The sequence below is a fragment of the Panicum virgatum genome, chromosome 2K (genome assembly GCF_016808335.1).
Source record: "Panicum virgatum strain AP13 chromosome 2K, P.virgatum_v5, whole genome shotgun sequence".
In the NCBI taxonomy this organism is placed as follows: domain Eukaryota; kingdom Viridiplantae; phylum Streptophyta; class Magnoliopsida; order Poales; family Poaceae; genus Panicum; species Panicum virgatum.
The window spans coordinates 68,233,235-68,350,152 of record NC_053137.1 but is presented as its reverse complement, the minus strand read 5'-3'; the positions used below and the strand labels follow the sequence as shown (position 1 = coordinate 68,350,152).

General features: G+C 48.8%; 9 protein-coding genes, 1 non-coding gene and 1 pseudogene across 13 annotated transcripts in view; 3 read left to right on the top strand and 8 right to left on the bottom strand.

Moving 5' to 3' along the window:
- Nucleotides 1-45,277: 45,277 nt before the first annotated feature.
- On the bottom strand, nt 45,278-46,100 carry LOC120694925 (senescence associated gene 20-like; the record flags this gene model as incomplete). The annotated part of the gene is made up of 1 exon (XM_039978250.1): nt 45,278-46,100. A coding segment is annotated over one exon (573 nt), but the record flags the coding sequence as incomplete, so codon positions are not given.
- Nucleotides 46,101-50,609: 4,509 nt separating this feature from the next.
- On the bottom strand, nt 50,610-60,908 carry LOC120694924. 2 transcript variants are annotated; one of them, XM_039978248.1, is made up of 24 exons: nt 60,422-60,907; nt 60,210-60,281; nt 58,912-58,955; nt 58,711-58,822; nt 58,442-58,513; nt 57,996-58,058; nt 57,543-57,620; nt 57,359-57,451; nt 57,155-57,274; nt 56,688-56,771; nt 56,256-56,468; nt 56,118-56,165; nt 55,587-55,841; nt 53,582-53,679; nt 53,237-53,481; nt 52,839-52,907; nt 52,678-52,742; nt 52,260-52,429; nt 52,097-52,175; nt 51,745-52,000; nt 51,452-51,497; nt 51,220-51,328; nt 51,051-51,113; nt 50,610-50,947 (listed from the first exon to the last, which is right to left on the bottom strand). In XM_039978248.1, exons 1-24 carry the CDS (start codon nt 60,725-60,727, stop codon nt 50,867-50,869), a joined length of 2,841 nt encoding a protein of 946 aa, XP_039834182.1. In that variant the 5' UTR covers nt 60,728-60,907; the 3' UTR covers nt 50,610-50,866. The 2 variants fall into 2 exon arrangements, with proteins under 2 accessions (XP_039834182.1, XP_039834183.1); XM_039978249.1 differs by lacking the exon at nt 57,996-58,058 and having other exon boundaries at nt 60,422-60,908.
- A 519-nt stretch (nt 60,909-61,427) lies between these two features.
- Nucleotides 61,428-63,397, bottom strand: LOC120696271 (probable pectinesterase/pectinesterase inhibitor 21). The gene is made up of 3 exons (XM_039979390.1): nt 62,837-63,397; nt 62,117-62,761; nt 61,428-61,939 (listed from the first exon to the last, which is right to left on the bottom strand). The coding sequence occupies exons 1-3, from the start codon at nt 63,395-63,397 to the stop codon at nt 61,439-61,441; spliced, it is 1,707 nt and encodes a 568-aa protein (XP_039835324.1). The 3' UTR covers nt 61,428-61,438.
- Nucleotides 63,398-64,234: 837 nt separating this feature from the next.
- On the bottom strand, nt 64,235-67,458 carry LOC120694922 (probable protein phosphatase 2C 33). Its single transcript, XM_039978245.1, has 7 exons — nt 67,068-67,458; nt 66,801-66,972; nt 66,476-66,693; nt 66,237-66,344; nt 66,000-66,125; nt 65,661-65,893; nt 64,235-64,921 (listed from the first exon to the last, which is right to left on the bottom strand). Exons 1-7 carry the CDS (start codon nt 67,284-67,286, stop codon nt 64,699-64,701), a joined length of 1,299 nt encoding a protein of 432 aa, XP_039834179.1. The 5' UTR covers nt 67,287-67,458; the 3' UTR covers nt 64,235-64,698.
- A 1,051-nt stretch (nt 67,459-68,509) lies between these two features.
- LOC120694923 lies at nt 68,510-69,138 on the top strand. Its single transcript, XM_039978246.1, has one exon. It carries the CDS (start codon nt 68,608-68,610, stop codon nt 68,833-68,835), a length of 228 nt encoding a protein of 75 aa, XP_039834180.1. The 5' UTR covers nt 68,510-68,607; the 3' UTR covers nt 68,836-69,138.
- A 236-nt stretch (nt 69,139-69,374) lies between these two features.
- Nucleotides 69,375-69,447, bottom strand: TRNAA-AGC. Its single transcript has one exon. It is a non-coding gene; the product is annotated as a tRNA-Ala (tRNA).
- Nucleotides 69,448-69,632: 185 nt separating this feature from the next.
- LOC120694921 (BRCT domain-containing protein At4g02110-like) lies at nt 69,633-77,054 on the top strand. The gene is made up of 10 exons (XM_039978244.1): nt 69,633-69,897; nt 69,995-70,084; nt 70,196-70,300; nt 70,528-70,629; nt 71,041-71,125; nt 71,550-71,616; nt 71,717-71,761; nt 71,926-74,688; nt 75,861-76,077; nt 76,194-77,054. The coding sequence occupies exons 1-10, from the start codon at nt 69,790-69,792 to the stop codon at nt 76,737-76,739; spliced, it is 4,128 nt and encodes a 1,375-aa protein (XP_039834178.1). The 5' UTR covers nt 69,633-69,789; the 3' UTR covers nt 76,740-77,054.
- A 10,380-nt stretch (nt 77,055-87,434) lies between these two features.
- On the bottom strand, nt 87,435-89,032 carry LOC120695629 (annotated as a pseudogene).
- A 14,797-nt stretch (nt 89,033-103,829) lies between these two features.
- LOC120695628 (mucin-1-like) lies at nt 103,830-105,339 on the bottom strand. The gene is made up of 3 exons (XM_039978825.1): nt 104,895-105,339; nt 104,606-104,709; nt 103,830-104,138 (listed from the first exon to the last, which is right to left on the bottom strand). The coding sequence occupies exons 1-3, from the start codon at nt 105,337-105,339 to the stop codon at nt 103,830-103,832; spliced, it is 858 nt and encodes a 285-aa protein (XP_039834759.1).
- Nucleotides 105,340-112,052: 6,713 nt separating this feature from the next.
- Nucleotides 112,053-114,507, bottom strand: LOC120694919. 2 transcript variants are annotated; one of them, XM_039978243.1, is made up of 6 exons: nt 114,358-114,507; nt 114,169-114,229; nt 112,750-112,806; nt 112,604-112,651; nt 112,442-112,501; nt 112,053-112,363 (listed from the first exon to the last, which is right to left on the bottom strand). In XM_039978243.1, exons 2-6 carry the CDS (start codon nt 114,217-114,219, stop codon nt 112,310-112,312), a joined length of 270 nt encoding a protein of 89 aa, XP_039834177.1. In that variant the 5' UTR covers nt 114,220-114,229; nt 114,358-114,507; the 3' UTR covers nt 112,053-112,309. The 2 variants fall into 2 exon arrangements, with proteins under 2 accessions (XP_039834177.1, XP_039834176.1); XM_039978242.1 differs by having other exon boundaries at nt 114,341-114,499.
- A 1,129-nt stretch (nt 114,508-115,636) lies between these two features.
- The window catches only part of LOC120694918 (serine/threonine-protein kinase TIO-like), a 10,217-nt gene continuing 8,935 nt past the window's right edge, over nt 115,637-116,918 (top strand). The window contains exons 1-5 of one of the 2 annotated variants that reach the window (XM_039978241.1): nt 115,637-115,948; nt 116,061-116,135; nt 116,212-116,304; nt 116,407-116,481; nt 116,585-116,677. In XM_039978241.1, coding sequence (XP_039834175.1) covers nt 115,859-115,948; nt 116,061-116,135; nt 116,212-116,304; nt 116,407-116,481; nt 116,585-116,677 — 426 coding nt within the window. In that variant the 5' untranslated portion in view covers nt 115,637-115,858. The remainder of the gene's footprint in view (nt 115,949-116,060; nt 116,136-116,211; nt 116,305-116,406; nt 116,482-116,584; nt 116,678-116,918) is intronic. The other variant, XR_005683703.1, reaches the window with a different exon arrangement.

Below are 116,918 nucleotides of genomic sequence, written 5' to 3'. Positions count from 1 at the left end.
AAGGATCAAGAGGGACTATGGATTCACAATTTGGAATTAAAAAACATAGCTTTGCTTAGTAAGTGGCTATACCACCTGTTAACAATAGATGGTACATGGCAGCAGATCTTACGCAATAAATACCTAGGGCCTAAACCATTGGTACAGGTCCAATGGAAGAGCGGAGATTCACATGTCTCGGTGAGCTTGATGAAGGTAAAACGAGATTTTTTAAGATTCAGAACTTTCAAAATAAAGGATGGGTCTCAAGTAAGATTTTGGGAAGACACGTAGTTAGAAACTAGTTCTTTACGGGACCAATATCCACAACTTTATAATATAGTCAGGAAGAAGCATGATACAGTGGCTGACGTACTAAGTACACAGATCCCGAATCTCTCTTGGCGTAGAGATCTAATTGGCAATAAGTTGGTGATGTGGAATAATCTTATCTCACGTCTGTCAACTATAGATCTAAGCCAAGAAAGGGATGGCTTCAAATGGAACTTAAACCAGACATGTGTTTTTTTTGGGTAAAATCACATTATTTGGGATTAATCAATCAGAACATCCCTAACCAAAACAAGAGAATATGGAAATTAAAAGCTCCACTCAAGATAAAAATATTCCTGTGGTATCTTAGACGAGGTGTTATTCTTACAAAGGATAATCTTGCAAAACGGAATTGGTAGGGGAACCACCAGTGTTTTTCTGTCATGAAAATAAAAATGAAACAATACATCTGTTTTTTGACTGCCGATTCACGGGAATAGTATGGGCTTCGGTCAATGCGGCCTGGGACATACCAAAACTTTATAATATGCCTAGTATGTTTGGGAGCTGGCTCAATGGAATTCCTAAAGAATATAAGCCACTACTACTTCTGGGCACGACAGTCTTATGCTGGTCTGTTTGGCTATGCAGAAATATAGTGGTGTTTGATAACAAATTTTTTTCTTTTTTGTAGGTTATTTATTCAAATATGCACTGGCTCCGTACATGGGCTATCCTTCAGAAGTTTTCTTTGCAGGACAAGCTTGTAGCGGTATCTCATTTCTTGGCACAGGTGGCCAAGGATTGTTTTTATCCGGGCACATGGGTGGCGGTATAGTTTTAAGATTGACAGTCATTAGTGTGGAAGGATATTTTTCAAACTCTTTTAGGCTGTGCGCCGTTTAGGCAGAGGTCGGGAAAATTTTAAGACGATGTATCACCTTGATGTATTGTGTTTGAAATCAATAAATTTCCCTTTTAAAAAAAAATGGTTTCTGCTCTGTACCAATCCTCTGTCGGTCTTGGTGCGGAGATTTGTGTCTACTTGCTCTCTTTTGTTGCAACAGGGAATCAACTTCGTCTCCCTGCTATGCTTCTTGTTCCTGGGTTGCTGCTGTGCTTTGCGAGTTGCGACCATGGGATCTCCTTCTGTCTGGTGTCGCCAAGGTCGCCGGGATGGATTCTCTTCCTCTTCCTTCCGCGCTGTGAGGATGGTTGTGTTCTTTCAACGGAATCGAGGCGCCGCGGGTGGCCCATGGTGCTGGCTTTTGCAGCTCTTACCAAGGTCTTGGAGTCCTTCAGCGTGGTGGAAGGTGGATCTCACCGGACTTCTGCCTGTGGAAGCTGCCGGAGTTGGAGCTGATGATGGGAACTTCTCCCGGGGGTGCATGTGTCATTTTTCTTTGTACTAGGGGTTTTCTACAAAATCGCAGGGTTGTACTGTGTACCAGTGTAATACCCCCTTTTCGGAAAAAAAAGGTGATGTGTGTGTATGTGATGCGATGCGACGAGGAAGGTGCACGGGCAGCATGGGCTGGGCTTCTCTCTCTTTGTTGGCTATCTGAATACTACTAGCCCTGGACGTTACGGTAATTCATGTATTTCGGATCAGGTAATTCTGGTATTTAGAATTGCTACCCGAAATTTACCTGAAAAAAATACACAAAACTTCCAGGACCCGAAAATTCAGGTTCGGGTATCGGGTAATCTCGATTACTCGAATTTCCATCAGTTCACAGGGACAGCGCGCGACGTCTGGTCTGCTGTTGTTTGGGAGCGGACGGCAGCACAGCACATCGGTGGCTCAGATCGAGGCGCGGCAGGTGGGCTGTTCCGTCACTCCGTTGCTGGGCGACTGGGCGCGATTCGCGAGCCCCGAGCAACGAGCAGGGTAGCGAGCGGTGGCGGTAAGCGTGGCGGCGGGCAGGACTGCGGGCGGTGGTGGCGAGTGAGGCCACGGCGGGCGGGGCAATGGGCGGCGGCGGCGAGCGGGGCAGCGGGAGGTGGCGGCGCACGGGCAAGGCTGCGAGTGCACGGTGGTGGGTAGCCGGGACTCGATCGGAGGAGCGGTTGGGACCTGGGAGGTGAACAAATCAGGGGATGGCGTGACTAGGGTTTGTCACTGGGCTGCCTAGGCCTTGCTGAGTATTGGGCTTTTGATATATTTCGGGTAGTTTGGATAATTCGAGTACCGGGGTGTATACCTGAATTACTCAAAATTAATTCAGGTTTCTCAAAGGTGGACCGAAAATCAGTTCAGGTATTTCGGTTTTGGGTTCAGGAATTTATGCCCAGGGCTAAATACTACTCCCCGCTCCGCAAAGATTGTTCGTTTAGCCTTCAAATTTTATCGCACAAAAACTATTCGTTTAGCTTGTACTAAAGTTCATCTAATTAAAGCAATATCAAATACAAAAAAATAATTTCATTGAACCAATCAAATATTTAGGTAGTTATTACTTTTTCTTGGTTCCAATGCATTTGCATTTATTGAGAATATGGAGAACCAAATAAATAGGGTGATCTTTAATCACAACCGCTATAGCTGGTCATTTTCTATTGATTGTAGTATGGTATGTCGGAAATTTTCTAAACGAACAATTTTTGTGGGACGGAGGAAGTATATTACTATCTGATCCAGAGACTTCCAGATACACAGGCAAGCAGTCGGTTTCTAATTCGCGACACAAATTTAATAAGTCTAATTAATTTATAATTTGCTACAGTGATGCTAAAATAATCGTCCGCTAACCATAGATTAATATATCTTATTAGACTCGTCTCGCAAAATAGCCTAGGAGTTCTGCAATTAATTTTATAATTAGATGTTATTTAATACTTTTAAATAATAAGATGCTCTGATGTGACAGGCTAAAAAGTAATTATTTAATATATTAAAAAACATTATAAATAATGCGAAAAGCGTTCACTGCAACATGTGCAGATAATTCACTGTCCCAACTCCTAATGGAGAGTTTCATGTTGATGTTTCCAAGATAGCCATATAAGCAAGAAGACTATGAAACAATGTTTGAAACTATCTTCTCCAATGCATAATTTCATATTGTCGTTTCATGGGATCTATATTGCATTTAATTTCAAGACTCATACAGTGTTGGTATTGGAGTAGAGAGAGTTTCATCTAGATAAAACTGGTTTCTTCTCTCTCTTTTTTTTAAAAAAATCTATGCTATGTCATCATATAATTGTACATGATATGTTAATTAATGTGTATGAAACTCCCATTGGGAGTGGCTTATCAAAATATTCAGAAACATGTATCAATATCAATTCGGTGATACAAGTACACATAGAGGTAAAGTGGTCTTTTTCGCGTGGCTCTTAATACCGTTAGTACTCAAAACTGACTGAAGAGCCAAACGAAGAAACAAAGTTAAGATGTCATATAGGGAATTTCTAGAAAAAAAAGGCCAAGGAAGGAAGAGACAAGTTTATTAGGGTTATATCGGAAATTTTCTCTATTCTTTTATTCCTTATCCTTGAGACGGGCTAAGTGTGTGTCACGCTACCCAATATTCATTTCTTATGACTTACCTATATATATATATATATATATATATATATATATATATATATATATATGAAATGTGGTCTATAGCTTAAGCATATTGTCCCGATTATATACCAAGTAAAAGCATCTTTGCATATACCCTCCTTTGGAAAAAAATATAAATAACGATATCTGAATACTTTCCGAAGAAAATGCTACATCGATATATCCGTGCACTTGCGGATTCATCTGTAAACGTTAAGACATACCACAGGAGTTTCTTGAAACCGATGCTAGGGACACAAAATTTAGTGGGGACCCTAAAAAATGTCAACACATCACGGGGCAGCCAGGGCCTAGGGGCTTGTCAGACCCGGGGCAGCGGGACTGCTCACAGGTGTGAAATATTCTAGGGTAGGGAGTAGCACATGGATACGTCTTACCTCTATTGTAACTACTCGAATAGCATTAGGACTAGTTGATGTACAAGAAAACTAGCCGAACTCTTCGGACTAGGACTTTGATAGTACTCGACTAGGACTTTCCATATAACTCTGTCTCCCCAGATTATATAAGGGCGGACTAGGACCCCTCCAGAGGAGGACGATACGCATCGAACAACACCTAAGGCAATACAAACCACCACACAGGACGTAATGTATTACGCTCCGGTGGCCTGAACCTATCTAAATCTTTGTGTTCCTTGCACCATCGCGTTCTGATCTCGGCGAGTCCCTGCCTACAATCAATCTCCTCGGGGTATACCTCGGAGAGCTTGCTGGTAAAACACCGACAGGGTCGGTAGTGCAGACGACAGCAAGCCGTTGCAGCCGCGAGCGGCTAGCGGCGGTGGTGGCGTAGATCTAGCTATTCCATTTCTCTTCACCCTCTCTCTGCTCAATTCCACCGTCGGAGATGGGGGCATTCCTGTTGTTCCTGGTGCGCTCGATTCTATCATCGGAGATGGGGATAGTCGCCAGCGCGTTGCACTGCTACAAAAATCTTAATCGAGGTGGTCAAAATCCATTAACCGAGGCAGGCAATACCAACCGCCTCATAGCAAGGGTCACGGTAAATAACCTATTTTCTGTGGCAATTTCCTTCCCGCCTCAGTTAATTGAATAAAACAATAATAATAAAAAGAAAAACCCCGCGGACAGGCCTGCTGAGCCCATCCATGAGGGAGGCCACCAGCGCCGCGCCTCCGCTCACTCCGCCATCGTCCTACGCCGCCGCTAGATCTGTGCTGTCGAGCCTGTGCCGCCTTGGCCATGGCTGTCGCACCTCACTCCATGGCCATGGCCGGCTGGGTGGAGCAGGAAGGGGAAAAGAGGGCAAGGGCGGCGGGAGGGAGCCGGATCCGACCACCGTTGTCGAGCCCGTCCTGCCACGGCTGTCGAGTTTGTCCCCACCGCCATCGAGCTCGTTCCCTGCCGCGCCGTCGAGCCAGTCCTCCATCGTCATCGAGCCATTCATCCATCGCCGCCGAGCTCGTTCTCGCCGCATCGCCGACCTCGTTCCCCACCACAGCACGCAAGGAGGGGGGTGCCGTCGCCTGCCAGAGCTGGCGCAGGGGAGAAGAGGAGAGAGAGGGGCGAGAGAGAGAGAGAGAGAGAGAGTGGGGGAAGGGGCGGCGCGGGATGGGGAGTTAGGGAGGAAGAGAGTGGAGGGAGGGAGCGGCATGGGATGGGGAGTGAGGGTGGAAGAGAGTGGAGCGAGCAGGTTAGGGTTCTAATTTTATTATATAGTTGAGTACAGTAGTGGGCTGTGGGCTGGTGTAAGCATCTAGGCCCTCAAGGTATGTTTCGGTGATTAATGACAACCATTATTGTGACTAATGAGTTTGTGCAGCTTAATAGATCATTATCGCTCATTTGGTCATATGTCAAAAGAGGCCCCTCAATTTCATTATTCAAAAAGGCGATCTCGGTATTCAACTCAATTATATGGCAAGACTAAGGATCTTTCTAGTCCTAAGTGTCATAAGGTTGAGAAGGACACTTAAGTTAGTATAGGTTTTATAGTTTTGTAGTGATCGCACTATTAAGAGGGGTTAAGGCTAAGTAACTTGAGCATGGACATGGTCATATGAAAATGGATGCACACAATGGTCACTCAGGTTTCTAGAAGTTCAAATAAGTGGTTCTCAAACTATATCTCAAGAATATTTGGATTTCATTCAAGACTCAAATCAGAAAAGGCAAAATCAGAAAAAGTCTTTAACACCGGTTTAACCGACGACCTCTATTTTCTATACGTCGGTTAAACGAAGTCAGCAGAGTCTGGACAAGTCAATACACCGGTTAAACCGACGTGTTTGAATTTAACGTCGGTGCATTAGTCCAGAGTTGGTTTTTCCAGGGTATTTCAAGTTCTATACACCGGTTAAACCGACGATGTTTGAAATGGGACGTCGGTGCAATTGACTAGTGAGATGGTTTTTCCAAGGACTTAAGAAGTTGTACTCACCGGTTAAACCGACGATAGGTTTGAGTTAACGTCGGTGCAGTTGTCCAGAGACTTGGTTTTTTCAGTTGATCAGTGGACAACTACACTCACCGGTTAAACCGATGATACGTCGGTTAATCTGCCCAAGTTGTAACGGCTAGTTTTCAGAAGGGGCAGTTTACATTCATCGGTTAAACCGACGATGACTATTGGAGGTACGTCGGATTAACCGGCGCCACGCAGTTTTCTGGCAGCTTTTCTCCAACGGCTCTATTCGTGTGAGCTGCCTATATATACCCCTCCAATGGGTCATTTTGCCACTCTTGACACCAGGCAACATCCATACACTCATACTATAGTCAAGAGCCACCTTGAGCTTCATCATTCACATACTTGTTCATTCAATCAATCAAGAAGCAAGATTAAGGACTTGAGTAGAGAGAAGCTTGTGTGCATCCGCTCTTGGTGATCGGTTCTTGCTCAAGTGAAGGCCTTAGCTTGTTACTCTTGGTGATTGGCATCACCTAGGCGATCTTGGTGATCGAGGTGTTTCTCGCGGAGCTTGCCAAGGATTGTGGGAGCCCGGAGAAGAAGATTGTACGTGGCTTGAGCTCCACCACGCCGGGATGGTGAACGGAGACTCTTAGTGAGCGCCCAAGTCTCGGTGACATGGGAGGTGACAAGACTCTTAGTGAGTGTCACAACGTGGATTAGGGGTATGTGCCAACACATCGACACCACGGGAAAAAATCCGGTTGTCTCTTGCACTCTCTTTCATTTCAAGCACTTACTTTCATGCATTCTTTCATGTGCTTGACCTTAGAGATCATAGCTTAGCTCTACCTTGCTTAGTTTCATATCTTTGGTAGCTTGTGTAGTTTGCTTTATTTAGCCGGTTGGTGAATTGAGCCTTACTAGCATTGCATAGGTTAAGGTTGTTTTATCTATCTTAGAAATTTGAAAAAGGCCCAATTCACCCCCTCTTGGTCCATCGGTCCTTACAGCTGGGCCTTAATTTTTTGAGGCGGACTTCTTATACATGTCCGCCTCCATAAATGATTAACCGAGACATGTATTTTTAACCGCCTCGGTTAATCTATTTGCGAGGCGATTTTTTTAACCGACTCGGTTGACGCGGTTAAAAATTGTGCCCCCCCCTCCCAGACAATTTTATTGGTCGCGGTTAACATTTTTTTGTAGTAGTGTTGGACGCCTCGCTTGGGAGGTTCCCAAGCCATGGCGTGAGCCCCGGGAGTTGATGACAGGGCCAAATGAGAGATCGAGTATACTACTACACATCTTTACCAAGGCGGGCAAAAAGTATTATCCGAGGCGGTTTTTGCAACCACCTCAGAGTAAACATCACGATTAATCATGGCATTAACCGAGGCAGTTTTGCTACCCATCTCAGTTAATAAAAAAGGCCTATCGGACCCATCAAGGGTGAAACAGACCAGGTTCGCGAAAGGCGAACCCGACTCGCTGTATTATCGTGATAGTCCCTGGATCAGTAGCTATCACATACAGAACTCATTTCAATCGAATATCACAGACATATCTCGCTTTTACAATATCACATGGGTTTATTTATTACATAATCCAAAGGATTGTAATATGAATCTCAGAGTACAAGCCCCTTGAGCTAAAAGAAAACAAACAGAAAGCGGAAATGATATCTAGTCTTCTGGGCAACCCCATCTTCACGAATCATCTCCACAGGCAGCTCAGTGCGTAGCTCAGACCATCCTTCACATCGTCTTCTGTTATCGTCCTGTCAACTCCTTCACTCGGATCATGTATCTATCAGACTATCCCCAAGGACGGGATATGTTCACGTCACCATCCGTATGCAAGCTTTATGTGGATGCAATCGGTATAAGATAATACCAAGGATAGGCTAAGTTTTCCTATGCAAGCAAAATATGTATAAGTCATCCAAAACACCTTTTAACACGGGCAGCTCCGGCATCCCGGACTCCCGGTCTCCTATCTTCCTCCACCAAGTATCTCAACCCTATTTTGGTGCGGGAACTCCCTTTCCCCATACCTCAGTTGCTATCCGAGCAGGAAAAGTGGTACTAGAGGGAGGTAGAAAAGTATATGTGGTTCTAACTACATTTGTGGGGCCAGATCCAGAGTTGTACATGACCGAGCACGTGGCTATACATATAATTTTCAAAGTGCAGGGGTTGTACACATGTACCCACTCGTCACGAATCCAGCCAGGAGCGACCCGACCTTCTCCGAGGCACCAGTCAACGAAACTAACGGCTACGGCACCATCCTGCTCCCGGTTTGGGGCGCGTCCTCCCGCAGAAGGTCGCCCGGGGCTGTGAAACAATCTAGAATGGAATCTCCATGGATCCTGCGATCGGGGGCTCAGAGTCTCGCCCACTCCCCCTGACACTGAAACTCTATCCTCCTACAGGTATGATGCCGCGCATAGCTAGCTCGGACTGGTCCCCCCTCATAAAGAATAAGTGGTGTGCACATTTGACATAGTGGCGTGGACGCGGCCACGGCGCGACGGCGGCGATGGCAGGGCAAGGCCAAGGAAGGTGCGGTCCGGCAAGCAAACATGATAAGGCCAAGGCTTCACCTTGCGGCTGGCTCGATCACGGTCTAAGGTGTGCGCGTGCGAGGCGGACAAGGACAAAGTGCGCATGCGCGGGCACTCGGCTTTGCCGAGGCCGCGACACGGCCATATCGCTCGTGGTGTGCCGGCGAACCGGGCCGCGGCGGCGCCAGGCTGCAGCGAGCTTTCGAGGCGGTGAACGCGCACAACAGCAGCTCAGGGAGGCCAAGGAGCTCGGGAGTGGACAGTGGCCTACTAGCAGGGTCGATGAAGAAGGAGGCGAGGCCGTGTCAAGGCAAAGCAGAGGCGAGTCGGTGCAGGGCAGTGCAGAGCGGGGACGCCGATGTTGTCGATGGGGGCGCAGGCTCGGTGTCGGCATCCTCCGGCGGTGCGGCGCTCCGGCTCCTCCTCGGCGGGCGGTGGTCGCGTCCTCCTTCTTCCTTGGCCCGGCGGTGTCGGGTTCCAAAGGCGGTGGCGCTCCATGGGCCGCTGCTCCTTCCTCTCCCCTTCACTCTTCCTTCTTCTCCCTTCCTATTCCCCCTCCCTCTGTTCTTGGCGGCTGAGGCGGCAGAACGGGAAAAGAACCCGTGGCTAGGATTTGGGCGGTGGCCGCAACGGGTTGTATAGGCGTCCGCTAGGGTTCGGGCCCGGTGCAAGGTGATTCCAAGGCACGGATACCGAGGATTGCCGGCGGCCGCTTTGGTGACGCGCGCAGGGGCACGTGGCGCCCATCGCGCGGCTGCGGCTAGGGTTTTTGGGTGCGGCGCACGCGGGGGCGGTCAAAGCGGAGGGCGCGAGAGTGCGCCATGACGTCGGCGAGGTGCGGGCACGGCAGTTTCACTGTATTGTCGCGATGCGGAGGCGAGCGGCGAAAAGCAGAGTAGCGGCGTAGGCGGAGGAAGAAAGGGAATAGGACGGGCTGACAAGGAGGGCCCGCCGGTCAGCGGAAAGGAAAAGGGGCGCGGCAGCGGCTGGCTTGCTCGTCCGCTAAGGCGCGCGCACGTCATGGGCTAGCAACGCTGGGCCGTGCGCGTGTTCGCGGGCCGGAGTGCGCGTCTGCAGGCCGAGGCAGAAACTTTAGCAGGGCTGGCGGCGCGGTAACGGGCTGCGCGTGTGAGGGATCAGGCCGGGCTGACGCAGGCCATGCTGAAAAAGAAAGGGCCAGGTGGGTTTTGGGTTCAGGCTGTGCTGGGTCTTAGGTTCTGCTAGGTTTGGGGCTGGACCGGGTCAGGGCCGGTTCGGGTTTGGACTTATGGTAGGGTAGGTTAGCGGGTTTTGGTCTGGGCCAGGTTAGGGTTAGGATTAGTTAGAGGTTAGATTTAATTTGAGTGGCTTAACTCAAATTAAATCCCACACAAATGTTAGCATTTGAAATTAAATTGAGGGGCACACCTCAATTTAATTTCCACACAATTTTCACACAATAAAATAAATCCAAATCCAAATCGAATTCGATTTAAACAAGGTAGAGCCAAATAAATCGAAACGTCTCCAAATATTCTCACACTAACAATTAATATCCTTAATTAAGATCAAGGTTTTTATTTACTAGGAATTTTGGAGGGGTAGAAATCCTACTTAGGTGGAAAATTACAGCACTTCCACGAAATTTTTTTGAAATCCACATTTTTCGACTTTATAACATTCCGAAAAAATTCGGGATGTTACAAAGGGCCTGCCAAGCCAATCACCGCCGCGCCGGCCGCCGCCGCCGCGTGCAGCCTGCCCGCCGCCCGCCGCATTCACCCATGTCCGCGTCCGCCGCCTGCAGCCGCGTCCCACCGCCACCCGCAGCATCGACCGGCCGCCGCCGCCGGCCGCATCCCATAGCCGCCGCATAGGCCGTCACTACTCGCGGCCCGCAGCCGCACCCGCCGCCACCGCCACCCGTGGTCGTGTCCACCGCCCGCCGCAGCGCACATCTGTCGCCACCTCGCCCGCTCCGAGGATAGGTCAGGCTGGCATGCTCGGGGAGAGGGAGGTCGGGCCGGCGTGGTCAGGGAGGAGAGGGAGAGGAGTGGAGGGAGGACGCGGTGCTGAGGGTGAAAGAGAGAAGTGAGAGAGCCGAAACCCTAAGTCACCATATCTATATTCAGTGGGGGATACTGGGCCGAGATGAGCTGTCTGGGCTCCGAGATGGGCCAATATTATTCGAGGTGGGCCTTATAGCATGTCCGCCTCGATTAAAGTATTAAACGAGTCGTCCAAGGCGGACATTTTAAGGCGTCCGCCTCTGTTAATCGATTTTGCGAGACGCTCCCGTTAATAAAAAATGACCATCTCGGTCAATCGCAGAAATTAACCGAGGTGTGGTTAAAAATTGTGCCCACCTCCGGGGCCATTTTTAAAGGTTGTCGTTAATATTTTTTTAGGACGAGCTCCTACATCCATGAGTTTGGAGGGATGGATGAGAGATCAAATGTGACTTGGGGTTTGGATGAGGGATTGATTCGAGATGATTTTTTTTTGCGTCTAGACTCTCAAAAGAAGGTTAGGAATTTGAACGAGGTGTTGGTTGGAGTTGCGCTTAACCCACAGTGGGTGCGTTAGATTTCCCTCCTGTCAAAAAAAGCTACTGGCAACACAGTACATGATGGGGTAATATTCGCGATGCATCTTTATGTCATGTTGGACCCGTGAAAAGTACCTTTTATGTCAACATCATACTCGACCAATGCATGAGAAAAGATGATATACGGTAAAGAAAAACTAAATACAACTCATACGCCAGCTAAAGACAATACGCCGCATGGTCTACTGCGCAATGGGAAATTCCATCGCAGCTCCATAGTGTACCCTCCAATTTTCGTCGTTTGTTCTCTTGTTTATTTGGCTCGATCGGCTTCCCCAAGAAATTAAAGGATATACATCATCCAGAACGTTATTGTCCTGTCTACCACAGTACCACACAAGAAACAAACAAACAAAGCAAGAAAGAAACTTTTAAGCTGCCGATTCACTGCAGGCAGCATGGAAGAAAAATCCCAAGCACCTCTCAACTCTCATGCATTTCGCTGTTTCTTTTCTTCTCATGCGTTTGACCCTGAACTTGACATGGATCGAAGGATGGACAAATGTATAATATTCAAAATCTTTGACAAATAATAATAGTAGTAGCCGTCGTCGTCTCTTGCCACATGAGATATTTTCTTGTCCTTGTAGCTATGTAATGATGACACACGCACCTGTTTAGATAAAAAAAAATTTGGCCAAAAACCACTACTACAAAAATGATTTGTAGCAACGCCTCGTTTTTTTAGGGGCGGACCAAAAAGTCACACGTTCCTATAAATGGAGCGAGGGTACTATAGAAATGGTCCGCCCTAGAGATGGCATCTGTAGGGGCGGCTGACCCCCTCTGCCGCCCCTGAAAATGGGTGCTATTTTTAGGGGGGTCAGCCGCCCCTACAAATAATCATTTTTAGGGGCGGTTCACCCCCCATCCGCCTCTAAAAATGCCCTCATTTTCAGGGTAGGTGCCATTGCCTTCCCCTAAGGTTAGGGTTAGGCTTATGCTTAGGGTTAGAACGGTTACGGTTATGGTTACGGTTACGGTTAGGGTTAGAACCTACACGGTTAGGTTATAACCTGTAGGGTTAGGGTTAGGGTTAGGCTTAGGGTAAGAGAATAGGGTTAGAAATTTTTCCATTTGAATGAGAATGCGAGTAACTCCGCCATGGCCGGTCCCAAGCCCGGGTAAAGGAGGAGGGTTGTGTTAAGGCTTGGCGAGCCAACGTAAAAACCTTGCCACTCTTATATAATGGTCTTTGTTGGGTTTCAACTCTAGCCTACCCCAACTTGCTTGGGATTAAAAGGCTTTGTTGATGTTGATGTTGATGAATGACAATGCGAGTACATGAATTAGTGAATTTTTGTTACACTATGAATTTCGTTATTCATATTTACTCAATGTGAATACTGTTAGATGTTCCGTGGTGGCGGTCATGGTAGGGGTCGTGGCGGGTGGTCGTGTGCTTATGGACGATGTTGATGCTCAGCAGCCAGGCATACACTTCTATCAAGAGGTTGGCTTGCCATTGGGTGAACGAACGCGCAGATCAATTCTAACGTTGTAAGTTTCACTTGTTAGTTTCATATTCATATATTTTTGCTCACATACAATGCAGTTTCAAATAATTCTAAATTCTAATTTTTTTCACATCAATGCAGCTTATCAACCTTGTTAGATGGCTTCAAGATGTTGTCGAAGGTTTGGGTGGTACTACTTTTGTGGCTCGACAAGAGCTTGTTCGGGAACCAGATATCAAAAGGGTACATATTTCTTTTCAAATACCTGTTCGACATATAGAGTGGTCCTCGATGGTATCAGGACAGGATCCATCCTCGACGATACCCATGGTTTCAATCGCCGCAGTGGGTAGAGAGGCACCCATTTGGACAACTTATGAGAGGCTAGCGGTGGAGGCATGCCTGGAGCAGCTTAAGAATCATGGGTACTTTGTGCCCGACTTTTCATATTTTCGAGTTAAACAGCTACAGGCTAGAGAATCCAATGTTATTCTGACTACAGAGAGGCTTTGTCGTCTTAATCGACAAGACAGAGTATGAGATTTTCTTTTATGTCATTGTTAACTTGTGTAGTTTGCTTTGTTTAGCCGGTTGGTGAATTGAGCCTTACTAGCATTGCATAGGTTAAGGTTGTTTTATCTATCTTAGAAATTTGAAAAAGGCCCAATTCACCCCCCTCTTGGTCCATCGATCCTTACAATTGGTATCAAAGCCTCGTTGCTCATTTGGATCATTAGGCTTCACCGCCTAGAGCTATGGCCAAGATGGGAGGTTCGCCGCCTCACTTCGAGGGCAAGAACTTTGCCTATTGGAAAGTTCGTATGGCCGCATACCTTGATGCGATTGCCCCCGAAGTGTGGATGGCAACAAAGACCGGATTCACCGGAACTCCCACCCCGGAGCAATTAAAATGGAACGCTAAGGCTAGAAATGCAATTTTCGAAGCCATTAGTGAGGAAGTCTTTGCTAGAGTAAATGTCATGGACTTAGCAAGTGAGATATGGAAAGAGCTAATTGAAATTCATGAAGGCTCCACAAAAGTCCGTGAACAAAAATATCACTTGTTTAGAGCAAAATATGATTCCTTTAAGATGCTTGCTCATGAAAATTGCAATGATATGTATTCTCGCTTGAATGTCATTGTCAAGGACATTAACGCTCTTGAAGTTTCTAAAATCGACAGTGGCTCTATCAACCGCAAGATTCTCATGCTCCTTCCGAAGCCCAAGTACAACATTATCAATGCTATGCTTCAAAAAGAGAATCTTGATGCAATGGAAGTGGGAGAGCTTGTGGGCGAAATTCGCGCTCATGAAATGGGTATCCTTGGTATGTCCGAAGAGCCAACAACAAGCAAGTCAATTGCTCTCAAAACCAAGGCCAACAAATCCCGCAAGCTCAAGATGGTCAAGCAAGAATCTAGCTCAAGCAATGAAGAAGAAGATCATCATGAGAGCTCATCCGATAATGAAGAAGATGGGGAACTTGCTCTCATGATGAGAAAGTTCACACGCTTGAGCGACAAGATAAACAAGAAGGGTTACAATTTTGACCCCAAAAGAAGGATGTTCCGGTATAGGGAAGATGTCAAGTACAAAACATGCTACAATTGTGGGGAAAAAGGACACATCTCTCCCGATTGCCCCAAGCCGGACAAGAGAAAGAAGGACAACAAAGGCAAACATCGCCATGATTCAAGCGATGATGAAGAGGATGAGAAGAAAAACAAGAACAAGAAGCTTGGGAAGAAGAAGAGCCATGACAAAAAGACCAAGCTCTTCCCAAAGAAGAAAGGGCACACCAAGAGAAGCTTCTTGGTGGAAAAACAAGAGTGGGTAACCGATGTCTCATCAAGCGAAGATTCAAGTGATGAAGAAGACATCGTCACCATCGCCCTCACAAATGAAGAACCATCACTACCTCCACCTCTGTAGCGAAAATGGCCTCTCATGCCATATTTCAATATAATGTTTTGGCGATTGATGACACACACAACATTTGGACTAATGTGATTGTTAAGATGACTATTCTCAGGCTTTTAGGTTCAAGTGATGACAAAGAGAAGAGAGGCGTAGCAAGGCCCGAAGGACAAGAATCGAAGAGACTGTGAAGAAATTCAATACACCGGTTGAACCGACGTTAAGGAAAAGACACACGCCGGTGTAATTGTCCAGAAGCTGGAAACTGAAGATACACTCACCGGATTAACCGACGTTGAAGAAAATGCATACGTCGGTGCATTGCCAAACGAAGACCGATGAAAATACATACACCGGTTGAACCGATGATGCATCGGTCAATTGCATCGGTTCAGTTGTCCAGAGAGGTGGTTTTTGGAGGAACGTGAAGAAGTTACAATCACCAGTTAAACCGACGCTAATTTTACATACACCGGTTGATTGCATCGGTTAAACCGGCGATACACCGGTTAATTGCTAACGGCTAGTTTTTCAAGTAGCAGTTTACATACACCGGTTGAACCGATGATGGCTTTTGGGGTACGTCGGATTAACCGGCGTTAAGCACATTTCTGGCAGCTTTTCTCCAACGGCTATATTTGCTTGTGCTGCCTATATATACCCCCAAGGCCGGGTCATTTGAAAGTGCTGGAGTTCAAGGAAGTATACAAGAGCTAAAGATCATCTCCAACCACCATAGAGCTTCATTGTACATCATATAGGCTTAAGCACACTTGTGAGAGTGCTTAGTGCTTGTTTAGGCTTAGTTCTTGAGAGAACTAGCTTGAGAGAAAGCCTTGCTGTGGCAAGCACCTTGTGTACTCGTCGTGTGACCCTCCGACTTGGTGTGGAGTGGCAACGACACTTTGTGCGGGGAAGGAGGCCCCTACTTGGTGTTAAAACTCCAAGATAGTGAAGACGGTGCCGTGGTGACGCTTCGAGATAGACGGTGGCGGTGACCTCGTCTTTGTGACTTGGCGTCACTTAGCCTTTGCTTGTCGGGAGCCTTGGAGGCGTGGCAAGACGGTGATCAAGCGAAGAGACTCGGCATCATACTTGTTCTTTGTGAGCAAGTGGCCGTGGACGTAGGAAGGGACTTTGGTGTCCTAACCGAACCACGTTAAATCGTGTGTCTTGGTGTCTTCACGGGAGTTTGCATATCCTCTCCCTTACCACTTTACTTACCGCATTACGTTTCCGCATTTACTCTTTCTTGCTTACCGTTACTTTCCTAGTTAGTTTGATTAGGATTGGCTATAGGTTGCAAGTCTTTTGGGGTAAGTTGAGGGCAGCATAGATAAACCTTAGTCATAACTAGCATGTGTAGGACGTGTTAGGTTTATCTTATGCAATTAGATTGAGCCCTAGGATAGAAAAGCGATTAGCGACCCTATTCACCCCCTCCCCCTCTAGGGTCGGACACCCCGGTGATCCTTACAACCTCCAATGTGCCTCATGGCCAAAGGTAACTCTAACGTATGTGAGAGTGAAGATGATAGTGATGATGAGCTTGACCCTAATGAGTTTGCTAACCTCATTAATGAGTATACATCCGTCATCAAGAGAGAAAAGGGCAAAGTTAAAGTTCTTGAGAGCACTCATGTCAAGTTAGAGCTTGCCCACTCCGATTTGCTTGGCAAGTACAATGACTTGCTCGAAAAGCACAATGAGTCACTTGTACTTGCTAAGCAAGTTGAAGAGAGCCACAAAAAACTTAAACAAGAGCATAGAGAGTTGGCTCACAAGTATCAAGAACTTGAATTTGCCTATGAAGCAATTGACCCAAGTCTTGAGAACTTTGCTCATGAAACTATTGAGAAGGTCAATGCTTCTACTTCATGTGATGACCTACTCATTAATGCAAATGTCACTAATGCTTTGCCCAAGCTTGCACCTTCTAGGGAAAAGGAATTGATGGATCAAGTGGCAAGCCTCAAGAGTAGTGTGGAGAAGCTCTCAAGAGGAGAATACATCCACAAGGAGATTCTCTTCAATAATGCCTGTGACTATGGCAAGAGAGGTCTTGGTTCATTTCCGGAGCCAAACATAGCTACTACTCCTTCTCCGGAGATCAAGATTAGCTTCATCAAGGAAATTGGTTCATATTGCCAACATTGCCAAGTCACCGGGCACCACACTAGGGAGTGCACTTTACCATCACGTCCTCTTCCTAATTTACCCAAGAATTACTCATCAATGTTTCAAAATAACCATTTTCTCTTGAGTAAAGTGAAGGGCAAGGTGAAGGCGAAATTCATTGGCAAACTCACTAAGGAGTCAAAGAAGAAGCTCCCCAAGCAACTTTGGGTCCCAAAAGCTCTTTGTCACACATGTGCAAGGCCCAAAGCTTGTTTGGGTTCCTAAAACTCAAAAGTGAATTCTCATGTGTAGGTGAACTACAAAGCCGGTGGAAAACATTGGGTACTTGATAGCGGTTGCTCTCAACACATGACCGGCAATGATAGCATGTTCACCACTCTTGAAGACCCCGGAGATCATGAACATGTCACCTATGGTGATAATTCAAGGGGAAAAGTTTTAGGTTTGGGTAGAATAGCAAATTCTAAAAATTTATCTATTTCTAATGTTTTGTTTGTAGAAGCACTTAGTTTTAATCTTATTTCAATTGCTCAATTGTGTGATCTTGGACTAACGTGTGCCTTTGACAAGAATGGTGTTGTAGTAACTCATGAAAAAGACAAGTCAATGGTATTCACGGGGTTTAGGCATGGCAACATCTATTTAGTGGACTTCTCTTCAAAACAAACAAGCACCATGACATGCCTCTTCACCAAGTCTTCTCTTGGATGGCTTTGGCATAGAAGAATTGCTCATATTGGCATGAGCAACCTCAAGAAAGCCCACAAGAGAGTGATGATCACCGGCTTGAAGGATGTCACATTTGACAAGAACAAATTATGCAAAGCATGTAAAGCCGGGAAGCAAGTAGCAACACATCATCCCATCAAGACGATGTTGTCTATCTCCAAGCCGCTCGAGCTTCTACACATGGATCTCTTTGGTCCAACTACATACAAGAGCCTTGGTGGTAACCTCTATTGCCTAGTAATTGTTGATGATTTTTCACGTTACACTTGGGTTATGTTTCTAGGCGATAAGGGTGAAACTCCGGAAATCTTCAAGACATTTGCAAGAAGAGCTCAAAGGGAGTACAACTCCCCAATTGTGAAGATCCGGAGTGACAACGGCACCGAGTTCAAAAATATGAAGATTGAAGAATGGTGCGATGAAGAGGGCATCAAGCATGAGTTTTCCGCCACCTACACGCCTCAACAAAATGGAGTGGTGGAAAGAAAGAACAAGACACTCATCACCCTAGCAAGAGCAATGTTGGATGATTATGGCACGTCCGAGAAGTTTTGGGCGGAAGCAATCAACACGGCGTGTCATGCATCCAACCGAGTGTATCCTCACCGACTCCTCAAGAAAACTCCATATGAGCTCATCACCAGGAGGAAACCAAACATATCATACTTTCGAGTCTTTGGTTGCAAATGCTTCATCTATAAGAAGAAAAGGCTCGGTAAGTTTGAGAGTAGATGTGATGAAGGTTTCTTTCTTGGTTATGCATCAAACTCCAAAACATATAGAGTATTCAATCAAACTTCCGGGTTAGTTGAAGAAACATGTGATGTGGAGTTTGATGAATCTAATGGCTCCCAAGAGGAGGTTGTTGGCTATGAAAATATAGGTGATGAAGAGATTGATGAAGCCTTGAAGAATATGTCCATTGGGGATATCAAGCCGGAAGAGGTGCATGAAGGCAATGATCAAGGGGGAGGACCTTCCTCATCCACACCAAGCACCTCCACGGCACCCCAAGTGGATGAAGATCAAGAAAAAGATGATCCACTACCTCAAGAAGATGTGCCAACACCTACACCCCAAGTCCAAGAACAAGAAGAGCAAAGTGTTCCACCACAAGCACAAGTCACCCATGATCCACCCCAACAAGCATCCACGCAAGTACCGCTAGTGAAGCATGGTCGCATCTCCAAGGATCATCCAATTTGTCAAATCATTGGTAGTCCTTCAAAGGGAGTAAGAACTCGCTCTAAGCATGCTTCATTTTGCGAATATCACTCGTTTGTTTCTTGTATTGAACCCACTAGCATAGAGGAAGTGCTTGAGGACTCGGATTGGGTGATGGCCATGCAAGAAGAGTTGAACAACTTCACCCGTAATGAAGTTTGGGTCCTCGAAGCTCCTCCGAAATACAAGAACATCATTGGCACCAAGTGGGTCTTTCGAAACAAGCAAGATGAACATGGGGTGGTGATACGCAACAAAGCAAGACTTGTGGCAAAAGGGTTCTCTCAAGTCGAAGGTTTGGATTTTGGTGAAACCTTTGCTCCGGTCGCAAGACTTGAAGCTATCTGTATCCTTCTTGCCTACTCTTCACATCATAACATTAAGTTGTATCAAATGGATGTGAAAAGTGCATTCTTAAATGGCGTTATTAACGAACTTGTTTATGTTGAGCAACCTCCCGGGTTTGAAGATCCGAGGAATCCTAATCATGTTTATAGGTTGCACAAGGCACTCTATGGGCTCAAACAAGCTCCAAGGGCTTGGTATGAGAGGCTTCGTGACTTCCTAATCATGCAAGGCTTCAAGATCGGGAGGGTGGACACCACGTTGTTCACAAAAGACGTCAACGGGGATCTTTTCATTTGTCAAATTTATGTTGACGATATTATCTTTGGCTCAACTAATGATTTACTAAGCCATGAGTTTGCTACCATGATGTCTAGGGAATTCGAGATGTCCATGATTGGCGAATTGACCTGCTTCCTTGGTTTTCAAGTCAAACAAATGAAGGAAGGGACATTCATCTATCAAGAAAAGTATACTAAAGATATCTTGAAGAAGTTCAAGATGGATGAGTGCAAGCCAATCAAGACACCCATGGCAACTAATGGGCATCTCGACTTGGATGTGGACGGTAAACCGATTGATCAATCCCTCTATCGTTCTATGATAGGGTCTTTGCTTTACCTTACCGCATCTAGGCCCGATATAATGTTTAGTGTGTGCTTGTGTGCCCGCTTTCAAGCTAACCCAAAGGAATCACACCTTTCGGCTGTGAATAGGATCCTTCGGTATCTCAAGCACACTCCTAGCATAGGCTTGTGGTACCCCAAAGGCGCTAGCTTAGATCTCTTGGGATACTCGGATTCGGATTTTGCCAGAAGCCGTGTGGATCGCAAGAGTACCTCCGAGGGTTGCCACTTGCTTGGGCGTTCTCTAGTTTCTTGGTCGAGTAAGAAGCAAAATTCCGTGGCTTTGTCCACCGCGGAAGCGGAATATATAGCGGCCGGTGCATGTTGTGCCCAAATTCTATATATGAAGCAAACCCTTTTGGACTTTGGTGTGAAACTAGATAGGGTCCCACTCCTTTGTGACAATGAAAGTGCCGTAAAAATTGCCAAGAATCCGGTTCAACACTCTCGCACAAAGCACATTGATATTCGCCATCACTTCTTGCGTGATCACGAAGCCAAGGGGGACATTTCCCTTCAAGGTGTGAGATCCGAGGAGCAATTGGCGGATATTTTCACAAAACCTTTAGACGAGAGTACCTTTGTTAGGCTAAGGAATGAGCTTAATGTGTTAGACGCGGCAAACGTCATGTAAGTTGCCATGACATATAGAAAAATGCATACATATAGGACACTTGTCTAACCATGGTAAGATAGTGATGAGCAAGGGTTTAGCTAGAGGTGGTGGTCCACTTGTTTTCCTCTAGGCTTGTAGAAAGGCTCATCATGAAGAAGCTTCCCGTGGGTTCAAACTTGACAAGTAGATCTTAATTTCTTGTTATGCATTTCTTGTCATTTAGATGTGCACTTCATGTTTACTTTACTTTCGCATGTGGTTGTAGTTTGCATTATCATTGCATGCGTAAGGGTCACAAAGGAGATCACTTGATGAAAATGAGACTTGTTTCATATACAAGATCTTAATTCATGAAAAGTGAAAAGAGCAAAGTGTTAGGTGCGTTATTGCCTAGTGAGCAATGTCATGATGAGTTTGAAGCTTTCTATCTTCAATATTCCTATGACATGGCTCATACATTTTATTTGGCGCTTTGTCTCTCTTGCGGCTTTTCCTTGTGTTTGAAAAGAAAATGTTTTAAGCAAGTGTGCTATCCTATTTATTTTGAGGGGTAAAGTCGCCTATGCAAGTCCATTAACTTGAGTTTATTTGAATCTTATAAGCTTATTGGACTAAGCATAGAAGAGTGAGCTGAGTGAGGGGTTTTCGGCTTCACCGGTTAAACCGACGCTAAATGGATTAATACCCATCGGTTTAACCGGTGTTACTAAAGTTGGGTCTCAGCTCAGGCAGTTTCAGGCGTTTAACCGACGTATACAAAAGTCAGAGCATCGGATCAACCGGTGATCATAAACACATATCAAACCTGTCAATCAACCGGTGTTAGCAGCATTCAACCGATGAGTACAAATTGCATATCATCGGTTCAACCGGCGTTCAGTTTCAGATCTGCAGGAGTCTCGGGTGAACTGCACCGACGCAATCAACCGGCGCTCAAACCCTAGGCGTCGGATCGACCGGCGTTAAGGAAATCCGCGGGGTCCACCTGTCATATATCTCTATTGCCCCCGCGCCGCCGGCTTCGCCTTCTCTGTTTCGCCCGCTTCTCTCCCGTCTCGAGCCGCAGCCGCCTTCGCCGATCTCCCGCCGCCGCGCATCTACCCAGCAGCCACCGCTTCACACCGCGCCGCCGCCGTTCCACGCCACTGTTGCCTCGCGCCGCCGTTCCAAGCCGCCGACCGCGCGCCCTCGCGCTCGCCCAGCGCCGCCCGTGCGCACCTGCGCCGCTCTCGCGCGCCTCCGTGCTCCAGCGCCGCCCACACGTGCCTCCATCGCCAAGTGCCGCCGTGCTCCACGCCTCCACGCCATCCACGCCGCAGCCGCAGCCTCCACGCCTCCAAGCATCCACGCCGTTCACGCCGCAGCCACAGCAAGTGCTCGCCAAGTGCTCGATAGATTGTCTGAACAAGATGGGTCGCGAGAAGAGGAAGGGAAAGGAAGTTGTGGTCGAGAAGCCCGCTCGCAAGCGGACTCGTGCAGAGAAGGAGGCCGAGAAGGCCGAGATGGTGGCCAAGGCCGCCGAGGAGCAGGCGTCAGGCCGTGCTCGCCCGTTCGCGATCAGGGATCCGCCAGCCAGGGGCAAGGCCAGAGGCAGGGGTATGGGCAGAGTCAGAGGTGCCAGGGCCACCAGAGCCGCGATAGCAGCAGCAGCAGCGACAGATTCAGATGGTTCTGACTCAGAGGCAGCTGTAGGGTCGAGATGGCGGACTAGAGGGGGGGTGAATAGTCCTTTCTAAAATTAATTACGCCGGCTAACCGAAACTTATGCGGAATTGAAACTATTCGCTTAGCCAAGACTTCACCCCTCTAACTATGACTCTAAGGCACCTCCAAAAAGGATCCTACACAAAGAAAATGGAGTGCCAAGCTAGTAAGAGCTCTCCTAACAATTCTAATGCCAAGACACACAAGCTTAAGCACTAGTACTTCACAAACCGGGGGAGCTCCTAAACAAATCTAATGAGCAAAAGCACAAAGCCAAACCTAAGCTCACTAGATGCTCAAGGACAAGGATACACAATCCAAATCCAAGTGCTCAACTTGCTTAGCTACACAATCTAAGCAAGAGCAACTAATTAAGCTACACAAGCTAACTAGTTACACTAGGATCTCTACTTCTAGCTACACTAGCAAGAAGTTGATTAGCAAGCTACACAAGCTAACTAATCACTAGAGAGCAACTACACAAGCACAAGATATAGAAGAATGTAAATACAATGCTTGTGATTTGGAGAAAGCAAACCACCGAGAAGAGTAGACAAAGTTGACACGGTGATTTTTATCCCGAGGTTCACTTGGTTGCCACCAAGCTAATCCCCGTTGAGACAAGCTCCAAGGTTGCCGCCGATCCTCTTGCTAGTAGTGACTCGCAAGTCACACTCTCCCACGTGGAGTGCTCACACCGAGCTCTAGCACATGATCCGGCCGGACCACTTGTTGCTCTTCACGTCTCGCTCAACTAGAGTTGCTCTTCGCGGCTCCCGCGGGGTGAGCACAATACCCCTCACAAACTCTTCTCCGGAGCACCGCACAATCTTCTTGCGGGCTTCAACGGAGCCTCTTGCCACCAAGCCGTCTAGGAGGTGGCAACCTCCAAGAGTAACAAGCACACCGGCTTGCAACACGATCACCTAGTGCCACTCGATGCAATCTCTCAAAGCAATCGCACTAGAATCGCTCTCTCACTCGATCGGATGATTTCTATCAAGTTAGAGTGAGTAGAGGGCTCTCAAGCACTCTCACACATGGACACCAAGTCCCCAAGGTGCTAAGCCTACTCAAATGGCCGGCCACACCCTCTATTTATAGAGGGAGGCCCAAAACTAGCCGTTACACTCAAATCCCACGAAAACAGAGTTTTCGCGGACTGTCCGCCTCACAAAAACCGGACCGTCCGCCATTCAAAACCAACGGCTAGAACTGCAATTATTATGTGTCAGAGTCGACCGTTAGAGCCCTTCGCGGACTGTCCGCGCCCCTGGGGCGGACTGTCCGCGGTTCAAAACTTCGAGCCAACCGATTTGCAAACGTCTCTGACTAAATCTGGAAGTTACCGGCGGACTGTCCGCTCCCTAGGGGCGGACTGTCCGCGGTTCAAAAAGTTAGCACACACAGAACCCGCAGAGTCTCTGTCCCAGAAATTTCAGTAGGAGGCGGACCGTCCGCCGCCATGGACCGGACGGTCCGCAGGTCATTTTGGACCACCCACAGAGCCAAAAACGGTTCTGTTTGAGCTCAACCGAGATAACGGCGGACCGTCCGCCCCTCAAGGGCGGACCGTCCGCAGGTCTAGTGCGGACCGTCCGCAGGTCAATTTCCAGCAGAAATGAACCTCGGTAAAACGGCCATAACTCTTAGCTCCGATGTCCAAATTAGGTGATCTTGGACTCTATGGAAAGCTAATTCAGAGGGCTACACAACCCAACTGAATTCTTGATCCAAAACACAATGAATCAAAGCAGTATTCCACTCCAAGAGACAACCTAATTTCCGGAGAAAACCAAAAGACCTTTCTTGCTTCCCAAAAATGATCAACAACAACTCCAACTCTTTCTCCTTTGCAAATGTGCCAACACAACCACGTGAACAACACCATGTGCATGTGTGTTAGCATTTCACAATCATTTTCAAAGGATTTTCACTTGATCTCACCACGCCACTCGATCCTAGCTACATTGCAATGTTAGATCGCTCAAGTGGCACTAGATGACCGATATGCAAACAAGTTTGCCCCTCTTGATAGTACGGCCATCTATCCTAAATCCGGTCATGCACTTCTCTACACAACCTTTGACCGGTGAAATGAAATGCCCTACAAGTCATACCTTTGCCTTGCGCATTCCATTTCATCTTCCCAAATATTGATGCCACACAAGCACCAAACTCCATCAAGCCTTTTGATCATCTTCATGAGTCAACACTTGGCTTGATCTTCCTTGAATGATATGATCCATTCCATATCATTACATGACCTCTTTGGTCCATCGATCTTGACCTTGCTCGCTCTTCACCGTTGCCTTGGTCCATCGGCGCCAAATCTTGCCCAAGGTTCACCGCCTCGCGGTCCCTCGCTTCAAAGCCTTGACTTGCCCTTCTCCATTGCAACCGGTCCATCAAGCCAAGCCTGGTCTTGATCTTCTCCACTTTGGTCACATAACTCCATGTCATGTCTCATATGCAATGAGCTCCTCGATCACACTATATGAGCATAGCATCAACCTTTAGCCATTTCTCCTCCATGGCACACGTTGCTCATACTAGTTTCTTTGTGTGGACTAATCTCCTGTGTATCTCAACATAAACACTTATTAGTCCACCTAAGTTGTCACTCAATTACCAAAACCAAACTAGGGCCTTTCAATCTCCCCCTTTTTGGTAATTGATGACAACTCTACAAAGATATGGAAATTAAGGATATTCCAAGCTAGCACTTCACACATGTGTAAATAGCTAACTTGGTTTGGATTTTATGTTTCTTATCCATCAATAAGACCACTTGTGAAAGATTGGATAAGCACCATAAAAATCCGACTTGGTAGTGATAACTCCCCCTACATGTGTGCTCAAGAGATTTGGTTTTAAACTCACACACATGCATAAATAAGAAATTTGTGGGATTGTTATCACTACTAAGTGATGCTAAGGTATATAGGATAAACCTTTGAAGCGTGATACCAATTTGAGTTGCTTCCTTGAAGTTCATTCCTTAGCATCAATGAGTAACTAGACATTCATCAAAAACTCAAGATACCTCATGAGATCAACAATATTAGCAAGGCTCTTGATTCACTTGTAAAAAAAAATGTCTAGCTACAATCTATGCATGCTAGTTATCAAATCAACAATCAAGTTCTATGACTAGCATACATCACACACAAGCAATGCATATATAAATTTTAAGACTTATGCAAATGCAAGCAAGCACATGAATATGCACATATCAAATGCAAGCAACTAAGTTCATGAGCTTGCTCCCCCTACTTGTGTGCTCCTCTTGTCCAAGAATATTGATCCTCTTGATCCATGTCCATGATCGCACTCTCATCTCATCTCCCCCTTTGTCATCAAAGGATAATTCATATCTTTGTTCATTTCTCTCCCCCTTTGTCATCAATGACCATAAAAAAGGGCCGAAGCCACATGAAATTTGCCATGAAGATCAATGGCCACCACTTGAAGTTGTACCTCTTGTACTTGTAGGGTTACCACTTGGATACCCCTTGTAGGCAATCATATGAAGCACATGTGGTTTGATACAAAGAGTTGGACTTGGGTAGATGGTTGAGTCTTGAATCTTCATTTTTGATGGACACTTTTAATTTGATTAAAATTGACACCACTTGTAACAACAACATGTGAAAGCATGAAGACCACATTGAAATGCCACATGTAGGATACTAGTAGGATCCTTGACCTTGATACATTGTAGTGGGGCTACTCCCCCTATGTCAAAGTGTTTGTCAATTTACTTGAATCTTGAGCTCTTCTTGATGAGGATAGCTTTCTTAATTTGAGTTGATCACTTAAAGTTGAGGATCACTTGTGGAACCACCATTGTTGCACTAGATCTACTTGAATGAATACCACTTGTATGACCATGTATATCACTTGTAGAGATACAATGATATACCTTTTGTTGAATCTAGTATCACTTGTAAAATCATGATGGATCACTTTGTTGAATTTGACATTGATAATCAATTCTTGAACTAGATTGTTTCCATGAGCTTCTTTCTCTTTGACTTGATCTAGACTACTTGCCCAAATAATTCAACTCGGTTTGAACCAATGACAAGCTTCTTCACACCTCATTCTAAGGGTTATCTTGACAATGTTGAGTGAAACACTTGAAAGCTCATTTTCTAGATCAACTACTTGGGTTACTAGCTCATGAACATGTCATATGTTACCACTAGATCATATCAAACATAGAAGCAATAGTGGCATCATAAAACCTTTAAAATTATTTTATTTTTCATGAATGATCACTATATATGACTATATGCACTAATCATGTCCTTAACATAGTATGAATGCATATGTCAAGCAATCTCACCTTGCTATGTTGGAGTAGAGGATAGTCATTAGATTCCAATGTAGCTCTCCAAATAGCATCATGAAGTCCAATTATAATAGCTTGGTGAAGACAATGAATACCAATATGAAAACCATTCTTCACCCATATGAAATGAATACCACTTATCATGAAATGCACTATTTTGTTGTGGTTGGCTTGCTTCATCTCTTTGATCCTTGCTTTCATGAGAGAATACCATTTGAATATACTTGAACTATCATGAATCTCTCTTATGTTAGGTGTTGCTTGCTTTTCTTGATCAACCCATTTGATAGCTTCAACTAAGCATCTCCAATGACTCTAGATTACTACTTCCATGTCGTCCTTCCAAGCACCTTGCTTGTCCATCCCATTCTTGGGCGGCCCGGCCCCTTTCCAGGGAGAAGTGATCTTTCCAAGAACCATTCTTGACACTCACTTGAATGACTTTGATTGATTGATCAAACTATGGACTTGTCATGATGAAAAAATCTTCACATCTTTCTTTAAGTCCTTTTCTTTCTTCTTGAGCTTGGTCTTGATCTTTCAATTAAGTCCCAAAAGTGTGACCCAATACTTGTCATGCTTCTAGATTATTTCAAAACCAAACCTAGGTTCCTTAATCACTTGTAACAATGATTCCAACTTGAGGACCTTTCAATTTAAGTGACTCAAGATCAATCCAATATTTGTCACTTTTCTGGCAGATTTTGTACTTCTCAAAGAATACATCACATCTCTCAAAGTATAAGTTGAATTGCCACGAAATTTTGTGGAGATGTGTGACACTATGTCATATAGCAGCCATAAAAATTTGAGCTTCAATGCATTTCTAGATTGCTACCAGATTTCACATTTTCACTCATAGGTGTATGCTGAAAACTGCTGCACATTCATTGAAAAGATCCACTCCAAAACCGAAGTATCTCTCATCATATTCTCATGAAATTTGTACAGCAACTAGTACCATAAGTGTAGGGCATGCATACCAAATTTCAAGCCAATCCAAATAGATTTGATCATCCAACTATGGCTATCTTCTCAGCTTACTCAGATTTTCAATAAATGATAGATTTTGAGCAATTGAGGTATACTTTATCAAATTGAATCAAACTTGATGTCAACTTGTTTGAATACTCTCACAAGACATATATCCAATTATATCACATATTAAAAGTCATCTCATGATCATATCCATTCAAATTAACTCAAATTTTGATTACTAAGCATTTTAATCCATTCAAACATCTTATAGCAAGCGACACGAGCATATATATCCAATTCAAGCATCTCATATGCACCCGAATGAATGTGATCAACTAGGGATATACCTTTGTAGCTCTGATACCAAGAAATGAACAAAGATATGAATTATCCTTTGATGACAAAGGGGGAGATGAGATGAGAGTGCGATCATGGACATGGATCAAGAGGATCAATATTCTTGGACAAGAGGAGCACACAAGTAGGGGGAGCAAGCTCATGAACTTAGTTGCTTGCATTTGATATGTGCATATTCATGTGCTTGCTTGCATTTGCATAAGTCTTAAAATTTATATATGCATTGCTTGTGTGTGATGTATGCTAGTCATAGAACTTGATTGTTGATTTGATAACTAGCATGCATAGATTGTAGCTAGACATTTTTTTTTACAAGTGAATCAAGAGCCTTGCTAATATTGTTGATCTCATGAGGTATCTTGAGTTTTTGATGAATGTCTAGTTACTCATTGATGCTAAGGAATGAACTTCAAGGAAGCAACTCAAATTGGTATCACGCTTCAAAGGTTTATCCTATATACCTTAGCATCACTTAGTAGTGATAACAATCCCACAAATTTCTTATTTATGCATGTGTGTGAGTTTAAAACCAAATCTCTTGAGCACACATGTAGGGGGAGTTATCACTACCAAGTCGGATTTTTATGGTGCTTATCCAATCTTTCACAAGTGGTCTTATTGATGGATAAGAAACATAAAATCCAAACCAAGTTAGCTATTTACACATGTGTGAAGTGCTAGCTTGGAATATCCTTAATTTCCATATCTTTGTAGAGTTGTCATCAATTACCAAAAAGGGGGAGATTGAAAGGCCCTAGTTTGGTTTTGGTAATTGAGTGACAACTTAGGTGGACTAATAAGTGTTTATGTTGAGATACACAGGAGATTAGTCCACACAAAGAAACTAGTATGAGCAACGTGTGCCATGGAGGAGAAATGGCTAAAGGTTGATGCTATGCTCATATAGTGTGATCGAGGAGCTCATTGCATATGAGACATGACATGGAGTTATGTGACCAAAGTGGAGAAGATCAAGACCAGGCTTGGCTTGATGGACCGGTTGCAATGGAGAAGGGCAAGTCAAGGCTTTGAAGCGAGGGACCGCGAGGCGGTGAACCTTGGGCAAGATTTGGCGCCGATGGACCAAGGCAACGGTGAAGAGCGAGCAAGGTCAAGATCGATGGACCAAAGAGGTCATGTAATGATATGGAATGGATCATATCATTCAAGGAAGATCAAGCCAAGTGTTGACTCATATTGCATAGTAGAAGAAGAACAAGCATCTATATGTGAAGTACATGTCATAGACAATAAATCATCACATGAGGTGGATACATGCTTCTTTCCTACATCACAAGGGTTAGCAACATTTTGCAATTGATCTTTTAACCCATGTGATGAGCTCTCACTAGTTTTAATTCCTTTACTAGAAAATTTATTAGTGAGTAAAGCATGGTCTAGTACCAAATTCTCATGAGCAACACTAAGCTCCTCATGAGTCAATTTTAGCTCCTCATGTGAACAACTCATGACATAAAGTAGATGCTTTTGTTGTTCACATGTGTCTTTGAGAAAAGAGTTTTCTTTTTCAAATTTGATTGTTTTGGCTAACACTTCCTCAAATAATTTGGTCAAGCTAGCATATCTACTTAAGAGCTCATCATATGAATTAAGATCAATCACATTGCAATTTGATACCTTTGTGTCACCTTGTGACATGAAGCAATGTGGAGATGGAGATGAGCTTGACATAGCAATATCATCCGTACATGAGCCAACTTGATCATCAAGTATGCTTGGAGTAGAATCATAATTTGCAACACTTGAATCATCATCAATCATGTCAAGTGAACTTGTTGTAGATTGATTATCATCGTCATCACTTGACCATGAGGTGGAGCAATCTTCCACAACCACCATGTCATGGATGTGCTCATCATCCTCATGCACTTCCTCCTTGGTCTTATAATCTCATGATCATCGGAGGCCGCCCCATATTTTTCATTTAGATAACTCCAAATCTCATGGGCGGTTTCCTTGTCCATGATCTCACCAAGAATGCAATTATGCAAAGATCTAAACAAGATGTTAGTAGCTTGGATGTCTAGATCTAGGCATTTCTCTTGTGTTGGAGTTAGATTTCCTTCATCTAACACATGAGATAAACCTACATCTACCATCCACCACATTTGAGGGCAAATAAATTTAAAATTGCATATCATCCAATTTTTCCACCGTGCAAAGTGTGTGCCATCAAAAATATGTGGACACTCAACATCTAGCCCATAAGTCGCCATCCTCTCGGGTCGGTAAGGACCACAAATGAGAGACCTCGGCTCTGATACCACTTGTAGGGTCGAGATGGCGGACTAGAGGGGGGTGAATAGTCCTTTCTAAAATTAATTACGCCGGCTAACCGAAACTTATGCGGAATTGAAACTATTCGCTTAGCCAAGACTTCACCCCTCTAACTATGACTCTAAGGCACCTCCAAAAAGGATCCTACACAAAGCAAATGGAGTGCCAAGCTAGTAAGAGCTCTCCTAACAATTCTAATGCCAAGACACACAAGCTTAAGCACTAGTACTTCACAAACCGGGGGAGCTCCTAAACAAATCTAATGAGCAAAAGCACAAAGCCAAACCTAAGCTCACTAGATGCTCAAGGACAAGGATACACAATCCAAATCCAAGTGCTCAACTTGCTTAGCTACACAATCTAAGCAAGAGCAACTAATTAAGCTACACAAGCTAACTAGTTACACTAGGATCTCTACTTCTAGCTACACTAGCAAGAAGTTGATTAGCAAGCTACACAAGCTAACTAATCACTAGAGAGCAACTACACAAGCACAAGATATAGAAGAATGTAAATACAATGCTTGTGATTTGGAGAAAGCAAACCACCGAGAAGAGTAGACAAAGTTGACACGGTGATTTTTATCCCGAGGTTCACTTGGTTGCCACCAAGCTAATCCCCGTTGAGACAAGCTCCAAGGTTGCCGCCGATCCTCTTGCTAGTAGTGACTCGCAAGTCACACTCTCCCACGTGGAGTGCTCACACCGAGCTCTAGCACATGATCCGGCCGGACCACTTGTTGCTCTTCACGTCTCGCTCAACTAGAGTTGCTCTTCGCGGCTCCCGCGGGGTGAGCACAATACCCCTCACAAACTCTTCTCCGGAGCACCGCACAATCTTCTTGCGGGCTTCAACGGAGCCTCTTGCCACCAAGCCGTCTAGGAGGTGGCAACCTCCAAGAGTAACAAGCACACCGGCTTGCAACACGATCACCTAGTGCCACTCGATGCAATCTCTCAAAGCAATCGCACTAGAATCGCTCTCTCACTCGATCGGATGATTTCTATCAAGTTAGAGTGAGTAGAGGGCTCTCAAGCACTCTCACACATGGACACCAAGTCCCCAAGGTGCTAAGCCTACTCAAATGGCCGGCCACACCCTCTATTTATAGAGGGAGGCCCAAAACTAGCCGTTACACTCAAATCCCACGAAAACAGAGTTTTCGCGGACTGTCCGCCTCACAAAAACCGGACCGTCCGCCATTCAAAACCAACGGCTAGAACTGCAATTATTATGTGTCAGAGTCGACCGTTAGAGCCCTTCGCGGACTGTCCGCGCCCCTAGGGGCGGACTGTCCGCGGTTCAAAAAGTTAGCACACACAGAACCCGCAGAGTCTCTGTCCCAGAAATTTCAGTAGGAGGCGGACCGTCCGCCGCCATGGACCGGACGGTCCGCAGGTCATTTTGGACCACCCACAGAGCCAAAAACGGTTCTGTTTGAGCTCAACCGAGATAACGGCGGACCGTCCGCCCCTCAAGGGCGGACCGTCCGCAGGTCTAGTGCGGACCGTCCGCAGGTCAATTTCCAGCAGAAATGAACCTCGGTAAAACGGCCATAACTCTTAGCTCCGATGTCCAAATTAGGTGATCTTGGACTCTATGGAAAGCTAATTCAGAGGGCTACACAACCCAACTGAATTCTTGATCCAAAACACAATGAATCAAAGCAGTATTCCACTCCAAGAGACAACCTAATTTCCGGAGAAAACCAAAAGACCTTTCTTGCTTCCCAAAAATGATCAACAACAACTCCAACTCTTTCTCCTTTGCAAATGTGCCAACACAACCACGTGAACAACACCATGTGCATGTGTGTTAGCATTTCACAATCATTTTCAAAGGATTTTCACTTGATCTCACCACGCCACTCGATCCTAGCTACATTGCAATGTTAGATCGCTCAAGTGGCACTAGATGACCGATATGCAAACAAGTTTGCCCCTCTTGATAGTACGGCCATCTATCCTAAATCCGGTCATGCACTTCTCTACACAACCTTTGACCGGTGAAATGAAATGCCCTACAAGTCATACCTTTGCCTTGCGCATTCCATTTCATCTTCCCAAATATTGATGCCACACAAGCACCAAACTCCATCAAGCCTTTTGATCATCTTCATGAGTCAACACTTGGCTTGATCTTCCTTGAATGATATGATCCATTCCATATCATTACATGACCTCTTTGGTCCATCGATCTTGACCTTGCTCGCTCTTCACCGTTGCCTTGGTCCATCGGCGCCAAATCTTGCCCAAGGTTCACCGCCTCGCGGTCCCTCGCTTCAAAGCCTTGACTTGCCCTTCTCCATTGCAACCGGTCCATCAAGCCAAGCCTGGTCTTGATCTTCTCCACTTTGGTCACATAACTCCATGTCATGTCTCATATGCAATGAGCTCCTCGATCACACTATATGAGCATAGCATCAACCTTTAGCCATTTCTCCTCCATGGCACACGTTGCTCATACTAGTTTCTTTGTGTGGACTAATCTCCTGTGTATCTCAACATAAACACTTATTAGTCCACCTAAGTTGTCACTCAATTACCAAAACCAAACTAGGGCCTTTCAGCAGCACAGTCAGAGGGGCAGAGTTCTCCACAGCAGTCGTCTGAGGGAGGTTCCCCGCCAGCGACAGAGCGTCGCACTGGACCGAGGCCTCGGGGAGGACACCAGCCACAGGAGCCCCGCAGATCAGCAGCAGCAGCTCGCAGAGCCGAGGCCCTAGAGGCCGAGCGCGCAGTGTTCCGTATGGACACTGTTGTGCGTCTGGAGCCAGGTGTGATGCTCCAGAACTTGACCCGAGCCAATGTGGCCAAGGTCAAGAGGCTCAGGTGGAGTGTTGAGGAGGAGGTCTGGTTCCCAGTGACCCGAGACAGCAGAGTCGACAGGAGGTTCTAGACTTTGCTACAGGCCAGCTTCTACGAGACTTACCAGCGGAGGGTCCACCGGATCTTCCCGCACAGGGTACTTGACTGGGTCTCACTGAGGACAGCCGCAGGGGGAGCAGACGTGAGAGCACACTTCGCTCACTTCAGAGGACTGCCTAGGCTGCTAGAGATGGAGCAGAACCGTTATATCGAGGACTGGGTCAGAGTGTTCTACGCCACAGCATGGATAGCACCCGAGCGCAGAGCCGTACACTTCATGTTTGGAGGGCAGGACTTTGGTTTGTCGAGGGCGACCATTGCTGGTATACTTGGAGTTGACCTGGTCGACGTCTCGCTGCACGAGAGGGTTTACGGGGACTCAGATCCACCCCGCAGGGCGATGGTTGGCGGGATTGCTCCTTCTCACGAGGCGATCTCTCAGTGCTTCCGCCAGCCGTTCCCAGCCTCTTACGCCAGAGTGCCGAGCTTGCTGACTCCAGAGGCATACGCTGTTCACATGGCACTTCGGAGGACTCTGTTACCGAGGAGTGGCTACCCAGAGGGGTTCACAGGGTTGCAGCAACTCTTGCTCCTACACATCCTCACTCACGAGCCATTTGATATAGTTGATTTTATTCTGGCTGAGATCGAGGATGTGATCATTGATGGGATGGGTGTGGTGCGACAGTTTCCTTATGCGCACTGGATCAGTTACATATGCTCTATGATAGTGCCAGCAGAGTCACCCATCAGCGCCCCTTACCGTCACGACGAGGCTCCCAGGTTCCCTGTCTACCGACCCACAGCTCCACAGGACAGGAGGTGGGGCAGACACGCAGATAGAGCTGCGATGGCACGACTGTCACCGGAGGTTCAGGCACGAGTGGCAGAGGAGGATGAGGCACTCCTGGCAGCCGAGGCACAGCTTCCCGGGGGAGATGATGAGATTCACTGGTCTGAGCTTGAGTCAGACTCCTCCGAGGACGTAGAGTACTTTCCTCCAGCTGCCCCAGCCAGTCATGACCACGAGGCAGGAGGGTCCGGAGAGCCAGCTCCTCCGACTTCAGCAGCTGCTACAGTCTCTGAGTCCCAGGTGACTCAGCCGTCCGAGCTCACTGCACTACTACAGCAGCTCGTGACTCAGCAGAGGGAGGACCGACTTGCTCAGGAGGAGGCCAGGAGAGCCCATGAGGCTCAGATTGCAGCTATTCAGAGAGAGGCAGCCCGAGAGCATGCAGCGACAGAGGAGCGTTTTGTCGGCCTCATTGACAGAGTTTCACAGAGCACAGACGCTCAGTTCCAGCAGATGCAGCAGGGCATGATGGCGATGTTCGGGATGATCTCCCAGCTTTACTCTCACACCGGACTCGCCCCATAGCAGCAGCAGCCCGGACTTCAGGGTGTTGGAGCACCTCAGCTTGCAGTCACACCAGCTCCTCCTCCTCCAGTCCCTACTGCAGCTCCAGCTACTACAGCGACACCGGAGACCACGTTCTCGATGTCCGCACTCTTTAGGTCTGCCGGTCGTCCGCTCTTTTCACCACTGCCAGCGACCACACTCTTTCAGGACTCACCATCAGCGGTTCAGTCGGTCGCCCTCCCTACCTCACTTCAGGCAGCACCTTCAGGGGGAGGAGCAGTAGAGGAGTCCCTGCTTCCACAGTCGACGCAGCCGGCAGCCTCAGCGGTCACTTCTTCAGATGTTGATACTTCTTCTGCTGGCCCGGTTACGACTTCTACGGATCCTCTACCAGGCAGTGCCAGCACGAGAGCCTCCACAACAGTCACTCCCCCAGTGAGCTCAGACCCAGACCAGCAGCTTCCGTCTGTCACCGAGGGTGAGGGTTCTCCGTCCGACGACGACGACGACGACCCGGACCGCTTCCTCGCCGTACCACGACAGCACGACCCGTAGCTCGCCTTTTGGTGCTTTGATGCCAAAGGGGGAGAGGTGTTAGGGGGAGCCACAGAGTTAGGGGGAGGGTAGAGCTAGAGAGAGCTCGTAGTTATCAGGACTTTGATTCTTTGTATCACTTTTGGTGTAAGTTCATGGATATGTACATTTGTCGCTTGAGTATGCCGTGCTTTGAGACATGTCTATGGATTTCGTTTGAGCCGTTGAGCTCTTTGGTCCTTCTTTTCGAGTTTGCTTGTGTTTATCTTGCTTTATCTTTCTCGCTCTCTCGTTATTTTTGTTTGTGTTGTCATCAATCACCAAAAAGGGGGAGATTGTAAGCACCTAGGCCCTCAAGGTATGTTTCGGTGATTAATGACAACCATTATTGTGACTAATGAGTTTGTGCGGCTTAATAGATCATTATCGCTCATTTGGTCATATGTCAAAAGAGGCCCCTCAATTTCATTATTCAAAAAGGCGATCTCGGTATTCAACTCAATTATATGGCAAGACTAAGGATCTTTCTAGTCCTAAGTGTCATAAGGTTGAGAAGGACACTTAGGTTAGTATAGGTTTTATAGTTTTGTAGTGATCGCACTATTAAGAGGGGTTAAGGCTAAGTAACTTGAGCATGGACATGGTCATATGAAAATGGATGCACACAATGGTCACTCAGGTTTCTAGAAGTTCAAATAAGTGGTTCTCAAACTATATCTCAAGAATATTTGGATTTCATTCAAGACTCAAATCAGAAAAGGCAAAATCAGAAAAAGTCTTTAACACCGGTTTAACCGACGACCTCTATTTTCTATACGTCGGTTAAACGAAGTCAGCAGAGTCTGGACAAGTCAATACACCGGTTAAACCGACGTGTTTGAATTTAACGTCGGTGCATTAGTCCAGAGTTGGTTTTTCCAGGGTATTTCAAGTTCTATACACCGGTTAAACCGACGATGTTTGAAATGGGACGTCGGTGCAATTGACCAGTGAGATGGTTTTTCCAAGGACTTAAGAAGTTGTACTCACCGGTTAAACCGACGATAGGTTTGAGTTAACGTCGGTGCAGTTGTCCAGAGACTTGGTTTTTTCAGTTGATCAGTGGACAACTACACTCACCGGTTAAACCGATGATACGTCGGTTAATCTGCCCAAGTTGTAACGGCTAGTTTTCAGAAGGGGCAGTTTACATTCATCGGTTAAACCGACGATGACTATTGGAGGTACGTCGGATTAATCGGCACCACGCAGTTTTCTGGCAGCTTTTCTCCAACGGCTCTATTCGTGTGAGCTGCCTATATATACCCCTCCAATGGGTCATTTTGCCACTCTTGACACCAGGCAACATCCATACACTCATACTATAGTCAAGAGCCACCTTGAGCTTCATCATTCACATACTTGTTCATTCAATCAATCAAGAAGCAAGATTAAGGACTTGAGTAGAGAGAAGCTTGTGTGCATCCGCTCTTGGTGATCGGTTCTTGCTCAAGTGAAGGCCTTAGCTTGTTACTCTTGGTGATTGGCATCACCTAGGCGATCTTGGTGATCGAGGTGTTTCTCGCGGAGCTTGCCAAGGATTGTGGGAGCCCGGAGAAGAAGATTGTACGTGGCTTGAGCTCCACCACGCCGGGATGGTGAACGGAGACTCTTAGTGAGCGCCCAAGTCTCGGTGACATGGGAGGTGACAAGACTCTTAGTGAGTGTCACAACGTGGATTAGGGGTGTGTGCCAACACATCGACACCACGGGAAAAAATCCGGTTGTCTCTTGCACTCTCTTTCATTTCAAGCACTTACTTTCATGCATTCTTTCATGTGCTTGACCTTAGAGATCATAGCTTAGCTCTACCTTGCTTAGTTTCATATCTTTGGTAGCTTGTGTAGTTTGCTTTGTTTAGCCGGTTGGTGAATTGAGCCTTACTAGCATTGCATAGGTTAAGGTTGTTTTATCTATCTTAGAAATTTGAAAAAGGCCCAATTCACCCCCCTCTTGGTCCATCGATCCTTACAGCTGGGCCTTAATTTTTTGAGGCGGACTTCTTATACATGTCCGCCTCCATAAATGATTAACCGAGACATGTATTTTTAACCGCCTCGGTTAATCTATTTGCGAGGCGATTTTTTTAACCGACTCGGTTGACGCGGTTAAAAATTGTGCCCCCCTCCCAGACAATTTTATTGGTCGCGGTTAACATTTTTTTGTAGTAGTGTTGGACGCCTCGCTTGGGAGGTTCCCAAGCCATGGCGTGAGCCCCGGGAGTTGATGACAGGGCCAAATGAGAGATCGAGTATACTACTACACATCTTTACCAAGGCGGGCAAAAAGTATTATCCGAGGCGGTTTTTGCAACCGCCTCGGAGTAAACATCACGATTAATCATGGCATTAACCGAGGCAGTTTTGCTACCCATCTCAGTTAATAAAAAAGGCCTATCGGACCCATCAAGGGTGAAACAGACCAGGTTCGCGAAAGGCGAACCCGACTCGCTGTATTATCGTGATAGTCCCTGGATCAGTAGCTATCACATACAGAACTCATTTCAATCGAATATCACAGACATATCTCGCTTTTACAATATCACATGGGTTTATTTATTACATAATCCAAAGGATTGTAATATGAATCTCAGAGTACAAGCCCCTTGAGCTAAAAGAAAACAAACAGAAAGCGGAAATGATATCTAGTCTTCTGGGCAACCCCATCTTCACGAATCATCTCCACAGGCAGCTCAGTGCGTAGCTCAGACCATCCTTCACGTCGTCTTCTGTTATCGTCCTGTCAACTCCTTCACTCGGATCCTGTATCTATCAGACTATCCCCAAGGACGGGATATGTTCACGTCACCATCCGTATGCAAGCTTTATGTGGATGCAATCGGTATAAGATAATACCAAGGATAGGCTAAGTTTTCCTATGCAAGCAAAATATGTATAAGTCATCCAAAACACCTTTTAACACGGGCAGCTCCGGCATCCCGGACTCCCGGACTCCTATCTTCCTCTACCAAGTATCTCAACCCTATTTTGGTGCGGGAACTCCCTTTCCCCATACCTCAGCTGCTATCCGAGCAGGAAAAGTGGTACTAGAGGGAGGTAGAAAAGTATATGTGGTTCTAACTACATTTGTGGGGCCAGATCCAGAGTTGTACATGACCGAGCACGTGGCTATACATATAATTTTCACAGTGCAGGGGTTGTACACATGTACCCACTCGTCACGAATCCAGCCAGGAGCGACCCGACCTTCTCCGAGGCACCAGTCAACGAAACTAATGGCTACGGCACCATCCTGCTCCCGGTTTGGGGCGCGTCCTCCCGCAGAAGGTCGCCCGGGGCTGTGAAACAATCTAGAATGGAATCTCCATGGATCCTGCGATCGGGGGCTCAGAGTCTCGCCCACTCCCCCTGACACTGAAACTCTATCCTCCTACAGGTATGATGCCGCGCATAGCTAGCTCGGACGGGTCCCCCCTCATAAAGAATAAGTGGTGTGCACGTTTGACATAGTGGCGTGGACGCGGCCACGGCGCGACGGCGGCGATGGCAGGGCAAGGCCAAGGAAGGTGCGGTCCGGCAAGCAAACATGATAAGGCCAAGGCTTCACCTTGCGGCTGGCTCGATCACGGTCTAAGGTGTGCGCGTGCGAGGCGGACAAGGACAAAGTGCGCATGCGTGGGCACTCGGCTTTGCCGAGGCCGCGACACGGCCATATCGCTCGCGGTGTGCCGGCGAACCGGGCCGCGGCGGCGCCAGGCTGCAGCGAGCTTTCGAGGCGGTGAACGCGCACAACAACAGCTCAGGGAGGCCAAGGAGCTCGGGAGTGGACAGTGGCCTACTAGCAGGGTCGATGAAGAAGGAGGCGAGGCCGTGTCAAGGCAAAGCAGAGGCGAGTCAGTGCAGGGCAGTGCAGAGCGGGGACGCCGATGTTGTCGATCGGGGCGCAGGCTCGGTGTCGGCATCCTCCGGCGGTGCGGCGCTCCGGCTCCTCCTCGGCGGGCGGTGGTCGCGTCCTCCTTCTTCCTTGGCCCGGCGGCGTTGGGTTCCAAAGGCGGTGGCGCTCCATGGGCCGCTGCTCCTTCCTCTCCCCTTCACTCTTCCTTCTTCTCCCTTCCTATTCCCCCTCCCTCTGTTCTTGGCGGCTGAGGCGGCAGAACGGGAAAAGAACCCGTGGCTAGGATTTGGGCGGTGGCCGCAACGGGTTGTATAGGCGTCCGCTAGGGTTCGGGCCCGGCGCAAGGTGATTCCAAGGCACGGATACCGAGGATTGCCGGCAGCCGCTTTGGGGACGCGTGCAAGGGCACGTGGCGCCCATCGCGCGGCTGCAGCTAGGGTTTTTGGGTGCGGCGCACGCGGGGGTGGTCAAAGCGGAGGGCGCGAGAGTGCGCCATGACGTCGGCGAGGTGCGGGCACGGCAGTTTCACTGTATTGTCGCGATGCGGAGGCGAGCGGCGAAAAGCAGAGTAGCGGCGCAGGCGGAGGAAGAAAGGGAATAGGACGGGCTGACAAGGAGGGCCTGCCGGTCTGCGGAAAGGAAAAGGGGCGCGGCAGCGGCTGGCTTGCTCGTCCGCTAAGGCGCGCGCACGTCATGGGCTAGCAACGCTGGGCCGTGCGCGTGTTCGCGGGCCGGAGTGCGCGTCTGCAGGCCGAGGCAGAAACTTTAGCAGGGCTGGCGGCGCGGTAACGGGCTGCGCGTGTGAGGGATCAGGCCGGGCTGACGCAGGCCATGCTGAAAAAGAAAGGGCCAGGTGGGTTTTGGGTTCAGGCTGTGCTGGGTCTTAGGTTCTGCTAGGTTTGGGGCTGGACCGGGTCAGGGCCGGTTCGGGTTTGGACTTATGGTAGGGTAGGTTAGCGGGTTTTGGTCTGGGCCAGGTTAGGGTTAGGATTAGTTAGAGGTTAGATTTAATTTGAGTGGCTTAACTCAAATTAAATCCCACACAAATGTTAGCATTTGAAATTAAATTGAGGGGCACACCTCAATTTAATTTCCACACAATTTTCACACAATAAAATAAATCCAAATCCAAATCGAATTCGATTTAAACAAGGTAGAGCCAAATAAATCGAAACGTCTCCAAATATTCTCACACTAACAATTAATATCCTTAATTAAGATCAAGGTTTTTATTTACTAGGAATTTTGGAGGGGTAGAAATCCTACTTAGGTGGAAAATTACAGCACTTCCACGAATTTTTTTTGAAATCCACATTTTTCGACTTTATAACATTCCGAAAAAATTCGGGATGTTACAAAGGGCCTGCCAAGCCAATCACCGCCGCGTCGGCCGCCGCCGCCGCGTGCAGCCTGCCCGCCGCCCGCCGCATTCACCCATGTCCGCATCCGCCGCCTGCAGCCGCGTCCCACCGCCACCCGCAGCCCGCAGCATCGACCGGCCGCCGCCGCCGGCCGCATCCCACAGCCGCCGCATAGGCCGTCACTACTCGCGGCCCGAAGCCGCACCCGCCGCCGCCGCCACCCGTGGTCGTGTCCACCGCCCGCCGCAGCACGCATCTGTCGCCACCTCGCCCGCTCCGAGGATAGGTCAGGCTGGCATGCTCGGGGAGAGGGAGGTCGGGCGGGCGTGGTCAGGGAGGAGAGGGAGAGGAGTGGAGGGAGGACGCGGTGCTGAGGGTGAAAGAGAGAAGTGAGAGAGCCGAAACCCTAAGTCACCATATCTATATTCAGTGGGGGATACTGGGCCGAGATGGGCTGTCTGGGCTCCGAGATGGGCCAATATTATTCGAGGTGGGCCTTATAGCATGTCCGCCTCGATTAAAGTATTAACCGAGTCGTCCAAGGCGGACATTTTAAGGCGTCCGCCTCTGTTAATCGATTTTGCGAGACGCTCCAGTTAATAAAAAATGACCATCTCGGTCAATCGCAGAAATTAACCGAGGTGTGGTTAAAAATTGTGCCCACCTCCGGGGCCATTTTTAAAGGTTGTCGTTAATATTTTTTTAGGACGAGCTCCTACATCCATGAGTTTGGAGGGATGGATGAGAGATCAAATGAGACTTGGGGTTTGGATGAGGGATTGATTCGAGATGATTTTTTTTTGCGTCTAGACTCTCAAAAGAAGGTTAGGAATTTGAACGAGGTGTTGGTTGGAGTTGCGCTTAACCCACAGTGGGTGCGTTAGATTTCCCTCCTGTCAAAAAAAGCTACTGGCAACACAGTACATGATGGGGTAATATTCGCGATGCATCTTTATGTCATGTTGGACCCGTGAAAAGTACCTTTTATGTCAACATCATACTCGACCAATGCATGAGAAAAGATGATATACGGTAAAGAAAAACTAAATACAACTCATACGCCAGCTAAAGACAATACGCCGCATGGTCTACTGCGCAATGGGAAATTCCATCGCAGCTCCATAGTGTACCCTCCAATTTTCGTCGTTTGTTCTCTTGTTTATTTGGCTCGATCGGCTTCCCCAAGAAATTAAAGGATATACATCATCCAGAACGTTATTGTCCTGTCTACCACAGTACCACACAAGAAACAAACAAACAAAGCAAGAAAGAAACTTTTAAGCTGCCGATTCACTGCAGGCAGCATGGAAGAAAAATCCCAAGCACCTCTCAACTCTCATGCATTTCGCTGTTTCTTTTCTTCTCATGCGTTTGACCCTGAACTTGACATGGATCGAAGGATGGACAAATGTATAATATTCAAAATCTTTGACAAATAATAATAGTAGTAGCCGTCGTCGTCTCTTGCCACATGAGATATTTTCTTGTCCTTGTAGCTATGTAATGATGACACACGCACCTGTTTAGATAAAAAAAAATTTGGCCAAAAACCACTACTACAAAAATGATTTGTAGCAACGCCTCGTTTTTTTAGGGGCGGACCAAAAAGTCACACGTTCCTATAAATGGAGCGAGGGTACTATAGAAATGGTCCGCCCTAGAGATGGCATCTGTAGGGGCGGCTGACCCCCTCTGCCGCCCCTGAAAATGGGTGCTATTTTTAGGGGGGTCAGCCGCCCCTACAAATAATCATTTTTAGGGGCGGTTCACCCCCCATCCGCCTCTAAAAATGCCCTCATTTTCAGGGTAGGTGCCATTGCCTTCCCCTAAGGTTAGGGTTAGGCTTATGCTTAGGGTTAGAACGGTTACGGTTATGGTTACGGTTACGGTTAGGGTTAGAACCTACACGGATAGGTTATAACCTGTAGGGTTAGGGTTAGGGTTAGGCTTAGGGTAAGAGAATAGGGTTAGAAATTTTTCCATTTGAATGAGAATGCGAGTAACTCCGCCATGGCCGGTCCCAAGCCCGGGTAAAGGAGGAGGGTTGTGTTAAGGCTTGGCGAGCCAACGTAAAAACCTTGCCACTCTTATATAATGGTCTTTGTTGGGTTTCAACTCTAGCCTACCCCAACTTGCTTGGGATTAAAAGGCTTTGTTGATGTTGATGTTGATGAATGACAATGCGAGTACATGAATTAGTGAATTTTTGTTACACTATGAATTTCGTTATTCATATTTACTCAATGTGAATACTGTTAGATGTTCCGTGGTGGCGGTCATGGTAGGGGTCGTGGCGGGTGGTCGTGTGCTTATGGACGATGTTGATGCTCAGCAGCCAGGCATACACTTCTATCAAGAGGTTGGCTTGCCACTGGGTGAACGAACGCGCAGATCAATTCTAACGTTGTAAGTTTCACTTGTTAGTTTCATATTCATATATTTTTGCTCACATACAATGCAGTTTCAAATAATTCTAAATTCTAATTTTTTTCACATCAATGCAGCTTATCAACCTTGTTAGATGGCTTCAAGATGTTGTCGAAGGTTTGGGTGGTACTACTTTTGTGGCTCGACAAGAGCTTGTTCGGGAACCAGATATCAAAAGGGTACATATTTCTTTTCAAATACCTGTTCGACATATAGAGTGGTCCTCGATGGTATCAGGACAGGATCCATCCTCGACGATACCCATGGTTTCAATCGCCGCAGTGGGTAGAGAGGCACCCATTTGGACAACTTATGAGAGGCTAGCGGTGGAGGCATGCCTGGAGCAGCTTAAGAATCAAGGGTACTTTGTGCCCGACTTTTCATATTTTCGAGTTAAACAGCTACAGGCTAGAGAATCCAATGTTATTCTGACTACAGAGAGGCTTTGTCGTCTTAATCGACAAGACAGAGTATGAGATTTTCTTTTATGTCATTGTTAACTTTAGTAATGTTGCATTGTTCTTTCAACTTTCATAACGTTATTATCACCTTTTTGCAGGATCTCATTGATCATCAATATACCATTGCATCAGTTAGCTTTCGGGCTATTCTGAATCAAGTCGTGGACACCTTAGGTTTGACTTGGATGGGTGGAGAGCCACATTTTACAAGAAGTTGCAGGTTTCAAGTAAAGCTCTCCTTCTGCAGGGCAAGTCAGCCGAACACTCTATTATTTGACATTTGTAGTTCTATCTGTGGCAACGAATGAGAAGCGGAGGAGAGTGCACTTGTTCGTGCACTAGCATATTTTGATGAAGTTCTAGGGTGAATGATTGGAGACCGCAACTATCTTATCTATCTACATATCGAGCAATGCAGTAGCTATAAATTTGTAATATGCATGGATGTATAGCTACTATTGTCATTGAATAGCTTGTATTGTTACTCCTTTATCTTCTTAAATTTTATTTGATTGCATTGTTATTTGAGTGTTGGATCAGAATGGGTCAATATAGACTTAGCTTGGTAGATTTATAAAGTGGGAATTCAAATTTTAAAACACTGCGAAACGAATTAATTTCAAGGATGGGTCACCGCCCGGCCCGCCCCTGCAAATTCATTTTCAAGGGTGGGTCACCGCCCGGCCCGCCCCTGAAAATCCATTTGCAGAGGCGGGTGAGCTTGTGGACCGCCCCAACAAATGCATTTTCAGGGGCGGTTTAGGGCGTGGCCCGCCCCTGGAAATGGATTTTTAGGGGCGGTTTCGTTGCCCGTCCCTGAAAAAGAGGTATTTTTAGCAGCGAGAACTAGCAATGGATTTTCTACCCGCCCCTAAAAATACATTTTTACCTGCCCCTACAAATGCTTTACGTAGTAGTGAACATCACATCGAATATTTGGACACATATATGAAGTATCAAATGTGAATAAAATAAAAGATAAATTGCACAGTTCGCGTGTAAATTACGAGACGAATATTTTGAGCCTAACTGCGCAATGATTTGACAATGTGATGATACAGTAAATATTTGCTAATGACAGATTAATTAAGCTTAATAAATTCGTCTCACACTTTACAAGCGAAGTCTGTAATTAGGCTTAATACTTTAAATATGTGTCCATATGCTTTACGTGTAAACAGCTAAACACCATGATGCATGCATTCCCTAGTCGATCGGTTCATCATCATCATCAGGACTAATAAAACAGAAAAGAAGCAGAGAGACAGAGAGGAAAATCTGGGCTCGTTTAGATGCACGTGTAAATTTTTTGAAAGATAATCTTTTTACATTTGAAGTATTAAATATAGACTAATCACAAAACTAATTACAGAATTCGTCCATAAACTATGAGACGAATTTAATGAGTCTAATTAATCCATCATTAATATATGTTTATTGTAGCTTTACTGTAGCTAGGGGTGGGCCCAAATGGGAGCAAGGGTATTCATTTGAATACCCATTGTTTTTGGCCAATTTTTTTTATATATAGTATTTCTCAAGTATATGAAGAAAAAGAATGAAAAATGAACACCACAACACATGACAGATGTTCGAAAATGAACTAGTCCACCACCACCCCTCCTGCCCTCCCCACCAAAATTTAGGTAGCTTCTTCACTTATTGTATGTCGGTCTAATAATGTCAGTTGCATAAGTCAGAAGAAAAATCTAGATATAATTAGTGTACAATTAGCATTAATTGATGCTACAATCAATTAGACATGCCAAAAATTAGATTTAGACTGTCAAAAAAAATTGCTCTTCAATATTTTGAATACCCATGTTTGAAATCCTGAGCCCACCCCTGACTGTAGCAATTTAGCATCTAATCACGGCATAATTAGGTTCATTAGATTTGTCTTGCAATTTACAAGCAAACTATGCAAATCGTTTTTTATTTTGTCTAGATTTAATTTTTCATGCAGGTGACGCAATATTCTTTTGGAATTTTGAATTTGGGATCTAAACAAGGCCTTAATGAAACATATGAGATGGATGGCTTTCTTCCTTTTTCTTGTGCTCCGAGTACCAGCAGAGCATAAGCATTACATTCGAGGAATCAAAGATGCTGTGCATGTGCTAGTAGCAAAGATGAATCAAGGAATCAATGTTATCTTGTTGAATTCTCAATATTGCGACAGAGCGTCCGATGGAAATTTTTCTCTTTACATTGTGATAGATGACTTTTCCGTATGGCAATTAAGCAGGCTATGCAGGCATCAGAGTTTGCAATTGATCCATATATACTGCTGAATAAAATTAAACACAATATACACTTTTGTTTTTATTACAGGTGATGAAGAAGCACAATATATGAATATAATACGGTGATATGTATAGTAGTGATACAGAGGATGACGATGACAATGCCGCACCATCGTCATTCATGGATCGGATCTAGCTAGCTGATGATGCGTTGCGTGTCTTTATTAAGAAAAAGAAATTACTCCAGCTAAGCTAGATGGATGGAGGTGGCTAGAGGGCGAGGACGAGGCCTGGTAGCGAGTTTGTTGCCCTGTCGGGGCGGCGGCTCTGCCAGACGCACTTGGTGGCGGCGGCGAGGCGGGTGACGGTGAGGTCGGTGTTGAAGTACTCGCGCAGCTGGGTGATCACCCCATCCGGGCCCACGGTCCAGGCGTGGACCCAGTACACATTAGTATTCCTGATGTGGCACTGGTCGGCGGGAGGTCCCTCGGCGATGACGGTGGAGCCCAAGGCGTCGACGGAGCGCGGCACAAAGCCGAAATTGTTGTTGTTGGATCCGGCTCCGGCGCCGGTGAGCACGCGCATCATGTGGTGCTGGTGCTTGGGCGGGCCATGGAACCACCACTCGAGGTCGGGGGCGAGGAGGGCCTGCACGGCGGCGTGGTCGCGGCCGTTGAGCGCCTCGTACAGGCGGAGCACCAGGAACTTGTTGCGCTGCTCCTCGGACTCGGTCTCTGCTGCTGCTGCTGGGGCTTCGCCGAGGCGGCCGACCGGCTCCGGATCCTCCTCTTCCAGCTTAGTAGACGCCGCCAGCTCCTCCGATTCTGGTCTGGGTGATCTCTCTTAATTTGTTGCCTTGCAACCCCTTGTTGCTTGTTTGTTGGGGAATCCAATCCCAATCGATCGGAGGAGGAGGAGGTTGGAGGCCACCACCAAGGCGGGGCCTTTTATAGATAAGATAAGATAGAAAGAGAGCGAGCAGCGGGGATGGGATGGAAACGGACACGCTAGCTCCGGACATGATCGACGCGGACACGGCAGGGAGGTGGGTGCCACGCCCGCTCGGACATCATATTTCCGGTGGTGTGGCCACCGCCGACGCCGATGCAGCTCCTAGTCATCATCTGATGAGGATTCTGAGCTGCTTGCTGATAGATTTAATTTCTTGGACTGGAGCGGGCGATGCGTGCAACTGGGGGAGTGCCACCCGGGCCAACAACAACAAGCAGCATGAAGCTGCCCGGAAGCTTCGCTCGCTGCACTGCAGACGCAGACTAGTGCATCGCCGCCTGATACTGTCAAGACACCACCGGCCAACCATTTCCAGCTGGCATTCAAGTAAGTCAGGCACAGATATTTATTTATCCACTATGTTAAAAAATAAAATTATGATTTGATTGGGTTTGTTTATTTGAGATCGATCGAGGCTCAGGGGTTGTTTGATTCTAAGGGCTAAACTTTAGATCACGTAGAATTTTAGTATTTAGAAGTATTAAATAAAGATTAATTATAAAACTAATTTCAGAACCCTAGGGCTAAACTACAAGACGAATCTAACGAGGTATATTAATCCATAATTAGCGGCTGATTACTGTAGCATCACTGTAGCAAATTATGAATTAATTAAGCTCATTAGATTCGTCTCGCGAATTAACACTCAGCTGTCAAAAAATATTTATAAACAGATTTTATTTGATATTATAAAATAATAAATTTTTTTTGATGTGACAGGGACTTAAAAAATCCCTGCAACCAAACAAAAAGACCTCAGCCGATCTGGACGGAGTTTCCAACATTTCTGTTTTCTACTAATTAATTAGATACTGTATGTACTACTGATGGATCCATCATACGTATCATGAATGCGTTACGTAGCATAAAACGACATGGCGTACGTCAATGGGTGCAGGCGCCAATTGCATGCGTACACGGAGAGAGAGTGTCACACGCACAAGAAACAAGAAATGGATGCAGCTAGCACAGGCACAAGCACAATGCAACATAGACAAGTGGGAGGAATAGAAAATTGTTATATATTATTCTTATAGATGATGACTAGCATGAGTGATGGATCTAGAACGTGAATCTACGGACTTATTTTTCTATGGACTTATATTTTTCTCCGAGTTAAGGGGCTGTTTGGTTTCTTACCTAAACCGCCACACCTAAGATTAGCAGTTTGCCACATGTGTGGCGTCCGAATCGAGCGCCGCACCTGCGGCGAATTTTTGTGTGGCGGACTCATGTATTCGCGTCTAAAAAAGTGTGGCAGCATAACATTAGGAGAGCACCAAACACCTACCTAAAAATGTTTGGTACGCCTAAGGTTAGGCTGTGGCGCCTTAGGCGTGAAACCAAACAGCCCTTAAATACGCCAGCGGCCCTCGAACTTGTTCTGAGGTGCCACTTAAGTCCACCAACTTGCAAAATCGAAATCTAGCACCTGCACTTGTTAAATTGTGCCACTTAGGTCCACAGCCCTTAATATGACACCATGTGGCATGAATATATGCACAAAACCCCTCTAAAATTACTATCTTCTACCTTCAGCCCCCTCCCTCCCGTTCTCTCTTTCTCTCTCCCCATGCCTCCCCTGCTTCGCCTCGTAGCTCGCCGCCGCCGCCCTGCCTCCTCGCCTTCCACTGGAGCTCGCGGACGTCGCTGCCCCCTGGAGCTCGCGGACTTCGCGCTCACCGCTGCTCCTGGAGTTCGCGGCCGCCCCCTGGCTCGCCGGTCGAACTCGCGAGCCATGTGCGGCGGCGACGGAGCTTGCGGGCCTCGCCTGCGCGGCCACGGAGGAGGTCGTCAAACTCCCCCACTATCTCGCCACTACCTCCGCGCCAACGCAGCCCCTCCTCGGCATGCATGACGGCGGCGGCGTTGCTCGCGGCTCCCGCGCAGGTGGCGGCGGCAGAGCTCGCGACCCCCACACGCGCCGCGGCAGCATGGCTCGCAGCTCCCGCGCAGGCGGAGGCGTACGAGCTCGCAGCCCCCACACGCGTCGCGGAGGCGTGGCTCGCGGCTCCCGCACAGGCGGCGCATCGGAGCTCGCGGCCCCCACACGCGCCGCGTCGGCGTGGCTCGCGGCTCCCGCGCAGGCGGCGGCGGCGGAGCTCGCGGCCCCAACGCGCGCCGCGGCAGCGTGGCTCGCGGCTCCAGCGCAGGCGGCGGCAGCGGAGCTTGCGGCACCCACACGCGTAGCGGCGGCGTGGCTCGCGGCTCTCGCCTCCGGGGAGGGCCGAGCTCGAGGATGGGGAGGGGAGGCAGGAGGGGGTCGTGCCCCTGCTCGCCGCGAGCTAGGGAGGAACGACATCGGTGGTGGGCGTCGGCCCGCAATCCTCATCCTCATCGCTGCTGTTGCTGGGCCCACCATGGACACCGCCGCCATGGGAGAGCGGAGGCCTCCGCCAGTGCCGCCGCCATGGGAGGGGGTGGAGGAGGGAGGACCAGGGGGCGACAGATCCACTCGGGTCTCCTACCTAGCACCACAGTCCTCCCCCGCCGCGGAGCTTGGCCGCCGGCACCATGGAGCCGCCATGGCCGCTGCCGGCATGGACACGCGGAGGAAGGGGCCTGACCGGAGGAGCCGGCATGGCCGGAGGAGGAGGAGCCCTCGCGCGCTCGCCCTCTTCCCGTGCACTGCAGCTCCTGGCCGGCGGAGGGAAGGAGGAGGGGCGCGCCAGGACGAAGGAGGATAGCCGCGCGCGAGAGGAGAGGCGCGCCGGCGGAGGGAGGAGCGGCGCGCAAGTCGGCGGCTTGCCGGAGGTGGGCGTGCGGCATGGAGGCCGGTGGCTCGCGGCCGCGAGAGGCGCGCTCGCGGTGTGGAGGCCGGCGGCTCGCAGAGGCAGTCACGCGCTTTGTGCGGCAGCCCTGCCTTCTATCCCTCAAGGATGTGAAGGTAGAAGACGATAAAACTCAAGGGCTTTTTTTGCATATATTCATGCCCCTTGAAGGGGCATGGACCTAAGTGACACAACTTAACAAGTTCAGGGAGCCAGATTTCGATTTTGCGAGTTCGTGGACCTAAGTGACACCTGGGGACAAGTTCGAGAGCCGCTGGTGTATTTAACTCTTTTTCTCCTCTTCTTCCTCCTCTCTTTTTTATCTTCCTCCCCGTTCTTATCTTCTTTGCGTTACTACGGGTAATATAATTTTTGCTTAAATCTATATGAGACCATCAACTTTATGATATTTCACTTCTTGTACAGGTCTTGTCATGACCGTACGAGATATTAATAGTTCAGATTCTGATGGAGATTCAAATTAATTTGCCCGGATTTTAATTGATGGACAAAAAATCATTGCTTGCTTTAGGAATTGATGGATGGATATTGATATAATGGTTGAGTTCAAAACTTGTCTGCTTGCCTAGCTCTATTTATATTAGCATTGCTACGGGTAATAAATTTTATTACTCGGATCTATATGACACCACTAACTTTGTGCTCTTTTAATTACTCCGTGTACATGTCGTGTAGTGATCGCTCAAGGCATTGATTGTCCGACTGATTCCGATTGATTTATCCGACAGTAAGGGTTTCAATTAGAATTCTGATTAATTTGTTCAAATTTCATTTAAGATTCCAATTGTTGGATTAAGAAATCATTGCTTGCTTTATAAATAGCAAAGATCATCATCACCTAACCTGACCCGTTGGCCCCGACCTAGACAGACGCATCGATGAATTTTATTTTTTTATTTATCTGTCCCTAGCTAGCTAGCTCGCTTCTTTTATTTTTCTTTTTAATATACTAGTGAAGATACATGCACATATTTAATTTTTCTTCCATCATGTCATTTATTTTTCTTCCAAAAATAATACACGTCTTTTTTTACTTCCATAAACAATGATGTCAATTATTATCTTTACAAAACAAATAATGATGCGAATTATAGTTGAATCCATGTGCAAAGGAAAGTAAAATGTGTGCTAAAGAAAAGTAATACGTAGATACAAAAGGTGGGTATAGAAAATTGCTGGTGTAAAAAGTATTAAGATTTTGGTGGGAAACATTGACGAAACCAACCCCCCACCCCCGCCCTTCCCTCTTTCGTCAAATCTTTTGGAGTGATAAGTGGGGGCCTCCGTGAGGGATACACAGTGGGCCTAAACTTGGTGAAAAAGAGTTTCAATTGTTCCAACTTTTTATAGATTAATGAGAAGAGAAGAATAGATAGATATGTGAAAGTGCATTCCGACATTTCCTGCATAATTAATCCGCCAAGCAAAAAGTAAATAGGTCCACCATATTCTTTTTCAAACAGATAGACATACACGGCGCCCCTAGCTATCTGTGATTAGGTAGGTAAAAGTCCTCATCAAATAATTGAACCAGTAGTCTAGTCTGTGATTGATTAATTGCTTGCATTGGTGGACTATGACAACCTTATTAGATGGTTGTACCATCCACCCCATTCATATTCATTCTGGAAGATATTGGTTGATGCATATTGAGACGTTTACAGTGACGGTCAATACAAGATATATATAATAAACATACAGTACCGTACCTCAAATTGCTGCTAGCTGGTAACACAATAAAATCGATGTATTGTAGTAAAATGACCTTACCCGCACCGGAATGGAACTATTCCTGGAAGGTACGTATTATTTTGTCCTTTCAAACGCCAAATCCAGAAGAGTACGAAAAAACTTGTGGGGGTACACGGGTGGTTCCTCTGCGAGTGCCTGCGAGCAACATCAGTTGTCACATTATATATATCTATCATAACGCAAGATCTGCCACACCAAGACCAACTAATGGCTGCCTCTACATGTGAGGCTTTCTTACTTGGTGAATCAGCACGGTGGATGGAGTCATTCCAGGTACAGTATTCACTTCTATCAGTAGCACCTGCGGGCAGGACCAAACAAACATGGAAAATGGTTGACTATCCACCAGTGTCACAACGAATATGATATGAATGCCTTCACTTTCTCACATCATGTCACGTTCATACCTCCCCACTTCGCACGTTAACAAATGCATCAATGCGCGAAAAGCCTTCCAAACCCAGAGAGTTCGCCATGATCTCGATACTCCTTTTGCACCTTTGCAGAGCATCCTCACTACACAAGGACAAAAGATACAACAATGTTAATAAAGCATGATGCTGAGACGAATCACAAACTACTGGTGATACAAAAGAAAATGGGAGGAAATCGGGAATAGTCACAAATAAAATAGCAGACCTCATAATTGTTGGAGGAGGAGGTGTCAAGTTGATTCCAGTGCCTCCTGAAAATCAAATCACCTCTTATTATGAGCAAGAAGGCTTGATAATACAAACAGCCCAATGATAAAACTTAGAGGTGCATAAGGTAGGACAGAAGACACTGTAAATTATATTGTTTGATGCTAATAACAGTGGACTACTGTGCCGCACAAATAAAATTTAGCAGCATAGCGCAACCAACAGTACAATAGCAACTCCTAAATATCAGTCCTGAGACAATAGTACAAACCGACTCTGAATGATACTTACCTTGAAACTTCTCCTCAAGAGATAAAATATCACCACTTTCTTTCACTGTGATACTTGGATTTAGCGAGTGCATTTTTCCACGTTTGCCAACTACACCAACAGTAATTTCAAGCCAATCATTTTCACCCTTCCATACCAGATGGCGGGCACTACCATTCTCCAATTTATTTGAAATGATAATTTCATCAGTTTCAATGAAAGGCTCAAATATTAATGATTCTGGAGGAGGGACTGGCATCTCAATAACACCGTGTGCCTAAAAGAAAAAGCTAAATGTTAAAAGTGAATCTGACCAATGGCAGATATAGTTCCCAATTGGCACAAAAACATGGTCAGGCTGAGTTCTTAGTACCCTGTACAGGCAGTTAGCTGGCAGGCGCTGATACTTGCTCCTCAATGCATTTGTATAGACCTCTAGGTCCTTTGGACAGCTGAAAATAGTTAGTGTTTTCTTAATGAGCCGTGCACAAGACATTGGCGAGATACATCATATCTTAAATAATTCAACACTGTACCACAATCTTGCTACACCAGTCGAGCATCCGTCATGAGCTGGTTTCACACATACTGTCTCTGTTTGTAGTTTTGCTATAAGTCCGTTCCAGATATCAACAAGGGAGTACTTCAGTACCTCTTCAGTTGCTCTTACATCCTTCGGTATGGTACGAACTCCATAGCTAGTGAGCTACACAAGTACCGGAAATACTGTAAAATAGTTTGGCACAATGCTAGGATAACTACAACTCTAACGAGTTTCTTTTCTTGGACCATCTCTAGCAAAAATTTTAGTAAGCGAAAATTGTGCTATCAACAAATTAAGTTGTTTGTGTCCTAGTGACATTATACAATATCATTCTATTTTCACAATAGGAAATGAATAATTAAATATCCATAGCAATCCGTAAAAGAGTAAAAAGTACAAAAGGTTCATACATGGTCAACGGCAAGTGAGGTTGCAACTTTGTTCATGCATGTTCTAGAAGCTATTGGTCCTGGTCCTGCATGAAAAATTGACAAGAGCTTTGTGACCATCATGGTTTTATATTCTTAAGTTTGGCTACATACAAATGCACTGTATAAGTTACAAAGTGAACCTGTGTATGGAACTCCTGCAGATTCCAGCAATGTTTGAATGGTACCATCCTCTCCAATACCACCATGCACTACATGTAATACATAAGACATGAATGCAACAGTCAGGCAAAAGGCTTCTCTGTCTGGAATTTTCACTGTCACTTAGTGTCGTTACTAATTATTATGTTTGATTTTATATAAAAAGGAGCAACAGGATAGAATAATTGGCACTTGATAAGAGTCCATTAATTTCCAGAAATATTACAGTGATGTATTTTCAGATAGTATTGAACTGCATTAGCTGGAATGTGTATACATTATGTCATAAGTCCTAAGTGCATGAACATATATAAGGAAAGACAAACATTAGTGTGCTTAGACGTTCCACTACATAAGTATCTTTTGGGGAAAAAAATACCTGCTATAAACACTACAGCTCCAGATTCTTTTACATGGTTGATCCACTGTTGAAGAGAGTATTTGACAGGTTCTTCATAAGCAATATCAAAGCCCGCAAACCAATCATGTTTGCTTAATGCTGGCCCAAGTTCATTCATTACTTGTTCACGCAGACGAGATGTTATTTCAACTCGTTCTGGTTCACTTGCCTCAACACATGCAGCATAAACTTCTTCGGTGGTATGTCGTAACACTAACGAATACCTGCCACATAGAGTATGCCAAGGTAAGTCGTTTCATCAAGTCAAGATCATAGGGCATTACTATAATGTAGTCCAGAAGATCAATAAGATGCAACGCTTACGGCAATGTCCAAACTTCTCGTGAAATGGCACTGAAATCTTGATCATGGGAGGAGAAATATCCATTTGCAGGTGCAAGCAAACATGGAGTCACATCAAGCTGAAAGTAACATAAGAGGAATGTGTTAGAGGAGTCAAGGGCCTATTGGGCCTTAGCCCATTAGGGTTTATTAGTCGCTTGCTTAGGGGTCAAGCAAACCTCTCTATATAAGGAGAGGAGATGTATCAATCTAATCAAGCAAGAGATTAGAAGGAAATCCCTTCCCTCTTGCCGGCCGTGGGCGAAGCCCCGCGGCCGGCGTTCCCAGCGCCCCCCAACCGTAGCCGCCGCTCTCTTGCCTCGCAGCCGCCATCTCGTGAACAGTACCCATGGTACTGTAGCACCGCGGGTACTGTAGCGCCGCCGCCGCTTCCGTCATCACTCCCTCCTCTTGATCCCATCAGCGTTCATAACAATCTGGTATCAGCTATGCCAGGCGACGACAAGTCTGAGCCACCACTGCCGCCGCCAACCATGGAGGGTCTGGCCGCCAAGATGACCAAGCTGCTGAGCAGCATGGGCGACATGGAGACGCGCTTCACCTCTATGGAGTCGCGCCTTCAACCGCCGCCGACGTTGAACCCCACGGCGTCCATGCCCTATGGGATGCCAGGGTACGGATTTACAACCCTGGCGAGTTCTTCATTGACGGCCGCCGCCACACTGTCCATGGCACCCCCAACGTCTTCGCCGACCCAGCCGATCACCAAGGATTTGTGCGCCGACATAGGGTTACAATAGTCCAGATACAAGCCGCTCTCCAGGAGATGATACAACTTGAGCGAAAGAAAGAGGCGGCCGTGCACCTACAAGCGGCAACGCGCAAGTTCTTGGCGCGACGGCTCGTCCGCGTGATGCGCAAGGAGCAACAGGACCAAGCGGCTTCATTCATCCAGGCGGCGGTGCGGCTGCAGGCTGCAGCACGCGGCCTCCTAGCGCGGCGACGGCTGCAGAAGATGCGCTTGGAGATGCAAGAGGCGGCTTTGACAGCGATCGACCTCGGCAATTGGGGGCGCGACCTTATTCCGTCGGAAGGCCACCAGCGCTCGCGCCAACTCGCCGCTGTCTTCAAGCGCGCGCTGGGTAGCGAACTCCAATTCTACAGCAGTGGTAGGGAAGGCGGTTTCCCCTTTGTCATCGGCGGGGACGCAGTGCCTAGCGCCACCGCTTTTCGCTACCGGCCACCGTGAGGACATCTCCGCTGGTCGCAGTCACGATTAATTCCAGGTGGCCGTACCCGCGCACCCCTCTCGTTCCGATGGTCTCCGTGGGATCCAGGCGGTGACATACGTGCAGATCCAGCACGCGGAGGGTGTCCGCCGTATCTTCAGGTGTCGTTAAAAATAAAGAGTCACAGTCTATTTAAAATAAGCCGAGATGTAAAAGGCTTATTCTTAGGAGTTCGGTTTGCGTCTAGTGGAGTCATTGTTAGCGTCATCGTTAGATTGCAGCTTGAGGACAAGCTGCATGTCCAGGTGGGGTGTAGTGTTAGAGGAGTCAAAGGCCTATTGGGCCTTAGCCCATTAGGGTTTTATTAGTCGCTTGCTTAGGGGTCAAGTAAACCTCTTTATACAAGGAGAGGAGATGTATCAATCTAATCAAGCAAGAGATTAGAAGGAAATCCCTTCCCTCTTGCCGGCCGTGGGCGAAGCCCCGCGGCCGGCGTTCCCAGCGGCCCCAACCCTAGCCGCCGGCATCTCGTGAACAGTACCCGCTGGTACTGTAGCGCTGCGGGTACTGTAGCGCTCCCGCCGCCGCCCTCGACTCTCCTCTCGATCCCATCAGCGTTCCTAACAGAATGAGTCTGAAATATTGGTTTATGAAAATGGAACATATATACACAAGCGCAACCAAACATGGTACCATATCAAGCTGGAAGCATTGTATGCCATACAATGAGCAGAACTTACAAAAACAATACAGAAGCATCAAGAGTAGAACAAATATTTGGAGACAAGAGATCTTACGTCATCAAAGCCTTGCAAATTAAGCCAGACATTGGTGCCACTCATAAGCGATACTTGCCGTTCTGAAGTGTCTCCTCCGAAGATCACAAAAACCTTCTGTTTGGATGTACCTTTGTGGATTGCTTCTGCTTGTTTTGATGATTGTAATTTTCTGGATAAAGCAGTCCATGCATTATTGCATGGAACAAGAGAAGGGAATCGAGAGCAAGCGTGCTGAATAACTGTACGAAGGATTCGAGAGTGAGAGAATCCAACCTGAAAATGTGAAAAGGTTTGTTTTTGGTTCTGAAGTTAGTGACGAGATTAAACGTTATATATGAGTGCACAAGTATTTGCATGATACTTTCTGTAATACATAATAATGGGTATAAAAATCTATAGTGCATATCACTACCAAAATACAAATACCCCCAATGGCTGCACAGTTGGAAGAAAAGATACACAGCTAGCAGGAAGATCATGCATTTTATTTAAATAGGAATTTGTCTAGAAATCAGAATTGCCAAATTATTGATACCATATTATTATTACCGCTGAAGCTTGTTGGAATAAAAAGCTGGTTTGCTCCATCCCACTTATCTGTTACAGAGAATACAACAGATATGATGCACTAGAAACTGCAGGACATGATCCAAACTTGAGAACAAAGAGTGATATGAATATGCTTACCAAATTAATATCCGTAAAAAGAACAGTGCCATACTTGGTATTTCCAAATTTTTCACTATTTTCAGCTGAGGGCAAGGAACTAACAGAAGGTAAAAACCAACCATCTATCCTTGCAAAGTCATGCAGGCCAAGGCGACGAAATAAAAGAGAAATTCCTTTTCTTATGCAATCAATCACCTCTGCCGGAAAACGTGGAGGTGTATGATAAACAACCTGCGAAAAGGTGGACAAATGTTTCAATTGTTTCTTGTGTAGTATAAGAACACTTGGCTTGTCAAAACTGCAAATATTTGACTGAGACCTTGTCGCAGGAAGTTCTAAAAGCTGGTTTCAAATGAATCTGTAGGACTGAAGTAGTGAATATCAATTGAAAGCAACAATGGTCTTGCACACATGATCCCTAGAACTTGTAATTTAAACTGGGATTTATACCTGTCGAGTCGGAAGGTACTTCCTGCGGTAGTTAAATATTGTATCCTCCTTGGTATCACTACTGCTCGAGGGCTGAAGCTCAACCTGCAAAAAGGAATGATAAAATAAAAGAGGTTAATTCGGGTTTTCTAAAACATTGAAGTAAAACTGGGCAATAAGTAACAACATTTTTCTTTGTCCTCAGAGGACCATCTGAAAATTTTGGTGAACTTATTATGCAGACTAAATATTAATTGAGCATTGATACAAGATCACAGATCATTGGTTCTGCTGATTAAGATATGGAATATAGTTACCATGGCTTTGTGATAAAATATGGTATCATTCTTATTTTGGATGCCACAGTTGCTTTTACAGAGGGAGGGGAAAAAAGATAGAACCCTTGAACATTGAACAAAACGTTAAGATGTTTCCAGGTCCAGGATGACATGACAACAAAGATAAGCAAAGGAAGATATGTATCATACTTCTGTTGGAAGCAGAACAACAGGCTCACTATTGTTAGCAATCCCAACATCAACCACGATGGCTGTAAATTCAGTGCCCCCTTCAAGGAAAACCTCTATGATAACTTTATCGTCAATTCCCTGTCAACCAGCAGAAGGTTTCAGTCTCAAAATTATTATTACTGTCTGAATGATTCCAGAAGTATAGTAGAAAGTATTCAGCACCTCTGAAATTATTTCCTCAGCTTTCTGAGCAGCGTCATTCACACCATAAGCAACAACCACACCAATGCTTGACCCAGCCCTCGCAGGTTTGACCTGTGAAAGAAAATCAGAAGTTACCTCTTCACCAAGCCAACCATCAAGCCAACCATGAAAATAATCTTTCAAGTAAAATACCATCACTTACAATCACTTTGCCCTTTTCTTTGCTCAAATTGACGGTTTGGAACCATGCCTCCAACTCTGACGTAGCCAACTTGTCCTTCTACTTTGGCATAGACAAAATTCCAGGATACATGATCAGGTCACCAAAGAAGAGCATGAAAATTAGCAACCACATACTTCCCTCTTTTTTTTTCCTTAACTACTGCTGTAATGTTGTAACAGAAAAGAAATTTATTGTTCTTTTTTCCCAACTATTAGTAAATATTCAGTCGCTGGCAGCAGAAAAATAATTAAAACAAAATTATTTTCGGATATATGATGCATAGAAAAGCAAACATATACTGGCAAAGATTTGAAATTTTCGGCAGTCAGTCACTGCCTGTCTTTCAGCTAAACTACATATTGTGTGCATGAACATAGCTAAAGATAATGCATATCACGTTGAGGGCACTACGAAATAACAAGCAAGCTTTACCTCCACAAGAAGGTTTGGTACTGTTAGGAAACCTTGTTTATCAAGCTCGAGTGATGCACTATGCTGCAGCCAAGAATAAAATCAGGTTTCTGGATAAATGGATTCACTGACATTAAGTAAACTTACAAGGTACAATCATTATAGCGAGATATTGATGAACATGTCACATTTCAAATGGCATCTTTAGAAGATAGTAGCAATCCATTAAACCTAATCTATTGATAGCATTCATAAGTCCACTTATTCAGTGCATCCTAACATGTTTCGCAGATAATGCTAGAAGACTCGATCCCAATTCAGAAAATGCTGGAGATGACAATGGATGGTGTGCTTCATCCAAGTATGTGATGGCATACAAAGGTGGTGGTGTGGTGCAAGTAAAAGAAAAGGGAGAGGTTGATGACATATGTGGTCAAGAACAGTCTTGAAAGAACCACACAACGTACCTTGTCAAAAGCATGCTGACATTCCTTAGAGGGCGTCCCAACAAATGGAACCTTTGCTTTCTCCAAGAGCTCCTGGATATTTCAAAGAGATTGTGGACATATGGATGTCAGACCCAGACATACTTAGTTCACAGGTGATTCTGTAAAGATCAGTCAACTAAGAACCACTAAAACACTACATGCTAGTGCAATGCCAAGTGAAATTTGGAATCCACAAGCATGAATCGATATTTTTCCTCGTAAATCAGCTTTCACTGGTAACCACAAACCTGAATGCCACCATCTTCACCAAATTTCCCATGGATCACTGGGAAGGCAATGTCAACATTGGTGGCAAGATGCTCCGCAAAGTCAGATAGGGAGTGAAATCCTTGGGCTAAACTGCAGAAGCGAAGCTCGAACGTGTAAAATTTGAAATGGCATAATATTGTTACTAATAAGGAACAGAAATTGGCTGGTGATAGGCTTACCTTTCTAGTTTGAAATCAAAATCTGAAGGTGTGTTGGAATATAGCTGTGGAGCGAAACATGAAAGGCAGTCATTCTATTGTGAATATGAGTTCATATAATCATACAGTAGCAACCGAAGTACAGGTAATTTCAGGAAATAAATAGTTAATCCAAATTGAACCAAAGGAACCTATATCTTATTACAATATATATATTGAGGGGGGCTCGAATAAATGCATCTGTGCTCAGTGGGGCTGCATACATTTGTATAGGCGCTGCAGAGCACCTTGGAATCCCATGAAGGTTGAGCTGATGACTGATTCATAATCATAGGGAGTTTGAGGCAAGCGTGTTGAAGCAATGGAGGTGAGCAGAGCATGATGCCTCGAACAGGGGGCAGGGCAGGGCAGGGCTGTATAGAAAAACCAAGCAGCCAGGGGATGGGGCTATAAAAAAAATAGTAGGCCAACAGGAACGTTGGGCACGTACATTTGGCAGCCAGTGAGTGTGCATTGGTCTGGAAAGGCAAAAGTGAGCATGTAGTATGTTTGGCAGTTGATATTTAGGCTCTATTTAGTTCAAGCGCAAATTTTTTTTTGCGTTGGAATCTTACTAATTTGAAGTACTAAATGAAGTCTATTTACAAAACTTTTTGCACAGATGAGTTGTAAATCGCGAGACGAATCTAATGATGCTAATTAATCTATAATTAATCAATAATTAGCGGATGATTACTGTAGCACCACTGTTGCAAATCATGGATTAAGTAGGCTCATTGGATTCGTCTCGCGATTTACAGCCCATCTATGCAAAAAGTTTTGTAAATAGACTTCATTTAGTACCCCATGCATGTGTCAAAACATTCGATGTGACGGGTTTTTTGTGTTTACGGGGTTTATGGGGTAGGAACTAAACAGGGCCTTAGGCCTTGTTTGGATCGTGCTATTCACTAGCACGCACATTTCCGGAAAAAATAATCTCGCATGCATGGAGTACTAAATGAAGTCTATTTGTAAAACATTTTCAGGGATGGGTGTAACTTTTTTGCGACGAATCTAATGACGTTAATTAATCGATGATTGGCTACAGTGATGCTACAGTAACTATCCTCTGATCACGCGGTCGAAGGCCTCGTTAAATTCTACAGGGTTCCTAGCGTAAGGGTTATGGAGTTGGTTTTGTAAACTGACTTAATTTAATACCCTTAATTAGAGGTCCCTAGCACAACTTGTGCTAGGGAACCAAACAGGGCCTTAGAATACAGGAAGCATTGGTGAAACGAGAGAAGAAATAAAATAGAGTGGGTGGGTGAGCTGACCTGCGCCGGCGATATGGCGAAGGCGTTCATACCAGAGTCGATGTAGTAGCAGCTGACGACCAAATCCTGGCCCTGCATTTGCTACTACTGTAAGTGTACTAGTCGAATTAGGAATGTTCCTCCTCGAGTTGCTGCTAATTTTATATTGAATTCAAAGCCGCGCGCGCGCCGCCAAGGCCCAAGGCCAAGGGTGAGTGACCTGACGTCCTGACCTGAATGTGATCCAGCACGGAGCGTGCCGAGTTGAGGGAGACGCCCCTCTCGGCGGAGGGCCCGCCGCAGACGATGCCGACCCGGAGCGGCCTCCCCTGCTCCCCCGCCTCCATCCCGAGGTCCCGCTGGTCGGCGGACAGCACCGCGCGGAGCGGAGCTGGGGCTGCGGCTCTGACTGCGAGGCGTGGCGACGCGAACCCTATTGGTAATGGTGGGGAGGAAGGGCGGCGGGGCGGGGCGAGGGCGAGGGCGAGGGCGCGGAGGAGGAGGCGAGGGGTCGGGGAGGAGAGGCGGGGGAGCGGCATGCTGCGCTAGTGCGGTGGGGAGTGGAGGAGCGAGGCAGCGCAGCGATCGCGATATGTGAGGGAGAGCGATGTGTTGCTCCTATTCCCTCAACATTTGTAGTGGAGGAGGAGGAACTAGCTAGGGACTAGGAAGCGGCCGGCGCCGGCCCGTCGTGTTCCCCGGGCCGGCGGCCGGCGCCGGCGCCGGCTCCTTCCATTCCATTCCATTCCTTTCCTTTCCTTTCCTTGAGCAGTTGAGCCGGCCGGCTCTCTTTGTTTGTTTATGGGTTGGGTTCGCCAGCCCCTGGCCGGCTGGCCCTACCCCACCCACCCCAATACTCGCTGCATTCCGGCAGCCCCATGTAAGCAAGTAGTACTGTTTATTATTTAATTAATGATGAGTTATTAGTAGTTAAATAAAGTAGTAACTATGAAATGCTATCTTGATAACTGTCGAATTATTCCCCTTTGCATAAATATAGTACTAGTATTTGGACAAGAAAATAAAATCACTTTAGCCCATCCAAACGGACCCTAAATACATACAAATACAGTAGAAAAGAAAGCATGGAGCATCCCAAAATAAAAGCGAGGAACAAGAAGAAGAATGACATATGTGTGTGTATATATATATATATATATATATATATATATATATATATATATATATATATATATATATATAGCCTTGGTGGTGACGTATGTATGTATGTATGTAACGAGCGAGGACGGTCAGTGCGTCCTTCCTTGCTGCGCCTGCGGCAGCAATCCCGGTATGTATGGCACTCCGAACTTTGGTATGAAGTGCTGGCCCTGGATGAAGACCTCGACGGTGTACTCCTTCTGCGCCTCGGCGTAGGTGACGGTCTTGATGCCGCCCCACTTGGCGCGCTTGCTCATGTCGGCGCCGGCGCCGCGGTTGTCCACCTCCGCGTAGAAGAGCGTCTCGAGGCCGAAGTCGCCGTTCCACTCGAGCCAGCCCTTGGGGTCGATGAAGCCGCCGATGTCGTTCTGGATGTAGAGCGTGCGCGAGTACTCCTTCCAGGGCCGCGCCAGGTACGTCGCGATCTTGCCGCCGGCCTCCGCCTTGAAGTCCGGGTGCGGCTCGATGGTGCAGTTGTGCAGCACGGTGCCGCCCACCGAGCGCTTGTCGCGCCGCCCCTGCGCGGTGATGATGTTGGCCTGGTTCGCCATAGGCTTGCGGGGCTGGATGAGGCAGTTCTGGATCACCACCTGCATGCATGCAGTTTTATTTAATTTGGTGTTATATAAGTTGTTGTTGTTGTTCTTCTTATATATATATATATATATATATATATATATATATATATATATATATATATATATATATATATATATATATATATATACAGACACACACACAAACACACAAGAACCAATCAAACCAACCTGCGAGTTTCCGAATATGAAGTCGATGGTCCCCGTGACCGTGCAGTCCCTGAAGAACTGCCGCTGCGCGTGCGTGTACAGCGTGTCCTGGTACCCGTCGAAGGTGCACTGGTAGAACACCGCCTGGTCGCTCTGCACCCGCAGCGCCACCGCCTGGTGGTTCTCCGCCCCCGCCGTGTTCTCCACCCGCACCCCCTTCATGAAGAAGCCGTTCCCGATGGCCTCCATGGTGGCCGTGTCCTTGGTCGTCAGGTTCATCTTGAAGTTCTTGTTCCCCGTGATGATGGTCTTGTCGGCGCCGTCGCCGATGAAGGCCACGTTCGTCTGGGGCCGCCCCACGGAGACGTACTCCTTGTACGTCCCGGCCTTGACGTACACCACGTACATGGCCGCGTTCTTGGGCGGCACCCTGTCCAGCGCCTCCTTGATGGTATTGACGTCGCCGCTGCCGTCCGCCGCCACCGTCACGTTGGGCTTGAAATCGGGGGACGACGGCGACGCCTCCTCCAGGAGCCGCCTGCTGCCGCCCTCGGCCGGCATCCAGGAAGGCATGCCGTCCTCGCCCAGCAGCCGCCTCCCCACGCTGAGGCCCCCCAGCGTGTCGGAGAACTGGTCCACCACGGCCAGGATGTCCTCGGTGAGCTCCTGCAAGCAAGGTTAGTTTATATTAATTTGCATGCATTGGGCCATCTATCTATCTATCTGTAATGCAATGCATGCCTGCGACGCGTTGAGCGCGTTCTGCATCTTGGCCGATGCCTCGGTTGTGGTGGCGTTGGCGAAGCCGTCGAGGCAGGTGTCCTGGTAGGTGAGCGCGGCGGAGAGCCAGGTCTTGAGGTCGTCGATGGCCTTCTTGAAGTTGGTCATCTCGAAGCCGCCGAGCTTGTCGAAGGTGGCCTTGAGGTCGTCGATGGCGTACTCGAGCAGCTCCTTGCAGTTCTGGAGCGCGCCCGAGGTGCGCTTGTCGTTCTTGAGCTCGTTGAGGGTGGCCGACTCGCTGATGGCCTTGTGGATCTTGTCGGAGGTGACGGCGAAGATGGCCTTGGCGAGGTCGGTGGGGGAGGTGGCGTTGCCGGCGGCCTTGCTCAGCTCCGCCTCGCAGGTCTGCTGGTAGTCGGTGGGCTGGCAGAAGGCCTTGACGGACTTGACGGACATGGAGAGATTGCCATCGCCCTCGCCCTCGCCCTTGCTGGAGTTGCCCTTGAAGGACACCACGCACACGGCGGCGACAACGGCCACCACAAGGACGGTCGACGCGCCGATGATAGCACCTTTGCTCATCTCTTCTTGGATGGATTATTATTGGATGGATGGATGGATGATTGATCTCTTTCTAGCTTTCTCCTAGCTAGGATATATTATATATAATATATGATTGGCCGGATCGACGATAGATGATGGATCGTCTACCGTACCGGATTATTGGATTGGATTGGATGAACAAAGGTGCTTTGCATATGCATGCATAATGCTCATCTTGTTATCTCTCTCTATCTATATATATACATAGGCATAGCAGTACAAGCGATGATCCAGGCCGGCCGGTGAAGGGTCCACCGTACGTCGGAGCTACGACCGCGGCCACCCGCACGACCCAATTCACGGTCCTTGGACGCACAGTTGGCAAACCTCTCTCTCTCTCTCTCAATTGACAGGGGCCCACGGTCAACCTGGTCTTCGCAGGGCCCGAGCCGTTCCAGCCGCCGGCCTCGGCCCGGCTCTTGTCGTGGGCGGAGGACATCGAAGCGAAGCGCCCCCGATGCCCTTCGCCGACTCGTGCGGCGTCAGCATCAACTGCCACCGACGAGGCAACGAGTGCGCCATGCCGCTGAGGATTCCGGGCTCTGTTCGCTGAGATGTGGCTGGTGGCTAGTGCTGATTTATTATGAGAAAAAAATAATATTGGCTGATTGGTGACTGCTGGCTAATGCTGGTTTGATGTGAAAAAAAAACACTGTTGGTTGAATGCAGCGATTGGGCTGCGTTCTGCTCCTTGCTTTGAAACGCACTTTTACTTGCTTCTTGTTCAAACACAACTACTAGCAGTATTGCTGTTTTCTCCTGATTTGCTCAAAATTCAAATCATCAATTAATAATATTTTACCATCTACCGACAGCTCAAAACTCAAGGTGTTTTTACACATTACTAGCACACGTTTCGTACTTCAGTTCCAGTAATAAAATAAAAATACATGCAACAATTAATCCAAAGAGCATCCTAGAAGTAGATACTATAAACCATCTATTTATAAATAAATAACGATTCACAGACAACACTAGGCAGGTCAATTTTTTCCCTGCACAAGGCGGCACACTATAGATAGGCCAGGCTACATCAAAACTACAAGCTCCAAATTATTTCAACTATTCCCTCAAGAAGAATATCAATCAAACTTTTCACTCCGGGTTATACGTAGACAACAAACTGGTTAGCAGCCAATATCTTTTTGTACCAGGCTGAGAATACAGTTAGCTTCACCAAACAATTATTATCATACTTGGATCCAGCAGCTTATTACCCTCTCTTAGTTTCTGCATTCTGAGCAGCTGACTTGACTCAAGAATCAGAGCTTTGATTCGTTTCACCTGCATGCTGTAGAGCGGCTGGATCTTTTACCTTCCATTGCGTCTTTCTTTTTCCGACATTCCAAACAAAGATGTGGACCACCCCATGGCGCGTATGGGGAAGAGCAGTAACCGCCACTGTTATCTGTCATCAAACCTTCAAATGGTTCTTGGTCCACTTGGCAGATTGCACAACGGAAAGGTGGTGAAGCTGCTTTCAAGGACAGATTCCTACCCAACCTGCAGCAGTAAGGCTTGGCTGTTAATGTTTACTTTAGGAGGAAACACAGAACCCTGAGCAGAATAGTCTTTCTCAACAACAAATGTGGCAGCCATCCCAAGTAACTTTTGAAATCCATAAAGCCTCAAAGTCCTAACCACGTTAGACAAGAGTTTGTACTCTCTTAAAAAAAGGTCTGTTTATCCCGGGCTTCCAGCTGCAATGTCTTAAGTACCGTCTAGAGATAAGAGATTGAAATGTAATGGCACCTGGACCCAATATTGTTTATCTTGTATTACTAAGATACTTGTAGGGGGAAAAAAGACAATGGAAGATAACCTGTGAAAGTGATGCCTAAAGTATTGAGCCAAACATTTTCATCATTTATAAATAAAACAAGTAAAGCACACTATTTACTAAAATGGCTCTGGAATCTCCATACGATTGATGCGACATGTCAAAGAAAGCTAAAGCTTCATTGAACATGTACAGACGATAATCAAAGTCAGCAATGAGGATATGCTTAAAGGAAAAGCCCATAGAGATGCAACAGGTTGCCTAGATGCTCTAAGAAATTAACAAGGTAGCCTAGTACCTTTACCATTCTATGCTAAGCATATGTGAACATTTATATGTTACACACATTCTTCCATCAAAGACCAATATGTGGCATACCTCACTAAATAGCTCAGATGCAAATGATACTGAACTATGATAAAGAAATTGACCAAGAATAATGCAGTGGGGGAAATAGCAAACCTTTCTTCTAACATCGCAGATCCTTCTTCAAACAACTCCTCCACAGAACCAAATGAGGCAGACTTGCCTCCAAGTTTTCCAACTGAACTATGCGACCTTCTACGGAAAAGTGACTTCAACTTGTTCTGATTTTTCTTTGGAGACAATTGCGGTGATGTCAAATGATCAGATGGGATAATGTCAACAACTACACAGGTGGTGTCGTCCTTGAGCCCACTTGTTTTCAGAGCTTGCTGCACACACAGATAACAAAACAATGGATGTTGAAATTAGAAACAGAATCCGGCCACGCCTATGCCCCACAAAGCTTCAAGGCACGACTGCTGTATGCAGGATTACCTTAACCACAAGCTTTGCAGCCAGTTCTGCAGGCAATCCTCGGCATGCCTTTGCAGCTGCTTCATTGGATAGCGCATCCCATATGCCATCCGATGCTATTATTAGCCTTCCTCCAACATTCGATAACTGAAATTGCAAAAAAAGAAAGGAACCATTTCAGCATAAGACATGCCGCAGCAGAGTTAGCAAGCTAGAAATCCCTCCCCTGCATTATGCAAATAAATGAATGGTATGAACCTTGACTTGTTTGACGTGTGGAATTGGCACAATGAACTCCCCAACATCCATGTCCCCGATGGATCTTGAAAGGCACAAGCCACCTGGCCAGCACCGGAGAGGACCGACCTAATTAATTGCACAGAACACTCAATTCAGAGAGGAAGAGCATCGATCAGCAAAAGGTTGGTATTCACCAGGAGCATTGAGCTATTCAGCAGCAGCAGCAGCAGCAGCAAGTATAAGGCTATGTTAGGTACCTCCTGGCCACCAAAGAGATTGAGGCGGCCGACTTCCCCACCGCTGGCCGTGACGCGCTCCCGCTCCTCTGCATTCTCTTCGAGGCGGTGGTCGACGGTGAGCAGCTGCAATTCGCCGCCCTGCGTGTCGAGGATGCAGCGCGAGTCGCCCACGGACGCCACGGTGACGGTGAAGCCGTCGACGACGACCAGCGTTGCCGTGGTTCCCGAGACCTCGCCTGAACCCATTGTGTTGATTTTAGGTCCAAAGCAGAATGAACATATACTAATAAATAGTAGTAGCTTTGGTTGGCAAAGGAGGAGGAGGAGGAGAGCAGGCAGGTACCCTTGCGCTGGAAATCGATGTCGGCCTTGACAAAGCCCGCGACGAGCGCGCGCGGCAGGGCCTGCAGCCAGTCGTCGCGGCCGATGTCGGGCGGCAGCGCGCTAATGACGTGCTCGAGCAGATGCTCCTTGCTGTAGACCGCGGCGGAGACGCCGTTGTGGCCGTCGAAGACCTGCCAGATCCAGTCCAGGCAGCGGATCGGAGTGAGATGAGGACATCGGAGGGGGGGATGACACTGACACGCGAAGGAAGGAAGGAAGAGCATACAGCGAAGACGGAGAAGACCGATGAGGGATCTCCGGGGACGCGGAGGCAGTCGGGCTTGACGAGGAAGTAGTCCTCCCCGCGCTTGGCGAAGCCTGCGTGGCCGTAGCGCAGGGCCGGGCGCTCGGAGCCGCCGGCGCGGAGCTCGCGGCCGATGAGCGTGGCCAGGGGCAGCGGTGGCGGCGGCAGACGCGCCTCCCTGACCCTGGCGGCGGTCGCCATCGGAGTAGGAGGTCAGGCCTAGGGTATTGTTTTGTTGCTATGGATGGAGCATTCGCATTCCAAGGGAGAGCAGAGCAGAGCAGAGGGGGTTGGTAGGATGGGATTTGATAGCAGGCGGGGGGAGGGAGAGGAAGCAAAGCAGCAGCAGCAAAATGGAGGCAGGGAGGGAGGGAGAACAAGATGATGAAGGGCTCTCCCTCTTCTTCTATATCTATCATCACTCTCTGTCCGCTTCAATCGGCAGCAGTATTTTTCTCTCATATTAAACAACACCAGACACACCGGCTACCCACAACAAATCAGATCCGGATGACTACAAATTGCATGTTTAGACACCAATCAAATAGAGGCTAGTTTGCGAGATGAATGCATTTAATTTAATTAATTCATCATTAGTATAGCACAACATGATCAAATTATGTACTGATTAGGTTTAATGGATCGTCTTGTGAATTGTGTAATTAGTTTTATCATTAATCTATATTTAATACATCTAATTAGTGAGGACAATCAACTAAGACAAAACTGCAATATTAGCATTTTAAGATGACATAGCCTTAATATTAATGATGACGAGATCCCTTGGGTTGGGAGGAGCAGAGCAGAGCATGGGCAAATTGCAGAGGAAGCAAGTGGCAAAGGCGCACCTGAACTGGAAAGCGTTTATTTCTGGCTGTTGTTTTGCTTTGCTTTGTTTAATCGGGACTGGAGCCAAGCCAAAGCCAACAAACGCGTCAATTTGGTGAGTGAGGCGATGAGTGGGTTGCGTTATGTTTAGTTTGTTGATGACGACGATGTGCTGTGCTGGCCCTGCACTGCGTCCATAGCGTTCATCATCGCTAGCTAATTAATCAACGCGTGCAATTCAGCACAACAGTCATAGATGGATGGATGGATGGATGGATGATGCAAGGGAAGGGAAGCTTCAGACTCCCTTCGTTCCGGGCTCAATCAAATCAAACAAAACAAAATAAGAAAAATGAAATCTCTCTCTCTCTCTCTGTTAGTGACTACTAGCACTTACTATCTGCCAAGTGTCAAGAGAAGGAGAACAGAAACAACTCATATCACAGCCGAATCGGCATGTAGTAGGCATCTCATGCCAGCGTTTGGACTGGGCTGAAATCTGATTAACGCGACGGCCCATCCAGCACAGCCTACTGGGCCTTCACCCATTCCAATCCTTTGTCAAGGGGTTGGGTTGGCATAGCATAGGATGCCGCTGCCGTCCCGGCTCCATTTCATCTCCTGCAGATCTCCAGTGGAGGGAGGCCCCTCATCTTCAATTCCATCTCCCCCCATCTCCAAATAATATAATATAATGGCCCCTTCCTACCGTCCCTACGCCGGCGGCGAGGAGCGTGATGCGCAGAGGAAGAATAAGAAGAAGAAGGCCGCCGGGCTGTGGGGCGGCGACCCGGCGGAGATGAAGCGGCGGAGGCGGGTGGCCGGGTACAAGGCGTACGCGGTGGAGGGCAAGGTGAAGGCGTCCATCCGCAGGGGGCTCCACTGGATCAAGGCCAAGTGCGCGCACATCATCCACACCTAGCAAAGCATATGCATCGTTGCGTTGCCCATTTGCCCTGCTCCTGCTTCCTTCTTTGCATTCGCCTAGCTAGCTCTAGCTACCTGTTTCTGTTTATTCCTTTTTAGTTTTTCTTCCTCGATCTGCATGTATGCCAGTATTGGATTGGATTGGATTGGATTGGATCCATCCATGTGCTGCAGCTTCTTCTGCATGTACTATACATCGAGATCGATCGATCAGGTCGGATTATGCATGCTTTCCATTGCTTGCGCCGGCAGACATGAATAATGCAATTAGTTAATGGTGATGGAAGGATTTCCTTTAGTTTGCTTGCCGCTATTCACAAATCAAGAATCAGCGAAGAAAGGTTGCATCCTTGCTTGCTTTGGGAACACGCCGGCCGAATGCGTAATCTGCGGGTTGTGCCTTTTCCCATCAGATGGAGTATCATCTCAGCTCAGCTTCATCTGTTCAAAAAAAAAAAAATCTCAACTTCAGAGTAACGTCCAGCCGAGGTGCCAGAACTCTCTCTCACACACCAAAAAGTAAAACGTAAGGAGTGGAGATGCAGGGTATCGATCCCCGTACCTCTCGCATGCTAAGCGAGCGCTCTACCATCTGAGCTACATCCCCGTTGCGATTACTTCCTAAAATTTTATTGTACAAGAATAATGCAGAAAAATCGCCTTTCTTTTTTTTGAGTGAAAAAAAAATCGGCTTTCTAAGGAGGGAGGGAGGGCCTAAAAGGAAGGCGTCCGACATATCAAAATCAGGCCCAACTATAGTTCTCCGCGTTCGGCCCATGGTCATGGTCTCCTCTCTCCTGATTAGACGAGACGCGCGCCGCGAAAAGCAAACAAAATCCTAGGCTCATTTCCGTTTCCCTCCCTCCTTTCCGTTCGAACGACGAAATCAAATCCCCACTCTCCATTCCCAAATCTCCGAACCCTAGCCCCCCCAATCTCCGATCCCGCCATGCCCCTGCACGCTGACGAAGACGCCGGCGCCAGCGACGCCGACGCGCGCCTCTTCGCCGGCGTCCGCTTCGCGCTCTACGGCTTCAACACACACTCCGAGTCCCAGGTGCGCGCTCCCCCACCCTCTCCCCGCGCTTCGATGCGACCCCGTGCCGATTCCTTCTGATTCCGTGCCTATTTCATGCGGTTTCCTTCATTCGCAGTACCGCTTAGAGATGGTACGGTGCGGCGGCGTCCACGTCGGGGCTTGGGACGGAGACTGCACCCACGTCATAGTTTCCAACACCTTATATGTGAGTTCAATTCTATTTCTACCTGCGATTGTCTTGTTCCTTCGGTTGCTACTCCGCTCACGATTTTTTGCTTCGTCTTCCTCTTTTTTTTAAAAAAAACACTAAATGCAGGATGACCCCGTGTGCGTGGCGGCGCGGTTGGACAAGAAGAAGGTCGTCACCGACCAATGGGTGGAAGACAGCTTCGAACTTGGAGAATTGGCTGACGCCGATCGGGTCAATCTCGCTTCTCTGTCTGCATTCTGTGCTACAGCTAGCCTACCTACCTCTAGCTTCTCTGTGTGTCTGTATTGAACAATAAACCAGCGTTTTTTAGCAGCATGCTTAAGTCCTTTCTCTTAATAAAAATAAAATGTATGCATGAGTCTCTGTCATGTGAATTATTGTTTTCTACTAATTAGTCTGAGGAGTGAAGGTGCTGGTGCTTGTTTTTGATTTCCCAGGTATTATATGCGCCAATCAGAGATCCCAATGGCATTCCGGGTAGTGATCAACTTCACATTTGCCTCACAGGGTACCAGAAGAATTGGCGCGGAGACATAATGGTACGGTAAACAATGCTGCTTTGATCACGCCCCCAATGGTACAGCAAATTATGTTTCATGCCACTGCGCATAAAATGTGTGTAGCCAGGTTTTTATGATTGCCTTCAGTTGATGAAGAGAGCATATATTAGGAGTTTTCTTTGCTTTTGCACTTATTTTTATTTTGCTCTCTGAACATATCTTAGTTGTTCTGTTAATTCCATTTTCTAAGACCCAGAGATGTCCAAATCAGTATTCCCTCCCACTGAATGACAAATGCTCATTATGTTATATAGGAGTAGGTTCACATGTATTTTCGCTCCTTTCTTTTCAGCACTAGGTAGAGTTTATTATCAGAATCAAGTCTGAATACCCAATTGTTTAGTTGCTCATTACAGTCCTCTTCATGATTAATGCTAATATTAAATGTAGAAAATGGTTTCTTTGATGGGAGCACACTTCTCCAAGTCTTTGAGAGGAAACGAAGACACCCATCTCATTTGCTACAAATTTGAAGGTACTTCTTCATAGTTTTGTATACTGTATACTTTTCACTGAACTTGTGTTGCAATTAGTGTACTTCATTGTGTACTCATTAGTCTCCTTATCTCTTTTTGTTGGACCATTTAGAGATGTACGTCCATCTGTTCAATGCATTGCATTGGCAATTTTGAGGCTCATTTCTCCTCCATTTTCTTATAAAAGGCGCCAACATGTTGATTTATGGGCGCTGCTGGTAGTTGTTTGCATTGACAATACAAATTTCGATCTTTCTTTTTTGTCTTTGGTTTGGCTTACTTTCAACAAGAATGCAATAATTTAACCAAAGCATTCCTCTGAACATTCTCTTGAAAAGCTTAACCTGAAAATTATTCTACTTTCAATCAGTTCCACAATTATTTGACTGTTATTCATCTACCACTTTTTCTGAATTGTGCTAGGCGAGAAATATGAACTTGCTAAACAGGTGAATATCAAAATTGTTAATCACCGGTGGCTGGAAGAATGGTATGTGATTTAACCAGCCTACCCCCACCCCCCCAAAAAAAATTATTATTGCAGTGTCATGATTATTTGTGCTGAAGTATTGTATATGCTGTTACCACAGCTTAAAGGCATGGGAGATTCTTCCAACTGATGATTATACGAAAAGGTAAGTGTACCGCATTTCATTTTTCTCTCTCTGATGTTTTCTATTTTATCTGTAACTCAATATCCTGAGGATCGTGTCTTGTTTATATTCCAGTAGTAGTAGTATAACAGTATATTTTATAAATCTCTCCTTTTATTCTAACTCTGATCATTTATTTGAGTCAGTGGTTGGGAAGTAGAGATAATGGAAGCAGAAGCTCAGGACTCTGAAGATGAAAGCGAAGATGTTGGTAGAGGCTCATCAAGTGGTAGACGTATTGGCAGAAGCACCCCTGGTACAGAGATTAGAACAAAATCTCATGTTGATTCTGCTGTTGATGCAACCGTTCGAGGTTCTACTATTTCTACTAGTAATGCAGAGGGTGCTACAGGAAGACACTTGGGCACACCAGAACAGACCATGAAAGCAGAAGATGCTAGCACAAAGTCATTTGACATCAGAGCTGACTCAGGAAGTGCCCCTGACACGAAATATGCTACAGTTTCTGTTGATGGTTATGCCCACAAAACTTACCCCTCTCACATTTACCAGAGTGAGAATGATGAGGCTCCTGCAGATCAGGTCAGTAGGGATGAAGCTAGAGATGATCACAAGAGGGATACTGACACCAGGGCTAGTACCCTCTCTACTCCCAATGTACATAAAAGCATTGCTCCTGCTATTCTAGCAGACAACAAGAAGAGCATTGAAGGGAACTGTTTGCATAGCTCCAATCAGATCAATGTCAACAATGATCTTCGGTCAAACACTTTTGAAGAAAATTGCTCCAAGCAAATAGTACACTCACCAGAAATGAGCAGAAAGGTAGATCAGAAGGATGATGGGCATGTACCTGATCCACAACCCACCATTTCTCAGTCATTCTCTGAACAAAGGCTAAACATGCGTGAGTCTAATCTAGGACCAGAAGACAATTCAGCATCAATAAGTAATCAAATTTTAGGCTATTCTAGAAGGCGACTGGCAAAGTCAGTATCACCTGGGGCTAATTTAAGATCAGTTCACCAAACAACACCGCCACAGTGTTTCGAGGAGGATACGTCAAGGGTTGAGCTTATTGCTACACCGAGAGGGAACAATCAGGATTATAGTGGGCATGCTGAGACCAGAGGCCTGCAAGAAAATGAAGTGATAAAGCATGGCAATAGATCAGGCGGTGGGCATGCTCAGAAGAGGAAAAGCATTCTTTCTTCCTTCAGTTCAAAGGCACCAAGTGAAGCCCCAGACTCACAGACTGGAAAATCAAGCAGTCCTTTATCAAGCAAGGAAAGTGCATGTGAAGCAGCTGTTTCTAATCTGGGCAGAAGCCCTGCCGAATCTACCAAAGTTGGCGGTCATCTAAACAGTGGTCCAGCTGTGAATTTTTCAGAGAAGCAAATGCCTGGCTCATTTAAAAGCAATTTGTTAAGTAATAGGAGGACATCTTTGAAGCTTGTGAGCTCTGCTGAAGTAGAAAAGCTTCCTGAAAATTCTTCTAAGGATAAGAATATTGGGGCACCTGGTGAAGTTAATACACCAGCACTGCACGAGACAACAATTGAGAAGCGTCGTGCTATAGCCCCTTCTGCCGATTCTGAAGTTAGAAAAGAAAGTTCAGGTGCCTCTCTTCAAAATCGGGACACTGAGATGACTGATGCTCAGCATGTAAACAAAATTGAAGCTGCAGGTCCTTGCTCAAAACCTGAGAAGGTGGTTTCTCACCAAGAATTGGAAGTAGATCCTAAATATATCCCAGCTAACAAGGTCACTGATAAACATGGTACATTTCCCCCGAAAGTATCAACTTCTAGAGCAAGGAATTCTGGTGCCAAGAGGTCTCGAAATGCTGGCAGTAAAGCAGCTCCTGGATTAATTAATAGCAAAAGTGGGGTTGCAACTAAGCCCATGCATGATAAAGTTGAGTCTGTTAATATGTCTCTGCAGAGAAATACAAAGGGGAACCGCAGAAAGCTTTCAAGCACTGCACGTGCAGATGAAAATAAAGGAAGTTCATCTCAGAGGGGACTAAATTCCGAATCAAGTAAATCAACTGCAAAGGGGGCTTGGACTGCTAATGTCAATATGGCTGATTCACCAACTATCGATACAGCTGAGACAATACCATCAAAGTCAAGTTTTAATGAGGCGCTTCCGCCAGAAAATGGAGAAGAACACCATCAAAAGCCAGAGAATGGAGAAGAACACCATCAAAAGCTTCCAAGCAGTGCAAGCGCAGATGACCATGAAACACATACGGCAAATGAAGTACCGAACAACAGAGTACGCAAAGTAGTAGCCAAGAGGAAACTGTCTTCTGTCCAAAAACAGAAGTCTGGCACTGAGCCTTGCATTACTGCAAATGTATTGGTATCTGACGATAAAGTTGTCTCATCAGAGAGAGCTGCACAGAGTTCTAGAAATTCTAACATGGTAACGGTGAATCAAGACCTGGAGAACACCAGTGAGGTTAGGACAAATGGTGCGGTTGGATTATTTTGCAAAGATGCCATGGAAGAGAGATCAAAAGATACGCAGAGTTCTAAATCGAGAAGCAACAAGAGACAAAAAACTGCAGATTTAGTGGATGGTTCTACAGATTATGACAAGGAGAACATTCCAGTCAATAGTAATTTCACTTCCAATACAACAGCTGGAAACAACAGCAAGAGTTCCAAATCAACCTCAAAAGCGTTACAAAACAGCAAAGTTGTTCTTGATGAGCGTGGTATGATTGAAGGAAATAATTGTGGAACCTTAAATGTGTTGGAACCAACTTGGTTTATTTTAAGTGGACATCGCCTGCTGAGGAAGGAGTACAAGGCGATACTTAGACGTTTGAAAGGCAGAGTTTGCAGGGATTCACATCACTGGTGTTTCCAAGCAACACATCTTGTCACCACTGAGCTTCGCAGAACTGAAAAATTCTTTGCAGCTGCAGCGGCTGGGAGGTAAAACCTTGAATAGTTATAATTCCGTAGTAGGTTGGCTTGAATCAACTTCCACTCGCTGTGTATCTTGCTCTTTTTTTTGAGTAAAATGCACGGCCGGTCCCTAAACTCGGCAGTAGGTGTCATCTAGGTCCCTAAACTCCCAAAATGCGCATCTAGATCCCTAAACTTGTTAATTGGTTCACGTGGGGTCCAAATCACGGTTGCCCATGTTAACCGCGAGCGTGTCAAGTTGACTAGGCACCTGACATGTGGGGCCCACATGGCAGATGCACCTCCCTCCTTCCTCCGCCTTTCACAGCCATGGTCGACATAGTGGCGGTGCGGCTTCCCCGCCGGTGCGCATCCGGCCGGCGGTGCACCGGACCTTGCCCGCGTCCGGGGCAACCTAGCAGCACCGGCGTTGGCGGAGGCGTGGCGCAGTCTTGCGCAGGGGCACCCTGCGACGGGCGCATGCCGGTGGCACGGCAGGCGCAGTGGTGTTTGTTCGGCGGTGGCGGCGCCGGGGTTGAAGGGGGAAGAGGCTCGATTGAGTACGGAGCGGCTCCGACATGGCTCGTGGAGCGGCGACGCGCATCTCCAGCGGGGCCGCGGAGGCCGGTGCACGCAGACGACTGGCAGGGTCGGGGGGGGGGGGGGGGCGTGCGCAAACGGGGGCCCGGGCAATAGTGGGCGAGCTCCACCGCCGTTCCATCCTGGACGGGTGAGCGGGAGCCGTCGCGGGCGTGCTCCGCCGCCACTCCGCTCCGAACGGACGCGAGGGAGTCACCACGGGCGAGCTCTGCCGCTGCTCCGTCTTGGAAGGGCCTGCGGGAGCCGCCGCGGCTGAGCTCCATCGCCACACGCCCCAGACGGGCACGAGCTCGTGGAGCGGCAGCGCATCTCCGACGATGCCTCTCTGGCGGTGGCGGTGGCGGTGCACGCTCGTCCGATGGAACGGCCCACATGTCAAGTGCCCAGTCAGCTTGACACGCTGGCAGTTTAACATGGTTAACGGTGATTTGGACCACACGTGAACCAATTAATAAGTTTAGGGATTCAGATGTGTATTTTGGGAGTTTAGGGGCCTAAATGACACCTGCTACCAAGTTTAAGGGCCGGCCGTGCATTTTACTCTCTTTTTTTCTTCAGTTTTGATGAAATCTGAATGAGTTCCCTTTGTTGTTGAAAAGGTGGATACTCAAGCCTGATTACTTGAGTGCTTGCAATGAGGCTGGCAAGTTCTTAGAGGAAGAGCCATTTGAGTGGCATGGTAATGGCCTTAACAGCGGTGATACAATTAGCTTGGATGCTCCAAGGAAATGGCGCCAACTGAAGCAGCGTACTGGTCATGGTGCATTTTATGGGATGCAGGTCATTATATATGGAGAATGCATTGCTCCGACACTGGTAAGTACAAATCTGGCAAGCCTGATAAATGGTGGGACGATTCATCTTCTCGGTAGCTGTGTGATTGGAAATACCATTACCCAACTCATTTTTGTTCCCTCTTTGTTTTCCTTCAGGACACACTAAAGCGCGCGATCAGGTCCGGTGATGGCACCATCTTAGCAACCTCCCCACCTTACACCCGGTTCCTCAAGTCCAGCATCGATTTTGCTATTGTATCTGCGGGCATGCCAAGCGTGGACGCATGGGTACAGGAGTTCGTGAGGCATAACATCCCGTGCATCAGCGCAGATTACCTGGTGGAGTATGTGTGCAAGCCCGGGCACCCCCTGAGCAAGCATGTCCTCTTCAGCATGCACGATCTAGCAGAGAAGTCCCTGCAGAAGCTACTGAAGAACCAAGAAGACGTGATGGATGCTGACACTGGAGAGAACGGCGAGGCTGATGTAGGTTGTTCTACCTGCGGATCACAGGACCAGGAAGGGCTTATGGTAACATGCAGCAGCGGTGGAAACCAGGCTGGCTGTGGTGTCCGCGTGGACGTGGGTTGCTGCAACCCTCCCGTTGAAGCAGCCATAGGTGGTGAGTGGCTGTGCGGCAAGTGCGACAAGCAAAAATCTGCAAAGAAGTCTGCTGGGAAACCAAGAGTGCTCAAAACCTGATGATTTTTCAGGGGGTATCACAAGCCCCTTCAAGAGTTCTGGGCTTGATCAAGCACGAAATGGATGTTCGACAACAAGCGTGTGAGGGCCAGGCGGCCACCTAGTTTTTATGTATCTTTTAGCTAAGAGTTCGAGTTTGTTACATTTTTATGTAATCACAACTACTGTAAGAACCTGCTTTCATCTCCTTCTTATATGATCTGGCAATGCTCCTGCTAAGTTCAAAAAAAAAAAAAGCCGATGACTCTATAGTGCTGCTGGTGTTACTTTGCTGTAAGTTATATAAAAATATAATTAAATTAGCTTTGTAAAGAACCTTTCGGCACGCTCTGAAATGCTTGCTTGGTATTTCCAGGTGTCCGTTTTTCTTTCCCTAATCCATGTGTGCCGTTGAACTGTTTGAGAATACAATGTACAGCACATAGTTCATCAATATTTGAAAATCAATGCTACAATTGCTGACATTCAGAAGGCGACAGCTTGCTGAGGAATTCGTTGATGCTCTTGGCGTATTGAGTGGAGTGGAGGCAACGAAGTGGGGGTAGCGCCCATTCCTTTTCCAGCTGCCCTCAAAAAGTCAAAAGCAACTGGCTGTGTACAGTACTCCTTTGCATATCAAAGCGAAAAAGTTAGCAAACCCTGCTGCCGTCTTTAATTTGTTGGGACGTGCAACTGCAAACTACTAAAAACTAATTAGGATGCCAGAGATGAAGTGCTTCTTTGTGGTAATAATGCTCTGAAATGCGTTGTGCTTTCCCTGAGCAAATAAATAATAAAGAGCAGGCTTGATCGCGGATCCGTCCTGAGAATAGATTATAGAAGATAGATGATATTGTCTATGCATGTGCTAAAGCATAGCATACATCCACGCTTGTTTCATGGTCTTTATTTCCCTTTTAATTTGTAACGATGCATGCTTTCATTCGTTGCACATGATCTATCTATCTATCTATCTATCTATTACCTGGGCTAGGATGTTTTGACAGCCAAAATTGGCACCTGCCGAGGCCGATCGGTCAGACCGGTCTGGTCCGTACAGTCCGAGTAGAATTAGAGTTTTTTGTAAAGAGTCCTCATGTAATCCTACTCGTGAAGGGGTACGTCTTCCCCGGCCTATAAATATAAAGGCTAAGGCCGATTGAGGTTATTCCCAATCGAATCAATCAAAAATATCGCATTATTTTTGTCTCTCAAACCCTAGTCTTTTCCAACTCTAGATTGCTTTCTTTCTTCATCTCTACGGCGTTTGAAGACGTTTCGAGTGGGCTGCCGATCTCAGGACAACCCTACGTTCACGAACTCCGACGGGGTCCCTCCCGAGCTCCTGTTCTAGGTTTCCGACGATGCCCTGCCTGCATCGGTCAGACCGGTCGGCGGCACCGGTCTGGCCGGCCTGCCCAAGGTTTCGCGGATGTTGATCGTTTTGACGATCGTTCACGCGTTCTAATGCATTCGAGTGTGTTGGCGTGATTCTGTATCAACATACTTTTTGGCGACTCTGCTGGGGAAAGATTAATCTGGTTTTAAGACCGATCTAATCTAGTTTCTTTGAGAAGATGGGTACTCATAGTGAAATTCACAATGACAACGTCATCAAGGCGACCAAGGAGGAGCTCACCGAAGACGAGCGCCAAGCCTACCTCATAGTTGAAGAGCACTTGAAGGAGCAATTCCTTCAAGGTTTCAAGAAGGAGCGTGGAGGCCTATTCAAGAGGGTTGGGGAGTTCGTGAGGCCATCCTTCAAGCTGAACAAAGACAAGGTTGAGGTACTTCCTAACGATCCCTCTGAATTGGTTTAGCAATTCTCTCTCATGGTAGATTTGAAAATATCTGCTGCACAAGTAGCCGCGGGAGAGACTTTTGCTGGGCTTAATGAAGAGATTGCAGCGCTTAAAAAGGGTAAAACAGTGAGGGTAGCGCTCAATCCTCAAAAGCGAATTAGGCTGGCGCATCTGCTACTCAAGATCAGTTCTATGGGATGCCGCCAAACTTTTTCCCAGGGCAAACACCACTGCCATCTACTGTCCACGTGCCATCGGTCCAACCGGTCTCGTCGACCAGTCAGACCGGTGCAGGCGGTCAGACCGGTACTATGACCGGTCAGACCGGTCTGACGGGGCAGTACCCAATGCCCTCTGCACCACACTTTTCTGGCCCTAGTTCGGCCGCCCCTAGCCGAACTAATGAGATGGTGTTGCATACAGGACCTCAGGGCACAGCACAGCAAGGGTCTGGACCTCACCGAGGACCGATTCCTAATACTAACATGGCTTACACCGGTCCTAGCACACAACGTATTCCATCTTCTTTGCATGCATCGGCCAGCAGTACTTATCAGGTCGATTTCACCAAATTCAAGGAAGATTTGGCCGGTGTGCTTAAATCTAATCTTGGGATTGATATGAGTGGGTCGTGTTTATATCAAAAATCATATCCTCCCGAGTTCGATTTTGTTTCGTATCCTGCTGGTTGGCGTGTCCCCGAGTTTATTAAATTTAATGGTGATGATTCTCGTACAACTTGGGAGCATGTTAGCCAATATGTCTTGCAATTGGGAGAAGCGGGTCTTAACGACGCTTTGCGTGTTCGTTTATTTTCTTTATCTTTGACCGGAACCGCTTTCTCTTGGTTTTCCTCGCTTGCGCCGGGTTCGATTTTAAATTGGAATCATTTAGAGCGCAAATTTCATGATCACTTCTTTAGTGGGGAAGCTGAAGTTAGATTGCTAGACTTGACATCGGTTAAACAAAACCGAGATGAATCGGTTTTAGATTATTTCCAAAGATTCAAAGCTTTAAAAACCCGATGCTTTAATTCATCTCTTTCGGAAAAAGATTTTGCGGATTTGGTGTTTAATGGCTTGCGTTCTTACTTGAAAGAAAAACTTGAAGGTTTTGATTTCATTATGGTTAATCATTTGCAAATGCGAGCTATTGGTGTCGAATTTAAGTATAAAAATTCTAAAGATTCTTTTAAGCCTCATCGGTCCAACACGCATGTTGTTGAGAATGATTTCGACTGTTCGGACGATGAGGAAAAGGGAGTGTGCGCCATTGAATTTGTTTGGCCATCTAAGGACAAACCATCTATGTGCCCTTCACTTAAGCCGATTCAAAAGAATCGGCAGAATGAGATGAAGTTTACTTTCGATGTTTCCAAGTGCGATAGAATTTTTGATGAATTACTTAAACATGAAAACATTCGTTTATCTCATGCTATACCGTCGCCGAAAGAATTAAAGAGGCATGCATATTGTAAGTGGTATAATTCTTTCTCGTATGCTATTAATGATTGTAATGTTTTCCATCGACAGATCCAATCGGCTGTAGATGAAAGACAATTGGTACTTTCTGAGATGCAAGTGGACAAGACTCTCTTCCCTGTCCATACTTTGGAATTGCACAATCCAAAGGTCCTCCTTCGGCCGGAGCAAGCTGAAGGGGCTCAAGGGAAGAATGTTGTGATTGGAGATCCGAGGCCGATGAATGCAAATGACAAGATTCTGGTCAGAGAAGTCGTTGCTGAGAAGACTACTGATGGGAAGCCGACTTTGAGGATTTTTGTGAATGCTCATAAGCCCGGGGGACAAGCAAGTTCATCCAGTCAGCCTGCTATCCAGGCGCGACCGGTCAGACCGGGTATAATGACCGGTCAGACCGTCTCAGGGAACAGCCCTAGACCTTCAAGCCAAAGCGTTCGAAAGAGGGTACTTGGAAGACGAATGTTCCAAAGCTGCAGGGGAGGCGTACAAATCAGGGACCTACCTTTGGGCAGTTATTGAACAAGTGCACTAAGGCTGTTCAATAAGATCGACCATTAAAAAAGAGACCTCGCTCACCACCACGTCGGGGCAATGTTTCACCTCCAAGGAGAGAATTCATCAGGCGTAGAGGTGATCATCCGTAGTTCCCTCCACAGAAGGTGTATGCTACTATGCCTTGGTCCCCACCGGCGTCAAATGCGATTAATCCAGTGTGGGAGCATGAGGGGATTTGGCCCCAGTGCTTTCCGATGCCATATCCACCATCATATCAGAGGGAGGAAAGACCCAGGATGCCAGTACACGACCGATTGGGGCCACACCAATCTGGTCCAGTGGCACAACCCCAACCGGTCAGATCTGTCATCTATGACCGGTCAGACTGGTCTCAGCAGAGGCCGGCATAGTTTGCTCCTCCACGGATGGAATATTGCGTGAAGGAGAAGAAATCAGAGGTACGGCCAGGAGCTACTTCAGAGAAATCCAAGACCGATACTATTGTTCGGATCAGTGAAATTAAGGTGGTTGTACAAGATAAGGGTAAGGAGCCGACGGTGATTGATAAATCGGCTACAATCATGAAGCTAGTGGCAGCAAGGTGGCGGATAAGTACCATTAACCCCGCTGGTGTCCCGAAGGGTTGACGCATACCCAAAAGAGGAAGCTTCAGTGCCTTCGCAACAAGGAGAAGAGGGAGCAGGAGGCAGAGAAGGCGAGGGATGAATACTTCAACAAGTACATGCCCATGATCCCTCAAGGCAAAGTGTGGCAGGTCAAGACAGTTGACCAGCCAGCAGAAGGACCGGTCGGACTGACCCCGGTGACTGGTCAGACCGGTATTCCCGACCGGTCAGACCGTCCTGAGCCACCGGTCAGACCGGTTGAGCCCAGTGCAGAGAGTACAGCCGAATCAGCGGTGCCTATTTTGGTTTCTCGTGTTGATGAAGTGGAACTAGTTCCTCCAGCAAAGGAAGAAGAAGAACTGGTAGATTACGAGGCATCTTCGGAGCGCAACGATTTGGAAATTAATGTTGTGCATATGTCTTCGGATTATCTCATAATTTTCGAAGAAGAGGTGGCTCATCTTCAGTTTGGACCTCATGATGCTGTGTTCCAGAAGCCCAAAGAATCAGATAACCACTTTAAGGCCCTTTACATGAGGGGACATATTAATGGAAAGCTGATTTTAGCATGCTAGTGGATGGTGGGGCCATTGTAAATCTTATGCCCTACTCATTGTACAAGAAGCTTGGTGGCAAGGATGAGGAATTAATCAAGACCAACATGACGGTTAGCAGCGTGGGTGGAGGTGATCCCATTGGTGCCAAGGGGGTTGCGTCCATGGAGTTGACCGTTGGAAGCAAGATGCTCGCCACATCTTTCTTCGTTTCGGAGGTGCAAGGTAACTTCAATTTAATACTTGGGCGTGATTGTATTCATGCCAATCAATGTGTTCCGTCTATCTTGCATCAATTTCTTATTCAGTGGGTCGGCGATGAGGTCGAGATAGTAGCTGGTGATACTTCTTCCTTCATTGCTACTGTTGATTCCAATTTCATTGGTGCCAATGACAAAATCAAGTGCTTATCGGGCTTGGATCTGTCCGATTATGAGCTTTTCAGTTGCACCAAGGAGGGTTTTGTTCCTGCTACTCTGAAGCCGATGGAAAATCGGCTAAATCATTTAATGTTGTAAAGATGAGTCCAGCAGGCGACTCAGGTACAACCGGTCAGACCGGGTCCCACGACCGATCAGACCGGTCCTCTTCGGATCGGTCACCAGAGCCGGCCGGTCAGACCGGTAGGCCAGACCGGTCAGACCGGTCCAATGCAGAGTGGCTCCAGCAGTGCATGGAGCACTATCAGGCGCATACGAATGATATGTACGAGACTATTAAAGAGTCAGAAGATATGGACAAGCTGGGCCAAGGTTTTACATCGGCTGATCCTTTAGAAAAGATAGATCTAGGTGATGGTACTATTCCTAGGCAGACTTTTGTAAACAAAAATTTATCGGCTGAGTTTAAAGCCGATTTAAAAAAGTTATTAAAATAATATATCGATTGTTTTGCTTGGGAGTATTCTGAAATGCCGGAATTGAGTCGTGATCTTGTTGAGCATCGTTTACCAATCAAAGCCGGTTTTAAACCTTATAAGCAACCGGCTAGACGTTTCAATCCTAGTATCTATGACCGAATTAAAGAGGAGATTAATCGATTATTAGATGCTGGTTTTATTCGGTCTTGTCGTTATGCAGATTTGATCTCTAATATTGTGCCCGTTGAAAAGAAAGATTCGGGCAAGATTCGTGTTTGCATTGATTTTAGAGATCTCAATAAAGCTACTCCCAAGGATGAATATCATATACCTATAGCCGATATGCTAATTAATGAAGCATCGGGACATCATGTTATTAGTTTTCTTGATGGTAACGCGGGTTACAATCAAATATTTATGGCCGAGGAAGATACGTCTAAAACGGCTTTTGTATGTCCCGAATTTGTTGGTTTGTTTGAGTGGGTGGTTATGACTTTTGGTTTAAAGAATGCTGGTGCAATTTATCAGAGAGCTATGAATTTAATCTTTCATGATTTACTTGGTGTCATCTTGGAAGTGTATATTGATGATATTGTTATTAAATTGGCCGGTTTGGATTCTCATTTAGCCGATTTAAGACTTGCTCTTGAAAGGATGCGTCGGTATGGTTTGAAGATGAATCCACTCAAATGTGCTTTTGGAGTATCGGCTGGAAAGTTCCTTGGTTTTATTATTCATGAGAAGGGCATGGAGATTGATCCTAAAAGAATTGAAGCCATGAGGAAAGTTGAGGCTCCTACTTGCAAGAAAGACTTGCAAAAGTTTCTAGGCAAGATAAATTACTTGAGAAGATTTATTTTTAACTTGTCGGGAAAGATTGATGCTTTTACTCCTATTCTTCGGTTAAAGAATGAAGTCGAATTTACTTGGGGGGCAAAACAGCAAGAGACGTTTGAGAAAATTAAATATTACTTGTCTTCGCCGCCAGTTCTTAAAGCACCTAGGAGAGGTGTTCCTTTTAAACTTTATATAGCGGCCGAAGATAAAGTTATTGGGGTTGTTTTGACTCAAGAGACCGAAAGAAAGGAGTATGTTGTTACCTACATAGGCCGACGACTTATTGATGCGGAGATAAGGTATATTTTTATTGAAAATTTATGTTTATCTTTATATCATGCTTGTACTAAATTGAGGCATTATCTACTATGTAGTCCTTGCATAGTAGTATGTCAAACCGATGTGATAAAATATATATTACAAAAGTCGATTTTGAGTGGTAGAATTGGCAAGTGGGCATATACTTTGATTGAATATGATTTGGCTTGTGAACCTTTAAAATCTATGAAAGGCCAAATCGTAGCGGACTTTATTGTTTATCATCGGATTAATGATGAGCATGATTTAGAAATCGGCCATATTTTTTGCACACCATGGAAGCTTTATTTTGATGGATCGGTTTGTGATAATGGGAGGGGAATTGGTGCTGTCCTTATATCTCCAAGTGGTGCTGTTTTTGAGTTTTCAAACCGATTAGAAGAATATTGCACAAATAACCAAGTCGAGTATGAAGCATTATTATTTGGCTTAGAGATTTTACAATCCATGGGTGTGAAGCATGTCGAAGTTTTTGGTGATTCGCTTCTCGTTGTGCAGCAAGTATCCAAGGTATGCCAATGTTATAATGGTTCATTAAATGCATATCTTGATAAGTGCCTCGACATTATTTCTTCTTTTGATGAATTCGTTATAAGACATTTGCCAAGAGAATAAAATGGACAGACTAACGCTCTGGCTCAGCAAGCATCTGGTTATAATGTTAGAAAAGGAAAATTCAACATTAGAAAATCGATGCAAATCGAAGCCGAGTTGCAGGTTCTGGACGAACCGGTCACACCGGTTGACTCAACCGGTCTGACCGGTCCAGAGACCGGTCTGACCGCCCAGTCGCCAGAAAACACCAATTCGGCCGTAGAAAGGGCCAAAGATCAGGATTGGAGAGTTCCTATAATCTCCTATCTTAAGGATCCTGGTCGTGGTGCAGAGAGGAATATTCGGCGTGCAGCATTCAAATATGTTTTGATTGATAATGAACTTTATCGTCGAATCGCCGAAGATTTGCTTCTCAAGTGTTTGGACTCGGATCAGGCCAAAATTGCTATGGGAGAAGTTCATGAAGGCATCTGTGGTACTCATCAATCGGCTCCTAAAATGAAGTGGTTGCTTAGTAGAGCCGGTTTTTATTGTCCTTCCATGATTTCAGATTGTTTTAAATATTATAAAAGATGCGAAGAGTGTCAACGGTTTGGAGATTTGCAATTGGTACCTACTGCATCATTGCATCCTATTATTAAACCATGGCCGTTTCGAGGTTGGGGGTTGAATTTTATTGGACAAATTAATCCTCCATCTTCAAAGGGGCATCGCTTCGTGTTGGTTGCTATGGATTATTTCACTAAGTGGACCGAAGCAATTCCCTTGAAGAATATGACACATAGAGAGGTGATTGAATTTATAACTGAGCATATTATTCATAGATTTGGTATTCCTCAAACTTTGACTACAGATCAAGGTTCTTCATTCATATCCAAGGAAGTACGCGCATTTATCGAATCTTACAAAATCAAGTTGCTCAATTTATCTCTATATTATGCTCAGGCCAATGGACAGACCGAGTCAAGTAATAAGACTTTGATCAAGCTTATTAAGAAGAAAATAGAAGAAAATTCTAAGAGTTGGCATGAAGTGTTATCCGAAGTATTGTGGGCTCATCGTATATCTCGTCATGGTGCTACCAAGGTTACTCCTTTTGAGCTTGTATATTGTCAAGAGGCCGTTTTACCAGTTGAGGTAAATCTGGACGCCTATAGATTGGCTAAGCAAAATGATCTTTCCGCTGTTGATTATTATAATTCAATGATGGATAATATCGATGAGGTGACCGACAAGCGGATGAAGACTTTAAAAGAGATTGAAAAAGACAAGCTTCGAGTTGCTAGAGCTTACAACAAGAAGGTAAAAGATAAATCTTTTCAGGTTGGAGATCTAGTTTGGAAGACAATATTGACTCTTGGGATAAAAATAATAAGTTTGGTAAATGGTCGCCAAGTTGGGAAGGTCCGTATAGAGTTATTAAAGTCACCTTCGGAATTCTTATATGATGGAGACGCTGCAAGGAGATCGACTACCTAGAGCTATCAATGGGAAGTACTTGAAGAAATTCTACCTCAGCGTATGGCAAGATGCATGAAGGAGAGATGGCTGATTTATGAAGATCACCCTTAGCAGTATTTTTTAGGCCCTAGTGTTGTATAGAATACTTCTGTTTTGCTTTTTAGCTTTTAAAACTCACTAAAAAGCAGGGGGGCATATGTTGACAGCCAAAATTGGCACCTGCCGAGGCCGACCGGTCTGACCGGTCGGGCCGACCGGACCGGTCTGGTCTGTACAGTCCGAGTAGAATTAGGGTTTTTGTAAAGGGTCCTCATAGTTTTTGTAAAGAGTCATCATGTAATACTACTCGTGAAGAGGTACGTCTTCCCTGGCCTATAAATATGAAGGCTAAGGCCGATTGAGATTATTCCCAATCGAATCAATAAAAAATATCGCATTACTTTTGTCTCTCAAATTCTAGCATTTTCCAACCCTAGATTGCTTTCTTCCTTCGTCTCTACGGCATTTGAAGACGTTCCGAGTGGCCTGCCGATCTCAGGACAACCCTAGTTCACGAGCTCCGACGGGTCCCTCCCGAGCTCCTGTTCTAGGTTTCCGACGATGCCCTGCCTGCACCGGTCAGACCGGCCTGCCCAGGGTTTCGCGGGTGTTGATCGTTTTGACGATCGTTCGCGCGTTCTAGCGCATTCGAGTATGTTGGCGCGATTTTGTGTCAACAGTATGGAAATAAAAGCAGAGAATAAAGCAAGGGCGATCGATTGAAGGAATACGCTGCAAGCTGATGAGCACCTTCTTGGCTGACCAGATGAGCACATTCCAGTCCATCATGCATGTCCATGGACAGATTCTTGATCGATCCATCCATCTCCAACTGGGTTTACCAAAAATCAACCCAACCCTTAGACCTCCTCCAACGGTGAGCTACGTCGCCGGCTGAATCAGATTTTTAATCGATGAAAAGGGCAGAAAGCCTCTCGCTAGCGCTGCAGTTCTCGCTAGGCGAAGCGAAGTCGACGGTGCTGCCTGCAACCGATGGAGGTGGTCTTACTAGCGGCGGTCTTTTGAGATTGGTGTCGCAGCTTCCAGCTGGGTTACCACAAGCACGGCCAACTGCCACGCGGATGCTGCTGTTTGGTGGTGGCTGAGCTGGACCGGATCTCGAGTTGACATTGGCAACAATATGACATGACATGATATGACACAGGATTAGACGAGATTAAAAAAAGAAAACATATTTAATTCTAAAAAAATAGTAATAGACCCATCGAATTTTTGAACACATGTGTGAAATATTAAATGTATTAAATGCACTGCACAGTGCCCATCTACCTGCCTTGCATAATCTTCTTTTAATCCTTTCCTTCCATCACACATGACACAAGCATCAAGGGTGGAGAGCGTTTTCCCCCACTTTTCCGCCCTCAAAACGCTAGATGGGGGGGTTGGAGGGCGGCAGCGGACCCCTAGAGCTGTGGTCGGGGAGGAGTGAAAGAAAGGGAGGGTGGGGGAGAAGGAGCCTGCGCGGGCTAATGACATTGGCATTGTCGCATCAGTGCATGCGGCGCGATAGGGACGTCCACGTCATCGCCCCCGTGACGCAGCGCTGGCTCGGACCGCCAGCGTGGCCACCCTGTCGCGCCACATGCACTGGCACGACAGTGGCTAACTGTCGCGCCGGTGCAAGTGGCGCGACCAAACGGACTAAATAAAAACCAATACAGGTTAAATTTAAAATATTAATAGAAAAAGGTTAAAAAAAATCGCGAACGACATGGAACGCTCCGGATTGAGCTTGAGCGACAGCAGCAGGTGCGCGCGCTCCAGCTCCGAGCACGTGCACCCACGCCGCACGCCCCGCAGCACGTGGTAGTCGACGCCGCACCCCTCGGCGACGCGGCCGCGGAGCCGCTGGATGCGGGCGGTCAGCGCGCCGGTCATCTCCGCCCCAAACGGAGGCAGCTTGTCGTCGTAGAGGAGCTTGAGGTGGTCGAGGTCCCGGAGGCACTCGGGGAGCGCCCCGACGGACTCCAGCAGGTCGGCGCGCGCGCGCAGCGCCGGGACGAAGGCCGGGTCCAGCGCCAGCACGCGGTTGCAGTTAGCAATGGCGTCCGCCGGGCGCCCCACCGACCGGAACGTGGCGGCGCGCCCGACGAGGCAGGCTGCGGCGATGGGGTGCGGCTGCGGCGTGTGTCCAGAACCTTGTTGAAATGTCGCACCGCCTCTGCAGGGAGCCCGACGTCGAGCGCCGCCACCGCCGCCGCGCGACGACGGAGGAGGAGCTTCGCGTGCGCAAGCAGCTGCTGCGACACCGATGGACAAGGAGCTTCACATGACGCTCTTCTTCTGTCGGGCGGCGGCGGCGAGAAGCCGTCCTCCGACCAGCACAAGCTTTCGCGGCAGAACGCCGCCGAGGCGAGGCGGCGGCCGGTTTGGAGAAGCGCCACCGCGTCCTCCATTAATCCGAGGTGGAAGCAGGCCTGCCCCAAGACCAGGTACCTCCATGGGGGCTGGGCTTCGGTGTTGACGGAGTTCCTGGAGAAGCCGGCGACGACGCGGCGCTTCAGCTCGGATACGTCCAAGCACAGGAAGCCAGCGCCTGCGTCGGAGCGGACGCCGGAGCCGGATGAACAGGACGAGGTGGTGGCATTGTCGCCCGAGCCCGAGCAGGACTTGCCAACACAGCTGGGTATGTAGTCACGGAGCATGTCGGCGACGTCGCGGTAGCGCCTCAGCGCGAGGAGCGCGCGCGCTCGGAGATCCAGCGCCGCCTCCGACCGCGGCGACATCTCCAAAGCCAGGCTAACCAAGCCGAGCGCCGCCGCCGCCGCGCCGTCCCCATCCTCGGTGTCCTGCGCCGCCGCAGCGAGAGCCGCCCGCGCCTCGCCTAGGTACCTATCAATCACCTGCCGCCACATCGCGATCAAGATTGGATCTTTTATTTGCCTCCAGCACAGTGAAACCATTTGAGCCGCAAACGATCCGATGAATCGGAACCGGTTCTTGAAACAAGATGCATGCGTCAGAATCATGGTGATGTGATGGAAGGAACAACTCGCCGCCGAGGCATCGGAGGAAGAAACCAAGCACAAGGAAGATGAATTGGGGGCAATGCAGTGCAGGCACCAACCTACCTTGTTGTTTCCGCGGAGCCACTTGTTCTGCTTCTTGGCCGGAGCGGGGGAAGGAGATGACGACGCCGCCGCCGCCGCCATTGCCTCCCACGCATGCATCAACTGGGGGCCATTGGTATACTATTAGCTAGTTATACTAGTACTCGTGGATGGGCAACAACGGCATCAAGGGGAATATGGAACGCCTCCTCATAGTTTCCTTGTGCTGACTGATCCTGATTGATCCGATGAATCGGGGGGAATTTAATCTTTTATCATTATAACGAAGGTCATCTCTTTTTGGCATTACGGAATTAGCATTGGAGAGAGAAAATCCTAATATTTTTACCACTCTCGTTTTTGTCGACGCCAGTGTGTCATTCCAGCTAGGATCCTGGTCAGCTCTGGCCCCCCGGGGCCAACCCGAGCCTATTTTGTCCAGCCTGCCCGCCCAAATCCAGCCCATTCCCCGCTCTCCTCCTTTCCTCTTCTCTGCTCCACTCCTCTGCTCCACGACGGCCACCCCCGCACCTGCAGCGCCGCCGCTGCCGCTCTTCCCGTCTGGCTGTCCATGGCGCTCACACATCCCCGTTTGGACCTTTGGTACTCAAAGGTCACAGGACGAACGACTGGCTAATTACACCCTTGCATTTAATTTATTTGCGGCCAGATCACCAAGTCAATTAGTCGATCGAGCTCTCGCTCCGCCCAGCTGCTTGCAGGACAAGAGGGCCGATCAGACCTCGTGGAAGGCCTGCAGGATGGCGGCGTGGTGCTTGTCCGCCGGTCCTCCGCCAGCAGCACCACGCACACCCGTCCGCCGGCCGCCGGCCGCCGCGGCCGCCGCGAGCCCGCGCGCCCGGCGACGAGCTCGTCCGGTGCCGGGGCTCCAAGGCGGCGTCGATCATGGACTGCAGCCGTGCCTGGACCATCCCGTGCGCGAGCTTGGACAGGCCGCGCGGGTGTGGATGCGGTGGCGGCAGCGGGAGCGGCTCAGGCGCCGCGTCCGCGGACGAGCGCGACGCCGACGAGGACACGCTCAGTCGCGACGCCACACGCTCAGCCGAGCAGTCGCCGTCGCCACCGCCGCCGCGGCGGCCAGGCACTTGCTGCCGCTCGATGACTATCTCCGCCTCGCGGACGCGCACGGCAGCTTCCGCCAGGTGCTGGTCGCGCTCGCATCGCTCCAAGCCGAGACGCGCACCGTGCGGCGATGCGGAGACGCCGCCAGGCTCACATCCGCGTCGCGCCGGACGGGACCTCGCGCGCCTCGCGGCTGCCGTGCGCGCCGTGGCTGCCAGGGCCCCTCGCCGCTTCCCGATGACGTGCCCGCCGAGATCGCGGCGCTCGCGGCCGCGGCCGCGGTCGCCGTGGCCTCGGGCTCCGCGGCCGTCTTCTCCGGCCTCTCCTCGCTCTCCAACTCCGCGGCCTCCGCCAGCGTCGAGGTCGCCTCCACGCCGTGCTGGGCCACCGCCCCGGCGAAGCTCGCCGGCTCATCAGACACACCGAGAGCCAGCCACCACTGCATATGGTGGGTGGACAACCTCGTGCGCTAGATGCCGCCAATGCCGCCGGCGAGTCGGTGGAGGTCGCGGAGCAGAGGAAAGGGGCGGGGCGGGCGAGGTAGTCCCGGAGCAGAGGAGGGGGCACAAGAAGCGAGTGGAATGGGCTGGGTTGAACGCGTGGGGCACTGGGGTGGAAAGGGCGTGTTTGGATTGGGTAGCACAAAACACTGTAGTTTGTTTTGACCAAAATTAGAAGTACTAAATAAAAGTATTTTATAAAATTAACTCCACAATTTCTGTGCTATTTCGCGAGACGAATCTAATAAGACTTTTGATCACATAATTAGAGGATACTTACTGTAGCATTACTGTAGCAAATCATGAATTAATTACTATCATTAAATTCGTCGTGAAAAATTACACACATCCATGAAAAAAATTTATAAATAAACTTCATTTATTGACTCATGCATTGAAGATTCTTTTCCTAGCACGTTTTGTGCTACGCATCCAAACGGAGCCAAAATAGGCTCGGGTTGGGTGCGGGGGGCAGAGCTGACCTGGATTAGTTGGAACGACACGCTGGCGTTCAGTGGTAAAAATGTAAAGATTTTATCTCTCCAATGCTAAGGTTGTGTTTAGTTCTGTTTTCCAAAAATTTTGAAAACAAAATCTTGATATTTAGAAGTACTAAATGAAATCTATTTATAAAACTTTTTACACGGATGAGTTTTAAATCACGAGACGAATCTAACGAGCCTAATTAATCCATCATTAGAGATTATTTAGTGTAGCACGACGTTATCAATTATGGCCTAATTAGGCTTAAAAGATTCGTCTCAAAATTACACCCGGAGGTTATGGAATGAGTTTTGTCAGTTATTCACACTTAAAACTTCTAATTAGCGGTCAAACGTTCGAAATTACTGTAGCGCTGGATATTTTTTGGAATTTTAAGGAGAACTAAACACGGCCTAATTCTATAGTGCCATAAACACGGCCTAATTCTATAGTGCCAAAAAACAAGAGTGCTATCTCAGGAGGTGGCCTTCGTTATAATGGTAAAAGATTAAATTCCCCTTGAATTGGGGATCCGAAATGCCAGCTTCGACCGCGCCGATGTGACTGAGGCCTTGTTTAGTTTCTTCAAAATTCCAAAACTTTACAAAATTCTTCATCACATAGAATCTTTTGACATATGCATGAAGTATTAAATATAGCTAAACAAAATAATTAATTATACAATTTGTCTATAATTTGCGAGACGAATCTTTTGAGCCTAATTAATTCATGACAGAACAATAATTATTAAATACAAACGAAAATACTATATTGCTTTACACCTAAAATTTTATGCATCTAAACAAGCCCTCACTCTCTCTCTACAAACTTCTACCTCCCCCTCTCTCTTTCTACGCAAACTGGTTTGAGGGGTAGTACTGTAGTATCTTTGCTTGGGTGTGCTGACTGGGTTTTGCTTTGGACAAAATTTGCCACAGGACACTGTTAAAGGTGATCTTTGCTATGAACCACTGAAAAATATGATCTTTGCTCACGGACAACAAAAATCATATATATTTGCTAGAGATCACTATACCTACTATTTTACTCTACTATCTTATCCTCTTCTCCCTCTCGCGCTACCACTCTTCAGAACGCACGGCCCGGACGCGCTCCCTGCGCGGCACGCGAGCGAGGGGCGGACCGCCCGGACGCCGGCAGCTTGGCAGGCGCTCCCTGCCCGGCAGATGGCCCGGACGCCGACAGCTTGATCGGTGCTCTCTGCCTGGTGCGTGAGGGAGGGGCTGACGGGCCCGGCCGCCGCCGGTGTGGCCGGTGTAGCCTAGCGTGCTAGTGAGGGCGGATCTCCACGGCTAGGCTCGACTTGGAGGTGGTTGGCGTGGGCGTCGCCGTCGCGCGCGCTCGTATGCCGTAGCCGATCAAGTCCAAGCGCGGGAAGGAGGGGGTTCGGCCGCGAGGCGCCCGCGGACGCGAGAGACGAGGAGGATGGTTCGGCCTACCCGTGGTTGGAGTAGACGAGCGGCGGTGCAACGGGGTGTTGTGCTGGTAAAAGAATGATAAGGATAGAAAGGTCAATTCCTGTAGTTTTCTATTAAAATTGAATAGTATATTGGGTTCAATGTTCTACAGCAAATTACTACTTTTGAGCACGGTCTTCTAGCAAAGACATCATTTGTTTAGTGGTTTGTGGCAAAAGCCAACTTTGAACGGTGTCTCTGCTGGCGAATTTTGCCTTTGCTTTGAGAGAAAGAAAGAAGCGATCCTTGAAGTTCCAAGCTGGAGGAGGGAGATGCCCGCTGGCTGCACCACCTCCACGCAGGCAGCAGGACTAGTAGTGCCGAGCAGCGAGCTTTCCGAAACGATTAGGAGAGGGGGGAGAGAGAGAGTAAACACTATGATGGGCAGTTAAAATGAAATGATCCATGCGTTTTGAATAGGTTACACTACTAGCAACAACTGCTGGGTAGGCATATACGTGTTTTTTACCAGACGGCAATAGGCAGCAGTGGAGTGGAGGTCTTCCCAGCAGAGCATTTCCAGCCTAGGCCATTTGTTTTGTTCCCTTACTTCCTTCCGGCAGTTAGGGGTTGTTTGATTTCAGGGTTAAATTTTAGTCTATATCACATAAAGAGAATTTTAATATTTTAAAGTATTAAATAAAAGTTAATTATAAAACTAACTGCAGAATTCTAGGACTAAACCGCGAGACGAATCAAATGAAGTATAATAATTCATAATTAGCGGATACTTACTATAGCATCACTATAGCAAATTATGAATTAATTAGGCTCATTAGATTCGTCTCGCGAATTAGCACTCAGCTGTCAAAAAAATTATAAAAAAATTTTATTTAATACTCTAGAATAGTAAAATTCTTTTTGATGTGACAGCGACTTAAAAAAAGTCCTTGAAATCAAACAGCACCAGTTGGCAGCTCATGGTTCCATTTTCTAATAATGATACTCCACTCTCCCTCCAGCTTTCCTGTTTCCATTCTTCATCGTCCGGTTGTCTGCCCAGGTACGGGATAACGTCTAAAGATGGCAATGGAGTGGGTTCAGATCTAGGCTCCTAAAACCAAAACCAAAACCAAAACTTAAACTTAAAACTCGAACCCGCTCCGAACACCGTTTTGGGTGAAAATTCATCCCAAAACTTGAGACCCATGGATCCCCGCAACCCGATTGGATACGTGAAATCTATTTTGTATGGCAACATAGTAAGAATAATAAGTACTTCATATAAACATATACATAATATATATAACATTCACATTTATAAGCAAGAGGCAATAAATAGTAAATAATTTTTTAAGTCAATTTAGAATAAATTTAATAGTCTAAGAAAATAAAATTATTATTAAGTATACTATAAAACACAAGTTTTTATTACAACGGGTGGGAAACTAAATCCGAAACCAAACCCGAAAATGAAAACCATGGGTAAGAAATCGTCTCCGAACCCAAACCCACTAGACCTTAAACTTGCGGATGCTCGATCTGAAACCGAACCATTGCCATCCTTAATAGCGTCTGCTGTCTCTCCTTCCAGGCCGGTGACATCCGCACCGGTGTTCGCTAAAGAAGCGGACGGGCTCGTATCCGCTATTTTGAGCGAACTCCTGGGCGTCCGCTAAAGGTCTGCCGACGGAGCGGAGCAACCGGCACGCTCCATCCCCAGCCACCCATGCGGAGTCAGCCGGCGGGGCGGAGCAGCTAGCGCGCGGATCTGGCCGCCACCACCATGAGAACCTGGAGAGAGAGAGTGTCGGGTACCACAATTAGGGATACCCTAATCGGGGTACTAAAGTCACCCCAAAAACACAAACACATATTAGGCAACTGGGCCCACGAAGGCCTACGGCCTCCTTCCAACCTGGAAGAAAGAAAAGGACTCAAAGAAGCCTATCATGCGGCCCATCCGCACCACCCTTGGACTCGCGGGGTGATCTCCGTCTCGCTCGAGGGATCCCATCGAGACCCTCGACTGCGCTCCTCATCTCCGCCTCGCTCGAGGGTAGCGAACCTACCCTCGAGCAGGACGAACCATCTACGCCTCGCTCGAGGCCACCCGTCGACGTAAAGGACAAACGGCCCTTCCGCTCACCCGCCCGTCGTACGGAGGCATTAAATGCCAACCACTCCTCCACAGCGCCTAGGACAGACGGCGTCAGGCCGCCATTACCCACAGTGGCTGTGACCGGAGTCCCGTCCGCCAACTCCGGTCACTGCTCCGCCATCCCGGACGCTGTGGCAGCACTGTGGGAACCTGCGACGCGGGATGAGACGTGCTCGGCACAGCTCCCGTCACTGTTCTGCCAACTCCGGCTGTCCGGACTCCACCTCACCACACGTATGGCCCCGGACCCGCCTCCTGCTCGGGAAGGGGTCCGGTGTCGCCACGTGCCCCTCAAGGAGGGACGCTCAGCACTAGCAGCCGGAGGCCTGGACCTCCCCCCCCCCCCTCGAGGGGTCCGGGATCTCCATGTGACTCCCGGACCTCCTTAGTGCACACGCCAGCACTCCGTCCAGGGGGGTCCAGGACCGCCGCGTGCCCCGCTACCGCTGGTGCACGTATATCTGCAAGACCCTAACCTACAGGGCCCACAGAATGTCACCACGCCATGTTTGGAAGACTGTACACCTTACAGCGACGACCACGCCGCCTGCTGGGGCTGGCAGGACGCCGGCACGATCTCCGTAAGACCAAGGACGAAACCTAGGACGACTTCCACGCCCGACGCTATGCCCCACAGTGTACTTCCCACAGTGTTCGACCACTGCACCCCCGCGATTCGGGGGAAAACAACGACTTCCACGACCCCCTGCGCATGTACACCGTCCCTCCTTGTGACTATAAAAGGAGGAGGCGGGCTTCCTTTAAGGGGGACGCCATGGTCACCTTCGTCGTCATTGACATCGCACACTCATCACCACTGAACACCCGATATTGGCACTCGCCTCAATCGACTTCTCCTCTAGCAGAGACCTGGGAGCTTCCATCCCTCTCTTGCCACGCCTGTACCCCCTACTACAGGCACCTCCGGTGCAAGATAATACAGTGCCCTCGTGCACCCCCTTGCTGGACGTACGGCCCCACAGCCGGAACCAGGATAAACCCGTGCGTTACTATGTTGCCTCTTGCATCAACATCTTGGACGAGAAAACACACAGCATTACTAGTTGGGATCCGGACCGCCGGGTCAGGACACCAATATTTGGCGCGCCAGGTAGGGGACGCGCTGCGTGACATTTTCACTTTTGTTCCCATTTGATCTCCAGGGATGGCGAGCAGATCCAACCCATTCCCCATGGGCGTCTCGGATCTGCTCCCAGCAGGATACGTGATCTGGTTCGGGAGTCTCGAGTTCAGAGCAACCGGCAACGGTTACCTCATGGAGCTCCTCTCGCCCAGACGCAACCCGGACATTCCGGCTTCACCAACCCGGCACAACAGGCGCTCGGGCCAGCACTCGCGACAAGCGCGCGCAGAGCGGCGACGGGCGGCACGCTTCAGCTCCCCTACGTGGGTTGAGGTTGCCATGTCACGGCTCAGCATTGCGGCCGACAAGGCCACCGCTTTGTCATCACGTGCTTCGGTGTCAGCTGCGCTGGCACCATCATCAACTGCAGCCCTAGTGCCTCCCAGGGGGCGCGACTGCGGCGTCGCCCTTCCCCATCGGGATGCTCAACGCTGCCTCCTATGCTTCTTCGTCCAGCACCAAGTTCGCCGAGTATGAGGATCTGCCGGGTCATCACCTCCTGTCGATCCGCAGCCTCATCGCATCATCTCCTAACAACTCCTACCCCGAGACGGCGAGCTCGATCACCGACGATGTCAACTTCTTCATGGACAACTTCACGGCCGAGGAGGCCGAGGACTACTCCGGGGTCCGCGACCCCGGCGCTTTCCGCTCGTTTCAGCTGGCGACGACTTACTGCCTCACCTGCTCCGAAGACTCCAGCGAGGGGGATTACGATCCCGCCCGGGAGTGCTTCATGGTCCAGCTCGTAGACGGGCAAGACGACAACGCTCCGGGTGATGACGGGAATGGCGGGGCAGACGCGTAGGCGAACCAACCGGTGGTGCTGCCTGCGGCCCCTTCCTCTTCGTCAAGCTCGGCGGCGCGGCAGGCACAGCTGGCGCAGCTCAAGGAGCTTCAAGCCAAGCTCGACGAGCAGCGTCAGCAAACTCAGGAGCTGCGCACCGCACTCGAGCAACAACACACCGCGCGTGGCGCGCATGCCCAGGCGGCGGCACGCGTTGCCCGGGAGCTGATCCTAGCCGATGACAACGTCGACAAACCTCCGGAATTGAAAATAGCCGACGAAAAACTCGTCATTGTAGCCTACCAACTCCAAGCGATGCCCGAGCCGTCGACTACTTCGGGTCGCAACCTGCACCGCGAGACACAGGCGCTCATCGAGCAAGCTGCTGTGCAGCAGGCCGAGAGCTCTGCGTCTCGCATGTGCTCGATAGCCCTGAAGCAGCCCGGTGGAACTGCAAGCCAGGACCATGAGGCTTCGGTGCACACTCCACCAGGAGGGAAGGGAAAGGCAGTCGTAGCGCACGACGCGAATGCACACTATATGCACGACCGCATCGGGAAGGCTCCCGCAAGGGAGCGACTTCACGACACGCGCGGGCACGCCGGCGACGGCGATGCCCGCTACATCATCAACGGCAGGAAGTACACCCCTCGACGGGGTGGACGCTTCGACCCCGAGCACGATAGGGGTGAGTCACCGGAGCCTCCGGGCACCCGGGTGTTCAGCCGGGAGATTCGAACCGCTCCTTTTCCCCTGCGCTTTCGACAACCCACCACCCTCGTCAAGTACTCGGGCGAAACCGATCCTGCAGTCTGGCTCAATGACTACCGCCTAGCATGCCAGCTGGGCGGTGCGACGAATGATGCGGTCATCATCCGCAACCTTCCCCTTCATCTTGCTGACGCCACATAAACGTGGCTCGAGCACTTGCCCGCGGACCAGATCCACAATTGGGCCGACTTGGTCCAGATCTTCGTGGGCAACTTCCAGGGCACGTACGTGCGCCCTGGGAACTCCTGGGACCTCAAAGGGTGTCACCAGAAGCCCAATGAGTCCCTCCGCAACTACGTGCGGCGCTTCTCCAAGCAATGCACCGAGCTCCCCAGCGTCACCCACGTCGAGGTCATCAACGCCTTCCTCGAGGGCACGACGTGCAGGAACCTGGTGCACGAGCTTGCGCGAAGCCGTCCCACCAACACCAACAAGTTGTTCGATGCCGCCACCAACTATGCCGCCGGCGAGGAGGCAGTTGGTGCCATTTTCGACGACAAGCCGAACAAACGCAAAGAAGATGCGCCCGCAGAGGGCAGCAACCCCAAGATCAACACCCCCGCTAAGAAACAAAAGCGGGGGAGGAAAGGGAAGAAGCAGGCCCCTCCAATCCAGCGTGGACCGGGGCAGGCAGAAGACTCCGACGAGGCCTTCGTCGCCGCCCCGGACCGCAAAGGACCTTGAGGCCCCCCTCGAGGTGGAGGCGGCCTTTTCGATGACATGCTAATGAAACCGTGCCCTTACCACAAGGGCTCGGTCAACCACACCCTCGAGTAGTGCGAAATGCTCAAGAAGTACTACAACCGCGTCGCGCATCGCGACGAGGACAAGAAGAAGGATGCTGGCGACAAAGGTGGAGATGACGAGTTCCCCCCGGTGGAGAACGCCAATATCATCTTTGGAGGGCCAACGACAAACATGACCTCTCGGCAGCGCAAACGTGAGTGCCGGGAAGTCTTCTCTGTCACCAAGGCCACGCCGTCCTACCTCGACTGGTCGAAGGACACCATTTCCTTTGGCCACGAGGACCACCCCGACTACGTCCCACACCCGGGACGGTATCCGCTCGTTGTCGACCCCATCATCGGCAACACCCGCTTCTCCAAGGTGCTCATGGACGGAGGCAGTAGCCTCAACATCATGTACGCCCACACCTTGGAGCTCATGGGGATTGGATTGAACAAGCTTCGCCCCAGCAAGTCACCATTTCATGGCGTTGCACCGGGGAGGCAAGTCCAACCCCTCGGCCAGATCGATCTGCCTATCTGCTTCGCCACGGCAGCCAACTTCCGCAAGAAAGTACTCACCTTTGAGGTGGTGGGGTTTCGGGGATCCTATCATGCCATTCTTGGTCGTCCCTGCTACGCCAAGTTCATGGCCATTCCCAACTACACCTACCTCAAGCTGAAGATGCCGGGTCCAAAGGGTGTCATCACCGTCGGCTCTTCGTTCGAGCATGCCTACGAGTGCGATGTCGAGTGCGTTGAGCACGCGGAGGCTCAAGCGGAGGACGAGGCCATCGCAGCCACCCTCGACAAAATGGCAAGCGAGGCCTTGGACTCCACGCACCGACACGCAGGAAGCTTCGAATCTACCAAGGGTATCAAGAGGGTACCCCTCGACCCGAATCGCCCCGATGACAAGGCGTTGCAGGTCAGCGCCACCCTCGACAGCAAATAGGAAGTGGTGCTCGTCGACTTTCTCCGCGCCAACGTAGACATCTTCGCGTGGAGCCCCTCGTACATGCCTGGCATACCGAGGGAGGTCGCCGAGCACTCCCTTGATATCCAACCCAACTCCAAGCCGGTGAAGCAGCGCCTGCGATGCTTCGACGAGCTCAAGTGCCGGACGATCGGCGAGGAGCTGCACAAGCTTCTGGCGGCCGGATTCATCAAGGAAGTATTCCATCCCGAGTGGCTAGCTAATCCTATATTAGTGAAGAAAAAGAATGGGAGTTGGCGGATGTGCGTAGACTACACTAGTTTAAATAAAGTATGTCCGAAGGTTCCCTTTCCTTTGCCACGCATTGATCAAATTGTAGATTCAACTGCGGGATGCGAACTTTTATCCTTTCTTGATGCTTACTCCGGTTACCACCAAATTAAGATGAGAGAGTCCGACCAGCTCGCGACTTCTTTTATCACGTCTTTCGGCATGTACTGCTACGTCACAATGCCCTTTGGTCTCAGAAACGCCGGAGCTACATATCAGCGGTGTATGCTCCACGTTTTCGGGGACCATCTCGGGCGGAACGTAGAGGCATATGTCGATGACATCATTGTAAAATCCAGGAAGGAGGACGACCTGGTTGCTGATCTCAGGATCGCATTCGATTGCCTAAGGGCTAAAGGGGTAAAACTCAACCCCGAGAAGTGCGTGTTCGGAGTCCCTCGAGGCATACTCTTGGGCTTCATTGTCTCCCAGCGGGGCATCGAACCCAACCCTGAGAAAATCTCGGCCATCGCTCGGATGGGACCGATCCGAGACTTAAAGGGGGTACAGAGGGTCATGGGATGCCTAGCGTCCCTCAGCCGATTCATCTCGCGTCTCGGCAAGAAAGGCTTACCCCTGTATCGACTCTTGAGGAAAACCGAGCGCTTCACGTGGACCCCCGAAGCTCAAGAAGCCCTCGACAGGCTGAAGGCATCGCTCACTCACGCCCCATTCTCACGCCACTCGCGGATGGCGAGCCCCTCTTTCTGTACGTAGCCGTGACGACCCAAGTGGTCAGCGCGGTGGTCGTTGTCGAAAGACAAAAGGTGGGCCATGCTCTGCCCGTCCAACGGCTGGTGTACTACATCAGTGAGGTGTTGTCTGAAACTAAGATACGCTATCCACAGATTCAGAAGCTGCTATACGCGGTGGTTTTGGCATGGCGCAAGCTGCGCCACTACTTCGAGGCCCATCCCGTCACCGTGCTCTCGTCTTTCCCTTTGGGAGAGATAGTCCGCAACAGGGAAGCTGAGGGTAGAATTGCCAAATGGTCTGTGGAGCTGATGGGAGAAACTCTCACCTACGCCCCCCGCAAAGCGTTCAAGTCCCAAGTCTTGGTTGACTTCGTGGCTGAGTGGACGGACACTCAGCTTCCCCCACCACAAATCCAGGCCGAATGCTGGACCATGGCTTCGACGGGTCGGTGATGAAAACCGACGCCGGTGCCGGCCTCCTCTTCATCTCACCCCTCAGAGATCACATGCGATACATAATACGCTTGCATTTCCCTGCGTCTAACAATATGGCGTAGTACGAGGCCCTCCTCAGTGGCCTCCTCATCGCCATCGAGCTCGGCGTCAAACGCCTCGATGTGCAAGGTGACTCTCAACTCATCATTGATCAAGTGATGAAGGAGTCTAGCTGCCACGACCCAAAGATGGAGGCATATTGCAAAGTAGTACGCCACCTCGAAGACAAGTTCGACGGCCTAGAACTCAATCACGTCCCGCGCAAGTACAACGAGGATGCCGACGAACTAGCCAAGATCGCGTCAGAGCGGACCACCGTTCCCCCGAACATCTTTGCTCGCGATGTCATCAAGCCCTCCGTCGAATTCAAGGATCCGACGGAGCCAGGCCCCTCGACCGCCGGGCCCTCCGGCGGGAACCCCCCGGCGGATGAGGCCGAGCCCATGGACATTGACTTCGGGACCTCCTCCGCGGACGAGGCCGAAGCAATGGAGATCGATGAGGCCCCCACTTCGCAAGATAGGCGCGCCCAGTACCTCGACTGGATGATTCGAGGAATCCTACCCTCGAAATGTGCTCAGGCGCGGCGCCTCGCTAGGCGGGCCAAGTCCTTCGTCCTAATCGACCACGAGTTGTACAAGCGCAGTCCCTCGGGCGTCTTGCAGCGATGCATCCCCATCCCCGAGGGCAAGGAGCTGATCCGTGACATCCACGCTGGCATCTGCGGTCACCACGCCGTGCCGCCCACCCTCGTGGGTAATGCGTTTCGACAAGGTTTTTACTGGCCCACCGCGGTCGCCGACGCCACTGACGTCGTGCGGACCTACGAGGGTTGCCAGTTCTACGCTTGAAAAACACACCTCCCGGCCCATGCTCTGCAGACCATCCCCATCACGTGGCCGTTTGCCGTGTGGAGACTGGACCTCGTTGGCCCGCTGCAGAAGGCGCCCGGGGGCTTCACCCACTTGCTGGTGGCAGTCGACAAATTCTCCAAGTGGATCGAGGCTCGACCCATCGGCAAGATTAAATCCGAGCAAGCCGTTCTGTTCTTTACCGACATCGTCTTCAGGTTCGGGGTCCCGAACTCGATCATCATCGACAATGGCACCCAGTTCACAGGCAAGAAGTTCTTGGCGTTCTGCGACAGTTTCCACATACGTGTGGACTGGTCGGCTGTGGCGCACCCACAGACGAACGGGTAAGTGGAGCGTGCCAATGGCATGATCCTCCAAGGACTGAAACCAAGAATCTTCAATAAGCTGAACAAGTTTGGCCGGAGGTGGCTCACAGAGTTACCCTCGGTTATTTGGAGCCTGAGGACAACCCCAAGCAGAGCCACGGGCTTTACCCCATTCTTCCTCATCTATGGCGCCGAGGCCATACTCCCCACGGACCTGGAGTACGGGTCACCAAGGCACAAGGCATACCAAGAGCAGCAGAACCAGCGAGCTCGTGAAGACTTGCTGGATCAAGTGGACGAGGCTCGAGATGTGGCACTCCTACACTCTGCGCGCTACCAGCAGTCTTTACGAAGATATCAAGCGCAGAGAGTCCGGCGCCGAGACCTCAACAAAGGGGACTTGGTGCTGAGGCTCCGACAGGACAGCAGGGGCCACCACAAGCTCTCACCACCGTGGGAAGGCCCATACATCATCGCCGAGGTGCTCAAGCCCGGCACATACAAGCTGGCGAACGAAAACGGCGAAGTCTTCACCAACGCTTGGAACATACAGCAGCTACGTCGCTTCTATCCTTAGAGATCCGAGCTATTTGTACATCGTTTGTACTCGCATTTTCGATTTTCCGAAATAATAAAGAAGTATGCTTTACTTGTTTATTTTTGGGAACCTTCCGGACCCTCGAGGGCTCGGATGCGCACGAACACTGAGGTACGCTTGGCTTTACCCTCGGCAAAGCCAAGCCTCCCTCGGGGGCTACTACGGGGTGAACCCCCGAACGTCCCCAAAAATCGCCAATGTTTTTTCGAAAAATTTCCGTCTCTAAGCTTCTCGTATACATGGAAAAAACGGACGCGAGGCGTAAGCAACTATGGTATGGGGCTGGCCGAATCGTGGGGCCGCCTACGCCTCCGGGATACGTCACCCCCTCACCACCCCACGCCTACGTCGCATATGAACGCGAAATTCCTCGCAGAAGTTTGTCTAAGTCGCGTACGAGAACACGGAAGTAGAGTAAAGAAAATGAAGGCTCGAATGCACAAGGCCTCGATAGGCCACACTGTCGATTTAACGATAACGAATTTCTTTATTCATAAATTCATAAGTACGATTACAACAAATACTAATTCATTACACGGGCTCTGAGGCCCAGTTTCTCTATAGGTTATTATCCCCCCCTCTGTGGAGCTGCAACAGCATCGAACTCGGCTATCGGGGGGATGTCAGCTTCGAGCTTCCCGGCTAAGGCAGTGGCAAACTCCTCGGCGGCTGCGTCGGCGTCGTCCATGATAGCTGATGCGGCGTCCGCATCGGCGTCGTTGGGAATGACGTACCCCAATGACACCCTCTAGAGATCCATGATATAATGTGTCGAGGCCACGGCGAGGGCTCGCAGGACATCGAGGCGGAAGGTGCTCTTGGCATGCTCGGCGATCCGACCACCTAGCGCTCGTAGGCGGCTGATCACCGAGCTACTAGAGATAGCGCCCTCTTCCTCAAGCTCCTGGCACACGCTCACGGCGGTTCGCTCCAGGTCAGCGTACTCCGCCTGCGCCGCCATGAGCGCGGTGTTGACCGCCTCCTTCGCAGCAGCCTCGTCTGCCACTTGCTGCTTCAGCTCTGATCAAGGGAACAAAGATAAGTTACGAAAAACTAGAATTCAACAACATCGAAATTTCGAGCACCCACCTGCAATGTTCTTCTGCGCCTCCTCTCGCTGGACTCGGGCGGCCTCCTCGAGTGAAGACAAGGACTTATCCTTCTCCTTGAGGGCGGCCTCCGCATTCTGGAGGGCCACCTCCTTCTCCTCGAGGGCCTTGCCCTTCTCCTCTAGGGTCCCGGTGAGCGTGACGATGGTTGCCTTCTCGCGCTGGAGCTCGGACTCCTTGCCCTGGAGCTCGGCCTCCTTGCGCTGGAGCTCAGCTTCCTTCAGCTCGAGCACCGTCCTCGTGCGCTGTAGCTCGGCGGATTGCGCCTCAGCTTCCTGATCCTTTTGCTCTGCTGCGGCTCTCTGGACGTCTCGCTCACCAGCGGCCCGCGCCACTCCTCTTCCAGCGCCTGCTGACGTGCTCCCAGATCCGCCATCTTGGTGTTGGCCTCGATGTTTTGGAGCACCAAGCCAGCATTGTGCTGACCAAGCCAGCGCACCTGAGAGTACAGCCGAGTCATCTCGGCGCTCTTCTTGCGCGAGATGTCCCTCAGCCGCTGCAAGAGGAAAGACGTGGGTAAAACAAATGAAACCAAGGCCAAATGCGTACGATTCCTGGGGAGGAGGCGCTTACCTGGCTGATCTGGTAATCTGTCATCTAATGGAGCTCCAGGGCGCGATCGAGGTGGTTCAAGATCTGAGAACCTGCCTCGATCTGCGCCTGCCAGACCGACTCCTCCTTCCGCTCGTCGTGGAGAAACTCCGGGGGGACCCCGGACTGGATGATTGCCCCGTGCTGGGGCCCCTCGGATGTCCCCTCGTCGAGCATCTCCGCGCAGTCCGACGTGAATTCAGTGATCTTGTCGGCGGCGCTCGCCGCAGCAGCGGGGTCGATGTCTCTCGAATCCCCGAACTCCTCGCTGCTGTCTGGCAGCTGCACCACCGGGATCACGCTTTCCGTCGCCACCTACGCCGTCACCGCCTGCGTCATCACCACCGCAATGACAGCCTCGTCCTGGGCCTCTGCAAGCACCGAGATGTGGGCTTCCTCCACCACCGGCGCCCTCGGCGCCGACTCCTCTGCGACTCCCTCGACCCTAGCCCTCGGGGGCTCGGGGACAAGGGTCTCCACCTCCGTCTGGATAGCGGGCGCTCCTGTGCTCCTCCACCAGCTCCCTCCTCCGCTATCGGCCGGGCGGCGCTATCCGCGCCGCTCCGACGCGCCGCTCCGACCGGCCTCAACTTCGACGACCGGCCGGGCGGCGCCGTCTGCGCCACCCCGGCCGGCCTCCCCCACAGCGTCAGCCGAAGTGGCTGCTCTAATGCCATTGTTGCCGGCGTCGCCCCGTTCCTCGGCGCTCGAGCCTGTTGGGCCTCCTGGGCCCCTCGAGCCATGGCCTCCCGCAGCTTCGCGGCCTCCGCCACGATATCCACAACGGGCGGAGGCTGCGGCGCTGAGTGCGGCGTGGCGCGCGCCCCGGTCTTGAGGGCTTTGGTCGGAGCGAGCGGGGCTGCGTCCTTGTCAACGGCCCCCGGATCTGGAAATTGGGGAAGGAAAGCTGACATTAGCAGTATTGGGGGATCGATTAAATGAACGCAGAGAACAAAACCAACAACACTTACCCGGACCGGGCACTCATGCTGTGTTTGCCCGTGCCACTCCGTCGGGCCCGCGGCACGCTAACGCCCCTCGACGACTGATCCGAGGGTGTCGTCCCCGAACCAGCCTGAGACCTCGAGGCCGTCTGCGCGGGCGTTCCCGCGCTCGCCGCGGACCCATCGCCGCCCGTCGACATCGTGGGCGTGGGGACCCCCTCGCCCGTCGCTGGCAGGGGCGACCTCCGCTCTGTTGTGGGCGTAGATGATCTGCCGCCCGCTGCCGGCGTGGGCGACCGTCGTTCTGCCGCTGGCGTGGGCGACCTCCGCTCCGCCCCCGCGAGGGACGAGTCCGCCAATAGCCCCGGTGCGGGCCTCGCCTCACGCGGCGCCACTGGCGCGTCCTCGTCACCAGCCTCTTGATATACTGGCGGGGAATCCGCACCTGTCCCCGCCTCGTCCTCACCCGGGAGGTGGGCCTCGGCATCCGAGGCATCCTCCTCCTCCTTACTCGTGGACTCGGGCATAGTAGGCCGCGGCTTCCCCTCCGCGCGTGCGATCTTGCACGCCATGTCGTGCTTCTCCTTCCTCCTCTTTTTCCTGTCGGCGGCCGCCTCCGCCGCTTCCTTCCGCTTCTTCACCGCCTCTGCGTGGAGGCAGTTGACCTCGCGTTCCTCCGGGATCGGAGGCCTCGAGGGGTGGCACTTGTGGCCCACCCCCTGCAAAATGCAGGCGAATCGGAGTTAGGAAGCAGGATGGGGAAAGGAACACCACAAATCAACAACAGAATGAAATCGAGACTCACCACTGAAATGTACCCCGGCTCGGGGCGCATCTTGATCTCCCAGAGATCGTTTGCGTCGTCGGGGAACTCCGCCACCGCGTTCCTTTCCCTTCGAGCAGCGATGCCTCGAGGGAGCAGCACCGTCGACGTCCTCGAGCCCGAGGCCGGGACCCCGGGGGTGAGGCTGAAGATCGGCAGGCTTCTCTCTGTTAGAGGAATCACCCTCTGCCGGTGGAAGTTCGTGATGACGGCAGCTACTGTCAACCCCTTCCTCACCAGGTGCTCCAGTGTCTCGGTGAGGACCTCGAGCCTGGCTTGGTGCGCTGGGGGCGACACCCCCCAGTCCCACTAGGCTAGTCTCTCCCGAAGCACCTTGTTCGTGAAGGCCGGGAGCTTGTTGCCGAAGTTGCACAGGTAGAACCACCCACGAGTCCACCCGGCGTTGTTCGTGGTCATCTTGTTCGGGATGTAGAGGCTCTTCCAGCTCGGGCGCAGATGGAGCATCAGGCCTCCGGCGCGCGCGAACCGCTTCGGTTGCCCCCGCACGTTCTTGACGAAGAGCTCACCGCGGAAGAGGTGGATCCACAGATCCCAGTGGGCTTCGATCCCCAAGTACCCCTCGCAGACGGCGACGAAGACCGCCGCCTGCGAGATGGAATTGGGGCCGAAGTTGTGCAGCTCTGCGCCATAGTGCTCGAACAAGGTCCGCATGAACCTGCTGACGGGGACGCCGAATCCCCACTCGTGCAGACTCACGAGGCTCACGACGTAGCCTTCGGGGGGATTCGGCTCGGTCTCCTCCGGCCGCGGGGAAATCCACGCCGGCCGCTACGAACTGAAGTTCATCGGTAGCAGCCGGTCGACGACCAGCTGCACCAGAACCGCCTCTGTGCTAGTGGACTTCCTCCCACGGCACCGGCTCCCGGATATCCGACATGGATTCGAACTACGGGGAGATGTGGGAAGGCAAGCTTTGTGGTGCCTAAGGTACGCTCTCGCTCTTGGCTGCGGGCTCAGGATGCAGGGGAGGCGAAGAAGGCAAGGGAGATGAAGGCAAATGGCCAAGTGCGTACAAACAGTCCCCCTCTCTCGCTTTTATTTCACCACGACGCGCGGATACGCCGCCATGGCCCGAATCCGCCGCATTCAATGCGGTAGATTTTGCCGTCACTGACGGATGGGTCCCACGACCGCGGAGTCTCCCACGCTCGCACTCGGCAATAACTGCGGCGCGGTAACCGACGGGCACAGCGCGACTGTTGCGCTGTTCCATCCATCAGCCGCCGCCCACGCCGCTTCGTCTACCTGAGGTTGTCGCCTGAAAAGGCGCGCCTGCACCGCACCACACGAACTGGGCCACGTCGCCCACAACCAGCGGAAGACCCGCGCACACGACAAGCAACTCCGCGCCGTTTGTGAACCGTGACGGAATATTCCCTTCGGGGGCACTTCACCCTCGAGGGAACCTTATTCCGAGGCCTTACTGATCAGTGGTTCGAAGCCTGGCCCGTCGAGGGTTCGACAGGTGCCCTAGATCGCCAGAGTCAGGGACTGCATGGATGTGCCGTAATAGCTACCCTCAAACGCAGAGTTCGAGACGTCCTACGCAGTGTTCAAGGCCAGTCAAGGGTGCCTAGCAGGGGGATCCCATCGAGGGAGAGCATCGAGCCCTCGGACCCTATCGAATGGGTCCGAGCCCCGCCTAGCGAACCATTGCGAGTGCTTTACGTGATGTGTCTATGGACCACGAGCCGACCCTTATCGAACGGGGCACGGACGTCCACTTGAACTACCCGATAACAGCTCACCGAAGCAGCCATAGCTCGCGGCCCGGGCATGGGTAGCATGGTGTGCTTCACCCCTCCTCCCTGCGGAAGGGCGACGAGGGCCGTATCCAAAGTCGAGGGTTCCCTGAACGCCTTTACATAGGCCGGGGCTAGGGGGCTCCTCGCACACTGCGGCTCAGGCTGCACCCTCGAATGGGTCGACGATCGTCGATTGTGAAGTTCCGTGTGTCTAACCAAAACCCCTACTATTGACGCACGCCTGCCTGATGGTTAAGCTGAACGCTGGGTCGCTGTGCCAGCACAAAAAATGCCAAGGCCGGCTGAAAGAGTGCCGATGCCGGCTGAAAAAGACGCTGGACGGCCACCCCAATAAGGCAACCAAGCGAGGCGACGTTTATAACGCTTGGATGAGTACAAACACTCCTCCAAGGCCTCGGGGGCTACACCCGCGGGTGCGCTGACATGCCCCCACGGAGGAAACTTCACACATTCGAGGACTGAAATCTCCTGCAGGGGTGGCACCCACCCATACACTTTCGATCGTCCTCTCCACGAAGGAGAAGGAGACTTCATTGCTCTTTATAAACAAAGATTACAAAGGGCTACCAGCCTAAAGCCATCGAAAAGTACAAACACATTGCTACCTGCGTGGCAATTTTCCCTGTCTTGGGGAGGAGTGAGCGACGAAGAAAAGCACCGAGCCCCTGGCTGGCGCGACGGCCAGGCTGCTAGGGATTGCGAGGAACAGCCCCCAGACCGCATGGGTCCCGCGGGATGCCCTTCTCGCAAGCTTTCTTCTAGCATCTCCTCCACCGAAGACCCTGCGGGGGGTCAAGCTGGCGGACAGCACCCTCCACACCATCTCCCCGAGAATAACCTTGTCGCCAAGAGGGACGATGCGAAGAACAGCCACCAAACCTGGCACCAACGCCAAGGTCAGGCGTCTCCATCCCCCTTCAGGCTAAGGGAGATCGCAGAAGCAGGACCCCATGGGCCCAGTGCGCTTCTGCTGATCCCACTGAAGCTAAGGGATGGTGTGCACGCCCTCTCCGGGTTTCCCCCACTGCTCGCAAGCATTCTTCTAGCATCAAAGCCTAGAAAAGCCAGGCCACCCCGTCTGGGGGCCGGTCGTGAAAGGTAAAGGAAAATATTACAAGACTTAGGCGATGCTAGAAGTAAGAGCAGGGAAGTTGGAGAAGAAAGGGAGTCCCACGACCCCTATTTATAGCTGCGTCGGTCGCCAAGCTTCAAGCCTGTCGAAGGGCGAAGGCTTGGACCGCCCGTGATGGCGCGGCCCTCCACGAACAAGAGATACCCTCGGTTACCGTGCTGAGACATGACGCGACAAAGCAAAGTTGAGCCCTTGGATGCTGAACGGCGCAGCATCGGCGCTAGCCGACTGCCCTCGAACGGCGCACCGCGAGGCGATCAGGGGAAGCAGGGCCGAGACCCTGAGCACGGGACAGCGTGGCAAACGCACCAGCTGTAGAGCAGCAGGCGCCATCATGGCCCTGGCCCGCTCAGCAAGCTGACACGTCTTGTCCCCGGGACAAAACAAAAAGGGGCGCGCGCCTCGAAGTACTCTCTTCGCGAGCGCACTACCCCGACCGACGAGTTGTCACATCCGCTGGGCCGGCACCCAGGTGCGCCTGGCGCGTGCACAGCACCGACCGATCGCATCAAGGGGTAAAATCACCGAAATACCCTTTGGCCGAATCCCTTGACTCGACCAAAGCCTCGGGGGCTACTGTCGGGTACCACAATTAGGGATACCCTAATCGGGGTACTAAAGTCACCCCAAAAACGCAAACACATATTAGGCAACTGGGCCCACGAAGGCCTACGGCCTCCTTCCAACCTGGAAGAAAGAAAAGGACTCAAAGAAGCCCATCATGCGGCCCATCCGCACCACCCTTGGACTCGCGGGGTGATCTCCATCTCGCTCGAGGGCTCCCATCGAGACCCTCGACTGCGCTCCGCATCTCCGCCTCGCTCAAGGGTAGCGAACCTACCCTCGAGCAGGGCGAACCATCTACGCCTCGCTCGAGGCCACCCGTCGACGTAAAGGACAAACGGCCCTTCCGCTCACCCGCCCGTCGTACGGAGGTATTAAATGCCAACCACTCCTCCACAGCACCTAGGACAGACGGCGTCAGGCCGCCATTCCCCACAGTGGCTGTGACCGGAGTCCCGTCCGCCAACTCCGGTCACTGCTCCGCCATCCCGGACGCTGTGGCAGCACTGTGGGAACCTGCGACGCGGGATGAGACGTGCTCGGCACAGCTCCCGTCACTGTTCTGCCAACTCCGGCTGTCCGGACTCCACCTTACCACACGTATGGCCCCGGACCCGCCTCCTGCTCGGGAAGGGGTCCGGTGTCGCCACGTGCCCCTCAAGGAGGGACGCTCAGCACTAGCAGCCGGAGGCCTGGACCTCCCCCCCCCCCTCGAGGGGTCCGGGATCTCCATGTGACTCCCGGACCTCCTTTGTGCACACGCCAGCACTCCGTCCAGGGGGGTCCGGGACCGCCGCGTGCCCCGCTACCGCTGGTGCACGTATATCTGCAAGACCCTGACCTGCAGGGCCCACGGAACGTCACCACGCCATGTTTGGAAGACTGTACACCCTACAACGACGACCACGCCGCCTGCTAGGGCTGGCAGGACACCGGCGCGATCTCCGCAAGACCAAGGACGAAACCCGGGATGACTGCCACGCCCGACGCCATGCCCCACAGTGTACTTCCCACAGTGTTCGACCACTGCACCCCCGCGATTCGAGGGAAAACGACGACTTCTACGATCCCCTGCGCATGTACACCGTCCCTTCTTATGACTATAAAAGGAGGAGGCGGGCTTCCTTTAAGGGGGACGTCATGGTCACCTTCGTCGTCATTGACATCGCACACTCAGCACCACTGAGCACCCAATATTGGCACTCGCCTCAATCGACTTCTCCTCTAGCAGAGACCTAGGAGCTTCCCTCCCTCTCTCACCACGCCTGTACCCCCTACTACAGGCACCTCCGGTGCAAGATAATACAGTGCCCTCGCACACCCCCTTGCTGGACGTACGGCCCCGCGGCCGGAACCAGGATAAACCCGTGCGTTACTGTGTTGCCTCTTGCATCAACATCTGGGACGAGAAAACACGCAGCATTACTAGTTGGGATCCGGACCGCCGGGTCAGGACACCGACAGAGAGAGAGAGGTCGCGTAGACCTATGCTGCTTGCGCCGGCGGTCAAGCCAGGGCCGGCCCTGACTTTTTGGTGGCCCGGTGCGGAACAAAAATTGAAGGCCCCATTTATCATAAAAATACAAGATACTCTCTCCATTTAGTTATGAAGCTATATTTTTAAAATTAAAAAAAATCAAAATGCATCGCTATATTAAGTCTTTGCCTCGAGAGTCCGCAAGTAGCTCGTTCGGCATCCCCCAGCAGCAACTTCGACACGGATGCGTGTCTTGAGAAGAAGAAAAACTAGATCTGTTGGTTTTTGACATGGACCGCGACAGTTAATAATCACTAGAAACGAGGAGTTTCGGCAAGAAAAATTGTAGAAACGAGAAGAGGATGGTTAATGTGATTAATGAATTGATAAGCATACTTGGTGCCTTGGTCACTGTGTCATGTAAAAATATAGCTATCATTACTGAATTTAGGAAAAAATATTGAAAAACTTATTGTCATTAATGAATTGGGTTATGTAGCTGCACATCCTAAATTATGTAGCTGTATGCACTAAGATTTATTGGCACTTATAACTTGACAGGCTTGTTTGCGTAGCAATATTTGGAGGCCCCCAGTTTTGGGTGGCCCGGTGCGGTCGCACCGCCGGCACTGCCTTAGGGCCGGCCCTGGGTCAAGCCCGGTGGGAGAGACCGAGAATGCTGGATAGGGAGGGATGGTGGGGTGCGGGAGTGAAAAGAGAAAAGATATCTAATGCGTGGGCTCCATATCCTGGAATTTAGTATAGAGTATGTGATAGATGACGATGGGTACGAAGAAACTAGTATATATAGAGAAGATAAGATTGGATATTTTTTTAAAGGATGAAAATAGAGTACGACCGTCTAAGCCAGCCAGAGGAGCCATTACCTGCATGGAGATAAGGCAGACAGGCATAGACAAACAAGCTGAGGTCGATCTGCCTGCTTACATTTGTGATCTCACACGGAGAGCTACTAGCTCAGCGTGAGTGAGAGGATTGAAGATCCAGCCCCCTTGTTGTACTGGCAACCTGTTGCTGTTGCTGTTGCTGTTGCAGCCTGTTCCAGCTAGGGAGTTAGGCGGGGAACAGTCAAATTGAAAGGCGCAGCGCAGATGAATGAGATGGATGAGGGGATGGGCGTGGCGCTTGATGCAGGCGGCCATGTCGCCGCGCGCATCCAACCGGCAGGGAGGCGACCAATTCAATTGAGCTCTTGAGCATGCATCTGGGCCGAGGAAAAAGGCCGCCCGGGCAGGGCCAGGAGGAATGCAAAATTCTCAGCCCGCCCAGTATGCTTCTGGGCCTTTACATACACACATCCCCAATTGGAACGGAACAGGAATATCATATATAATTTCCATCATCATTCTCTTGTTTGCTGAATGATGATGAATATACATACCACTACCAATGTGTGTGTGTGTGATATATATATATATATATATATATATATATATATATATATATATATATATATATATATATATATATATATATATATATACCAGATGTCTAGTAGTCTACCACACGAGCTCAACGTCGATACATACACCAATGCAAGTGCTGTGCTGCCAACACGCCACCAGATGCATGCATGCATGCATGCAGGTTTTCTTTCGTCCCCCTAATCAATTCAGTCAACTAAGTAGGAGTAACTAATCAATAATTAATCCACCTCTCTTCTGATGATGCATGCATGCTCTTCACCACCCCCTGCATGCATGTGCTGTGCATCATCACACAAGCTAAGGATCGAGGTTCAGCTGGTCGCGCAGGTCGGCTTGCGAGGGGGAAGCTGCTGATGGGGCGTCCTCTGCACGCAAATCCATTCAATTCAATTCGCTTGCTTTCATCACAATGCAATGCAATACAACGTAGAGATGAAATTCACCTTTAACTTTGGCTTCAAGGATTCGATAGCAGCCCCTGCGCCGCTGCTGTTTGCAGCTTGCTGAAGCAAAGCATCACCAAGCAAAAGGTTTCAGAAACTTGCCCAGCCACAGATGCATGCCCTTTATATTATACTTCTGGATGAACGAAAAGGATTGGATACCTTGCCAAGGACCCAGTCCGCAGAATCAAAATAGGCGCGCTCCTCATCCTGCACAAGAAAACCACCACACAAATAATATCAGATGTTGTTGTAAACAAATTCCATGCATCCTTTAATTTCTGGGAGGGATTATATATGTACGGTACCTTTGAGATCAGAGGCTTCTTAGGTGCCATTCCTCCGTACTTCTTCTCAACGAAAGCCTGCGACGTCGACGATAAAAGGGAAAAAAAATCAGGATCACAGTTCCTACCCGTACACAGGCAGGTTCATGATATCTGCACTCGATCAAAACCCACCTTTTTCCAGATACCAGTCATTGTTGCCAAAGAAATAGTGCAAGCATGCTAGTAATAAATGATGGCCAGGCCGCCCCTTTAACCAAGCTGTCTGTCCCTTTAACGTTTCTGAAATGATTGAGGTTCGCACGGCAAATCGGCAATGCAGTGCTTGTGCATTGGTCCATGCCGATGGGGCCCCAAAGGTCCGAAGATTCCATTCCAAGTTTGTCTCATTGGTGAAAAAGAGGCAGGTATTACTCTGGTCTATCATCCACGAAATGCACGCGCATGGGTTTTCTTCATCCTTTTTTTTTTTGTTTTCAGTGGATGTCAGGTTCATCGATTTTTTACGTCGCTATGTCTAGTACTCTAGTTAGCATTCAGCAATTAGCAGAGAGGGCCCTCCCTTGTGGAACAACAGTCAGCTCTGAATCTTGCTGGCAACATATTGTACTGTGATTTTCGAGCAAAACCAAGCATCTGTTTTCTTAATATGATTTTTCAATAAGATTTTCTACATTCCAAAATATACGAGATGCTAAACACAACAGCGTTGCAACTCTACGTTCCTTCTATAAAATTCTTTTTATTGTGTACTGAAACTGAATAATAATTGAATCTGATAGCAGCAGCAGTGCGTGGGATGTTCAGATATCTGTCTTTGACGAACTACATTGCATTACGCTTCCTATAATTATTGCATGACACTTTGAACATTTGCAGAGAACACCTTGACATGGTGGAAGTCATCAGTTAGAGCTTGATTATCCCTAAACCTAATGTGATTTTTTTTTATTTTGACTTACTCCCTCACCGCAATGGAACTGAAATTCAGACACATTGAAGCAGCGGGAAAAAAAAGGGGGGGGGGGACGGCTGATTTCAGCAACTGCACATTCTAGGCCCTGTTTGGTTGCGCGATGTAAAAATTTTGAAAAAGCATCTTTCTATATTTGAAGTACTAAACATAGACTAATCGCAAAAATAATTACAGAACTCGTCTGTAAATCGCGAGACGAATCTAATGAGTCTAATTAATCCATCATTAGATGTTGTTTACTGTAGCATTACTGTAGCAATTTAGCATCTGATTACAGCCTAATTAGGTTCATTAGATTCGTCTCGCCATTTACAGATAGCAGTCGCAATGTATTTTTTATTTTGTCTAGATTTAAGTCTCCATGCAAGTGCCGGAAAAAAATTTTGGAATTTTGATTTTTGTAACTGAACACGGGCCTATTCAGAGAAATCGTGGCAGACTGACAGAGTAAGTAGTAGGGGTACCTCTTCTCCCATGGCCGCCGACGCCGATGAGTTGGCGTTGCAGTCCGCCATCTCGATCTTCCTGCTCCACAACAAGAGCAGGTAAACAACAAGAAGGTCCACCAATGAAAAACGCATGTGTAGAGAAAAGGAAACGAGGATTGGATTTAGGTAGGAGTAGGTGAGGGAGAACCTTGGCAAGGCACCTACTGTGTGGAATGGAAGGAAACGAAACGCAGAGGGAGACAAACAGACAGATGGGAATTGTGGTTTGGGTTGATGGCGTGCGATGAGATGCGATGGAGTTGAGCATATTTATAGACAGAAGAAGCAGGGCGACAGAGGAGCTAGGAGAGATGAGATGGCCTCCGACTCCGACTACTACTGGTAGACAGAGGAGCATATTGTTTTGTGGTATATATTCTTTCAAAACATACTAATAAATGATGAATGCCCAATAGGGGAGCCTATTTAGTGCTACTATTATTTACTCCTACTACTCACTTCCCAATTTTGTTACTCTTCATTTATGTAGGAGTATATATCATGGCAAATTGATTAGCTGTGCTGCTATTATTACCCCCCCCCCCCCCCCCAAAAAATGGGCATATTAGGATTTTCTGAAAGGGTCAGATTTTGTAAGTCTGAACTGAAGTCATTATATTCCTGCCTGGATGTACGTATAATCCTGTGTGGTGTGATCACACACAGCAGCACCTTGTTGATTGTCTTGGATTCCGGTGTCTGGCTGGGTTTAAAGATCCTCCCGTCTGACTCGGCCTCCTCTCTCTTTCTCTCTCACCTTTTGTTTTCCTTGGCTGCCAATGCATGGCTTCAGATAGATGTTCCTCCCTATCGTGTGCTGGTTGCGTGGAAACCTTCGCAAGCAACTTTTACAAGCAGCAGCTAGCCTCTCTTACCAACCAACTTATCTTGATTCTTCTGTGCCTTTGCATGCGTGGTTGGTTGGTTGGTTAGCGTGACACGAGCTCAGGAGGGATCCAATTGGAACTAGAGTTGTTCGGAGATCAGACCATTCAAACCGGTCGGTCTCGTTCTTTACAAATTTTCAGCCTGTTCGGTTGATGCGGCTGGGGCTGAGGCTGGCGCTGGCGCTAGACTCGCTGGAAATATTGAGTCTGCGGATGGGGCAGCAACTCCAGCCCAGCAGTTCTCGCCCAGCCGAACAGGGCCTTTGGTTGTGGTTCCAAATTATATAAATGGCAAGCAGGATACTGTAGCTAGGAATAGGATGATGACGTGGACGCAAAGCCAAGCCAACCAAGGGATTGTACATGGGCCGGTTTCTCCGTCTCTCTCGAATGGATTCAAATCAAAATAAAAAAAATCATTCCGTTATAAGGCGGGCCCAATAGAAGGGACGGATGGGCCAAGAGCCCAAGACCAAAAGCACCCAGCAATTCATTCGAAATCCGCCCAGCGATAGCGAGCGCCCATTTTTCTTCTTTCAATTTCAAAAAGAAGAAAGACAGCGAGCGCCCATTCCCAAATCAAATCAACTCAAATCGTCCGGGATCCCCTCCTCCTCCTCCATCGCCGGTTGCCGGTTGCCGCCGCCGCCGCCGCCCTCCATCACTCCACACCGAGGAGCGACCAGATCCCCTCCTCAATCGTCCAGATCCCCTCCTCCTCCTCCTCCTCCTCCTCTCTCTGCTCCTCGTGTCTGCTTCCACACCTAGGGTTTTGCGAGATGGGGATAGAGGATTACCATGTCATCGACCTCGTCGGGGAGGGCTCCTTTGGCAAGGTTTACAAGGGCAGGCGCAAGTACACTCGCCAGGTCAGACCACCACCCTCCCTTCCCTGGATTTTATGTTATGGATTCTCATTCTCTGCCTTTATAATTGATTGACGATACCCTTTGTTTTCTTCTGTTTTGAGTTTCGGTCCAGACGGTTGCCATGAAGTTCATTCTTAAGCATGGCAAGACCGACAAGGATATACACAACCTTAGGCAGGAGATTGAGGTAACTACAGCCGTTTTTTTTTCTTATCTCACTGTACCATCTCACCTTTTGCTGTCATCCACAACTTCGTATGTAGATCCTAAGGAAACTCAAACACGAGAACATAATCGAAATGATCGATGCTTTCGAAACCCCTCAGGAGTTTTGCGTTGTCACAGAGTTTGCTCAGGTACGCAACAACTCGGTTTGGTTACTCGCTCTGTGCTTTCTCATCTCCGATCGGTTCCAGTATATTCAGGTCCGCTAACTTCACTGAAAATGCTTGTATCAGGGAGAACTGTTTGAAGTGCTTGAGGACGATAAATGCCTTCCAGAGGAACAAGTTCAGGCGATTGCTAAGCAGCTGGTACATATGCGCTTCACTCTTATTTCTGTCTTCTTTGCTTATGCACCATAGCAACCCAGACTTGTTTTGGTTGCCTTCATGGTTTCGACACATCTCATTTCAGGTAAAAGCATTGTACTACTTGCATTCCAATCGTATTATTCACCGGGATATGAAACCTCAGAACATCCTTATTGGCAAAGGATCTGTTGTAAAGGTAATTTCTGATCCATGTAGGCATGCATAATTTGACAATGACTGATCATCCTTTTCGAATTCGCTCAAGTTCTTATTAGATTGTCAACATAAGTTTTCTTCACTGTACAGTAGATGCTTCGAATTATGCATCTCCAAGGTGCTGTTCTCGCTAATCTATTGTCAAATTCTCAATTATTTGCTACATCTATGCAGCTGTATACATATACAGTGCACACAATCCTATGGCTCCGTTTGTTTTA

Bases quoted from the DNA above. Each gene is read 5' to 3' on its own strand.
- LOC120694921 (XM_039978244.1), top strand. From the start codon at position 69,790: ATGCCCCTGCACGCTGACGAAGACGCCGGCGCCAGCGACGCCGACGCG. The intron at 74,689-75,860 runs GTAAAACCTTGA...GTTGTTGAAAAG, and splicing joins GCAGCTGCAGCGGCTGGGAG to GTGGATACTCAAGCCTGATT. The intron at 76,078-76,193 runs GTAAGTACAAAT...GTTTTCCTTCAG, and splicing joins AATGCATTGCTCCGACACTG to GACACACTAAAGCGCGCGAT.
- LOC120694922 (XM_039978245.1), bottom strand. From the start codon at position 67,286: ATGGCGACCGCCGCCAGGGTCAGGGAGGCGCGTCTGCCGCCGCCACCG. The intron at 66,694-66,800 runs GTACCTGCCTGC...CAATGGGTTCAG, and splicing joins CATCGATTTCCAGCGCAAGG to GCGAGGTCTCGGGAACCACG. The intron at 64,922-65,660 runs GTTTGCTATTTC...TTACTGCTGCAG, and splicing joins TCTGCGATGTTAGAAGAAAG to GTTGGGTAGGAATCTGTCCT.
- LOC120694923 (XM_039978246.1), top strand. From the start codon at position 68,608: ATGGCCCCTTCCTACCGTCCCTACGCCGGCGGCGAGGAGCGTGATGCG.
- LOC120694924 (XM_039978248.1), bottom strand. From the start codon at position 60,727: ATGCCGCTCCCCCGCCTCTCCTCCCCGACCCCTCGCCTCCTCCTCCGC. The intron at 58,823-58,911 runs GTAAGCCTATCA...TCGCTTCTGCAG, and splicing joins TTTGATTTCAAACTAGAAAG to TTTAGCCCAAGGATTTCACT. The intron at 55,842-56,117 runs GTAATAATAATA...TCACATTTTCAG, and splicing joins TATTCCAACAAGCTTCAGCG to GTTGGATTCTCTCACTCTCG.
- LOC120696271 (XM_039979390.1), bottom strand. From the start codon at position 63,397: ATGAGCAAAGGTGCTATCATCGGCGCGTCGACCGTCCTTGTGGTGGCC. The intron at 62,762-62,836 runs GCATGCATTGCA...CCTTGCTTGCAG, and splicing joins ACGCGCTCAACGCGTCGCAG to GAGCTCACCGAGGACATCCT. The intron at 61,940-62,116 runs GTTGGTTTGATT...GCATGCATGCAG, and splicing joins TCATATTCGGAAACTCGCAG to GTGGTGATCCAGAACTGCCT.
- LOC120694919 (XM_039978243.1), bottom strand. From the start codon at position 114,219: ATGGCGGACTGCAACGCCAACTCATCGGCGTCGGCGGCCATGGGAGAA. The intron at 112,807-114,168 runs GTACCCCTACTA...TCGACGTCGCAG, and splicing joins CGGCGGCCATGGGAGAAGAG to GCTTTCGTTGAGAAGAAGTA. The intron at 112,652-112,749 runs GTACCGTACATA...TTTCTTGTGCAG, and splicing joins AGAAGCCTCTGATCTCAAAG to GATGAGGAGCGCGCCTATTT.
- LOC120695628 (XM_039978825.1), bottom strand. From the start codon at position 105,339: ATGGCGTGCAAGATCGCACGCGCGGAGGGGAAGCCGCGGCCTACTATG. The intron at 104,710-104,894 runs GTTCGGGGACGA...CCCAATTTCCAG, and splicing joins GGCCTCGAGGTCTCAGGCTG to ATCCGGGGGCCGTTGACAAG. The intron at 104,139-104,605 runs GTGGATATCGTG...GTGACGGCGTAG, and splicing joins CGCCGCAGCCTCCGCCCGTT to GTGGCGACGGAAAGCGTGAT.